Consider the following 123096-nt stretch of genomic DNA (forward strand, 5'->3'; position numbering starts at 1 on the left):
AATTTTAAGCATTATGATTTTTAGAAGGTGATGCGGAAAAAATGAAAATGCAAAAACAGAAAAACCCTGAGTCATTAAGGGGTTATACCTTGCCTTCCTGCTCCTAAAGACAGGAGACGAACATTATCCCTCCCAATTATTAACCCTACCCTATTCTTTATTTTGTAGTCTTACCCACGTCTGAGGAAGTCAATCGACGTACAGTGTGTGGACATCATCTGTTCTCTACTACTCATCGTTTAATGTTATGCTGAGTTCTAATTGACCTCTTCGTTATTATTCTTCAGAAGAATGAAGATATTGTTTATTCTTGTTAATATTGACTTATAGGACTTTAATATTATTATTTCTTTATCTCATCACCAAAGAAAGAGGACCTTATTCACCTGTTATGTACTGTAACCTGATTGGTTGTACCTAAATACCTATTTGCATATTTTGTTCTCTGTAACTGTTACTTTATTAACCCTTACTATGCTGCTATCCAAAGTAGTAAAGAAGGAATTAGCATAATGTGAAGTCTCCTGTCTTTATTAAAATCTATATTTTCTGTCACTAAAGACTAGGAAAATCCCCAATTGTACATAGAACAATATGGGACCTCTGAAAAGTATAAGCATTTATATCTACTGAGTACTTGGTTTGGGCCCCTTTTGCAGCAATTACTGCCTCAATGTGGCATGGCATGGAAGCTTTCAGCCTTTGGCACTGCTGAGGTGTTATAGAAAACTAGGATGCTTCAATAGCGGCCTTCAGCTCTTCTGCATTGTTTGGTCTCATGTCTCTCATCTTTCTATTGGCAATGTCCCATAGATATGTGGTGACCCAGTACAGAATCACGTGTTCTTGTGTTCTCCTGCCCATCCTGTGTGGCAGATGCTGCTTCAATGTCCGTCATGGGCCCACTCTCCTTAGAACTCTCCATAATGCATGAATTATGAAATGTTATATAAGGGTTAATGTATTATATTTTCTATGCATCTGAAACCTGTTGTTAAGGACCTTGTTGTTAAAGGGGTACTCCGGTGGAAAACATTTTTTATTTCTTTTTTAAATTAACTGTTGCCAGAAAGTTTTGTAAAGATTTCTAAATGACTTCTATTAAAAAATCTTTACCCTTCCAGTACTTTTTAGCAGCTGTATGCTACAGAGGAAATTCTTTTCTTTTTGAATTTCTTTTTTGTCTTGTCCACAGTGCTCTCTGCTATCACCTGATGCCGTATCAGGAACTGTCCCGAGCAGGTGAAAATCCTCATTGCAATCCTATGCTGCTCTGGACAATTCCTGATACGGGCATCAGGTGTCAGCAGAGAGCACTGTGGACAAGACAAAAAAGAAATTCAAAAAGAAAAGAATTTCCTCTGTAGCATACAGTCCTTTACAAATCTGAGGAAAAAATCAAGGGGGAAAAAATCCAGCTCCTGGTGAATAGCAGAAATACTAAAATATAACTTTTAATCATGCACATTAAAAAAGGGGAATGCCACGGCAGCTGGCAAGTGACATGTCACTCTAAAATCAGGAGTAAACTCTGACGCGTTTCGAGCTGTTGCTCTTAGTCATGGTACTGACACCATGTCCCACGGGGATTTAAATACCTACTGAGACAATCCCAGAACCCACCGTGGGTCACACTCTCCGCCCCCTTGACAGGATTGGTTGGATAAATACAGGCCATTGCATTGCCGGTATTTTTTCCGGTATTTTTAATACAAAAATACCGGCAGGGTGGCCAAAATACCGGCTAGGTGGCAACCCTAAGGGTATGTTCACACTACAGAGAATTCCACGAGCGGAGATTCAGCCTGGCAGCCGAAGGCAGCGGTAGGACTGTGCGGCACTGCGCCGTTACCATTGAGGGCTATGCAGTACTCGCGGACTTTTGCATGGAAAAATTTCCGCGGCGGAATTGACCGCCGCTGTAATTCCGCAGTGTGAACGGATCTCGCGGAGACCCATTCACACTAATGTTAAGTTCACACCGCGGAATTCCATAGTGTGAACATACCGTAAGTGAGTGCCTCTCCATTCTTCCTCCATACTCTGGGTCCTTGCTCTCATCAGAAAAGAGGACTTTGGACCACTTATCACAGTTTTTCTTTAGCCCAGGTAAGACGCTTCTGACATTGTTTGTTGTTCAGGAGCAGCTTGACAAGAGGAATAAGACATTTGAAGCCCATGTCCGGGATCCGTCTGTGTGTGGGGGCTCTTGACTTCAGCCTCAGTCCTTGTGAAAGTCCCCAACACTTTTGAATGGCCTTTTCCTGACAATCCTCTCCAGGATGCAGTCATCCCTTCTGCTTGTGTACTTTTCCCTTCCACTTAAAGCGAAACCCGTCAGATCCAACAAATTTTTTTTATATATATCACTCGGTACCTAATCCTGACCATGTAAATTGTTATGTGTCTAGCCCCTTTATTTATTTTTTTATTACACTTTTAACTCACTAGTCTGAATTCCTCTCAAAGGGAGTGGGCGTGGCCTCACTGTGCAGGTCTCCGCCCCCTCCCTCAGTATGCTGTCTGCTCACATCTCCCCTAGCATTAGTAAAACTACAACTCCCAGCTTGTCCTCACTGACAGTAGCGGGACACAAGCTGACAGTGGGAGGAGTTTTCCCTGCGCTCACAGCTGTCAATCAAGGAAGTGTGTCCATGACATAGGTGATGATGCATGGACACAGCAGGACTAGTATGTGTCCAAGCAGGCGGGGGGGCAGTTGTTTGACTGGATTTTTCAGTATGAAATACTGAAAAATTTCTAATGAAAGCAATTGCAAAAACTATTGGTTATACATGCTTTACAACATATCAAAGGTTTTTGTATCTGACAGGGCCCATTTAAAGGGGTACGCGGCTGCTCAGCATTTGGAACAAACTGTTCCGAACCCTGGAGCCGGGAGCTTGTGACGTCATAGCCCCGCCCCCTCATAACATCATGCCCCGCCACCATAATGCAAGTCTATGGGAGGGGCATGATGGCTGTCATGCCCCCTCCCATAGACTTGCATTGAGGGGGGCGGGGAGTTACATCATGAGGGGGAGGGGCTATGACGTCTGTTCCCCAATTCCTCGTCTTTGTGACAGATCGCCCTGTCTGTCCCCCTAATAATTGAGTCCCCCACTACAGGCACCTGTCTGTCCTGCCCTGCGCTCCTCCTCCTCTCCTTACTGGAGCAGATGTCAGTGTCTTGCTGCCGCAGTGCCAGCTCTGAACTGACATCCCCCTCATCTGCCAACTGAGCAAACTTGTTGGGGTGTGCTGGACCGGGACTAACCTCGTCACCCTCAACCCTCCACCCCTTCCTACCTGTCACATATCTACCTGCCTCTTTATCCCGCACTTCCATATCGCTACCCCCCTTCCCTCTGCTCCAGACACTGGTCGCTTAGTGACAAACACACAGGGGTCAAGTCCTGGAAAAATAAGTTTGGGAACTCACCCAAGATTTCCACTCAAGGGCTAGTACAGCTAATGGGAACGGTGTTCCTGCTGTGGAAAAAGTGCAGGAACTTAGTTCCCACAAGTTCCAGCAGGACTTGAGCCCGGCAAACACATAATAGTGATAGTGTAAATGTAGTTACGTTCTCCCTCGTCCTCCTTTTAATAAGTAAAACTTTGCAAAAGCTCAAATTCGGATAGCGCTTGCTCACTATGCTGAAAACCGATAGAGACGCCATGTCCGGAATAATAACAGATACATAACTATAAAGCATTCCAAGTAAAGTCATTCTGTGGTAATAAGTGAGATGAAAGCATATAAAGAGACAAGATGGAATATAGTAATAGACAATGTAACGTTTATGACATATTATACTCAATCTCATGGACTATACTGAACATGACAGAATCTCAGTATTAAAGGACAATGCTGTGGCGCCAATTAGAGATGAGCGAACTTACAGTAAATTCGATTCGTCACAAACTTCTCGGCTCGGCAGTTGATGTCTTTTCCTGCATAAATTAGTTCAGCTTTCCGGTGCTCCGATGGGCTGGAAAAGGTGGATACAGTCCTAGAAAAGAGTCTCCTAGGACTGTATCCACCTTTTCCAGCCCACGAGAGCACCGGAAAGCTGAACTAATTTATGCAGGAAAATCCATCAACTGCCGAGCCGAGAAGTTCGTGACGAATCTAATTTACTGTAAGTTCGCTCATCTCTAGCGCCAATCACTGAATCTACAATAATCCGCTAAATTAATTCCCATAATATACAGTACAGCAATGTAATCCTAAATACAGTGACCCCCCGACCTACGATGGCCCCGACATACGATCATTTCAACATACGATGCTTTTGTATGTCGGGGCCATCGCATAAACGGCTATCCGGCAGCGCAGACTGCTTCAGCTACCACCGGATAGCCGTTTACGGTGCCCCGTGTGGTCCGCTGACGATCACTTACCTGTCCTCGGGGCTCCGGCGCGTCCTCTTCGGGATCCCCAGCATCGTCGGCGCTCTCCATCGACGTCATCATGTCGCTGCGCACGCCGTCCCGTCATCCAATAGGAGCGGCGTGCGTAGCGACGTGATGGCGGCGACGGAGAGCGAGGATGCCGGGGAAGCAGAGGCCTTGCCGGAGCGTCGGGGACACCCCGGGGATGCGGCGACAGCGATGGAAGGCGACATCCAGGGCAGCGGTGACGAGCAGTGACTACTAGTGGTCTTCAACCTGCGGACCTCCAGATGTTGCGAAAACTACAACTCCCAGCATGCCCGGACAGCTTGTAGTTTTGCCACATCTGGAGGTCCGCAGGTTGTAGACCACTGTCCTATACTTTACACTGCACGGATCCCTCAACATACGATGGTTTCAACAAACGATGGTCCGTTTGGAACGGATTACCATCATATGTTGAGGGACCACTGTATATGCTTTATAAGGTTATGGGCAACAATATATTAGTGATTGTAGAAAAAAGTATATTGTAAAAGCTGTAAAATGACTGTTCTAGTCATAATAAGAGCTAGATGGGGATATATTCAAGACATAAACAAGAAGCTACAGACAGCAACAAAGATTACAACCTATAGATACCGTATTTTTCGCCGTATAAGACGCACTTTTTCTTCCCCAAAACTGGGGGAAAAAGTCGGTGCCTCTTATACGGCGAATACACCCCTATCGCGGCGGTCCCTGCGGCCATCAACGGCCGGGACCCGCGGCTAATACAGGACATCACGGATCGCGGTGATGCCCTGTATTAACCCTTCAGACGCGGCGATCAAAGCTGACCGAGGCGTCTGAAGGGAAAGTGACACTAACCCGGCTGTTCAGCGATTTCACCGCGGCGTCCCGAACAGCCTGACTGAATAGCCGGGTTAGTGCTTACAGGACACCGGGGGGGACCTTACCTGCCTCCTCGGTGTCTTCTCCGTTCAGGGATCCCCTGTATGGCCGGCGCTCTCCTTCCTCGTCGTCGCGTACGTGCGTCGGCGTGCGTAACGACCTGATGGCGGCGACGGAGAGCGAGGATACCCGGCCGGCAGCAGAGACGTTCCGGAGCGACGGGGACACGGCGACAGCGATGGAGCGACATCCAGGGCAGCGGTGACGGGTCCGGAGCGCCGGGGACACGTGAGTATTACCTCCTCCTGCAGTGGTCTTCAATCTGCGGACCTCCAGATGTTGCAAAACTACAACTCCCAGCATGCCCGGACAGCCAACGGCTGTCCGGGCATGCTGGGAGTTGTAGTTTTGCAACATCTGGAGGTCCGCAGGTTGAAGACCACTATTGGGTTCAAAATCTTTATTTTTTTTAGATTTTGCACCTATAAATTGGGTGCGTCTTATACGCCGGTGCGTCCTATAGGGCGAAAAATACGGTATATATAAAAGGAGAAGACCTGACTCACTGACTCATCAACGCCAGTAACGCCTAAACCCTTGGACCTAGAAAGATGAAATTTTTCGAAATTCCACCCTTAACCCCTTAAGGACGCAGCCCTTTTTCACCTTAAGGACTGAGCCCTTTTTTAGCAATTCTGACCTCCGTCGCTTTACGAATTAATAACGCGAAGACGCTTTTACCAAATATTCTGATTCTGAGATTGTTTTTTCGTGACATATTCTACTTTATTTTGGTGGTAAATTTTCGGCGTTACTTGCATCCTTTTTTGGTGAAAAAGCCCCAAATTTCATGAAAATTTAGCATTTTTCTAACTTTGAAGCTCTCTGCTTGTAAGGAAAATGGATATTCCAAATAAATGTTATTTTTCTTCACAAACACAATATGTCCACTTTATGTTGGCTTCATAAAATGGACATATTTTTGCTTTTTGAAAAAAATTAGAGGGCTTCAAAGTAGAGCAGCAATTTTCAAAAATGTCATGAAAATTGCAAAATCTGAAGGGACAGATGTTACAGAACTACAACTCCCAGCATGCCTGGGCAGTCGAGGCATGCTGAGAGTTTTAGTTTGGCAACATCTGGAGGGCTACCATTTGGGCACCACTGTAACAGTGGTCTCCAAACTGTGACCCTCCAGATGTTGCAAAACTACAACTCCCAGCATGCCCAGACCGCCTTTGGCTGTCTGGGCATGCTGGGAGTTGCAGTTTGGCCTTCCTAGTGGTTGCCACAGTAAAGATCGTTTTACTTTCACTTTCAATTCCCCCCCCCCCCCCCCCCCCCCACCGTCGATTCCCTACCTGAGCCAGGATCCAGCAAGCTCCAGTGAAGATCCCAGGTCCCCAGGCATCTTCTCCTGCAGGTACGGCCTCCATCTTCTTCCCAGAGCCCCTCGACATCCAGGGGCGGGCAGAACGGGGGGTTGCAATGGCAACCCCCTGTCCTGCGCTGCAATTGGTCAGAACTCTGTTCTGACTAATGGCAGGGGCTAGGAGGAGATCGCAGCTCTGCAACCTCACTCCTATCCCTTAGGCTGATCGGGGCTGTTGCTGACAACTCCGATCAGCTCTATTTTCCGGGTGATCGGGTCACCAGAGACCCGATCAGCCCGGAATTGGAGAAAATCGCATGTCTGAATTGACATGCAATTTTCTCCGATCGCCGACATGGGGGAGGGGGTCTCAGGACGCCCCTGGGGGATGTGCCGGGGTGCCTGCTGAATGATTTCAGCAGGCATCCGGCTCCAGTCCCCAACCGGCTAGCGGTGGGGACCGGAATTCACACGGGCGTATGGATACCCCCTCGGTCCTTAAGGACTTGGAATGCAGGGCGTATCCATACGCCCTGTGTCCTGAAGAGGTTAAGGGGGTGAAAAAGGGGTTTTTGTTTAAAGTACCATACAGTCTATGGGAAATATATGTTACTGCATGACTTCCAAACGGCTGGAGATATTTCGATAATACTTGGTCACATGTTACTTATATGTCCACTTAAAATATAGGATAGTTAATTTAACCCTTAACTACCCCAATTTGTGAGGGTCGGGGTTTTTGTTTAAATTCCCATGCAAATCAATGGGAAATGTATGTTCCCACATAACTTCTGTACGGCTTGATATTTCAATAATACCTGGTACACATATTACTTATATGTCAAATAAAAATATATGTTAGTGAAATTAACCCTTACCTACTCCCTTATATAAAAGATGGGTTTTTGTTTTAAGTCCCATGCAAGTATATGGGACTTCCGGTACCTTACTCCACAAGCTCTGGTCTGCATCTCCTGGTGATTGTGTTAGTCCTGCTTGCAAGCCACATCCCATCTCAAAAAGACGGTACGGGATATGGGGCCGGGCTTTGAGGTCAAGATAGGAGGACAGGATATGAGGTCGAGATAGGAAGTCGGCATAATAGGATAGGTCAGGATATGAGGATGGGATATGAGGTTGAGATACGAGGACGGGATATGGGGTTGGGATATGACGTCAAAAGCTTCCTCCTTTGTTGATTTTCCTCCGCAACAAAGATTAGGAAGGAAAAACCGGGCAACGCCGAGTACTCAGCTATATCTTATAATTCCTTCTACTTCCAGTCACCTCAGAGATGTTCTAGTCACCATACATGGACCCTCCACACACTCAGGTCTCTATCTCCAGTCAGTGTCTCCAGTGTCCCAAGTATATTCTCCTGGTAAGTTCCCCCATATGAGCCATGCTGGGGTCTTTTATACCCTTTTCACCATCAGATTGGCCTCCCCTCCCCCACCTACAATATGTAAAGTAAGAATGATGGGGCAGAACCTGTCCAACCAGTTTTAGCATTCTATGGCCTCCTGGGATCAGCCTTCATTTACACATTGTATTGCAGGGTGGAGACATATTGGTCACAACCCTATTCACATCTGTAAGAGATACCGGGGATACTCCGAGACCTTTTCATATGATAATCAGGGGAAACAATCAGCATTTTCTCTCCTGATGAGGAACATGGCCCCATAGGTCCCACCCAACTTTACTCTAAAATAAATACACAACTGAGCTGGTGGATAAAATCCTTCACAATGTTTTAGTAGAAGGTTAAATAAATTATAACTGAATCAAGAATAAAATTCTGGGCAGAAGGTCTCGGTTGCCGGGCAGAATCTGGACGACCAATCAGAACCAGGAATCCATCTCTTATCAGAACAGCTGTTGCTGGGCAGAAGAACTAAGTACAGAATCAACCTGTGGGGAAAAGGTGGGGGAGGGGGGAGCACAACAACATGTATACTGGGAACCATGATGTCTTGTGTCCCTCCACCTCCAGACATGACACCATACACAGGACTCTCCATCTTTATCTCACATAGATGTAATTCTCCATATTATATCACATACAACATATTAGAAGGATTTCTTTATTCAAAAGTTGGCATTTCTTACCGATCCCCATTTAGAGGGTGTATGACACTGAAAAAAAAGATCTCTTTAAATTACCGAAGATTTAACATTTCTAAGGATGACTTAACGTAAGCATTTGACACAATATGTACAAAATACATACATAAAATTATAGGTGACAATTTTATAAATGCCACTTTGCAGCACAAAGGGAGTCCTCTCCTCCCATCGGCTGGTATCGCCAGTGGGCACCGCCATGACACCACTGTGGACACTGAAAGATTTAAAAAAGAAGATGGATTTTAGCCCCATCGACCGTAATGGAGTCTGTGTATAAGGGGCTTCCTTCTTGAATGATCCAGACGTTCACAGTTAAAGGGGTACTCTGGCCCCAAGACATCTTATCCCCTATCCAAAGGATTGGGGATAAGATGTCTGACCGCGGGCATCCCGTTGCTGGGGACCCCCGCAATCTTGCATTCGGCACCCACCTCTATGAGCTGCACGCCGCGCTGCCAGCTCACAAACTGCCGGTTGCCCGGCAGTTTGTGAGCTGGCAGCGCGGCGTGCAGCTCAAAGAGGTGGGTGCCGAATGCAAGACAATACCCCTGTTCAAATTAGGTAAACGATACCCCTGTTCATTCTAGATAGGTGTATATACTGTCACCCAGGATATTTTGACAGATAATATGGCAAAATAACCAATGCTAGAGAGTACCGCATACATCTGCCCCAATACACCTACTTGTACTGGTCTATTTGGACAGACAGACATGTTTGTCAAGTGTTGGGAATTGGGTCAAAACATTTCCTACATACTGTATGTGAATTTGGCTTCTCTCATGTGTGAGTTCTCAGGTGATAAACAAGATTTTTTCTCAGCCTAAAACACTGCCCACATGTGAAACATGAAAATGCTTTCTCCCCCGTGTGAGTTCTCTCATGTCTGACAAGAATCGATTTCTGGTTAAAACTTTTCCCACATTCTGAGCATGAAAATGGCTTCTCCTCTGAGTGAATTCTTAGGTGTTCAACAAAAATCGAATTATGGGTAAAAGATTTTCCACATTCTGTGCATGAAAATGGCTTCTCTCCTGTGTGAGTTTTCAAATGTGTAACAAGACTCGATCTATGAGTGAAACCTTTATCACATTCTAAGCAAGAAAAAGCCTTAAAAGTCTTCTCCCCTGTGTGGGTTCTCCTATGTCTAACAAGAGCCGATTTCAAACTAAAACATTTTCCACATTCTGAACATGAAAATGGTTTTTCCCCTGTGTGAATTATTTGATGTCTAACAAGATGGGATTTATTACTAAAACATTTCCCACATTCAGGGCAAGAATATGGCAGCTCCCCTGTGTGAGTTTTTAGATGTTTCTCAAGATTTGTTTTCTGTGTAAAACACTTCACACATTCCGGACATGCAAATGGCTTCTCTCCTGTGTGAGTTCTCTGATGAGTAACAAGATTTGATTTCTTACTAAAATATTTCCCACATTCTGAACATGACAATGGACTTTTATCTATGTAGGTTTTCTCCTGCATGGAAAGATGAGACGTGTTTTCCATAAGTTTCCTACATTCTGAATTTGCAGAAATTTTACAGAGTCCCTGCTTCCCTGTGTGAGTTTTCAGATGTTGCTCAAGATTTGCTTTCTGGCTGAAACACTTTACACATTCTGGACATGCAAATGGCTTCTCTCCTGTGTGAGTTCTCTGATGTATAACGAGATTTGATTTCTTACTAAAATATTTCCCACATTCTGAGCAGGACAATAGCCTTTTACCTATGTAGATTCTCTCCTGCATGGAAAGATGAGATATTTTTTCAAAAAGTTTCCCACATTCAGAATTTTCAGAAATTTTACCCAGTCCAAGACTAGTTCTTCTTTTGCAAATATATGACTGATCAGCTTCTATTTCATAGCAATGAGTTAAATGGTGATGTACATGGGAGCCTCTCATCCAGTTCTCACCTAGAAAAATAATTTCCCCTCAAGTTAATTATTTCTATAAAAAAAGATCCATACAATGAATAAGATGTGTATCAAAAATAGAGTCAACAAATCAGGCAACAATGATATATAAAATATCTTCTATTTGATTACCGAGTGTCGTATTTTATAGCTTCTTTACAACATTTGACCTATTTTTGCCATTTTACTTTACAGGTTGTGAATGTTAAAATTGAGCAGTAGAGTACCCCTTTAAGGTTTTTTTTTTTTTTTTTTTTTTTTTAAATTTATCAGGAGACAACCCTCTTCACCCACCTGAGCTTGGTGGGGGGAGCTATGACTATTCAGATAACTTACCGTTAATGTTTTACTTGGGCGGCTAGAGGAGATAACAAACTGATCAGTGGGGGTCCGACTGCTGCAAGCCTCGTTGATCCGAAAAAAATCATCTGGTAGCCCCATAGAGAATGAATGGAGTAGTGGTCGCGCAGGCGTTGCATAGTCTGTTAGTTCCAGGGAAAATTCGTTTTCTGTTTCCCAGTTCTGAGGGGGTCCCAACAGTCAGACGCCCACCGATTAGCCTGTTATGCTTTATCCTAAAAGATAGGGGATAACAAGCTGCAATGGGATTACCCCATTAAAAAAAAAACAACATTATTTTCAGCTAATTGTTAGTGGTCCCGAGCGAGGGACCCCCATTTATTACAGTCATATGCCACAGGACACAAGGACAAAGGTTGTCTTCACGAAAAGAGAGTCATCCACTCCTCAATGTTCTTCATGCTTCATGAAAGCCCAATACAGGATGGACTCACCGGCTATTAATCCCCTTATTCTTTGTTTGGCTACATAAAGATTTGATTCTACTATAACTGTGGTCCTAAAATTAGGTTATGGTTTCTTATTACAAAACGTGCATTTATTTGCCTTAGCAGCAGCTAACTTCTTACTGGAATTTAAAGGGGTACTCCGCTGCTCAGCGTTTGGAACAAACTGTTCCGAACACTGGAGGTGGGAGCTCGTGACGTCAGAGCCCTGCCCCCCTCATGACGTCATTCCCCGCCCCCTCAATGCAAGTCTATGGGAGGGGGCGTGACGGCCGTCACGCCCCCTCCCATAGACTTGTATTGAGGGGGGCGGGGAATGACGTCATGAGGGGGCGGGGCTAGGACGCCACAAGCTCCCGGCGCTGGCTCCGGCGTTCAGAACAGTTTGTTCCAAATGCTGAGCAGCGGAGTACCCCTTTAAGTGTCCAGTAATACCCCAGATTATTTCAGTGTTTTATTAAATTTTTTTAAAGGGCAACTCCAGCGATGGCCAAGCCTGAGACTTGCGCAGGACAACTGCCTTCATTCTAGATGTTTGGCAGAAGTCCCATTGAAAAAATTGTATTATTATTATTATTGTCTAAGAAAAAAGGTAGGAGTAAGAAAAGGAGTAAGAAAAGAACCTACAAATCAAAATTTGGGGGGTGGTGAAGGGGTAAAGGAATGTGTAATCTGAAAACAACCTATTATTTAAAGATTAAGATTTAAAGTTAAATGGCCACTGTCAAAAAACTTTTTTTTTTTTGTTAAATAAAATAGAGCACTATAAAATATGTATATTTATACTAGGGGTACAAAGAGGCCCACGCCGATCTCTGGCCATCGCTATATGAAAACCGGCTGTGGCAACACTCCTGGCCCGTCGGCATACAGGAAGTGAGGGCGGGCTTTAGAAAACTCTGTGCGCGCTCCCGGCCTGTCCCTCAGCACAAGTAGAAACAGAGGCATGTATTCCCGCGCGCCGTGCTGCAGCTGCTCGTCCATCACAGGTACTGCCTGGGGCTATAGTGCTATCCCAGTCTGACTACGCGACTGGCTGGGATTTGTAGTTCCGTTATGCAACATGTAAGAGGAGCAGAGGATTATATATATTATCCTCAGATCCTCTTACATATTGCATAAGATATTGTGTGTAGGGAACTACAAATCCCAGCCAGTTGTGCATTATGTAAGAGGAGATATATATTATGAAGAAAATGAAGTATTTCTCACAGGAAAGGATTGCAGTAATACATGTTTTGCTATACACACGTTTATTCCCTTTGTGTGTATTGAACTAAACCAAAAAAGGAGGAAAAAAAGCAAATTGGACATAATGTCACCGAACTCCAAAAATGGTCTGGACAAAATTATTAGCACCTTAACTTAATATTTGGTTGCACACCCTTTGGAAAAAAATAAGTGAAATCAGTGTCTTCCTATAACCATCAATAAGCTTCTTACACCTCTCTGTCGGAATGTTGGACCACTCTTCCTTTACAAACTGCTCCAGGTCTCTTATTGGAAGGCGCCTTTTCCCAACAGTAATTATAAGATCTCTCCACAGGGGATCAATGGGATTTAGATCTGGACTCATTGCTGACACTTCAGAACTCTCCAGCGCTTTGTTGTCATCCATTTCTGGGGCTTTTTGACGTATGTTTGGGTCATTGTCCTGCTGGAAGACCCAAGATCTCGGACGCAAACCCAGCTTTCTGACACTGGGCTGTACAGTGCGACCCAAAATCCATTGGTAATCCTCAGATTTCATGATGTCTTGTACACATTCAAGGCCCCCAGTGCCAGAGGCAGCAAAACAACCCAAAACATCACTGACCTCCACCATATGTCACTGTAGGTTCTGTGTTCTTTTCTTTGTAGGCCTCATTCCGTTTTCGGTAAACAGTAGAATGATTTGCTTTACCAAAAAGCTCTATCTTGGTCTCATCTGTCCACAAGATGTTTTCCCAGAAGGATTTTGGTTACTAAAGTTCATTTCAGCAAAATGTAGTCTTGCTTTTTATGTCTCTGTGTCAGCAGTGGAGTCCTCCTGGGTCTCCTCCATAGTGGGGTCCTCCTGGGTCTCCTCCATAGTGGGGTCCTCCTGGGTCTCTCCATAGTGGGGTCCTCCTGGGTCTCCTCCATAGTGGGGTCCTCCTGGGTCTCCTCCATAGTGGGGTCCTCCTGGGTCTCCTCCATAGTGGGGCCCTCCTGGGTCTCCTCCATAGTGGGGTCCTCCTGGGTCTCCTCCATAGCGTTTCATTTCATTTAAATGTCGACGGATAATTTGCTCTGACACTGATGCTCCCTGAGCCTCCAGGACAGCTTGAATATCTTTGGAACTTGTTTGGGGCTGCTTATCCACCATCCGGACTATCCTGCGTTGACACCTTTCATTAATTTTTCTCTTCCGTCCACACCCAGGGAGATTATCTACAGTGCCATGGTTTGTAAACTTCTTGATAATGTTGCGCACTGTGGACAAAGGCAAATCTAGATCTCTGGAGATGGACTTGTAACCTTGAGATTGTTGATATTTTTCCACAATTTTGGTTCTCAAGTCCTCAGACAGTTCTCTTCTCCTCTTTCTGTTGTCCATGCTTAGTGTGGCACACACAGACACACAATGCAAAGACTAAGTGAACTTCTCTCCTTTTTATCTGCTTTCAGGTGGGATTTTTATATTGCCCACACCTGTTAATTGCCCCAGGTGAGTTTAAAGGAGCATCACATGCTTGAAATAATCTTATTTTTCCACAATTTTGAAAGGTGCCAATAATTTTGTCCAGACCATTTTTGGAGTTTGCACTGCAGTGATTTGATGAGGAGATCCAGAGAGGAAAGGGTTACAGAGCAGCCTGCAGTGATTGGTTGACTGCCAGGCTCACTCCCGAGACTCAGTGACACACAGTAAGGGAGGAAGTTAAGTCGTGTAGAGTGAGGGCAATAGGGACACGCCCCCTGCCTTTGAGAAGATGAGAATCCTGACTGCAACTGATATATGGTGTTTTTAATAGAAATATAGGGGCTGAACACATAAAACTTAGATGTACATGATCAGGGTGAGGTACTAACCATTTATTTTTTGGGGGGGATATGATAGTTACTCTTTAAACTTTTTTTTCCTTCAAATTGTCAGTAAGGGACCTCGGCTAGTCCTCTCAGCTGATCGACCTGGAGCGGGTGCAGGGTGTACATGTATGCCTTATATTTTTAAGAGGTTAAAAAACTTTTCACATATCAAAAATTTTCATCTGTCTGAGCCTATGGAGCCCATTTCCTGCAGGGAGACAGAAAAGTCAGCATGCAGGGGGTGAAGTGCTCAGCCACGCTCTTCTCCCAGCTATTTCTAATGATAGCCGGGGGGAGATTTCTGAACACCCAGATCCTGAATGATCAAAACCTTTGACATGTCTCTGTGATATGCAACAGGTACACTTCAATTTATAATGACAGAATAAAACATAAGATGTATGAAAGGCTCTTACCATTCTCTGATATGGGGTTTTCTAGTCCACTCATTGTTCCTCCAGAACTTTCCTGCAAAGATTCCATATTATAGACCTGAGGAAAAAACATAAAGGAACCTTCTATATTAGCACAATTTTATTATCTTCTTAAGATGTTTCTTCTCAGGACAAAACAAATGTTACTGCTTTAAATCTTTCCTCATAACAAATAAGGTTCTCCATTCCTGTTATTGTTTTTGTTGCTCCTCTTTACAATGTTTTCTACTTGTGTATACATGACAGTATTCTGGAGCCTTAGTAGCAGCTGACTGGCATTGTGCTGTTATTTACTCCATCATCTACAGGGGAGAACTTTACATTTATCCAGGATGAATCTTTATTGCCAAGTGCACAGAGGACGACATTTACCACAATCTTTTATGGGACCAGAAACTATTTATATCCACAACCAACACCAGATGATATACAGTGGGGATCAAAAGTTTGGGCACCCAAGGTAAAAATTTGTATTAATGTGCATAAAGAAGCCAAGGAATGATGGAAAAATCTCCAAAAGGCATCAAATTACAGATTAGACATTCTTATAATATGTCAACAAAAGTTATATTCCATCATTTACACTTTCAAAATAACAGAAAACAAATAAATGGCGTCTGCAAAAGTTTGTGCACCCTGCAGAGTTAATATCTTGTACTTCCCCCTTTGGCAAGTATCACAGCTTGTAAACGCTTTTGTAGCCAGCCAAGAGTCTTTCAATTCTTGTTTGAGGTCTCTTTGCCCATTCTTCCTCACAAAAGTCTTCCAGTTCTTTGAGATTTTCTGGGCTGTCTGTCACGCACTGTACTTTTAAGCTCTATCCATAGATTTTCAATTATGTTGAGGTCATGAGATTGTGAAGGCCATGGCAAAACCTTCAGTTTACACCTCTTGATGTAATCCCCCGTGGATTTCGAGGTGTGTTTAGGATCATTATCCATTTGTAGAAGCCATCCTCTCTTTAACTTCAGCTTTTTCACAGATGGCATCAAGTTAGCATCCAAAATGTGCTGACATTTTATTGAATCCATTTTTCCTTCTACTCGTGAGATGTTCCCTGTGCCACTGGCTGCAATACAACCCCAAAACATGATTGATCCACCCCCCATGCTTAACAGTTGGACAGAGGTTCTTTTCATTAAATTCTGTTCCCCTTCTTCTCCAAACGTACCTTTGCTCATTCCGGCCAAAAAGCTCAATTTTAATCTCATCGGTCCACAGAACTTGTTTCCAAAATGCATCAGGCTTGTCTATATGTTCATTTGCCAAGTTCAAAAGCTGATTTTTGTGGTGAGGACGTAGAAGAGGTTTTCTTCTGATGACTCTTCCATGAAGACCATATTTGTACAAGTATCTCTTTATAGTGGAATAGTGTACCACAACTCCAGTGTCTGCCAGATCTTTCTGGAGGGATTGTGCAGTCAAACGTGGGTTTTGAATTGTTTTTCTCACAATCCTGCGAGCTGTTCTGTCTGATATTTTTCTTGGTCTTCCAGATCTTGCTTTAACTTCCGCTATTCCTGATGACTGCCATCTCTTAATTACATTCCGAACAGAGGATATTGACATCTGAAAACGTTTGCTATCTTCTTATAGCCTTCTCCAGCTTTGTGAGTGTCAACTATTTTCAGTTTCAGATTTCTAGACAACTGCTTAGAAGAACCCATGGTGCTGATTGTTGGGGCAAGGTCAGATGAGTCTGGGCATTTAAAACCTTTGAGATTGACATCACCTGATCTTCCCAGATGATGATTGAGAACAATCCATGACACTGGCAGGTCTCAGCTTTGCAAAGGGGGCAGTGCATGCTATAAATTCTGCAGGGTGGCCAAACTTTTGCAGATGCAATTTTTTTGTTTTCTGTTATTTTGAAAGTGTAAATGATGGAAATAAAATCTAACTTTTGTTGAAATGTTATTAAAAGATTTCTTCTTTATGTACATTAATACAAATTTTTACCTGGGGTGACCAAACTTTTGATCCCCACTGTACTGCACTGCTGGAGGAGATTAGTAGAAGCTTCATTATATTCATCTATAGGGGATTTATAGATCTCTTCATCTACCTGATGGTCCAGTGGGATATCCTCCTCTTCCTCTTTACAGTCCTGGGGATATAGAGGACGGGGACATCTCTCCGGGGGATTTATACTACTGGATCCATCTATAGGAAATAAACACAGTGACTGAATCCATTGTTATATGTGATGATCAGATGATGGGGGAATCTAGGAGATCCACAAACCTGCTCTCTCCTCTTACCTGGTGATGTGAGGGACTGGTGATCCTCCATCATGACCTGATCCTTGTACAGATCCTTGTGTCCTAATAAATACTCCCACTCCTCCATGGAGAAATAGACAGTGACATCCTGACACCTTATAGGAACCTGACACAGACAATGATACAATTCTCCTCCAGACACTTCATACCTTGGTGTTATTGTATAATGTCCCAGCATTCCCAGCAGCGCTCACCTCTCCAGTCAGCAGCTCAGTGATCCTGGAGGTAAGTTCTAGGATCTTCTGCTCATGTATCAGTGAATGAGGTGGAGGCTCCTCGGGGGCGGGGCTCTGGCTCCTGCTCCAGCCTCCTGACACACGGGGTGTCACACACTCACCAGACGACTTCTTCACTACTGTGTAATCCTGTGTATGGGGAGACACTGATCACTACAGAGAGAAGAAGAATCCCGCACCTTTCCCCTCATTTCCCTGCTTTATTAATAGAGATACAGGGAAGGTCATGTGACCCGCTCACCTCTCCAGTGATCCAGTAGATCATCTCTAGGGTGAGATCTAATATCCTCCCAGACATGTGGTCTCTGTCCTCCTCCATTCTTGGTCGGTCACTGATTAAAAATGAGGAAAACCATGGAGGATTTGGTGCTAAATCACATTTGGAAGAAGATTTCACATGACGTATAACGTCTCACTAATTGTGAATTACAAAGGAACTACAGATACCAGCATGCAATGGAGGGGACTGGCATATACAAGATTGCTGGTCATATCATCAGACATTGGTCACTAAGTTATCCTTTCTATAAAGTAAATGCAGAGTAGGGTAATTCACCACATACAGCAGCCATATTTAATCTTCCTGTCCAGTATACTGTACATTTAAAGCCTAAATATCTGCCCTAATAATCCGCGATGGATTATCTTTTTCCAATACTGACCTGCGCCTTTTTTCCTGAGGAGTTTTCAATGGTTTATGCGGAAATAGAAAAACACATGGCCTCTTTCTTCCAGAAACAGTGCCACTCCTGTCCTCAGGTTGTTTGGGGTATTACCACTTGGCTCCATCCACTGTAATACCACAAAGAACAGTCCTTAAAGGGGTTATCCAGAAAAAAAACCTTTATATATATATATCAACTGGCTCAAGAAAGTTAGACAGATTTGTAAATTACTTCTATTAAAAAAATCTTAATCCTTTCAGTACTTATGAGCTGCTGAAGTTTAGTTCTTTTCTGTCTAAATTCTCTCTGATGACACCTGTCTCGGGAACTGTCCAGAGTAGAAGCAAATCCCCCTAGCAAACCTCTTCTACTCTGTGCAGTTCCCGAAACAAGCAGAGATGTCAGCAGAGAGCACTCTTGCCAGACAGAAAAGAACAACTCAACTTCAGCAGCTGATAATTATTGGAGGGATTAAGATTTTTAATAGAAGTAATTTACAAATCTGTTTAACTTTCTGGAGCCAGTTGAGATATATATATATATATATATATATATATATATATATATATATATATATTAATGGAGTACTCCTTTCAGTCAGTGTTTCCCAACCAGTGTGCCTCCAGCTGTTTCAAAGCAGTAGTTTTGCAACAGGCAGACGTATGAGGTGCCTATGGTCGCTCAATATATATAATATGGAAGGAATGAAGACTCACACAACACTGGAAAGACTTAGTCAGCGCTCTCTGTTGCCCATAGCAACCAATGAGAGTGTAAGCAGTGCGGTTGGTTGCTATGGAGACAGCTGGTCCTCAGTGTCCCCCCCATTGTCTCATCTCCCACCTCTCAGTGCAGTCCGGGGGCTTCTAGTAAGGATGTGAAGACTGTCCCTGTCATCTCCTCTTCCCCATCACTTCCTCTTCTCTAGTCACATGTGGGGAGCTGCAGACTGGAGCTTCATTCTTGGCAGGAACCATGTGACCTCCACTCCTGTCACATGATCATCATCACAGGTCCTTCAGCCACAATCTCTTCTATCCAGCAAGAGGGTCGGGATGCAGAGTGGAGCTCCACATTTTACAGGAAACACATGACCTCCACTCCATCTCAGCCCCACCTACCCCCATGACATCATCACAGGTCCTAAACCTGCAGCATGTAGACTGTGATCTTCAACCTGCGGACCTCCAGATGTTGCAAAACTACAACTCCCAGCATGCCCGGACAGCCAACGGCTGTCCGGGCATGCTGGGAGTTGTAGTTTTGCAACATCTTGAGGTGCACAGGTTGAAGACCACTGATGTAGAAGATACAGAGCAGGTCCTGGTTGTGTTGTGTTGAGATCCCTTCTCCTAAGGGTGCGTTCCCACCTGGCGTATACGCAGCGTATTTCACGGCCGTCACGCCCCCTCCCATATACTTGCACAGCGGGGGCGGAGTCATGACGTCACGAAACTCGGGCCCCACGGTCGGCACCCGGCAGTTAGTGAGCTGGCAGCGCGGCGTGTGTGGGTGCCGATTGCAAATTGCGGGGGTCCCCAGCGGCGGGACCCTCGTGGTCAGACATCTTATCCCCTATCCTTTGGATACTGGGATAACATGTCTTAGGGCCGGAGTACCCCTTTAATCATGTGTTACTTTCAGTCTCTTTTGTAAGGCCTGCACATGTGAGGTCAATACTCCATGTTGGTGCTGCATTTCCCGAGGAAAATACAGGTCTAGTCTGGGTACGCTCCCAAACAACACTTCATCAGGGGACAAGCCTGTCTTCCTGTTCAGTGTGTACCTGACTGAAAACAATGCCAGGGGGCAAACACTCCGTCCAGGGTTTGCCCGTTTCCTGCATTGCTTTTTGGATTTTTAATTTCAAAGTTCCATTCAGGCGTCGCACCTTCCCACTACTTTGTGGATATAGTAAAAAAAAAAAATTTTGAAATCACAAAACCAGCGCTCAGAGGGTAACCATATAAATTTCAAAGTGCATTGTAGACATGACATTCACTTACTCCATATTGGGGGATCTAATAAAGTTCTTACGTACCCCCCCCCCCCCCCCCTCCAGGTTAGCGTATCGAGTTTTCACCGATTTCCGATAGGGCATTCAGGATAAAAAGATGGATCTGCAGTAAATCTTCATATTGTTTAATTGCGACGCGTTTCGGAGGTTATACAGGGCTTCATCAGGCATAACAATTAAAAATACATCCACAGTTTTAATACATATTTGGGAATCTCTTACCGGATGTCTCACTCCTGTTCCCACATGTTCCCGGTATAACGTTCACTATACAAACAGGGCTTTCCGGCGGCAGCCCTATACGTGTAGTATAGACTGGCATTGAGGGGGCGTGGCGTGTTGTCACTAGGGGGTGTGTGCATGACATCACGACCCCAGTAGCCCACACCCAGCATTCAGAACAAAATGTTTGGGACACTGGGGCAGTGGAGTACCCCTTTTAAAGCTATACAATCATGATGGGGATGTGCATCAAACAAATCTTCAATAAGACAATTTTCAAAAATTTAAGACCCATTATACCCCTCCCCTATTTGAATCTTGAAAATCGACAGGGTTGAAATTAAATGTTTGGTGGCATCAATAAAGGCACATTGTAGTCTGATTTGCTTGACTAGAGACAAATGTTTTGGCTGTACCTGTGTCGGTATGCCTTGAATGTCATGTGGTGTGAGAACTACCAAAGGGTACATAGTAACATAGTTCATAAGGTTGAAAAAAGACCATAGTCCATCAAGTTCAACCTATAACCCTAATGAGTCCCTACTGAGTTAATCCAGAGGAAGGCAAAAATTAGAGGTAAAAATTCCTTCCCGACTCCAAATATGGCATCAGAATAAATCCCTGGATCAACGTTCTGTCCCTATAAATCTAGTATACATAACCTGTAATGTTATTATTCTCCAAAAATGCATCCAGACCCCTTTTAAATTCTTTTACCGAGTTAACCATGACCACCTCCTCCGGGAGGGAATTCCACAGTTTCACTGCTCTTACAGTAAAGAACCCCCGTCTGTGCTGGTGTAGAAACCTTCTTTCCTCTAGACATAGAGGATGCCCCCCTGTTATAGATACAGTCCTGGGTATAAATAGATCATGGGAGAGATCTCTGTACGGTCCCTGATATATTTATACATAGTTATTAGGTCTCCCCTAAGACGTCTTTTTTCTAAACTAAACAACCCTAATTTTGATCTTTCTGGGTACTGTAGTCCTCCCATTCCCCGTATTACTCTGGTTGCCCGTCTTTGAACCCTCTTCAGCTCCACTATATCTTTCTTGTACACTGGTGCCCAGTACTGTACACAGTATTCTATGTGTGGTCTGACTAGTACTGTACACAGTATTCTATGTGTGGTCTGACCAGTACTGTACACAGTATTCTATGTGTGGTCTGACCAGTACTGTACACAGTATTCTATGTAGTCTGACTAGTACTGTACACAGTATTCTATGTGTGGTCTGACCAGTACTGTGCACAGTATTCTATGTGTGGTCTGACCAGTACTGTACACAGTATTCTATGTGTGGTCTGACTAGCACTGTACACGGTATTCTATGTGTGGTCTGACCAGTACTGTACACAGTATTCTATGTGTGGTCTGACCAGTACTGTACACAGTATTCTGTGTGGTCTGACCAGTACTGTACACAGTATTCTATGTGTGGTCTGACCAGTACTGTACACAGTATTCTATGTGTGGTCTGACCAGTACTGTACACAGTATTCCATGTGTGGTCTGACCAGTACTGTACACAGTATTCCATGTGTGGTCTGACCAGTACTGTACACAGTATTCCATGTGTGGTCTGACCAGTACTGTACACAGTATTCCATGTGTGGTCTGACCAGTACTGTACACAGTATTCCATGTGTGGTCTGACCAGTACTGTACACAGTATTCTATGTGTGGTCTGACCAGTACTGTACACAGTATTCTATGTGTGGTCTGACCAGTACTGTACACAGTATTCTATGTGTGGTCTGACCAGTACTGTACACAGTATTCTATGTGTGGTCTGACCAGTACTGTACACAGTATTCTATGTGTGGTCTGACCAGTACTGTGCACAGTATTCTATGTGTGGTCTGACCAGTACTGTACACAGTATTCTATGTATGGTCTGACCAGTACTGTACACAGTATTCTATGTGTGGTCTGACTAGTGATTTGTACAGCAGTAGAATTATTTCCTTGTCGTGGGCATCTATGCCCCTATCGATGTACCCCATGATTTTATTTGCCTTGGCATCAGCTGCCTGATACTGGTCACTACAGCTAAATTTACTGTTAACTAAGACTCCCAAGTCCTTTTCCATGTCAGTCATCCCAAGCTTTCTCCCATTTAATACATAATCCCAGCCCGGATTTTTCCTCCCCATGTGCATTACCTTACATTTATCAGTGTTGAACCACATGAGTATTACTTCCTATACCAGTGGTCTTCAACCAGCAGACCTCCAGATGTTGCAAAACTACAACTCCTGGCATGTCCGGACAGCCAATGGCATGCTGGGAGTTGTAGTTTTGCAACATCTGGAGGTCCGCTGGTTGAAGATCACTTTCCAATACTTTACATTGTATTCTAGATTTTCCTCCTTTAAAATTGGGTGCGTCTTATATGCCGGAGCGTCCTATAGGGTGAAAAATACGGTATATGTTACAAGCAGAAAAACAAGTAGGGTGAGGTCATCCATATGGTACAATACTTCATTTATACAAGATGTCTTTCCACACACTAAGAGGCGCTCTTCTAAGTACATCCTGTTGAAACCACCCTGTGGGGCCCCTTGCATTCCTTCCAGAAAAATCCTATCTCAGGTTGCTAACAAATGTATTACAGAGATCAATTATGGCTGAAAATGAACATCATGGCTTCTTGAATCAACTTTATTCTCTGACAAAATTGTCCCGATGACGGGGTCGGTACTTGGGGACAGCACTTCATTATTCATGCCCAATTTCCCAAACATCTTTTAAACACAGATTATTTTATAAAACATAATTCTAACTGCACATCGATGACGTTACACTGAGGCAAATCCGTTTAAAAGTTATATGACAATTAGACAATAATTTAGATAGGAGACATGACGGATTTGATTGAATAGAACTTCTTGTGGAGCATACAGCAGCTGATAAGTACTGGAAGGATTAAAAAATTTTAATAGAAGTAATTTACAAATCTGTTCAACTTTCTGGCACCAGTTGATTAAAAAAATATTTTTTCCAGCGGAGTACCCCTTTAAAGGGGAACTCCGATACTGAATTTCTTGTCCCCTATTGGCAGGATAGGAGATAAGTGTCCTATCCCAGGGGGTCCGACTGCTGGGACCCTCCGCGATCTCCTGCTCTGTGCCCGATGGTCGCTCTGTACATGAGGAACGCCGGGGAGCTGGGCAGGAGATCACAGGGGGGGTCTCAGCAATCGGACCCCCTGGGATTGGACACTTATCCCCTATCCTGCCAATAGGGGATAAGAAGTTCAGTACCGAAGTTCCCCTCTAATATATGTACATCAAAGCTCCGTTGACTACACAAATGTGGATCCTAAGAAGAAAAAAAACTTTTTTTTTACATCAACTGGTGCCAGAACATTAAACAGATTTGTAAATTACTTCTTTTAAAAAATATTACTCCTTCCAGTACTTATTAGCTGCTGTATGCTCCACAGGAAGTTGCGTAATTATTTTCTGTCTGACCACAGTGTTCTCTGCTGAGACCTCTGTCCATGTCAGGAACTGTCCAGAATAGGAGAGGTTTGCTATGAGGATTTGCTTCTACTCTGGACAGTTCCTAAAATGGACAGAGGTGTCAGCAGAGGGCACTATGGTCAGACAGAAAGGAAATTAAAAAAGAAAAGAACTTCCTGTGGAACATACAGCATCTGATAAGTACTGGAAGGATTAAAATTTTTAAAAAGTAATTTACAAATCTGTTTAACTTTCTAGCACCGGTTGATTTAAAAAAAAAAGTGTTTTCCACCGGAGTACTCTTTTAAGGTAGGGTCACATGGGACGCATCAGCAGCGTATTTTCCACTGCGCATGCGCCAACTGCACTCAGGTGGGAACTGCAGAGTGAGCTTTCGGCTGTGGTCGGGTAGCTCTGTGTCCGCTCATGTGTCCCCTATGTGAGTGCCGTCAGCACATGGGCAGCGTGAAAAGATTTTTTTAACACTTACCGTAAAATCTCTTTCTCGAAGGATCCATTGGGGGACACAGACCGCGGGTGTATGCTGCTGTCTCTAGGAGGTGTGACACTATGGTAATAAAAAAAGTCGGCTCCTCCCAGCAGGATATACCCGCCTTCAGGCTCTGAGCTAGTCAGTTTAAGTTCCAGAGCAATAGGAGGAGACCAATAGGTCAAAGAAAAACCCAAAGCTGTCCGAGAACCAGAAGAAATCCACTGAGAAATGGTGGCCTTGGAAGCAGGTTGTACCTTGCAACGACCTTCCGTAAGGACAAAATAGGAATCACACTGACAAAACGAAGAAGTGATGGAGAGATAAGAACAAACAGCCCGAACTACATCCAGCTTGTGTAGTAAGCGCTCCTTAGGATGAGAAGGAGCAGGACAAAAAGACGGGAGGACAAAGTCCTCATTGAGATGAAAGGCCGAAACCACCTTAGGCAAAAAGGAAGGATCTGCCCGGAAAACAACCTTGTTGCAGAGATGCGCGAAAACCTCTGGATGTAGGGACCACTCGCCGGGATCGGGTGAGGACCGACTGAGGAAGTCCGCTTCCCAGTTGAGCACTCCTGGAATGTGAATCGCCGAAATGGCCGGAACCTTGCCCTCCGCCCAGGTGAGAATCCTGGTCATCTCGGCCATGGCTGTCGAGCTGCGAGTGCCGCCCTGTCCATTTATGTACGCCACGGCCGTGGCGTTGTCCGACTGGATGCGGACAGGACGGGACTGAAGACGGGACTCCCAATGAAGAAGACAAAGAAGAATCGCCCATAATTCCAATATGTTTATCGGAAGAAGGGTCTCCTGGGGAGACCAGAGTCCCTGAACCGTCCAATCCCTGAACACACCGCCCCAGCCCGACAGGCTGGCATCCGTTGTAATAACCTGCCAGTGAGGGGGAAGAAGCGACCGCCCTTGGAGCAGAAGGGGGGAGCAGAGCCACCAGAGCAGAGACTGACGGACCCTGCGAAGGAGAACAATCTGACGATCGAGGGACAGAGGAGACCTGTTCCATCGAGAGAGAAACGCCAGTTGAAGGGGGCGGTAATGAAACTGGGCAGAGGGTACGGCCTCCAAGTTGCCACCATCCGACCCATGACTTCCATACAAGTGCGGATGAAGACTGATACCTGGGTATCAGTCCGGACCGGAGCGCCAGACGTTTGTCCAGTGGAAGACAAATTCGGGCAGAGGCCGTGTCGAATAGAAGTCCCAGGAAGGTTAGAGACTGTGTAGGACGGATGACTGACTTGTCCCGGTTGACCATCCACCCGAAGCGAGTCAGAGTGTGGAGAGAGACATCTAGATTCCCCAAAGTCTGGGCTCTGGTTGGAGCCTTGATGAGAAGGTCGTCCAGATAGGGTATCACCGAAATTCCTCTCAACCGTAACAGGTCCATCACTGGCGCAAGGATCTTAGTAAAGACCCGAGGAGCCATGGCTAGACCGAAGGGGAGGGCTACGAATTGAAAATGCCCCTCCGGAACCGCAAAGCGGAGGTACCAATGATGGCCTGGAAATATTGTCCCATGGAGGTAGGCATCCTTGATGTCCACCGATGAAAGGAACTCCCCTTGTTCCAGGGACGCCACCACCGAACGGAGAGATTCCATTCGGAAGTGGCGGATGAGAAGGTGACGGTTGAGACGCCTGAGGTCTAGGATTGGTTGCAAAGAACCGTCCTTCTTGGGGACCACAAAAGAGTTGAATAGAAACCCCGAAAATGTTCCCCTGGAGGAACGGAAACGATAACCCCCTGGAGAAGCAGAGACTTGAGAGAGGGGGGCCCGGGATCGAAAAAAAAGCGATCCCTCGGAAGGGAGGCAAATTAAATTCGGTAACCGTTGGACACCACGTCCTTGACCCAAGAGACCTGAATGTGTGAGGTCCAGATGTCTCGAAAAAGCAAGAGACAACCTCCCACCCGAGAAAAAACCGCGGGTGGGGGCCTCACTTCATGCATAAGTGGGTTTGCGATTGCCTGATTTGGGCGCAAAACGGCCGGACTGGTTGGAGTCCAACTTCCAAGACGAGCGTGCCCGGAACGAGGGAACCTTCTTGTCCCGTGAGGGCGCCTGCCCGGACCCTTTGCTGGAGCCAGGGGTCCGAAAGGACCGAAAGGAAAAAGACTTCCTTTGGGGAAAAGGGAGAGCCATATTTTGAGGTAACAAGGAACTCTTCAATCCCGTTGCCTCAGAGATAATCTCATCAAGGCATTTGCCAAAAAGACAGCCACCCATAAAGGGAAGCTCAGAGAGAGACCTTTTGGAAGCGGCATCCGCATTCCAAGCTTTAAGCCACATAGAGCGGCGGAGAGCCGCTTAGTGACCCACAGCAAAGGCAGAACAACGGGCTGACTGCATGGAAGCTGCGCACAGAAAGTCCCCAGCTTAAAGCATGGAGAGCCAGAGCAGATAGATCCTCTGGGGGGGATCCCGCAAAGATATCCTGATGGAGCTTTTGGTACCACTCCGACAGGGCCTTGGACACCCATGTCGAGGCGAAGATGGGAAGAAGAGAAGAGCCAGCTGCTTCAGAAGCAAACTTCGCTAAGGATTCTACTTTCCTGTCCATGGGATCCTTGAAGGCAGCGGCCTACCAGAGGCAGCGTAGTCGCCTTAGAGATCCGGGAGATTGGTGGATCCACTGAGGGAGGGGAAACCACCTTAGTGACAAAGTCCTTGTCAAATGGATAATGTTCTTGAATCGTCTTGATTCCCGGGAACCTCTTGTCTGGATGTTTCCATGCAGATTCCAGAATGTCGTCAAAGTCAGCGTGAGAGCTAAACCTTTGAGGTGCTGGCTTAGCACGATGAAAGGATACTTCTGGATTGACATCCTATGGCTGTCACCAATGAGTTCACCGTTGCAATCGAGTCCGAGCAGTCCTCTGAGTCAGATGCTGGCTCGGAAGCCTCGTCCACCAGATCACCAGGGGAATGTGAAGGAGTAGAGGCAGTCCTGGAGGACGGCGATCCTGGCCGGGTACGCGGCTCTTGCGTGGCAGAGCAGCGACTCTGAGAACGTCCTCTGGAGGAGCGACATTTGTGCCCAGATGACAGGGGGGCGGGACCCACGAGGGGAACGCACACGTCTATCTGAAGACTCAATGGAAGAGTCAGACGAGGCACCCCTAGTACGCTTGTGATAGCGTGAAGTATGTGGAGACGAGGAGCGGGCCCTCTCAGAGGTCCTGCGCAGGGAAGACCCCTTTCAATGTTGACACCACTTCCCGGGAGGCCTCAGCTACCGAACTGGAGACTTGGGTCAAGTCAGCCATATACTGGGTCAGGGAAGAAACCCAGGCTGGTGGAGCGGCTGAACCCAACGGGACCGAAGTGGCATCAGGGGGTACCAGGGGGCTGGGGGAGCAGTGGAGCAGGCAGGAAAGTTGGCTCAGAAGAGCCAGACATCTTGGTATTACAGTGCTTAAAGACAAAGTAAGACACTGAAGTTCCAGGTTTCTGTTTAGAGGGAGGAACAGCTCTGGGTAAAGAAATTTTCTCACCCTAGCCTGTGTCCCCAGTCAGCTGCAGGGAGGATAACTCGCTCCGTGCAGCTAGAATGAATGAACAAGGCCAGCCAATCGAATAGAGGGGCGTGCCTGAGGCCCCTTCTCACAGAAAATCGTGCCCACGGTGCTGATTGGACGCTGATTCGTGCCCTGAGAGCTCCCAGCCCAGTGGGCGGAGCTACAGACCGGCCAAAAAGAACTGTCATGGCGCCCGCTCATTGTCCCGAGCACACCTGCCTAGCTGCATATGCGTTCGAGGGAATAGAGCGGGCGGCCAAAACGCCGGCAGCCGAAAGTGCCGGCTCGTAGCAGCGCCGCGGCTGTCAGCCGCGTATAAGGCGCTGCAGGCCTAACGAAAGTAAGCCGGCGCTGAGAGCGCCCGGCACGAGGGGGGTTAACAGCGCATATACGCAATGTCTGTGCCCCCTTACTCGCAATGGGGAAACTGGGAACCGCAGTCCCTGAGTCCCCACCTGAAAACAGAAAAGAAAAGGAATAAAAAACTAACACGTCCCTAACTAGGAAAACAAAAAAACAGAATACCTGGTCTGGAGAAATCCAGACCATGTCCACCTCCTTCAGACACTAAGCTTAAACTGACTAGCTCAGAGCCTGAAGGCGGGTATATCCTGCTGGGAGGAGCTGACTTTTTTTTATTACCATAGTGTCACACCTCCTAGAGACAGCAGCATACACCCGCGGTCTGTGTCCCCCAATGGAGCCAATAGAGAAATTCTCAGCGAATGCGGCCCTTGTAACCCTGCCCTTAAAAATATATAAAGAAAATAAATGAATCATATTTCACCAGAGATGCAGGATATGGCATTTTGGCACAGGGTTAACGCACAATTACACACCAAAAGGGTCAGTACATTATATACATATTCACCAGTGTCACACTGTCTCCATCAACCTATTAAAATCTCAAAAAGTCTTGTTTTTATTATTACTGTCCTTATTAACCTCGAATAGGAGGATTTTTGGATATAGCATATTTAGGCCAAATTTGGCCACAGCGGTAATGGTTTTCGGTATGGCAGCTAAAATATACACCAGAAGGCATCTTCACCTGCTATATTTTCTACAATGTTAAAGGGGTACTCCACTGCCCCAGCATTGGGAACATATCCGGGGACATTTATCATCGTTGCTTTGGTAAGCAAGTTCTGTAGTCATCTTTTTCTTGCTATTTTTTTGCTTATGTATAACATATTTATCATACTATCACAGGGGGTAGATAAATTTGGCTTACATGAGCAAAAACCAAGAAATCACTTAAATACTATTTTTTTTAGCACACATAAGCAAAAACCAAATAATGACTACAGAACACCACTTTGCAGCAATATATATATATATATATATATATATATATATATATATATATACACACACACACACACACACACACGTGTGTGTTTATTACAATTTTTTAACACTGTTTTTTCTCCCTAAATGTACTTACTCATTTTTGTTTTTTTTTGTTACTTCTTCTACAGATCCGTGTATCCTGTGGACTCCTTCGGATTCGGGGGACTACTTTGACGACCAGCGTTTTTCTTTCCTTTAGGTTTATGAAAATGGTTAACGAGGGCTCGTGGGGGGAGTGTTTTTTTGTAATAATTTTTTTTAAACCTGTTGTTTTTTTTTACTTTACTGGACAGGCTTAGTAGTGGAAGCTGCCAACACCACAGGGGTGACGGGAAGAGCCGGTACCAACAGGCCCGGAGCATCAAAAATGGCGCTCCTGGGCCTAGGCGGTAACAGGCTGGTGTTATTTAGACTGGGGAGGGCCAGTAACAATGGTCCTCGCCCATCCTGGTAACGTCAGGCTGTTACTGTTTGGTTGGTATTTGGCTGAGAATAAAAATAGGGGGGACCCTATGTGTTTTTTTTTTTTTTTTTAAGATTTAATTATTTATGAAAAAAAAAAAAACGCATAGGGTCCCCCCTATTTTTATTCTAAGCCAAATACCAACCAAACAGTAACAGCCTGACGTTACCAGGGTGGGCGAGGACCATTGTTACTGGCCCTCCCCAGCCTAAATAACGCCAGCCTGTTACCGCCTAGGCCCAGAAGCGCCATTTTTGACGCTCCGGGCCTGTTGGTACCGGCTCTTCACGGCACCCCTGTGGCGTTGGATACCGGGGTAATAATTGGGGGTTAGCAATAGCTGTTTTTGTGGCTAATGCTAAGCCCAGGTTAGTAATGGACTCCGTCTATGAGACAGCTTCCACTACTAAGTCTGTCAAGTAAAGTAAGTAAAAAACACAAAAGGTTTAAAAAAAAGATTTATTATTAGAAAAAACACTCCCCCACAAGCCCTCGTTAACCATTTTATTAAAATCAAACAAAGAAAAATGCTGGTCATCGAAGTAGTCCACCGAATCTGAAGGAGTCCACAGGATACACTGATCTGAAATGAGAAAAAAAAAAAATGGGTTAGTACATTTATTATCACCTGCTTGCACATCTCCCGCCCCGCACGACTACAACTCCCAGCATGCCCTTACAGTAAGGACATGCTGGGAGTTGTAGTTGTGTGGTGCAGGAGATGTGTGGGCAAGTGACAAGCTTGTCCCCTGCCCCCAGCTGCAGGACTACAACTCCCAGCATGCCCTTACAGTAAGAACATGCTGGGAGTTGTAGTCCTGCAGCTGGGGGCAAGGGACAAGCTTGTCATTCGCCTGCACTGCACAACTACAACTCTGAGCATGTCCTTACAGTAATTAGTGATTATGCTGACAGACCCCCCCCCCCCTGACAGACTCCTATATCCTATGTAAATCACTGCAGTGTCCCTGTAGCGAAGTGAGGGTAGCGGGGAGAAAGTATGTCGGAGCCCGGGCGGCAGTAGCTTTTCCTGCTCCATGTTGGAGCTGGAGTAAATTTAGTCAATTTTTAAGATAGCTGCGACTTTTTATTGCGCAGCTGCGACTGTTGCAGTTAATAAATACCTGACTAAAGCAAATCCATTTTGAAAAATTAACTACGTAAGCAAGTTTGAATTTTCTCGCTTTTCTTGTTCTTCACGCAAATTGTCGCACGAAAACACATGTAGTCGCAGTTGCGACAATTTTTCAACAATTATAGGAAAGAAAACCTGACTAAACCCCTTGATAAATGTCCCCCATTGTTCCGAACGCTCGGTGCGGGCTGCGGGGGTCGTGGTGTCACGACCACGCCCCCTCAATGGAAGTCTATGGGACGGGGCGTGGGAGCCGCCACACCCCCTCCCATAGACTTCCATTGAGGGGGCATGGCGTGAGGTCACGAGGGGCGTGGCCATGACGTCACGACCCCGGGCAGCCAGCACCCAGCGTACGGTATAAAATGTTCTGAACGCTAGGGCAGTGGAGTACCCCTTTAACATTAAACATGGCTTCTTTCCTATGTGAACTCTCTGATGTTCTACTTGACCCCATATCTGGATTAAATTTTTAGCAAAACCTGATTATTATGTCTTCTTTGTGTGAGTTCTCAGATGTTTCACAAGATGAACCCTCTGCGTAAAACATTTCGCACATTCAGAACATGAAAACGGCTTCTCCTCCGTGTGAGTTCTCACATGTTTAATAAGAGTCGATTTATGGTTGAAGCATCTCCCGCATACTGAACATGAATACGGCTTCTCCCCAGTGTGAGTTCTCAAATGTTTTTTAAGAATTGATTTACGACTAAAGCATCCCCCGCATACTGTACAGGAAAAGGGCTTCTCTCCTGTGTGAATTCTCTGATGTTCCACTAGACTTGATTTTTCAGTAAAACATTTCCCACATTCGGGGCATGAAAATGGCTTTTCCCCTGTGTGGGTTTTCAGATGGCCAATGAGAATAGATTTTTGGGCAAAACATCTCCCACACTCCGTGCAGGAATATTGCTTCTCGCCTGTGTGAACTAATTGATGTCTAGTAAGACCCGAAGAGTATCTAAAACATTTTCCACATTCCGAACAAGGATACGGCTTCTTCTCCATGTGAATGTTCATATGTTTAATAACATATGATCTGTCGGTGAAACATTTTCCACATTCTGAACAAGAAAATGGCTTCTCTCCTGTGTGAGTTCTCTGATGTTTAACAAGACTTGATTTCACATTAAAACATTTCCCACATTCTGAACATAAATATGGCTTCTCTCCTGTGTGAATTCTCTGATGCTTAAAAAGATCTGTTCTTGTAGAAAAACATTTCTCGCATTCTGAACATGAAAATGGCTTCTCCCCTGTGTGAGTGGTCATATGTTTAACAACAGATGAGCTTTCACTGAAACATTTTCCACATTCTGAACAAGGAAATGGCTTCTCTCCTGTGTGAACTCTCTGATGTTGAGCAAGACGTGATTTCAGATTAAAACATTTCCCACATTCTGAACATGAAAATGGCTTTTCCCCTCTGTGCATTCTCTTATGCATATAAAAATCTGATCTTACAGTAAAACATTTTCCACATTCCAAACATGAATATGTCTTCTGCTCTGTGTGAGCTCTCAGATGTTTAACAAGAGTTGATTTGTGCTTGAAACATTTTCCACATTCAGGGCATGAAAACAATCTCTCCTCTGTGTGAGTTCTCTGATGTCTAACAAGAGTCGATTTATCTCTAAAACATTTCCCACATTCAGGACATGAAAATGCCTTTTCCCCTGTGTGAACTCTCTGATGTTGCACAAGAATTGATTTCAGACTAAAACACTTCCCGCATTCAGGACATGAAAATGGCTTCTCTCCTGTGTGAATTCTCTGATGATAAACAAGATATGACTTCTTGCCAAAGCGTTTCCCACATTCGGAACATGACCATGATTTCTCCCCTGTGTGAGTTTCTTGGTGTCTTTCAAGGTGAGGAGATTTCTTTTCAAAACATTTAGCAAATTTTGAACTTACAAAAATTTCACTCAATCTATGTCCAGCTCTGTTTTTGCCAGAATCAGACTGATTATCTTCTACTTCATTATAGGAAGGCAAAAGGAGATGACTGTGGGAGCCTTTTAGCCAGTCTTCACCTGAAAAAGAAACAGAATTTTTCCCAATGAAAGTTGATTTAATAATTTGTATAAAAGTACATATAAAAATAATAAAAAGGAGATTTTTTACACTTACCGTAAAATCTTTTTCTCAGAAGCTCCATTGGGGGACACAGGAACCGTGGGGGACACAGGAACCGTGGGTATATCTTGCTGCCACTAGGAGGCTGACACTAGGCATACAAAAAGAAGCCGGCCCCTCCCAGCAGGGTATACCCCACCTACTGCCTTAGAGACACTCAGTTTTAGTCCCAAAGCAATAGGAGGAACCGAAAAAATACAGAGTCCGGAGGGAGCCCAGTCAAAACAACGAACCAACAGACTGACAGGCGACCAACTCTCAGATCACAATTAACAACACAGGGTGGGAGCTGTGTCCCCCAATGGAGCTTCTGAGAAAAAGATTTTACGGTAAGTGTAAAAAATCTCCTTTTCTCATTCAGCTCCATTGGGGGACACAGGAACCGTGGGACACACCAAAGCAGTCCCCGGGGTGGGAACCACGTAACCCAGAATCAAGCGGACGGCAGAGCCACCGCTGCCTGCAAAACCTTACGCCCCAAAGAGGCGTCGGCGGATGCAGAAGTGTGCACTTGGTAAAACAAGTAGCGGCTTTACACACCTGTAGGGCCAAAGCCCTGTTAAAGACCGCCCAAGAGGCCCCCACAGAGCGAGTGGAGTGAGCTGTAACCCGGAAGGGAGGATCCTTCCCCTTGGAACGATATGCTTCAGAAATGCAGGACCGGATCCATCTGGAGATGGTAGCCTTAGAAGCCGGCAAACGATATCCTCGTTCAGATTAAAGGACGAAACCACCTTCGGTTGAAAAGAAGGAACCGGCCGAAGTACTGCCTTGTCCTGATGAAGAATCAGGAAGGGAGGTTGACAAGAAAGAGCTGCCAATTCAGACACCCGACGGATCGAGGTCACAGCTACCAAAAAGACAACCTTCCAGGAAAGGAAACGGAGAGAAATATCGTGAATAGGCTCGAACGGAACGGAAGGCACTCAAGACCAAATTTATGTCCCAAGGAGGAGTAGGAGACCTGTAGGGAGGAACCTCATGAGCTACTCCTGGGAGGAAGGTGTGAAACGATGAGTCAGAAGCTAGAGGCTGCTGAAAAAGAATAGACAGCGCCGACACTTGACCCTTGAGAGAACTAAGAGCCAGGCACATCTCAAGACCCGACTGCAGAAACGCCAGAAGGTTCGGCAGAGAAAAACGAAACGGGGAAAGAGAGCGGGCCTCACACCACCGAAAATAAGCCCACCAAGTCCTACGGTAGATCCTAGCCGAGGATGGCTTGCTTACGCGCCCTGAGCATAGTGGGAATAACCTCAGATGAGAAACCGCGAGCCTTCAATACCACGGTTGCAACTGCCACGCCGTCAAATGCAGCGGCTGTGAATTGGGGTGGCAAAGAGGACCCTGAGACAGAAGATCGAGGCGAAAGGGAATGTCCGCCACGAGCCGAACCACGTCGGCATACCAAGATCGGCGGGGCCAATCCGGAGCCACTAGGATGGCCGATACGCCTTCCGCCTTGAGTTTCCTGAGCACTCGGGGGAAGGAGGGGAATTGGCGGAAACAGGTACGGGAGAGAGAAAAGAGACCATGGAATGACGAGGGCGTCTGCGGCCAGCGCCAGAGGATCTCTGGACTTTGCCACGAAGCTTGAAACCTGCCGGTTTAAGCGGGACGCAAAAGAGGTCCACGTCCGGAACCCCCCAACGACGGCAAATGGACTCGAACACCTCCGGGTGGAGGGACCACTCCCTGGGAGAGGAGCGACTTAGAAAGTCTGCCTCCCAATTTTCCACCCCCGTAATGTGGATCGCTGATATGGAGGGAACCATGCGTTCCGCCCAGGTCAAGATCTTGGACACCTCGGTCATGGCGGCACTGCTGCGAGTGCCCCCTGGCGGTTGAGATACGCCAGGGGGCCGACTGAATGCCGACTGAATGCGAACTTGGCGACCCCGAAGAAGAGACTCCCAGTGTTGGAGACAAAGGAATATCACCCGGATCTCCAGGACATTGATAGGAAGCCTGGCTTCTCGAGGTGACCACAAGGAGAACCCCCCCCCCCCCCCCCAACCGAGCAGGCTCGCATCCATCGTAAGAACCAGCCAGTTCAACGGTAGAAATGAGTGGCCGCTCTGAAGGAGGGGAGAGTGGAGCCACCAAAGAAGAGACTGGCGAGCCGAGGTGGGCAGACGGATCCGATGAGCCAAGGACAGGGGGGATCCGTCCCACAGAGACAGAATAGTCCACTGAAGCAGACGGCAACGGAACTGTGCAAACGGAACCGCCGTTATGGCCGCCACCATTCTGCCCAGCACTGCCATGCATGCACGAATGGACACTGGATGCGGGCGTCTCAAGTGACCGCAGAGCACTCCGCTTGTCCGGAGGGAGGAAGATTCGGGCGCTCCCGGTATCGAACCGGAGGCCCAGAAAGACCAGAGACCAGGAGGGAGAAAGGTTGGATTTCTCCTCATTGATCAGCCACCCGAAGCTGGTTAGGGTCAGCAGGGTGATGTGGAGACTCTCCTCGTTCTGGATCCGGGACGGGGCCTTGGTAAGCAGGTCGTCCAGGTAAGGAAGGACAGACACCCCCCGGGACCTGAGAATGGCCATGACAGCCGCCAGGACCTTGGTAAAAACCCGGGGGACTGTGGCCAGGCCGAAGGGCAGAGCCACAAATTGAAAGTGACCCTGCGGAACGGCAAAGCGAAGGAAACGTTGATGGAGGAGGAAAAATCGCGATGTGTAGATACGCATCCCGAATGTCCACTGAAGACAGGAATTCGCCCTGATCCATGGAATCCACGATCGACCATAGCGACTCCATACGGAAATGGCGAAGGCGAAGATGTTGGTTGAGGAGTTTCAGGCCCAAAATCGGACGGACTGAATCCTCCTTTTTGGGCACAATGAAGAGGTTTGAATAGAAACCCCTGAAACGGTCCTGAGATGGAACGGGCACAATAACACCCTGTTGCAGCAGAGTGCGAATGGCAGAATGAAAACCTGCGGCCAGATTAGGTGAACGAGGAGACCGGGACCGAAAAAAAAACATCCCGGGGAAAAGAAGCAAACTTGATTCGGTAACCGTCGGAGATGACGTCCCGAACCCAAGAGTCCTGGACTTGTGCCAACCAGACGTTCCGAAAAAGAAATAAACGACCGCCCACCCGAGACGGAGTCCTAGGTGGGGGTGCCCCTTCAGGTCGAGGCAGGCTTGCAGGTTCCTGATTTAGAGGGAAATCGGATGGAACGATTATCCTGCTTCCAGGAGGAGCGAAGTTTGAAGGACAGGCCCTGCCTACCCTGCGAGGGGCTCGATTTTTCCTGGTGCCCCTGACCCAGGGAGCGAAAGCATCAAAAGGAGGTTGACTTACGAAACCCCCCACGAGCCGCAGTGCCTTGTTCTGGGGAAGCAAAGAACTTTTACCGCCCGTAGCCTCAGAGATGATGTCGTCTAGCCGTTTCCCAAAAAGGCGACCGCCAGTAAAGGCCATTGCAGTCAGAGATTTCTTGGAAGCCGAATCGGCGTTCCAAGCTTTGAGCCACATGGAGCGACGAATGGCGACTAGGTTGCCAGACGCGACAGCCGCACAGCGAGCAGACTCCAACGAAACCTGGCATAAATATTCGCCAGCGTCTGACACCTGACGAGCAATCTCAGCCAGATCATCCGGGGAGGCCCCGGACAACAGACCTTGACAAAGCTGAGAAGCCCACACCGCTAAGGCCTTCGCAACCCAGGTGGAAGAGGAAGGAAGCGGCATCCTCCAACGGTAGAGTGGTGGATTTTGATAAACGGGAGACTGGGGGATCCACAGATGGTGGAACAGTCCATTTAGAAATAAGGTCCTGAGGGAATGGACACAAAGTCTTCAACCGTTTAGTGCCTTGGAAGCGCTTCTACGGAAGCTTCCAAGCGGTCTCCAGAAGCACATCAAACTCCTTATGAGGATGGAAAAACTTAGAAGAACAAGGAGTACGGGCAAAGGAAACCTCAGGAGCAGGGTCCGAAGGTCCAGGGTCCTGTAGATGGAAAGTGTCCATGACTGCAGACACCAGGCCGTCCACCAAGTCGGGCATGGAGGACAGCTCTTCAGAATCCGAATGAGGGTCTGAGTCCGCCAATTCACCAGGAGATCGGGAACGTATAGTGGAGGCTCCCGATCTAGTTGACCAGGATCTAGAATGGCGGTTCGGGGAACGGCCCCTAGTAGAGCCGTCGTGTGACCGGGAACGCTGCCTAGGAGCAGGGATCTGGAGCACGAGCGGCGCCTGTTTTCAGGAGAGGAGTCAGGATAAAAAACCCATGGACGTCTGTGGGAGCGTCGATGGTCCGAAGACGCCGAACTTGCTTCCCGAGGAGGACATAGGGAAGACTGCCTTAAGGCTGTAGCCACCTCCTTGGAAACCTGCGTCAAGTCTGAGATAGTCTGGGAGAGGGAAGACACCCAAACCCGGGCCGGTTCAGGGACACCGAAGGAGCATCTTGGGGAGGGGTAGTAGGGTGTGAGGAAGAGCAGGCAGAACAAGTGGGTACAGCCGAAACCTCCGAAAATTTAACCCTACTCCCTGTACAAGCATAGTAAGTGACCAAAGCAGGGGCCGCCTGTCTGAGGGAAGGTTCAATGCTGGGCGTAGAAATTGCCAAGCACAGCCAATTGGTGACAGAAGAACTGGAATTAGCTCACCCAGGTTCCTGGCTGACGTCCCTACACCTCGGAATACAGGAAGGCCAGCTGGAAAACAGAGGTGGAAGACCCACAGGAGCAGCGTGCAGCAGCGTCTGAGAAGAACAGCACTGGACCAGGAGCGAGACACGTGACCTGAGGGGAGGAGTTACCGTGCCCGCGCTAGCATGGGAGAGGCTGAGACAGCCTGGTCCTGATAGGCTGAATCAGTCCTCCCCGTGCCGGCGCTGAAGATTTGGCGCTCAGAGCGCGGGAAGGGGCGGAGCTACACTCGGCCAAGACCAGGCCGAAGCAGCCCTAAGAAGTGAAGTCGGCAGCCGTCTCCTTCTGCGGGGACGGCTGCCGGAGTGAAAGCAGACAAGACCGCCCGTGGGGCGGAGCCACACTCGGCCGGGACCAGGCCAAGTTGCAGTAAAGCAGCGGCCTGGCTCCCGGCCACACCATGACGCCTGACAGAGAAGCCCGCAGCCGTCTCCCTTGTCGGGACGGCTGCTGGAACAAGGTACACTCGGAGCTACACTCGGCCGGGACAAGGCCGAAGCCGCGGGCTAAATTAGCGGCCTGGTTCCCGGCCAAACACGCCGCCCCGACCTGAAGGGCCGGCAGCCGCCTCCACTGTGGGAACGGCTGCCGGGGGATAGTTAGACTGGACGGCCGCAAATGCCATGAATACAATGAATACAAACAAAAAGTCCCTTTATAGAAAAGAAAGAAAAAGGAAAGGTATACAGAACCACAATTAGTCAGATCCTGCAATACTGGGGGTCTACCCTCATCAATATAGTCATGCAGAAATCCATATACCAGGGTGTAGTGGTTAGACGATACTGCCCCCAGTATACATGGGTGACCCCTAAAAATCTACATTCTGGTGACCTCAGCAACAAATTCGGACATGTTTCCCCCTTCCAATGCAGAATATGCAGTGTACAGCAAAGTATAAAAGTACCATGTAAAAATGCCATGCATAGTAAAAGGGGAATTTCGGCTTTATACATCTTATCCCCTATCCAAAGGATAGGGGATGAGATGTGTGATGGTGGGGGTCCCGCCAATGGGAACCCTGCGATCTCGGAGCAGCCCCTGGCATTCTTTGCCGGGTGCTGCCTCCGAGACGGGGACATGACATCATGGCCACACCCCCTAGTGACATCACGCTGCGCCCCTCCATTCATGTCCATGGGAGGGGGGCGTGACGGCTGTCACGCCCCCTCCCATAGACATGAATGGAGGGGCGTGGCGTCACTAGAGGGAGTGGCCGTGACGTCAAGTCCCCGCCTCGGAGGCAACGCTCGACAAAGAATGCCAGAGGCTTCTCCGAGATCGGGGGGGGGGGGGGGTTCCCAGCGGCGGGACCCCTGCCATCATACATCTTATCCCCTATCCTTTGGATAGGAGATAAGATGTATAAAGCCGGAATACCACTTTAACTTCCCAATGGTCCATAACTGGACCACTCACTCCAGTCCCATTGGATGGTGCAGACATCCAGAGGGAGAGTCATGGTAGATGATCTGCCTGTTGTGATATCATGAAACCTTTACTCTATTAATCTGAATTTGCACTACAATTGCAATTGTGTAATTCATCATAATAGCGCCAAGGAATATGATGCATAAAAAAACAACAAAAAAAAACGCAGATATCTATTATACATCTCCTGAATTGTAATACAGGTTAAATGATCACTGTAATATTAAAACAATGCCCCTCTATTTGTTAGTCTATGTGATTTCTAAGATATTTGTATATCCTTTATGTATAAATAATGACTCCTCACACCACCAAAAAGAGCATCAAGTCTTGGCCACTAGGTGTCTTACTTCCCGGGGGAAATTTCGAAACAGACAGACGAGGATGGAACACAGAAAGTGGGGATGGGGTTTAGCTACTGCTATGTGCAGGAGAGGGGAAGAGTGAGCCTCACCTGTGTACCTACAATCTGTGAGCCAATGAAAGGTAAATCAAGGCTTCTCTCAAATGTATGAAGTTCAGGGCTTAGAGGAACATCTTCCCTGCTTCTTCTTTCACATTGCAAGCCTATAAAGACCATAGCACTTTCAGCAGCACTATGTCATAGCATAGCAGATAGGGTGTAGGTGCTGTGCTTGGCCAGACAACTAAGGGAAAGACAGTTCCTATATGTGTACTACTGGCAAACAGCCTAGCTCTGGTCCCCGCCCATGAAATAGAGAGAATGAGAAATAGATTTGCACAGGGGGACTCTCAGAAGTTCAATAACAGCAGTAGAAGCAGTGAAATCACCTTGTCACCCCCAACCAAATCAGGCTTTCAAAGTCAGGGTTTTTTTTTTTTTTTTTACTTTTTGAAAAGTCTGATATTCATAATGGCAGAATAAAGATACACGAGTTATGAAAGGTTCTTACCATTCACGGATACCGATATGGAGGACTGAGTGGGCCCATGAAATCCATTATTTTCTTGCAATAATCCCACATGAACCACCTGAGAACAAAACAAAATGGAACTTTAGTATATCCTGTATTTAGGTGAAGGTCTGAAGCTCCAGAATAAGAATGAACAGATTTATCCTATAAGAAGTCGGGTCATGTTCGGTCTACTCCCATCTATACTAACACATGACACAGAAGAAACTTACACCCACGTGTCCTGTTCTACAAGTGCACCTAGTTTGTGATCCTATAGATCCTATACTGCACTGCTGGAGGAGATTAATAGAATCTTCATTATAATAATCTATAAGGCAGGGGTACTCAACTATTTTTAGTGAGGGTCCGCTTATCCACGTCTGCCATCCAGTAAAGGACCGACACACTGTGCCCCTGAATATAATAATGCCACACACTGTACCCCTGAATATAATACTGCCAGACACTGTACCGCTGAATATAATACTGCCAAACACCGTGCCCCTAAATATAACACTGCCACACACTTTACCTCTGAATATACTGCCACACACTGTACCCCTGAATATAATACTACCATACACTGTACCCCTGAATATAATACTACCACAAACTGAACCCTCTGAATATAATACTGCCATACACTGTACCCTCTGAATATAATACTGCCAAACACTGTACCCTCTGAATATAATACTACCACACACTGTACCCCTGAATACTACCACACACTGAACCCTCTGAATATAATACTGCCACACACTGTACCCCTGAATATAATACTACCACACACTGTACCCCTGAATATAATACTGCCACAGACTGTACCCACTGAATATAATACTGCCAGACACTGTACCCCTGAATATAATACTCCCACACACTGTACCCCTGAATATAATACTGCCACACACTGTACCCACTGAATATAATACTGCCACACACTGTACCCCTGAATATAATACTGCCACACACTGTACCCCTGAATATAATACTACCACACACTGTACTCTCTGAATACTGTCAGACACTGAACCCTCTGAATATAATACTGCCACACACTGTACCCCTGAATATAATACTCCCACACACTGTACCCCTGAATATAATACTGCCACACACTGTACCCACTGAATATAATACTGCCAGACACTGTACCCCTGAATATAATACTCCCACACACTGTACCCCTGAATATAATACTGCCACACACTGTACCCACTGAATATAATACTGCCACACACTGTACCCCTGAATATAATACTGCCACACACTGTACCCCTGAATATAATACTCCCACACACTGTACCCCTGAATATAATACTGCCACACACTGTACCCACTGAATATAAGACTGCCACACACTGTACCCCTGAATATAATACTGCCACACACTGTACCCCTGAATATAATACTGCCCGCACTGTACCCTCTGAATATAATACTGCCACGCACTGTACCCTCTGAATATAATACTGCCAACACACTGTACCCTCTGAATATAATACTGCCAACACACTGTACCCTCTGAATATAATACTGCCAACACACTATTCCCCTGCAATATTACTGCCACATGCTATGCCCCCAAATAAATTTTTCGACAAACACTGTGCCCTTTACCGACTAATTGAATCTCTCTGTCCCTAAAACAATGACACCACTGTGCCCACACAATGAATGATGCCACTGTGCCCCGAGAATTAATGATGCCACTGTGCCCCGAGAATTAATGATGCCACTGTGCCCCCAGAATTAATGATGCCACTGTGCCCCCAGAATTAATGATGCCACTGTGCCCCCAGAATTAGTGATGCCACTGTGCCCCCAGAATTAATTATGCCACTGTGCCCCCAGAATTAGTGATGCCACTGTGCCCCCAAAATTAATGATGCCACTGTGCCCCCAAAATTAATGATGCCACTGTGCCCCCAAAATTAATGATGCCACTGTGCCCCCAAAATTAAGGATGCCACTGTGCCCCCAGAATTAAGGATGCCACTGTGCCCCAGAATTAAGGATGCCACTGTGCCCCAGAATTAATGATGCCACTGTGCCCCAGAATTAATGATGCCACTGTGCCCCAGAATTAAGGATGCCACTGTGCCCCAGAATTAAGGATGCCACTGTGCCCCAGAATTAAGGATGCCACTGTGCCCCAGAATTAAGGATGCCACTGTGCCCCAGAATTAAGGATGCCACTGTGCCCCAGAATTAAGGATGCCACTGTGCCCCAGAATTAAGGATGCCACTGTGCCCCAGAATTAAGGATGCCACTGTGCCCCAGAATTAAGGATGCCACTGTGACTCTCCAGCTGTTGCAAACTACAACTACCATCATGCAGAGACAGAAGGTCATGATGGGAGCTGTAGTTCTACAAAAACTGGGGAGTTACAGATGGGGGAACACAAATGTTTACCTGAGAGCTTGGCTCCCGTCCCAGGTCCTGCTGCTCCTCTGCTCTCTTCTTGTCAGGCCTGGCCAAAGCAGATGATGCAGGCAGCGCTAATCGCGCCACCTGCATCACAGAAGCGCCGGGCAGGGACACAGCTATTCATTTGTATCTGTGTCTGTATCTTAAAGACACTGCTACAAATGAATAAGGGGAGATCTGGTAGGAGGTCCGGATGACTGGCGGCTGCGGCCTGGATCTAGACCATGGTCCACCAGTTGAGTACCCCTGCTATAGGGGATTTGTAGATATCTCAGCTTCATCTACCTGATGGTCCAGTGGGATATCCTCCTCTTCCTCTTTACAATCCTGGGGATATAGAGGACGGGGACATCTCTCTGGGGGATTTATACTACTGGATCCATCTATAGGAAATAAACACAGTGACTGAATCCATTGTTATATGTGATGATCAGATGATGGGGGAATCTAGGAGATCCACAAACCTGCTCTCTCCTCTTACCTGGTGATGTGAGGGACTGGTGATCCTCCATCATGACCTGATCCTTGTACAGATCCTTGTGTCCTAATAAATACTCCCACTCCTCCATGGAGAAATAGACAGTGACATCCTGACACCTTATAGGAACCTGACACAGACAATGATACAATTCTCCTCCAGACACTTCATACCTTGGTGTTATTGTATAATGTCCCAGCATTCCCAGCAGCGCTCACCTCTCCAGTCAGCAGCTCAGTGATCCTGGAGGTAAGTTCTAGGATCTTCTGCTCATGTATCAGTGAATGAGGTGGAGGCTCCTCTGGGGCGGGGCTCTGGCTCCTGCTCCAGCCTCCTGACACACGGGGTGTCACACACTCACCAGACGACTTCTTCACTACTGTGTAATCCTGTGTATGGGGAGACACTGATCACTACAGCGAGAAGAAGAATCCCGCACCTTTCCGCTCATTTCCCTGCTTTATTAATAGAGATACAAGTGAGGTCATGTGACCCGCTCACCTCTCCAGTGATCCAGTAGATCATCTCTAGGGTGAGGTCTAATATCCTCCCAGACATGTGGTCTCTGTCCTTGACTATTCCTGATGGGTTAATGGTCATAAAAACACCATTGTCTTTCAAAGAAAACTTTAGCTTCTGTGTGAGTCCTGTAGTTAAGGAACCTGAGGGAAAGAAGAGACTTTGCTGTGAAATCTCATTTTACATGGAGTATAAAGTGTCGCTTAAAGTAAATTATAAAAGAACTAGTATGCAATGGAGGCGACTTAGCTACTGATGTGTTCTATATACAATATTGTTGATAATATCATACTTCGCTGGGTATAAAGTGGATACAGAATATGTAAGGGGGGTTTAAAGGGGTACTCCGCTGCTCAGCGTTTGGAACAAACTGTTCCGAATGCTGGAGCCGGCAGCTCGTGACACACCCCCTCCCATAGACTTGCATTGAGGGGGCGGGACGTGACATTAATGGGCGGGGCTATAATCTCACGAGTTCCCGGTACCGACTCCAGCGTTCGGAACAATTTGTTCCAAACACTGAGCAGCGGAGTAACCCTTTAACCCCTTAACGACGCAGGACGTATATTTACGTCCTGCGCCGCGATCCCGCATCATATCGCGTCAATCCCGGTGCTCATCAACGGCCGGGACCCGCGGCTAATACCACACATCGCCGATCGCGGCGATGTGCGGTATTAACCCTTTAGAAGCGGCGGTCAAAGCTGACCGCCGCTTCTAAAGTGAAAGTGAAAGTGAAAGTGACCCGGCTGCTCAGTCGGGCTGTTCGGTCGCGCGGCGTCCCGAACAGCTGACCGGACACCTGGAGGGCCCTTACCTGCCTCCTCAGTGTCCGATCGACGAATGACTGCTCCGTGCCTGAGATCCAGGCAGGAGCAGTCATGCGCCGATAACACTGATCACAGGCGTGTTAATACACGCCTGTGATCTGTGTAGAAGATCAGTGTGTGCAGTGTTATAGGTCCCTATGGGATAACAATGATCAGTATAAGAGATCAGTGTGTGCAGTGTTATAGGTCCTTATGGGATAACAATGATCAGTGTGTGCAGTGTTATAGGTCCCTATGGGACCTATAAAACTGCAAAAAAAAAGGAAAAAAAAAGTGTTAATAAAGGTCATTTAACCCCTTCCCTAATAAAAGTTTGAATCACCCCCCTTTTCCCATAAAAAAAATAAAACAGTGTAAAAAAAATAAACATATGTGGTATCGCCGCGTGCGTAAATGTCCGAACTATAAAAATATATCATTAATTAAACCGCACGGTCAATGGCGTACGCGCAAAAACATTCCAAAGTCCAAAAAAGCGTATTTTGGTCACTTTTTATACCATTAAAAAATGAATAAAAAGTGATCAAAAAGTCCGATCAAAACAAAAATCATACCAATAAAAACTTCAGATCACGGCGCAAAAAATGAGTCCTCATACCACCCCATACGTGGAAAAATAAAAAAGTTATAGGGGTCAGAAGATGACATTTTTAAACGTATAAATTTTCCTGCATGTAGTTATGATTTTTTCCAGAAGTCCGACAAAATCAAACCTATATAAGTAGGGTATCATTTTAACCGTATGGACCTACAGAATAATGATAAGGTGTAATTTTACCGAAATATGCACCGCGTAGAAACGGAAGCCCCCAAAATTTACAAAATGGCGGGTTTTTTTCGATTTTGACGCACAATGATTTTTTTTCCGTTTTGCCGTGCATTTTTGGGTAAAATGACTAATGTCACTGGAAAGTAGAATTGGCGACGCAAAAAATAAGCCATAATATCGATTTTTAGGTGGAAAATTGAAAGGGTTATGATTTTTAAAAGGTAAGGAGGAAAAAACGAAAGTGCAAAAACGGAAAAACCCAGAGTCCTTAAGGGGTTAAAGGGGTACTCCGGTGGAAAACTTTTATTTTTTTTAAATCAACTGGTGCCAGAAAGTTAAACAGATATGTAAATTACTTCTATAAAAAAAAATCTTAATCCTTCCAGTACTTTTTAGGGGCTGTATAATACAGAGGAAATGCTTTTCTTTTTTGGATTTCTCTTCTGTCACGACCACAGTGCTCTCTACTGACCTCTGCTGTCCATTTTAGGAACTGTCCAGAGCAAGAGAAAATCCCCTTAGCAAACATATGCTGCTCTGGACAGTTCCTAAAATGGACAGCAGGGGTCAGCAGAGAGCACTGTGGTCGTGACAGAAGAGAAATCCAAAAAAGAAAAGCATTTCCTCTGTAGTATACAGCCCCTAAAAAGTACTGGAAGGATTAAGATTTTTTTTAATAGAAGTAATTTACAAAATCTGTTTAACTTTCTGGCACCAGTTGATTTAAAAAAAAAAAAAAAAAATCCACGGGAGTACCCCTTTAAGAGTAAGAGGTGGCCTAAGCCCTCTGTATGGGATGATGACCTTTATGGGGCGTACCGCAGTCGGACCCTCCATGATCCCGTGGATAGGGGGTAGGTGTCTGATAAGTTGAGATACAAATTAGCACAAGTGCTGAGCTGAGCCTATCCGCTTCAAAGCACCGTCTTATAGGATTTTTCTTTTATACAGTTGTATTAGGACTTATTTTTTGCAGGACAAGTTGTACTTTTTACTGGCATCCTTTATTTTACCCCCTACAGAGCTGTGGGAAGGGTCTCTTTTTTTTTTTTGGGCACCGTGATTTGTAATTTTTTTAAATCTTTTGCGCAGATGGGACTTTTGATCCCTTTTTATGACATTTTTTTCTGGGATGTGATACTTTGTTATTTTGGGGAATTTTTCCCGTTGACAGTGCAGGAACAGGAATGTGACAATTTAACAGATCCCGTAATTTTGCACGCTGCAATACCAAATTGACTACATTTTTTTAAATTTGAAATATGGGTACAGGTAGCATTATTCATTTATTAGGGGCCACTAGGTCCAAATATTTAACCTCATAAACCAGTGTTTCCCAAATAGGGCGCTTCCAGCTGTTACAAAACTGCAACTCCCAGCATGATTATATATTTCTTTTAAAGGGGTTAAACTGGAATCGAAAAACAGAGCTAATTTCTTTCAAAAACCTCTCCCTGTGTGTCTCCAGGTTGGGTGTGGTGCTGCAGCTCAGTTCATTTGAAGTAAATAGAGTCAAGCTGCAATACCACTCACAACCAGGAGACAGAGAGGGAGCTGTTTTTGTAAGAAATTAGCTCTGTTTTTCAATTCCTGGATAACCCCTTTAAAAGGTCTTGTTCACATAAGGAGATTTTTTACACTTACCGTAAAATCTTTTTCTCAGAAGCTCCATTGGGGGACACAGGAACCGTGGGTATATCTTGCTGCCACTAGGAGGCTGACACTAGGCATACAAAAAGAAGTCGGCCCCTCCCAGCAGGGTATACCCCACCTACTGCCTTAGAGACACTCAGTTTTAGTCCCAAAGCAATAGGAGGAACCGAAAAAATACAGAGTCCGGAGGGAGCCCAGTCAAAACAACGAACCAACAGACTGACAGGCGACCAACTCTCAGACGACAACTAACAACACAGGGTGGGAGCTGTGTCCCCCAATGGAGCTTCTGAGAAAAAGATTTTATGGTAAGTGTAAAAAAATCTCCTTATCTCATTCAGCTCCATTGGGGGACACAGGAACCGTGGGACACAACAAAGCAGTCCCCGGGGTGGGAACCACGTAACCCAGAATCAAGCGGACGGCAGAGCCACCGCTGCCTGCAAAACCTTACGCCCCAAAGAGGCGTCGGCGGATGCAGAAGTGTGCACTTGGTAAAACTTGGTGAACGTGTGCACTGAAGACCAAGTAGCCACTTTACACACCTGTACGGCCGAAGCCCTGTTAAAGACCGCCCAAGAGGCCCCCACAGAGCGAGTGGAGTGAGCCGTAATCCGGAAGGGAGGATCCTTCCCCTTGGAACGATATGTTTCCGAAATGGCAGACCGGATCCACCTGGAGATGGTGGCCTTAGAAACCGCCAAACCTTTGCGTCGGCCCTCCGGAAGGACAAACTGCGACTCCGACCGTCGGAAAGAAGAGGTGGCCTTGAGGTAAACTCGCAAGGCTCGGACCACATCCAGATTGTGGAGAGAACGCTCCTTAGGATGAGATGGGGCAGGGCAGAAGGAAGGAAGAACGATATCCTCGTTCAGATGAAAGGATGAAACCACCTTCGGATCAAAAGAAGGAACCGGCCGAAGTACTGCCTTTTCTTGATGAAGAATCAGGAAAGGAGGTTGACCAGAAAGAGCTGCCAATTCCGATACCCAACGGTTCGAGGTCACAGCTACCAAAAAGGCGACCTTGTAAGAGAGGAAACGAAGAGAAATATCGCGGATAGGCTCGAACGGAACGGATTGCAAGGCACTCAGGACCAGATGTAAGTCCCAAGGGGGAGTAGGAGACCTGTAGGGAGGAATCTCGTGAGCTACTCCTTGGAGGAAGGTGTGAACCGACGAGTCAGAAGCTAGAGGCCGCTAAAAAAGAATAGACAGCGCCGACACTTGACCCTTGAGAGAACTAAGAGCCAGGCGCGTCTCCAGACCCGACTGCAGAAACGCCAGAAGGTTCGGCATAGAAAAACGAACTGGGGAAAGAGAGCGGGCCTCACACCACCGAAAATAAGCCCGCCAAGTCCTATGGTAGATCCTAGCCGAGGATGGCTTATGTGCCCTGAGCATAGTGCGAATAACCGCCACACCGTCAAACGCAGTGGCTGTGAATTGGGGTGGCAAAGAGGACCCTGAGACCGAAGATCGAGGCGATCTGGTAGTCGAAAGGGAACGTCCGCCATGAGCCGAACCACGTCGGCGTACCAAGATCGGCGGGGCCAATCCAGAGCCACTAGGATGGCCGATACGCCTTCCGTTTCCTGAGCACTCGGAGAAGGAGGGGAATTGGTGGAAACAGGTACAGGAGAGTGAACCGAGACCAGGGAATGACGAGGGCGTACGCGGCCAGCGCCAGAGGATCTCTGGACTTTGCCACGAAGCTTGGAACCTGCCGGCTTAAGCGGGACGCAAAGAGGTCCACGTCCGGAACCCCCCCAACGACGGCAAATGGACTCAAACACCTCCGGATGAAGGGACCACTCCCCGGGATCGGGAGAGGAGCTACTTAGAAAGTCTACCTCCCAATTTTGGATCGCTGATATGGAGGGAACCATGTGTTCCGCCCAGGTCAAGATCTTGGACACCTCGGTCATGGCGGCACTGCTGCGAGTGCAGTCGGTTGAGATACACTCCGACTGAATGCGACCTGGGCGACCCCAAAGAAGAGACTCCCAGTGTCGGAGACAAAGAAATATCGCCCTGATCTCCAGGACATTGAAAGGAAGCCTGGCTTCCCGAGGTGACCACCGGCCCTGGACCGTCCGGTCCAGGAGAACACCCCCCCAACCGAGCAGACTCGCATCCGTCGTAAGAACCAGCCAGAGCAACGGTAGAAACGAGCGGCCGCTCTGAAGGAGGGGAGAGTGGAGCCACCAAAGAAGAGACTGGCGAGCCGAGGCGGGCAGACGGATCTGATGATCCAAGGACAGGGGGATCCGTCCCACAGGGACAGAATAGCCCACTGAAGCGGGCGGCAATGTAACAGCGCAAACGGAACCGCAGTTATAGCCGCCACCATCCTGCCCAGCACTGCCATGCAAGCACGAATGGACACTGGATGCGGGCGTCCCAAGTGACGAAAACCTGACAGTAGAGCACTCCGCTTCTCCAGAGGGAGGAAGATTCGGGCGCTCCCGGTATCGAACCGGAGGCCCAGAAAGACCAGAGACCGGGAGGGAGAAAGGTTGGATTTCTCCTCGTTGATCAGCCACCCGAAGCTGGTTAGGGTCAGCAGGGTGATGTGGAGACTCTCCTCGTTCTGTATCCGGGAAGGGGCCTTGATAAGCAGGTCGTCCAGGTAAGGAAGGACAGACATCCCTCGGGACCTGAGAATGGCCATGACAGCCCGCAGGACCTTGGTAAAAACCCGGGAGCCGTGGCCAGGCCGAAGGGCAGAGCTACAAATTGAAAGTGGCCCTGCGGAACGGCAAAGCGGAGGAAACGTTGATGAGGAGGAAAAATCGGAATGTGTAGATACGCATCCCGAATGTCCACTGAAGATAGGAATTCGCCCTGATCCATGGATGCCACAATCGACCGTAGTGACTCCATACAGAGGTGGCGAATATGTTGGTTGAGGAGTTTCAGGTCCAAAATCAGACAGACCGAATCCTCCTTTTTGGGCACAACGAAGAGGTTTGAATAGAAACCCCTGAAACGGTCCTGAGATGGAACAGGCACAATGACACCCTGTTGCAATAGAGTGCGAATGGCAGAACGAAAACCCGCGGCCAGAGTAGGTGAACGAAGAGGTCGGGACCGAAAAAAACGATCCCGGGGAAAGGAAGTGAACTCGATTTGGTAACCGCCTGAGATGACGTCCCGAACCCAAGAGTCCTGGACTTGTGCCAACCAGACGCTCCGAAAAAGAAGTACGGAGTCCCAGGTGGGGGCGCCCCTTCAGGTTGAGGCAGGTTAGCGGGTTCCTGATTTAGCGGGAAATCGGTTGGAACGATTATCCTGCTTCCAGGAGGAGCGAAGTTTGAAGGACGGGCTCTGCCTACCCTGCGAGGGGCTCGATTTTTCCTGGTGCCTCCAACCCAGGGAGCGAAAGGACCGAAAGGAGGTTGACTTATGAAAACCCCCACGAGCCGCAGTGCCGCGAGCCTTGTTCTGGGGAAGAAAAGAACTTTTACCGCCCATAGCCTCAGTCGTCGACCGCCAGTAAAGGCCATTGCCGTCAGAGATTTCTTGGAAGCCGAATCGGCCTTCCAAGCTTTGAGCCACATGGAGCGACGAATGGCGACTAGGTTGCCAGACGCGACAGCCGCACAGCGAGCAGACTCGAACGAAACCTGGCATAAATATTCGCCAGCGTCTGACACCTGACGACCAATCTTAGCCAGATCATCCGGGGAGGCCCCGGACAATAGACCTTGACGAAGCTGAGAAACCCACACAGCTAAGGCCTTCACAACCCAGGTGGAAGAGAAGGCCGGGAGTAGGGAGGATCCCACCGCTTCAAATGCGTATTTGGCCAAATTCTCGACCCGCTTGTCCGCGGGATCCTTAAAGGAAGCGGCATCCGCCAACGGCAGAGTGGTGGATTTTGAAAAACGGGAGACTGGGGGATCCACAGATGGTGGAATGGTCCATTTAGAGATAAGGTCCTGCGGGAATGGACACAAAGTCTTTAACCGTTTAGTGCCTTGGAAGCGCTTCTCCGGAAGCTTCCAGGCGGTCTCCAGAAGTATATCAAACTCCTTATGAGGATGAAAAAACTTAGGAGAACGAGGAGTACGGGCAAAGGAAACCTCAGGAGCAGGGTCCGAAGGTCCAGGGTCCTGTAGATGGAAAGTGTCCCTGACTGCAGACACCAGGTCGTCCACCAAGTCAGACATGGAGGACAGCTCCTCAGAATCCGAATGAGGTTCCGAGTCCGCCAATTCACCCGAAGATCGGGAACGGTTAGTGGAGGCTCCCGATCTAGGTGACCGTGATCTAGAATGGGGGTTCGGGGAACGGCCCCTAGAAGAGCGGTCGCGTGACTGGGAACGCTGTCTAGGAGCGGGGGATCTGGAGCGCGATCGGCGCCTGTTTTTAGTAGAGGAGTCAGGATAAAAAAAAAAAAAAACATGGACGTCTGTGGGAGCATCGACGGTCCGAAGACGCCGAACTTGCTTCCCCAGGGGGACGTAGGGAAGACTGCCTTAAGGATGTAGCCACCTCCTTGGAAACCTGCGTCAAGTCTGAGATAGTTTGGGAGAGGGAAGACACCCAAACCGGGGCCGGTTCAGGGGCCACAGACGCCGAAGGAGCATCATGGGCAGGGGTAGTAGGGCGTGAGGAAGAGAAGGCAGAACAAGTGGGAAGAGCCAAACCCCCCAAAAATGGAACCCTACACCCTGTACAAGCATAGTAAGTGACCAAAGCAGGGGCCACCTGTCTGTGGGAAGGTTCAATGCTGGGGTAGACATTGCCAAGTACAGCCAACTAGAGACAGAAGAACTGGAACTAGCTCACCCAGGTCCTGACTGATGTCCCAGCAGCTTCGGAATATAGGACTGTTGGCTGGATAGCAGATATGTAGAAGATGCAGGCTGAGAAGGACCCACAGGAGCAGAGTGCAGCAGCGTCTGTGAAGAGGCAGTGCTGGACCCGGAGCGGTGTCCCGTGGTTTCGAGGGGAGGAGTTACCGCGTGCACTGGCATAGAATAGGCTGAGACAGCCTAATGTGCCCGCGCTGCCGCCATCAGCGCTGCAGAATGGGCGCTCAGAGAGCGTGAAAAATGGGGGCGGAGCTACACTCGGCCGGGACCAGGCCCAAGCAGGACTAAACTAGCGGCCCGGCTCCGAATGCCGCCCCGAAGCCAATGAAGCCGGGAGCCGTCTCCCTCTGTGGGGACGGCTGTCGGAGTGACAATAGCCCAGACCGTCCGCGGGGCGGAGTTACACTCGGCCGGGACCAGGCCCAAGCCGCGGGCTAAAGTAGCGGCCTGGCTCCCGGCCGAATGCGCCTCCCCGAAGGCTGTGAAGCCGGCAGCCGTCCCCACCGCGAGAACCGCTGCCGGGGAGAACCCCAATTAGTCCAAGTCCCAGAGTGCCCCCACCCCATAACAATAAGAGGGCCCCCCAAGAGAAAATAAAGGTGTTCCCTTAACCCTTGAGGAGCCATAGTAGATAGAGGGGTGAGGGGTGTAGGGAGCATACTCACCTGCTATGGAGGCATACTTACCTCCTTAGAAGTTCTCCCCAGAAGTCTTCACCAGACTAAGCTTGCTGCATCATGCCAGGCTTCTTTAAGCGGGGCGAGCAGAGGCAATAGGCGACCCGGACCCAAGGTACAGACCTGATGCTGGCCGGTGGCGAGGAAGGGTTAACGGACCATACACTATGGAACCGTGCCCTTCAGTCGCATGTGGGGAAACAGGCAGCGCCATGCTCCTGTCGCCCCTACCTAGAAAAACTAAAAAGAGGAAAAAACACTAAACACTAACACTAAAAAATAACAAATAGACCAGGCCTGGAGCAATCCAGGCCCGTGTTGCCTCCTATGACACTTAGCTAAAACTGAGTGTCTCTAAGGCAGTAGGTGGGGTATACCCTGCTGGGAGGGGCCGACTTCTTTTGGTATGCCTAGTGTCAGCCTCCTAGTGGCAGCAAGATATACCCACGGTTCCTGTGTCCCCCAATGGAGCTGATTGAGAAAACGTAATTTCCGAGCAGAATTTGGAAATTCTGTTGCAGCAAAGTCGCATTGTTTTCATTGGGATTCTGCTGCACCATGCAAATGGCAAAATCCCAAATGCATCCTCTGCAGAAACAATTGACATTTCAATTCTTTCTGCGGAACCCACTCAGAAATGCATTGCTGTGATGGCGCATTTCGGAGCAGTCGTAGGGCCCCCCCTGTTTGCGGAATGTCAGTCTAAAAATTTAGGGCAGACCTTCCGCTAAAATTTGGCAGTGTGAACATGGTCTAAGTAAGCTCAGTCTGTAACACAAGATTTCTGATAGGCTCTTACCAACCACAGACGCTAATATGGGGCTTTCAAGTCTGTTCACTGTTTCCAAAGATCCCACCTTAAGAACCTGAGGAGAAGAAAAAAAAAAATAACCTTTAGTAGTTTATTCTATATCCAGGAAAGAGCCAGAGCTCTGGAGAAGGATCTCCTCAAGTGGTGATCACATGGATCTCCTCTAGTGTATTACACATCAGCAGTTATGTATATGTTATTATGTCCCATGAAATGATGGGAGTCTATCCTGAAGAGGACAGCTGTGCTATAGTCAGTAAGGAATCGCTATAGTCCTTCAGGATTACCTTACTATGAATATGTGCTTAAAAAGGGGTACTCCCCTGGAAAACATTTTTATTTTAAATCAACAGGTGCCAGAAAGTTAACCCCTTCCCGATATAGGACGTATGCATACGTCCAAGCATCAGATAGGCTCGCAGCATTAACCCCCTCGTGGGTCGCCATTGGTTGCTATGGCAGCAGGAGGTCAGATCATGTCTCCTTTTTTTTTTTAATCGCCAGAAATGTTCCAGTTTTTCACAATATTTTGAAGTTTTTCACAAAAAATGCTGCATGTGTCAACAAAAATGCACCACTTATATAAAGTACAATATGTCACGAAAAAACAATCTCAGAATCGCTCCGCTCAGAAAAAGCGTTCTCACGTTATTACCATTTAAAAAGATACATGTCAAATAAAAAAATAAATAAAAAAAAAGAGCCTGGTCATTGAGGTAAAAATGGGTTCGTCTTTAAAGGGGTACTCCACCCCTGGCATCTTATCCCCTATCCAAAGGATAGGGGATAAGATGATAGATCGTCGCGGTCCCGCTGCTGGGGACCCCGGGGATCGCCGCTGTGGCACCCCGCTATCATTACTGCACAGAGCGAGTTCACTCTGTGCGTAATGACGGGCGATACAGGGGCCGGAGCAGCGTGACATCATGGCTCCGCCCCTCATGACATCACGGCCCGTCCCCTTAATGCAAGTCTATGGCAGGGGGCGTGATGACTGCCACGCCCCCTCCCATAGACTTGTATTGACGGGGGCGGGCCGTGATGTCACGAGGGGCGGAGCCGTGACGTAACGATGCTCCGGCCCCTGTATTGCCCGTCATTACGTGCAGAGCGATCTCGCTCTGCGCAGTAATGATAGCGGGGTGCTGCAGCAGCGATCCCCCGGCGATCTGACATCTTATCCCCTATCCTTTGGAAAATGTCTAGGGGCGGAGTACCCCTTTAAAGGGTTAAACAGACTTGTAAATTACTTCTATTAAAAAAATCTTAACCCTTCCAGTACTTATCAGCTGCTATTTGCTCCACAGGAAGTTCTTTTCTTTTTGCATTTCCTTTCTGTCTGATCACAGTGCTCTCTGCTGACACCTCTGTCCATTTTAGGAACTGTCCAGAGCAGGAGCAAATCCCCATAGCAAACCTCTCCTGCTCTGGGCAGTTCCTGACATGGACAGAGGTGTCAGCAGAGAGCACCGTGGTCAGACAGAAAGGAACTGCAAAAAGAAAAGAACTTCCCGTGGAGCAAATAGCAGCTGATAAGTACTGGAAGGATTAAGATTTTTTAACAGAAGTAATTTACAAATCTGTTTAATATTATGGCACCAGTTTATTTAAAAAAAATTGAAGCTTCATTATATTCATCTATAGGGGATTTGTAGATATCTCAGCTTCATCTACCTGATGGTCCAGTGGGATATCCTCCTCTTCCTCTTTACAATCCTGGGGATATAGAGGACGGGGACACCTCTCGGGTGGATTTATACTACTGGATCCATCTATAGGAAATAAACACAGTGACTGAATCCATTGTTATATGTGATGATCAGATGATGGGGGAATCTAGGAGATCCACAAACCTGCTCTCTCCTCTTACCTGGTGATGTGAGGGACTGGTGATCCTCCATCATGACCTGATCCTTGTACAGATCCTTGTGTCCTAATAAATACTCCCACTCCTCCATGGAGAAATAGACAGTGACATCCTGACACCTTATAGGAACCTGACACAGACAATGATACAATTCTCCTCCAGACACTTCATACCTTGGTGTTATTGTATAATGTCCCAGCATTCCCAGCAGCGCTCACCTCTCCAGTCAGCAGCTCAGTGATCCTGGAGGTAAGTTCTAGGATCTTCTGCTCATGTATCAGTGAATGAGGTGGAGGCTCCTCGGGGGTGGGGCTCTGGCTCCTGCTCCAGCCTCCTGACACACGGGGTGTCACACACTCACCAGACGACTTCTTCACTACTGTGTAATCCTGTGTATGGGGAGACACTGATCACTACAGAGAGAAGAAGAATCCCGCACCTTTCCGCTCATTTCCCCGCTTTATTAAAGGAGTACTCCGGAGTGCTGGTACTTAAAAAAAAAAAAAAAGTTTACCTCATCTGATAGCTCTTTCAAAGACCTTTCCAACGATACCTCATTTGTCAAAATTGGCCCAGCCATTCTCTTGTAATTGCCACCTGTAGCAGTAAGCAGCCATGTCATAAAGACTACATTTCCCATGACTCCCTGAGCCAGCTTCCTGTTAGCTGCTGCTCTCTCCCCCTCAGGAAATTATAATAAATTATAGTAAAGTGACGCCCACAGCTCCTTCCCTTGTGGTTATCTCCTCCCATCCTCCCGCTCCCAGCTCATCAGCCCTCTCCATGTGCCCACTAATCCATGTTCCCACTAGCCCACTGATCCACCCATCCATTTGCCCACTAGCCCACTGATCCATGTGCCCACTGATCCACCCATCCATGTGCCCACTAGCCCACTGATCCATGTGCCCACTAGCTCACTGATCCATGTGCCCACTAGCCCACTGATCCATGTGCCCACTAGCCCACTGATCCACCCATCCATGTGCCCACTAGCTCACTGATCCACCCATCCATGTGCCCACTAGCCCATTGATCCATGTGCAAACTAGCCCACGAGACCACTGATCCACCCATCCATGTGCCCACTGATCCAAGTGCCCACTAGCCCACTGATCCACCCATCCATGTGCCCACTAGCCCACTGATCCAAGTGCCCACTAGCCCACTGATCCACCCATCCATGTGCCCACTAGCCCACTGCTCCAAGTGTCCACTAGCCCACTGATCCACCCATCCATGTGCCCACTATCTCACTGATCCATGTGCCCACTAGCCCACTGATCCACCCATCCATTTGCCCACTAGCCCACTGATCCATGTGCCCACTGAACCACCCATCAATGTGTCCACTAGCCCACTGATCCATGTGCCCACTAGCCCACTGATCCACCGATCCATGTGCCCACTAGCCCACCGATCCATGTGCCCACTAGCCCACTGATCCATGTGCCCACTAGCCCACTGATCCATGTGCCCACTAGCCCACTGATCCACCCATCCATGTGCCCACTAGCCCACTGATCCACCCATCCATGTGCCCACTAGCCCACTGATCCATGTGCCCACTAGCCCACTGATCCACCCATCCATGTGCCCTCTAGCCCACTGATCTAAGTGCCCACTAGCCCACTGATCCACCCATCCATGTGCCCTCTAGCCCACTGATATCCAAGTGCCCACTAGCCCACTGATCCACCCATCCATGTGCCCACTAGCCCACTGATCCAAGTGCCCACTAGCCCACTGATCCAAGTGCCCACTGATCCACCCATCCATGCGCCCACTAGCCCACTGATCCATGTGCCCACTAGCCCACTGATCCACCCATCCATGTGCCCACTAATCCATGTGCCCACTAGCGCAGTGTTTCACAACCAGGGTGCCTCCAGCTGTTTCAAAACTACAACTCCCAGCCTTCGGCTGTCCGGGCATGCTGGGAGTTGTAGTTTGGCAACAGTTGGAGGCACCCTGGTTGGGAAACACTGCACTAGCGGTGTCACAAGAATGCCGCAGCACTACGCAAATAGCAGCGATAGGAGCCTAGCGTTAGCCCTATGCTATTTGCGTAGTACTGCGCATGTGCAGAATAAATTAACTTTGGGGGAGTTGCCGACTCCGGGCTGGGAGGCCGGCACAGGCCGCAGTGACTCATGGGTGCGATGAGTCACTGGGCGAAGATGGCGCCGGATCGTGAAGAAGACGCGGTCGAGCGTCAGAGGATCCAGCTTCTGGCCAGATGGAAGAGCGAGGAGAAGACCGGGAAGAAGCCGACATGGATGACGTGAGTATATTACAATGTGATATAACCTTTATTAATGATTCATTTCCCCCCATAAACAGGTTGTGTCGGAATACTCCTTTAATAGAGATACAAGGAAGGTCATGTGACCCGCTCACCTCTCCAGTGATCCAGTAGATCATCTCTAGGGTGAGATCTAATATCCTCCCAGACATGTGGTCCCTGTCCTCCTCCATCCTTGGTCGGTCATTTATATAAAGGACCATGGTCTGTAGTTGTGAGAGTCCTGAGAAACCTGAGGAAAACCAAGATAAAGTATAAAGGATGAATTATAAACAACTCTCGATAATATCATTTGTGACAAAGTATATACAGGGTTAAAAAGGATATGTAAGATGGGTCAGACATATCAGGTAGTGCTGTACACATAGCGCCCCCTACAGTGCCTCACAATAAATAGTGCTGTACACATAGCACCCCCTACAGTGCCTCACAATAAATAGTGCTGTACACATAGCGCCCCCTGCAGTGCCTCACAATAAATAGTGCTGTACACATAGCGCCCCCTGCAGTGCCTCACAATAAATAGTGCTGTACACATAGCGCCCCCTACAGTGCCTCACAATAAATAGTGCTGTACACATGGCGCCCCCTACAGTGCCTCACAATAAATAGTGCTGTACACATGGCGCCCCCTACAGTGCCTCACAATAAATAGTGCTGTACACATAGCGCCCCCTACAGTGCCTCACAATAAATAGTGCTGTACACATGGCGCCCCCTGCAGTGTCTCACAATAAATAGTGCTGTACACATAGCGCCCCCTACAGTGCCTCACAATAAATAGTGCTGTACACATGGCGCCCCCTACAGTGCCTCACAATAAATAGTGCTGTACACATAGCGCCCCCTGCAGTGTCTCACAATAAATAGTGCTGTACACATAGCGCCCCCTACAGTGCCTCACAATAAATAGTGCTGTACACATAGCGCCCCCTACAGTGCCTCACAATAAATAGTGCTGTACACATAGCGCCCCCTACAGTGCCTCACAATAAATAGTGCTGTACACATAGCGCCCCCTACAGTGCCTCACAATAAATAGTGCTGTACACATAGCGCCCCCTACAGTGCCTCACAATAAATAGTGCTGTACACATAGCGCCCCCTACAGTGCCTCACAATAAATAGTGCTGTACACATAGCGCCCCCTACAGTGCCTCACAATAAATAGTGCTGTACACATAGCGCCCCCTACAGTGCCTCACAATAAATAGTGCTGTACACATAGCGCCTCCTGCAGTGCCTCACAATAAATAGTGCTGTACACATAGCGCCCCCTACAGTGCCTCACAATAAATAGTGCTGTACACATAGCGCCCCTTACAGTGCCTCACAATAAATAGTGCTGTACACATAGCGCCCCCTACAGTGCCTCACAATAAATAGTGCTGTACACATAGCGCCCCCTACAGTGCCTCACAATAAAAAGTGCTGTATACAACATAGCGCCCCCTACAGTGCCTCACAATAAATAGTGCTGTACACATGGCGCCCCCTACAGTGCCTCACAATAAATAGTGCTGTACACATGGCGCCCCCTACAGTGCCTCACAATAAATAGTGCTGTACACATAGCGCCCCCTACAGTGCCTCACAATAAATAGTGCTGTACACATAGCGCCCCCTACAGTGCCTCACAATAAATAGTGCTGTACACATAGCGCCCCCTACAGTGCCTCACAATAAATAGTGCTGTACACATAGCGCCCCCTACAGTGCCTCACAATAAATAGTGCTGTACACATAGCACCCCCTACAGTGCCTCACAATAAATAGTGCTGTACACATAGCACCCCCTACAGTGCCTCACAATAAATAGTGCTGTACACATAGCGCCCCCTACAGTGCCTCACAATAAATAGTGCTGTACACATAGCGCCCCCTACAGTGCCTCACAATAAATAGTGCTGTATACAACATAGCGCCCCCTACAGTGCCTCACAATAAATAGTGCTGTACACATAGCACCCCCTACAGTGCCTCACAATAAATAGTGCAGTACACATAGCGCCCCTTACAGTGCCTCACAATAAATAGTGCTGTACACATAGCACCCCCTACAGTGCCTCACAATAAATAGTGCTGTACACATAGCGCCCCCTACAGTGCCTCACAATAAATAGTGCTGTACACATAGCGCCCCCTACAGTGCCTCACAATAAATAGTGCTGTACACATAGCGCCCCCTACAGTGCCTCACAATAAATAGTGCTGTACATATAGCGCCCCCTACAGTGCCTCACAATAAATAGTGCTGTACACATAGCGCCCCCTACAGTGCCTCACAATAAATAGTGCTGTACACATAGCGCCCCCTACAGTGCCTCACAATAAATAGTGCTGTACACATAGCGCCCCCTGCAGTGCCTCACAATAAAAAGTGCTGTATACAACATAGCGCCCCCTACAGTGCCTCACAATAAAAAGTGCTGTATACAACATAGCGCCCCCTACAGTGCCTCACAATAAATAGTGCTGTACACATAGCGCCCCCTACAGTGCCTCACAATAAATAGTGCTGTACACATAGCGCCCCCTACAGTGCCTCACAATAAATAGTGCTGTATACAACATAGCGCCCCCTACAGTGCCTCACAATAAATAGTGCTGTACACATAGCACCCCCTGCAGTGCCTCACAATAAATAGTGCTGTACACATAGCGCCCACTTAGTCAGCGCTCTCTGTTACCCATAGCAACCAATGAGAGTGTAAGCAGTGCGGTTGGTTGCTATGGAGACAGCTGGTCCTCAGTGTCCCCCCCATTGTCTCATCTCCCACCTCTCAGTGCAGTCCGGGGGCTTCTAGTAAGGATGTGAAGACTGTCCCTGTCATCTCCTCTTCCCCATCACTTCCTCTTCTCTAGTCACATGTGGGGAGGACACACAGGAAGCCATTGTCCGTGCACAACAGGCTCCCCGGGAAACAACATACCTTGTAATAAGGGAGCGTCTGCAAAGAGCCAGGAAAGACAGAAGCGTACACAGCTTGTGACCGAGAGATTAGGGCGGGGATTTACAACCAGTGCACCTCAAGTTGTTGTAAAACTACAACTTTCGCTGTTCGGGCATGCAGGGATTTGTAGTTTTACAACAGCTGGAGGCATTCTGGTTGGGAAACACTGTCTGGGTATCCTGGGAGTTGTAGTTTTGCAACAGCTGGAGGCACTTCATCTGTCCAGGCATGCTGGGAGTTGTAGTTTTGCAACAGGAGGAGGCATTCTGGTTGGGAAACACTGTCTGGGTATCCTGGGAGTTGTAGTTTTGCAACAGCTGGAGGCACTGTGGCTGTCTGAGCATGTTGAGAGTTGTAGTTTTGCAACATCTGGAGGCACTTCAGCTGTCCGGGCATGCTGGGAGTTGTAGATTTGCAACAGCTGGAGGCATTCTGGTTGGAAAACACTGTCCTGGTAGTTGTAGTTTTGCAACAGCTGGAGGCACTGATAGGAATGACCCTTATGTTTCTAATGACTGATCAATATACTAATATTAATATGCCATTACTGCTGGAAAAATATATCTGTTCCCCTACCCTATAACCCATATACAGCAGAATGCTATCTGCTCGTGACTTCGGATTGAGACCTTGTCATGACGCCATGCAGCAGTAGAAAGACAAAATATCTGACGAACAGAGAACTTCTGCCAAGAAATTAATGGACACTAGATATGCTAATATATACGGACACAAAAGTTGAACAACCAATCAAAATGTAACATGCTAATTGTGATGTCATAACTAACCCTCCCTTCTTCCGAATGTAAAAAAACTAATTTACTTCCTGTAATAAAGAAGAACTCCCTGGGGTACCGAGGAGGGAACTCATACCAACCTGGCCTGGTGTGAATTTTCTTACGTCGATGCTCGGAAGTTAGTGCAGCGGAATCACTCACAGATTAAGGCCGTGCATTAACTCATCCTAATCAGCACTACGGCTGTCTGAGCATGTTGGGAGTTGTAGTTTTGCTAAATCTGGAGGCACTTCAGCTGTCCGGGCATGCTGGGAGTTGTAGTTTTGCAACAGGAGGAGGCATTCTGGTTGGGAAACACTGTCCGGGTATCCTGGGAGTTGTAGTTTTGCAACAGCTGGAGGCACTTCAGCTGTCCGGTCATGCTGGGAGTTGTAGTTTTGCAACAGCTTGAGGCATTCTGGTTGGGAAGCACTGTCCTTGTATCCTGGGAGTTGCAGTTTTGCAACAGCTGGAGGCACCACGGCTGTCTGAGCATGTTGGGAGTTGTAGTTTTGCATTAGCTGGAGGCACTTTGGATGTCTGGGCATGCTGGGAGTTGGAGTTTTGCAACAGCTGGAGGCACTGCGGCTGTCTGGGCATGTTGAGAGTTGTAGTTTTGCAACAGCTAGAGGCACACCGGTTGGGGAAACACTGCCTTAGGCACTGTCCTGATGCCCACTTGCTTAGTCCTCTCCTAAACAGAGGACTTTGTAAGGAACTTTCATGTAGGGAAATATCTTCGGCTGTCCGGGCATGCTGGGAGTTGTAGTTTTGCAACAGGAGGAGGTATTCTGGTTGGGAAACACTGTCCGGGTATCCTGGGAATTGTTGTTTTGCAACAACCAGAGGCACTACAGGTGTCTGAGCATGTTGGGAGTTGTAGTTTTGTAACAGCTGGAGGCACTTCGGCTGCCTAAGCATGCTGGGAGTTGTAGTTTTGCAACAGCTGGAGGCACTTTGAATGTCTGGGCATCCTGGGAGTTGTAGTTCTGCAGCAGCTGGAGGCACTTCGGCTGCCTAAGCATGCTGGGAGTTGTAGTTTTGCAACAGCTGGAGGCACTTTGAATATCTGGGCATCCTGGAAGTTGTAGTTCTGCAACAGCTGGAGGCACTTCGGCTGCCTAAGCATGCTGGGAGTTGTAGTTTTGCAACAGCTGGAGGCACTTTGGATGTCCTGGCATGCTGGGAGTTGTAGTTTTGCAACAGCTGGAGGCTTTCTGGTTGAGAAACACTGTCTGGGTATGCTGGGGGTTGTAGTTTTGCAACAGCTGGAGGCACTATGGCTGTCCATGCATGCTGGGAGTTATAATTTTGCAGCAGCTGGAGGCACTGCTCTAGATTATACTGAGAGGTGTATGAGGATGTGGTTAACCCATTGCTGTCTGTGTAGCTGCTGCTTTATAACGGAAAAGCGAAGCTCCGGCACAAAAAACTTTTTCTCAAAAAGGCGAAGATTAGAAACAATCCGTGTTTATTTACCCCTAAGGACGCGGCGATTTTTCATTTTTGTGTTTTTCTTCCCTTCTTGCAGCCGGGACGCTTTTATTTTGCCAAAACAAAAACAAAAATTGATTTCCTGATTTTTTTTTTTTTTTTTAAGCTCACGTGCGCCAAATTTTTCAAACACCCCCCCCCCCTGCGATATTACGATAAATACACCGCATGTAAGCAAAACCAAAGCAAATATAAATGACTTCAGAAAATGTTTGCTTAGAATTCTCCTCTTCTGACCCCTATAAGACCTTTTTTATTTTTTCCGTATACGGGGATTTTTGAGGCGCCATTTTTTGCGCCGTGATCAGTCGTTTTTATTGGAACCGTTTTTGAGTCCGTGTTGGGACTCTCATCGCTTTTTATAATTTTTATTTCTGGTATATGAAGTGACCAAAAATCTAAAATTCTGGACTTTGGTATGCTGTCCGGGCCATGCTGGGAGTTGTAGTTTTGCAACAGCTGGAGTCACATTGGTTAGAAAACACTGATCTAGAGACAGGTTTCCTTAGTAATCACCCAGAGGTGATTCCGAGGCAAATGTTCCAGAGCAGTAATTCCCAATCAGGGTGCCTCCAGCTGGTGCAAAACTACAACTCCCAGCATGCCCGGACAGCCTTTGGCTGTCCGGGCATGCTGGGAGTTGTAGTTTTGCAACAGCTGGAGGCACCCTGGTTGAGAAACACTGTTCCAGAGAATAGGATGAAGTAACCTGCCACCTTCCATCTTGCCTGAACCACAAGTCATTGGCGCAGTCGCTGGTGGGTTCTCAGCCGGGACGCAGACAAGCTCAGCCGGCAGTTTTGAATCTTCTCTCTGTTTACAACTGCACATGCAGAGAGAAGAAAGATGGGAGCTCAGATAGTAAAATGAATAAGGGCCTGCAGTAAGGCAGATTCAGGAATACGCCCTGCTGTGCTATGAGCACAGTGGTGGCTCCTGCCTGTCTGATTGAGAGACAGGCAGTAGTGCTGAGCTTGTCTGTGTCCCGGCTACAGTCTGAGATTTAGGACTCCAGCATGAGTCTGAAATCTATAAAAAGGCTTGCAGCCAGGACTCTTAGGGAGACCTCTAGTGGTCATTTTTTTCAAAGTGGAAAATTAAATAGAAAGAAACATATATTTTTTTAATAACCTGCAATTGGAAAGTTATTCTGCAAACATTAATCTATAATATATCAAAAGTTTTTTTGATGAAAGGTACCATTTAAAGAAAAATGAAGTTTTTTATGTTTTATTTGTGTTTAAAAAAAATCTGCCTCTAGGTGTCTCCCTACTTGTCCAGAGCACATTTCCCCCCATCTTTTGTACAGACTTTGCATTCCTTCTGGCCTGGCAGAAGTCCAAAATCAGGAAATGCTGAGGGGGGTGTGTGCAGCCTTAGCCAATCATAGCTAATCTCACACTGAACTGCTCTGGGCTGTGTGTAGCAGAGTGAGGGAGGAAGTTCTTCCCTGTATGGCCTCAGATGATGTCACAGCCTGCTGGGGAACGCCCCTTCCCAGTCTGTGAATCTGACTGAGACTGAGCAGAAAATACAGGGCGATATCTAGGTAAAAAATTAAAAAATAATAAAAAATAAAGGTAGGGGGGTGGTTTATCATGATGGGGGCAGTGAACTGGGGGGGGGGGGGGGATTATAAAATGTATCAAGATAAAGGGAAAACTATTTTTTAATCAACTGGTGCCAGAAAGTTAAACAGATTTGAAAATTACGTCTATTAAAAAATCTTAATCCTTCCAGTACATTTTAGGGGCTGTATACTAAAGAGAAATCCAAAAAAAGAAATGCATTTCCTCTGATGTCATGACACAGTGCTCTCTGCTGACCTCTGCTGTCCATTTTAGGAACTGTCCAGAGCAGGAGAAAATCCCCATAGTAAACCCCTTTAAATACACTTCTGGCATTACTAAGCCGAAATTGACAGATTACCGGTAACGCACAGCTCTCGTGTTCGGCATCTTTGGCTTTTCTCATATGTTGGCGATCACCAGAGGCTTCTGGGCCCCGATGCAAAATCTGTAAGAGGGTCCCGTGTGACATGTAAAATATTGGTCTCTTATGGGGCAGATGTTCCTTAAAGGGGCACTCCGCCCCTAGACATCTTATCCCCTATCCAAAGGTCTGATCGTGAGGGGACCCACCGCTGGGGACCCCCGTGATCTCCCTGCTGCGCCTGGCATTCGTTTAGAGCATCAGGTGCAGCGCCGGAGGCTCGTGACATCACGGCCACGCCCCCTCAATGCAAGTCTATGGGAGGGGGCGTGACGACCACTTCAAAACTACCAATGCTTCAAAACTACCACTCTCAGCATGCCCAGACAGCCGAAGGCTGTCTGGGCATGCTGGGAGTGGTAGTTTTGAAACAGCTGGAGGCTCCCTGATTGGGAAAAAAACTGGTATAAAGAATAACATCTGAATACCTATCATAGAAAAGTAACTAAAATGGTTGTAAAATAAGGCAAATCAATGAGATAGACACGTATTTATATATATATTTTTTAAATAAGAAAACTTTGGGATGTAGCCGTACAGTTCAAACCTAGCTGAATAGCAGTAATGGTTTTCAGTATCATAGCTTGGCATTTAAAGGGTGCAGGTCTATGGAGGCAGGGCATTCCCAAGCGGTCCTAGCACCAGCATGTTCCGCAAATATTCCGCCATGTGAACATAGCCTTACAACAACATTTTCAACAATCTGAACATCAAAATAGGTTCTCTCATGTTCCACAAGGCCCGATATCTGGCAAAAACATTTCCCACATACTGCACATGAATATTATTCCTTTCTTGCGTGGGTCTTTAAATGTTTTCCTAGACTAGATTTATGACCAAAACATTTCCCACACACTGTACATAGATTTGGCTTCTCTCCCGTGTGAGTATTTTGGTGTTCCACATGACTTGATTTATACTTAAAACATTTCCCACACACTGTGCAAGCATAAGGATTCTCTCCCGTGTGAATTCTCCGATGTTCGACGAGACTCGATTTCTGACTAAAACTCTTCTCGCATTCAGGACACGAAAACGGCTTCTCTCCCGTGTGAGTTCTCAGATGTTCCACCAGACTTGATTTCTGACTAAAACTCTTCTCACATTCAGGACACGTAAATGGCTTCTCCTTAGTGTGAGTTTTAAGATGGACAACAAGATTTGATTTATAGGTAAAACATTTTCCACATTCTGGGCAAGAAAATCGCTTCTCTCCTGTGTGGATTCTCTGATGTTTCACAAGACTCGATTTCTCGCTAAAAGATTTTTCACATTCTGTGCATGAAAAGGGCTTCTCCCCTGTGTGAGTTTTCAGATGTTTAACAAGATTTATTCTATTTGAAAAAAGTTTCCCACATTCTGAACAAGAATATGGCTTCTCTCCTGTGTGAACTCTCTGATGTTTAACAAGACCCGTTTTCAGACAAAACGATTTCCCACAGTCTGAACACGAAAACGGCTTCTCCCCTGTGTGAGTTCTCTTATGCTTTATAACATCTGATCTCATACTAAAGCATTTTCCACATTCTGAACATGAATATGGCTTCTCCCCTGTGTGAGTTATCTGATGTCTAACAAGCCGCGATTTCTTAATAAAACATTTTCCACAATCCAGACAGGAGAATGTTTTCTCTCTTGTATGAGTTCGCAGATGTTCCACAAGATTTGAATCATTACTTAAAGATTTCCCACATTCTGAATATAAATATGGGTCCCCCCCTAAGTGAGTTTGTTGATGGCTTTCAAGGTGAGATTTCTTTTCAAAATGTTTCCCACTTTCGGAATTCACTAAAATTATACCGAGCCCAGATGTGTTTTTGCTATTCTGTGATTGATCATCATCTACCTGATAATAAGGAGATAAAAGGAGATGCAAAGGGGAGACGCTCAACTCGTCTTCATCTGGAAAAGGAGAAAAAATACACAATCATTCAATCACTTAGTGGAAATTTCAGGTCAAGACAAGAGCTCACTAGAGACTGAATTATATTACCAACATAATGTTACTATAGAATAAAAAAAAAAAAAAATATATATATATATATATATATTATAATAATAATAATATAATATATATATATATATATATGATAAAAAATAAACTAAAAATAATAATAATAAAAATAAAATAAAAAAATAATATATATATCAAGGCTGATTTGTGAGTCGCTCACCCCGTGCACGCCCACCTCGCCACCTGTGCCGTAGACCGGCCGGTACCGCCTCCGGCTACTCACTTGTAGAAGAAAGGACAAGGTCCAGCACTAGGTTGCAGGTAAAAACTTCTTATTCTTTTATTTCAAGATTCTGCAGTACAGGGTAGAAAGTCTGACGCGTTTCGCTAAAGAGCTTAATCGTAGACTGCCGTACAATCACAGAGGACAACTTAAAATACCGGAGGTATAAGTCACATGACTTACCTTGTCATTGTTAATAACATATACATATAAAACCTGGAATTGGAATCCATTTAGAACATTACATGTGGTGTCTGTTCACACTCTTAAATTATCTTGCACTGCGTTAAAGACTATTTCATATTTATTATTCGCAAATTGCAAGACTAAGAGCTTCCATAGCAATAAATTGTATTGTAAAATGGATTTTGACCTCTTATTGATTCTATATTACATTTTTAAGAATCGCAGTGAATGAAAATGGAATGTGAACTAGACGTACAAATTATCATGTAAATAGGGAAACCGCAATAAAGGGGGAGGAAAAGGAACACACGAGCAAGAAGAACTCAACTTGGTGCGGGGAAGGAAAAAGGAAGGTAAACATAAAAATAAATAATCAATAATGAAAAATAAAAATAGATAATAATAAAATAATAATAATAATGATATAAAACAACAATAACAACAAAACAAACAATAAAATAATAATAAAATTAAAATAATAATGAATAAACAAATATAATGAAATAGGAAAAATTCTAATGTTATCTAGGATACTATGGAATAACAATAAATAATAGTAAATTATAATAATAACAATATAAATATAAAAATAAAAATAAGAACTATTTAAAGATAAAAAGTAATAACAATATATACATAAAAAATTATAAATAAAAATTACAAAAAATTGCTCATCAAAGGTCTCCATTTATTTCATCCTGTTAATATTCACACATAAATAATTGATGTTGTTCTCATATGACAGTCAGTAGCGAATAATATTGCGCACTAACTGTAATGTGTGCCTTTCCCATGTGTGCGTTCTGTTACGGTAATGATAAATATATATATATATATATATATATATATATATATAAAAAAAAAATCTTTCCTTCCCCGCACCAAGTTGAGTTCTTCTTGCTCGTGTGTTCCTTTTCCTCCCCCTTTATTGCGGTTTCCCTATTTACATGATAATTTGTACGTCTAGTTCACACTCCATTTTCATTCACTGCGATTCTTAAAAATATAATATAGAATCAATAAGAGGTCAAAATCCATTTTACAATACAATTTATTGCTATGGAAGCTCTTAGTCTTGCAATTTGCGAATAATAAATATGAAATAGTCTTTAACGCAGTGCAAGATAATTTAAGAGTGTGAACAGACACCACATGTAATGTTCTAAATGGATTCCAATTCCAGGTTTTATATGTATATGTTATTAACAATGACGAGGTTAGTCATGTGACTTATACCTCCGGTATTTTAAGTTGTCCTCTGTGATTGTACGGCAGTCCACGATTAAGCTCTTTAGCGAAACGCGTCAGACTTTCTACCCTGTACTGCAGAATCTTGAAATAAAAGAATAAGAAGTTTTTACCTGCAACCTAGTGCCGGACCTTGTCCTTTCTTCTATATATATATATATATATATATATATATATCTATATATATATATATATATATATATATATATTATATAAATCAAGTTTCCCCATCATTTTTTGCCTCATAATAGCAAAACAGAAAACAGAATTTTATAAGCTTTTGCTAATTGGACAGGATTTGGGAAAACACCGCCCTGTCTATATAAGATCACAGCTGACAATGTATATCAGAGCAAAAACCAAGACATGATGGGGAAAGAACTGCCTGTAGAGCTCAAAGACAGGATTATGTGGAGACACAGATTTGGAGAAGGGGAGAAAACCATTTCTGCGGCACTGAAAGTTCCCAAGAGCTCAGTGGCCTCCATAATTCTTAGATGGAAGAAGATGGAAAAACCATGACTCTTCCTAGAACTAAGTAATCGGGGGAGAAGGACCCTGGTAAGAGAGATGACTTAGAACCCAATGGCCAATGGCGGAGCTCCATAGATCCTGTGTGCAGATGAGAGAAACTTCCAGAAGGTCAGGAACTGAGTTTTGATGAATGTGGCTAAGGAGTATGTAAACTTATGACCCATTGGAAAGTAGGTAGAGAGGTTTAAAAGGGGTACTCCACGCCGTCACGACCCCTCCCATAGACTTGCATTGAGGGGGGCGTGACCATGACATCACGAGGGGCTTGGCCGACCCCCGCAGTACAAAAACAGCGTTCGAACGCCGGCCAGTGGAGTACCCCTTTAACCCCTTAAGGACCCAGCCATTTTACACCTCAGGACCCGGCCTTTTTTTGCACATCTGACCACTGTCACTTTAAACATTAATAACTCTGGAATGCTTTTAGTTATCATTCTGATTCCGAGATTGTTTTTTCGTGACATATTCTACTTTAACATAGTGGTAAAATTTTGTGGTAACTTGCATCCTTTCTTGGTGAAAAATCCCCAAATTTGATGAAAAATGTAAAAATTTTGAATTTTTCTAACTTTGAAGCTCTCTGCTTGTAAGGAAAATGGATATTTCAAATAATTTTTTTTTTATATTCACATATACAATATGTCTACTTTATGTTTGCATCATAAAATTGACAAGTTTTTACTTTTGGAAGACACCAGAGGGCTTCAAAGTTCAGCAGCAATTTTCCAATTTTTCACAAAATTTCCAAACTCACAATTTTTCATGGACCAGTTCAGGTTTGAAGTGGATTTGAAGGGTCTTCATTTTAGAAATACCCCACAAATGACCCCATTATAAAAACTGCACCCCCAAAGTATCCAAAATGACATTCAGTCCGCGTTTTAACCCTTTAGGTGTTTCACAGGAATAACAGCAAAGTGAAGGAGAAAATTCACAATCTCCATTTTTTACACTCGCATGTTCTTGTAGACCCAATTTTTGAATTTTTACAAGGGGAAAAAGGAGAAAATGTATACTTATATTTGTAGCCCAATTTCTCTCGAGTAAGCACATACCTCATATGTCTATGTAAAGTGTTCGGCGGGCGCAGTAGAGGGCTCAGAAGCGAAGGTGCGACAAGGGGATTTTGGAGAGTACGTTTTTTTTAAATGGTTTTTGGGGGGCATGTTGCATTTAGGAAGTCCCTATGGTGCCAGAACAGCAAAAATCCCCCACATGGCATACCATTTTGGAAACTAGACCCCTTGAGGTACGTAACAAGGAATAAAGTGAGCCTTAATACCCCACAGGTGTTTCACGACTTTTGCATATGTAAAAAAATAAAAAATAAATTTCACTAAAATGTGTGTTTCCCCCCAAATTTCACATTTTTGCAAGGGTTAATAGCAGAAAATACCCCCCAAACATTGTAACCCCATCTCTTCTGAGTATGAAGGTACCCCATAAGTTGACATGAGGTGTACTATGGGTGAACTACAATGCTCAGAAGAGAAGGAGTCATATTTGGCTTTTTGAGAGCAAATTTTGCTCGGGGGCATGTTGCATTTAGGAAGCCCCTATGGTGCCAGAACAGCAAAAAAAAAAACACATGGCATACCATTTTGGAAACTAGACCCCTCCGGGAACGTAACAAGAAATAAAGTGAGCCTTAATACCCTACAGGGGTTTCACGACTTTTGCATACGTAAAAAAAAAAATTAAAAAAAATCACTAAAAGGTGTGTTTCCCCCCAAATTTCCCATTTTTGCAAGGGTTAATAGCAGAAAATACCCCCCAAAATTTGTAACCACATCTCTTCTGAGTATGGAGGTACCCCAAAAGTTGACCTGAAGTGCACTACGGGCGAACTACAATGCTCAGAAGAGAAGGAGTCATATTTGGCTTTTTGAGAGCAAATTTTGCTCGGGGGGCATGTCGCATTTAGGAAGCCCATATGGTGCCAGGACAGCAAAATAACCCCCACATGGCATACCATTTTGGAAACTAGACCCCTTGAGGAACGTAAGAAGGCGTAAAGTGAGCATTTACCCCCCCCACTGGTGTCTGTCATATCTTTGGAACAGTGGGCTGTACAACATTTTTAATTTGCACAGCCCACTCTTCCAAATATCTGTCAGACACCAGTGGGGTGTAAATTCTCACTGCACCCCTCATTACATTCCGTGAGGGGTGTAGTTTCCGAAATGGGGTCACATGTGGGTTTTTTTTTTTTTTGCGTTTGTCAAAACCGCTGTAACAATCAGCCACCCCTGTGCAAATCCCCTCAAATGTACATGGCGCACTCTCCCTTCTGGGCCTTGTTGTGCGCCCCCAGAGCAGTTTGCGCCCACATATGAGGTGTCTCCGTACTCGGGAGAAATTGCGTTACAAATTTTGGGGGGCTTTTTTCCCCTTTACCTCTTGTCAAAATGAAAAGTATAGGGCAACACCAGCATGTTAGTGTAAAAAGTTTATTTTTTTTACACTAACATGCTGGTGTAGACCCCAACTTCACCTTTTCATAAGGGGTGAAAGGAGAAAAAGACCCCCTAGATTTGTTAGTCAATTTCTCCCGAGTACGGCGATACCCCATATGTGACCCTAAACTGTTGCCTTGAAATACGACAGGGCTCCAAAGTGAGAGCGCCATGCACATTTGAGGCCTGAATTAGGGATTGCATAGGGGTGGGCATAGGGGTATTCTACGACCAGTGATTCCCAAACAGGGTGCCTCCAGCTGTTGCAAAACTCCCAGCATGCCTGGACAGTCAACGGCTGTCCGGCAATACTGGGAGTTGTTGTTTTGCAACAGCTGGAGGCTCCATTTTGGAAAGAGTGGCGTACCAGACGTTTTTCATTTTTATTGGGGAGGGGAGGGGGGCTGTGTAGGGGTTTGTGTATATGTAGTGTTTTTTACTTTTTATTTTATTTTGTGTTAGTGTAGTTTAGTGTTTTTAGGGTACAGTCGCACGGGCGGGGGGTTACAGCGAGTTTGAGCTGCCGCGCAAAATTTGCTGCATTGCAAACTTGCAGCCCGATACTTACTGTAAGCCGCCTGCCCATGTGAATGTACCCTGTACATTCACAGGGGGGACCTTCAGCTGTTGCAAAACTACTACTCCCAGCATGCCTGAGAATGTTTGGGAGTTGTGGTTTTGCAACAGCTGGAGGCACACGGGTTGGGAAACACTGAGTTAGGAAACAATGTTTCCCAACCAGTGTGCCTCCAGCTGTTGCAAAACCACAACTCCCAAACATTCTCAGGCATGCTGGGAGTAGTAGTTCGGCAACATCTTTAGAGCCAGATGTTGCCGAACTACAACTCCCAGCATGCTTGGAGTTGTAGTTTTGCAACATCTGGAGGACTAGTTTGCAGACCACTAATACAGTGGTTCCCAATCTGTGCCCTTCCAGATGTTGCAAAACTACAACTCCCAGTATGCCAAAACTGTCCAGGCATGCTGGGAGTTGTAGTTCTGCAACATCTGAAGGGCCAGATGTTACAGCACTACAACTCCCAGCATGCCTGGACAGTAAGGGCATGCTGAGGATGTGTAGTTTTGCAACATCTGGAAGGGCACAGTGGTCCAAAAACTGTGGACCTCCAGATGTTGCAAAACTGCAACTCCCAGCATGCCCAGACGCCAAGGGCTGTCTGGGCATGCTGGGAGTTGTAGTTTACAGGGTCCTATTACAGCAATGCATGTCGCTTTACGGCGACGTGCATTGCTGTAAAGGACCCGACCGCGGCTGAAGATCTACTCACCTGTCGCCGCCGCCGCCGTCTTCATCGTCTGGATCCGGGTCTTCAGGGACGAGGTAAGTACCGGGGCCGGTCCCCAGCACTCCCCCGTCCCCCGCCGCGTCCTCCGGTCTTCCTCCCGTCCTGTCCCGACTTTCAGGGGCCGGGCAGGACGGGAGGAAGTAACCGCCCCCCCTCCTGCGATTGGTCGGTTAACTAACCGACAGATCGCAGGGGATAGGAGGAGGTGGCAGGCTTGCCACCTCGCTCCTAGGCTCCAGCATGGTCCTGGCTGTCTGTGACAGCCGGGATCATGCGAAATTACCGGGCGGTCGGGTCCCAGGGACCTGATCAGCCCGGTATCGCCGCAGATCGCAAGGGCGATTTCCCTTGCGATTTGCGGCGATCGCCGACATGGGGGTCCTACATGGCCCCCCTCGGCATTTGCCCTGGATGCCTGCTGAAGGATTTCAGCAGGGATCCAGTTCCGATCTCTGCCCGGTGAGCGGCAGAGACCGGAAAACGCCAGGACGTACGGGGACGTCCTGGGTCCTTAAGGCCCAGGGTGCGGGGACGTCCCCGTACGTCCTGGGTCCTTAAGAGGTTAAAGAGGTACTCCGCTGCTCAGCGTTTGGAACAAACTGGTTCGAACACTGGAGCTGGGAGCTCGTGAAGTCATAGCTCCCCCCCCTCATGACATCACACCCCACCCCCTCAATGCAAGTCTATGGGAGACGGGGGGGCGGGTTGTGATGTCATGGGGGGCGGGGCTATGACGTCACAAGCTCCCTGGGCGCCGACTCCAGCGTTCGGAACAGTTTATTTCAAATGCTGAGCAGGGGAGTATCCCTTTATGGAGAGGGAAAAAAATAAATAAATTATTTATAAAAAAGTCATAAAAAAGGGCTCTTACCCTTCACTGACACTGATATGGGGGTTTCAAGCTCACTTGCCTCCTGTAAGGATCCCACATTATGGATCTGAGAAAGAACAAGAAGAGCGTTAGATTATTCTATATCCAGCTATAGGACAAAACCATTAGATTGCATGAAGTCATTTTCCCAATAAGAAGATGTACAGGATCAATATTCATCCTAGTGTATTATACATCAGCAGATATGTATATATTATTATTATGTCCCATGAAGTGATGGGAGCCTATCCTGAAGAGGACAGCTGTGCTCACTAACATTATTCAGTAACATCACAGCTTTTACAGTAAAGAATCCTTTCATCTCTGCTGGAGATTGAACCTTCTTCCCTACACTATAAGGATAGGCAAATCAACCTATAAAATCCTTCCCCTATGTAGGCTCCAATAACCAATAAGAAGAGTGGAGGGTCTATATAGAAGACAATTAGAAACACCTATAGGCGCACAAGGCGCATGAAAATAAACCTCCAAACAACTAAATGTATTTTGTGATAATGGTAAATCTTTATTTATGTACAAAAAGAACATTTAAAGGGTTATTCCGTTCCCCAGCGTCCGGAACTCAATGTTCTGAATGCTGGGTGCGGGCTTCCGTGTTCTCGCCCGCCCCCTTGTGACGTCACGCCCCGCCCCCCCCAATGAAAGTCTATGGGAGGGGGTGTCATGCCCCCTCCCATAGACTTTCATTGAAGGGGCGGGGGGCGGGGAAGAGCAGAAGACCCGTGGAAGGTAGCGGAGGCAGGTGAGGGGACCTCCATCTGCCATTCTGGATGATCGGATCGCCATGGCAGCGCTGCGGGCGATCCGATCATCCATTTTAGTGACCGCACTGCCGCGATCTGTATTGATCACGGCATGAGGGGTTAATAGCGGAACCTCCACGCGATCGCGGATGTCGGCCATTACCGGCGGGTCCCTGGCTGCTTTCAGAAGCCAGGACCTGCTGCGCATGACCCTAGAATTTCTCCGATGCACACGGTTATGTATAGGACGTAAATGTACATCCTGGTGCGTTAAGTACCACCGCACCAGGACGTACATTTACGTCCTGCATCATTAACCCCTTAACGACGCAGGACATATATTTACGTCCTGCGCCGGCTCCCGCGATATGAAGCGGGGTCGCGCTGCGACCTCGCATCACATCGCGTCGGTCCCGGTGCTCATCAACGGCCGGGACCCGCGGCAATGTGCGGTATTAACCCTTTAGAAGCGGCGGTTAAAGTTGTCCGCCGCTTCTAAAGTGAAAGTGATACTATCCCAGCTAGTCAATTGGGCTGTTCGGGACCGCCGCGGTGAAATCGTGGCGACCCGAACAGCTTACAGGACACCGGGAGGGCCCTTACCTGCCTCCTCGGTGTCCGATCGACGAATGACTGCTCCGTGCCTGAGATCCAGGCAGGAGCAGTCAAGCGCCAATAACACTGATCATAGGCGTGTTAATACACGCCAGTGATCAGCATGAGAGATCAGTGTGTGCAGTGTTATAGGTCCCTATGGGATAACAATGATCAGTATGAGAGATCAGTGTGTGCAGTGTTATAGGTCCCTATAGGATAACAATGATCAGTATAAGAGATCAGTGTGTGCAGTGTTATAGGTCCCTATGGGATAATAATGATCAGTATGAGAGATCAGTGTGTGCAGTGTTATAGGTCTCTATGGGATAACAATGATCAGTATGAGAGATCAGTGTGTGCAGTGTTATAGGTCCCTATGGGATAACAATGATCAGTATGAGAGATCAGTGTGTGCAGTGTTATAGGTCCCTATGGGACCTATAACACTGCAAAAAAAAAAGTAAAAAAAAAAAAAAGTGTTAATAAAGGTCATTTAACCCCTTCCCTAATAAAAGTTTGAATCACCCCCCTTTTCCCATAAAAAAAAATAAAACAGTGTAAATAAAAACAAACATATGTGGTATCGCCGCGTGCGTAAATGTCCGAACTATAAAAATATATCATTAATTAAACCGCACGGTCAATGGCGTACACGCAAAAAAATTCCAAAGTCCGATCAAAACAAATATGGTACCGATAAAAACTTCAGATCACGGCGCAAAAAAATGAGCCCTCATACCGCCCTGTACGCGGAAAAATAAAAAAGTTATAGGGGTCAGAAGATGACATTTTTAAACATATACATTTTCCTGCATGTAGTTATGATTTTTTCCAGAAGTGCGACAAAATCAAACCTATATAAGTAGGGGATCATTTTAACCGTATGGACCTACAGAATAAAGATAAGGTGTCATTTTTACTGAAACATGCACTGCGTAGAAACGGAAGCCCCCAAAAGTAAAAAAATTGCGTTTTTTCTTCGATTTTGTTGCACAATTATTTTTTTTTACTGTTTCGCCGTGAATGTTTGGGTAAAATGACTGACGTCACTGCAAAGTAGAATTGGTGGCGCAAAAAATAAGCCATAATATGGATTTTTAGGTGGAAAAATGAAAGGGTTATGATTTTTAAATGGTGAGGAGGAAAAAACTAAAGTGCAAAAACTGAAAAACCCTGCGTCCTTAAGGGGTTAAATTTTTTCTGATACCTGAGGTCCCCGAAGGCCTCTTATCACTTTTGTTGCTCTTTTTTTTTGCCCCTAAATATGACCTTCATATTCTATATAAGGATACACTTGTGTTTTGCAAATCAGAAACATTATTTCCATAACGTTTGAGTCAATGACTCCTTCAGTACATGACAGTATTCTGTTGGCTTAGTAGCAGCTGACTGGCATTGTGCTGTTATTTACTCCATCATCTACAGGGGAGAACTTTACATTTATCAAGGATGAATCTTTATTGCCAAGTGCACAGAGGACGACATTTACCACAATCTTTTATGGAACTGTAGTGTCCCAGTACAGGATATACTCCTGTGCAGTACTTGGGCCCTGTCAGGTTGAGTCCCTTGTTGTCCTAGGGGCTCTCCTGCAGCATCTCCCCCATAGTAGTAGGGCTGGGCAGTATACAGGTTCATACCGAATACCGAAATTTTTGTGCTGCACGATATGAATTTTTCCCCATACCGCAATACCGGTTTGGCCCCTCCCCCTCGGGAATAAATTAATTATCCGCGCTGCGCTGTCCCCATCGGGGAACTACTCACATGTCACCCGCGAGCACTGTTATGCCCCCCCCCCCTCAAATAATTATCAGCCCAGCGATGTCCTCATCGGGGTAAATAAATACTCACATGTCACCCGCGAGCACTGTTCTGCCCCCCTAATTAACTATCAGCCCAGCCGTGTCCTCATCGGGGTAAATAAATATTCACATGTCACCCGCAAGCACTGCCCTCCTCATCCTCCTGTTTGTTGCGGCCTCCGGCGCTGACACTCTATACCAGTGGTCTTCAACCTGCGGACCTCCAGATGTTGCACAACTACAACTCTCAGCATGCCCGGACAGCCAACAGCTGTCCGGGCATGCTGGGAGTTGTAGTTTTGCAACATCTGGAGGTCCACAGGTTGAAGACCACTGCTCTATATTGTGTGGTATCCCTATGCCCGGGCTGCAATGGCGTCTCCAGCATTTATATTTAGGGGGGGGGCACATGGGGGCCAGTGACAAAATATATATATTTTTTTATATATCATAAATAAATACACACACACATATATATATTTATATATATATACACACACACACATACACACTGTGCAGAACATGTTTAATTTAAAAAATATATTTTATTTAAAATCTTCATACATTCTTGTTGCACAATTATAATTTTTTCCGTTTTTTCCGTAGATTTTTGGGTAAAATGACTGATGTCATTACAAAGTAGAATTAATGATGCAAAAAATAAGCCATCATATGGATTTTTAGGTGCAAAATTTAAGGGTTTAGATTTTTAAAAGGTGAGGAGAAAACAAAAGTGCAAAAACAGAAAAACGCTATGTCCTTAAGGGGTTAAAACTTTTGGACCCTACCATCAACTTTGATAACGGCATCTTAAGTGTTAATGTCGGACATCAGCCTGATTGGTGATGTCTGGCATTAGCCGAGGGTTCTAGCTAATGATTTATACAACACAGTGGGAGCAGACACTGTGCGTACACATACGCCTTGTGTCCTTAGGGCTCATTTACACGGATGGATCCCCGGGCTATTTTACACTGCGGATCCCCCGACAATGGACCCTACAGTGCTGCCTTTATCTGTGCCTGGTCATAACAGCAATCCTCCGCTACGAGCAGACACGCTTTGATGTGTATACTCGCACACATCGCGGCTGCTCTCGGCCTAGCTCAGAGAGCAGGAGGAGCGGCCATGATGTGGGCGAGTATACACATCAAAGCGTATCTGCTCGTAGTGGCGGAGCAGGCACATATGGAGGCAGCACTGTAGGGTCCATTGTCGGTGGATCCGCAGCGTAAAATACACTGTGGATCCACACCTGAATGAGCCCTTAGGGTACGTTCACACATACAGGATCTGCTGTATATTTTCTGCAGCTGATTTTGCTACCTATTGAAGCTAATGGGTTGCAAAATCAGCTGCACAAAATATGCAGCAAAAATATGCAGCAGATCCTGTACATGTGAATGTACCCTTAAGGGGTTAATGATAAAGTAGCAGTGTGTTCACATGTTGTCCTTCCACAGGGGTCACTTTTCCTTCCCCCCCCCCCCCCCCCCCAGTGTCCACAGGTCTCCAACAGGTCACATTACCAGAACAATTTATGGAAAAATCGCGGCAAAAATTGCGCGGCTTTACCGCAATTTACGAAAAATTGCGGTAAAACCGTGCAATTTTGCCGCGATTTTTCCCAAAAATTGTTCTGATAATGTGACCTGTTGGTGACCTGTGGACACTGGAGGGGGGAAAGTGACCCCACTGGACTGCTACTATACACATCACCCAGCCCCAGGATATACTACTGATCAGGGGGGAGAGAGGGAGGACACATGACCCAGCCCCAGGATATACTACTGATCAGAGGGGAGAGAGGGAGGACATGGGACATCACTCACCTCACATGAAGCTGCTCTGTGTTCTGGAGGCCTGTCAGCTCTCGGCCCCGCCCTCTCCAGTGCTGGGGGCGGAGCCATCATCAGGTACCTTCATCCCTGCTCTGCCTGTCTCTGCTAATGATACGCAGGGATATCCCCAGCAGCTTCAGCGGGCTCTTTACCCAGCCGGTCAGTGCGCCCCTGGCCCCGATACTAGTATCGGGACATCCCTATTTATTTTAAGTTGGGGGGGGGGCACAAGGGGGGGGCACGGCCTGATCTAGGGGGGCCATGGCCCCCTCTGGCCCCTCCCCTAGCGACGCCACTGCCGGGCTGCAATAAATAAACAAAATAAACTTTAACTCATCTCCCGTTGGTCCGGTACCGGCCTCATCTGCTTCTTGGGGATGGGAATGTCGGACAGCCATGAGCCTATCACCGGCCGCAGCGATTTTCCGCCTCGGCCGGCGATAGGCTGAGCCCACTGTCATGTAAGGAGCCGGCCAGAGCTGGCCGTTATATACCGTGGGACCGCCAAAAGTTACAAAGATACCTTGATACACACATTTGGTCATACCGCCCAGCCCTACATAGTAGTAAGTCTAATGTTATGTATAGTGTTGTAAATATAGTGTATAATGTTATGTATAGTGTTGTAAATATAGTGCATTATGTTATGTATAGGTATATAAAGTAAAAGGGACCTTTAAGGACCTTTGGAGGTATCACATGTTATGTTCACATGATGTGTTGTGTTACCCAGAGAGCACTAGTTGACCACCTGACCTGCAGCTTGACCTATGTGCTTCTTGCTCAGCCCCCCTTTATAAGAGGGGCGGCCATTACAATCTCTCTCTTACACCATCACTCCTGCTGAGGAACAGTCCACCTGGAGGCCATAAAGCCTGCACACCAGCCACAGTCAGTAAGTCATCTAATCTACGTCTGCTGTCTTTACCAAACTGAAGTCACTAGTCAAGTCAATTATAGTCAGAGAGGCTGTATTGAAGTCTGACCCAAAAGTACTGCAAGTCCCAGCAAGCTGCAAGGCCCTTTCCGTGTTACTGGTCGACTCTCTGGGATTCTGGCCGAGCTGTAAAGACTCTAACAACTGTCTAACCTCAGTAAGGCTACCGTTAACCCTTACCTGGTCTTGGACTATTATTGCCCTGTCTAACCTTGGGATAGCGGTGCTACCGTTCGGGTGCTTACCGCAAAAACCACTCTGGCGTCACGAACATTTGGGGTTTATAACACCTTGCCCTTGGGCTATACCATCTGCCCCATCCACTTACACCCTTCACACAATAACTTTGGCGTCACCACAGAACCAGAAACAATTTATAGCCACAACCAACACCAGATGATATAGATGATATACTGCACTGCTGGGGGAGATTAGTAGAAACTTCATCATATTCATCTATAGGGGATTTGTAGATATCTCAGCTTCATCTACCTGATGGTCCAGTGGGATATCCTCCTCTTCCTCTTTACAGTCCTGGTGATATAGAGGACGGGGACATCTCTCTGGGGGATTTATACTACTGGATCCATCTATAGGAAATAAACACAGTGACTGAATCCATTGTTATATGTGATGATCAGATGATGGGGGAATCTAGGAGATCCACAAACCTGCTCTCTCCTCTTACCTGGTGATGTGAGGGACTGGTGATCCTCCATCATGACCTGATCCTTGTACAGATCCTTGTGTCCTAATAAATACTCCCACTCCTCCATGGAGAAATAGACAGTGACATCCTGACACCTTATAGGAACCTGACACAGACAATGATACAATTCTCCTCCAGACACTTCATACCTTGGTGTTATTGTATAATGTCCCAGCATTCCCAGCAGCGCTCACCTCTCCAGTCAGCAGCTCAGAGATCCTGGAGGTAAGTTCTAGGATCTTCTGCTCATGTATCAGTGAATGAGGTGGAGGCTCCTCGGGGGCGGGGCTCTGGCTCCTGCTCCAGCCTCCTGACACACGGGGTGTCACACACTCACCAGACGACTTCTTCACTACTGTGTAATCCTGTGTATGGGGAGACACTGATCACTACAGAGAGAAGAAGAATCCCGCACCTTTCCACTCATTTCCCTGCTTTATTAATAGAGATACAAGGAAGGTCATGTGACCCGCTCACCTCTCCAGTGATCCAGTAGATCATCTCTAGGGTGAGGTCTAATATCCTCCCAGACATGTGGTCTCTGTCCTCCTCCATCCTTGGTGGGTAATTTTCCATCCTCTGTGAGTCCCGTATACAAGAAGCCTGAGGGAAAACAAAGTGGAGAGAGAGATGATTTTTATGCACTTATATGACGATTGAAGCGCTTTATTATGTAATTAATTAAGCACCTTATGTGGGTATAAAAACCCTCTAGTTGAATTGTGTCACTAAGCTTGAAAATGGTCCTATAGTAGGACAGAAACGTTGCTGCTTTACATGTGAGCAAATAAATCCACTTTTTTTCACGTACTGGAGGAGTGCTGCGCTTTTCTATTTATATATATATTAATTTTTTTATTTTTTTAATAATTATTTATTTATTTTTCAATTTCACCCTAAAAAGTACTAATAGTGGCGCAAAAAACAAGCCCTCATATGGGGTCTATAGGAAAAAAAATGTAAGTGTTAGAAGATGAGGAGAAAAAAACGAAAGTGCAAAAATTAAAAATCGCTACGCGCTTAAGCGTTAAAAACTGCCATCTTGTAATGACTGCGGTTTTGTCACAGATATATATACACACAACACGGGAGAGACTTAGTCGGCGCTCTCTGTTGCCCGTAGCAACCAATGAGAGTGTAAGCAGTGCGGTTGGTTGCTATGGAGACAGCTGGTCCTCAGTGTCCCCCCCCCCCATTGTCTCATCTCCCACCTCTCAGTGCAGTCCGGGGGCTTCTAGTAAGGATGTGAAGACTGTCCCTGTCATCTCCTCTTCTCTAGTCACATGTGGGGAGGACACACAGGAAGCCATTGTCCGTGCACAACATGCTCCCCTGGAAACAACATACCTTGTAATAAGGGAGCGTCTGCAAAGAGCCAGGAAAGACAGAAGCGTACACAGCTTGTGACCAAGAGACTAAGGCAGTGTTTCACAACCAGGATATGCCTCCAGCTGTGGCAAAACTACAACACCCAGCATGCCCCGACAGCCTTCGGCTGTCGGGGCATGCTGGGTGTTGTAGTTTTGCCACAGCTGGAGGCACTTCGGCTGTTAGGGAATGCTGGGAGTTGTAATTTTTCAACAGTTTGAGGCACTTCGGCTTTCCAGGCATGCTGGGTGTTGTAGTTTTGCAACAGCTGAAGGCACTTCGGCTGTTCGGGAATGCTGGGAGTTGTAATTTTTCAACAGCTGTAGGCACTTCGGCTTTCCGGGCATGCTGGAAGTTGTAGTTTTGCAACAGCTAGAGGCGCTTCAGCTTTTCGGGAATGCTGGGTGTTGTAGTTTTGCAACAGCTGGAGGCATTTCGGCTGTTCGGGAGTGCTGGGAGTTGTAGTTTTTCAACAGCTGGAGGCACTTCAGCTTTCCGGGAATGCTGGGAGTTGTAGTTTTGCAACAGATGGAGGCACTTCGGCTTTCCAGGCATGCTGGGTGTTGTAGTTTTGCAACAGCTGTAGGTGCCCTGGTTGGGAAACACTTTCCGGGTGTGCTGGGGGTTGTAGTTTTGCTACAGCTGGAGGCAACCTAGTTGACAAACACTGTCCCGGCATGCTGGGGTTGTATTTTTTTGCAATAGCTATGTAAGGCTAGGTTCACTGTTAAAAGGGGTACTCCGCTGCTCAGCGTTTGGAACAAACTGTTCCGAGCGCTGGAGCCGGCAGCTCGTGACGTCATAGCCCCGAACCCTCATGACATCATGCCCCGAGCCTTCAATGCAAGTCTATGGGAGGGGGCATAACATCAAGTTAAACAGATTTGTAAATTACTTTTGTTTAAAAATCCTAATCCTTCCAGTACTTATCATCTGCTGAATGCTTCACAGGAAGTTCTTTTCTTTTTGAATTTCGTTTCTGTCTGACCACAGTGCTCTCTGCTGACACCTCTGTCCATTTTAGCAACTGTCCAGAGCAGGGACAATTTCCCATAGCAAACCTCTCCTACTCTGGACAGTTCCCGACATGGACAGAGGTGTCAGCAGAGAGCACTGTGGTCAGACAGAAAGGAAATTCAAACAGAAAAGAACTTCCTCTGGAGCATACAGCAGCTGATCAGTTACAGGTAGGATTAAGATTTTTTTAATAGAAGTAATTTACAGATCTGTATAACTTTCTGGCACCAGTTGATTTAAAAGAGAATATTTTCCAGTGGAGTACCCCTTTAAATTCTTCTGTAAGTCATAGGGTACACAGGGGTAGTTGAAATCCCCTCGCCCATGTTTCATTGACAACCAGTTGATCGGACTCTTTTTGTCAAAAGGGCCAATGGTGAACGTGATCCACCACTGGACGCAGCCCTTTGACAAGTATAAAATGAGGTGTTACAACATATCAATTTTTTGTTTTCATGACAGTGCCCCTTTAATAGCCAGTATGATGGTAATGCACCCTGCCTGAGCTCCTCACCTCAGCCCCAAACGCGTTTCGCACCTGCTTCGTCAAGGGGGGCATGTCTTGTGGCAATCTCTCTGACCATTACCATCAGTCAGAGAGATTGCCACAAAACACGCCCCCTGACGAAGCAGGTGCGAAACGCGTTTGGGGCTGAGGTGAGGAGCTCAGGCAGGGTGCATTACCATCATACTAAGTATTAACTATCTTTGTCATTACGTTCTTATTGTAAACTCTTCTAAAACTGTATTTGGAATATTTATACCTCCTCCCACCTCGCTATCTTCTTCCTGTGTATTGTTTTACCTCTCTATGCAGGTATTTAACCTGTTTTTATCTTATATGTTTCAATAAAGATTTAATGCTTGTTACTATTTGGTCCTTTGGTCTATAGTGTTTGGTGTTGATGTGTGTAAGGACCACTGTATAGCCATTCTCACATTGGTGAAGAACAGTGGTCTTCAACCTGCGGACCTCCAGATGTTGCTAAACTACAACTCCCAGCATGCCCGGATAGCCAACGGCTGTCCGGGCATGCTGGGAGTTGTAGTTTTTCAACATCTGGAGGTCCCCAGGTTGAAGACCTCCGGTATAGAAGATATCCCGGCACTCACCAGATATGCTGGAGTATAGGTAAAAGTTTATTCCTTAAAGTGAAAGTAGTAACAGGACACGTTTCGACAACAGCCTCAGAGGAAAAGTGTGTGTGTGTGTGTGTGTGTGGCAGGGTGGGGTGGGGTGGGGGGGGGGTGACAGTGATTGAAACTTTTCTCAGGGAAGGGGTTAATTCACATTTATAAACTTTTGTTTATAAACTATTTTCCATTGGGGATTACTATAGTCCATTGAGGACTATCAGATTGCTTACACCATTCAATGCTATGCCATAGCACAGCATTGATCAGTGTTGTCGGCTCTCCGTTGCTCCAGCCTGCCGTGGCCTCCTGCAGCATTGGAGCGCTGATTGGACGGCGAGGAGCCAGGAAAGGGACACCCCGCTGTCTGCTCAGCTGATAGGGAATACGGCCCTGATTTATCAAACTTTGTGAGAGAAAAAGTGGAGCGATTTTCCCACAGCAACCAATCGCAGCTCAGGTTTCACTTTACCAGAGCTCGTTAGCTGAGCTGTGATTGGTCGCTGTGGGAAAATCTCTCTATTTTTTCTCTCACACGCAGGGACGTGCACAGGAATTTTGAGGGGCAGGGGCTTAATGTGAAAAAAAAGGGCACACCCGATCCATATGCAACTCCCTAGACCAGTGTTAACCCAAGCACGGTCCTTAAAGGACAACTGCAGCCAAAATGTAACTTATCCCCTATCCACAGGATAGGGGATAAATGTTTGATCGCGGGGGGTCCGACTGCTGGGCCCCCCTGCGATCTCCTGTACGGGGCCGCGGCTGTGCCGTGACTCTCCCGTGCATGGGGCATGCCGGCCGCAGCATGACGTTGCGGCCGACATGCCCCCTTCATACATCTCTATGGGAGAGGCGGGGAGGCAGCGTTCATGCCTCCCGCCTCCACCATAGAACTGTATGGGGAAGGGGGTAAACCGTCGAGCTCAGTGCTCGACGCTACGCGCACTAGCGCTCACAATGAGCGCTAGTGCCGGCGCCCCGTTAGTAGACCAGAATTATATCACCTGTGAAAGACTAAGGGAATCCTGAAAACGTGACCTGTTAGGGGGACTTGAGGACCGCGCTTGGGAAATCTACAGGATAGAGGATAAGTGTTTAACCCCCGCGATCTCCCTAACGGGGCCCCCGCATTAACACTCAGTGAACGTTCGACAGTTACGCACCCTCCCCGCCCTGTCCCCATACAGTTCTATGGGAGAGGCACAAACGCTGCCTCCCCGCTTCTCCGATTGAACTACACGGAGGAGGCGTGTCAGCCATGACATCACGCCACGGCTGGCACGCCCCCTGCGCGGCAGAGCTGTGGCCCCGTGCACGAGATTGCGGGGGGCCCAGCGTTTGGACCCCCCGCGATCAAACACTTATCCCCTTTAACACACCATCCACAGCTCCCCCGTTGCACTGATATAGCTTTTCTGTCCTCCGTTCCGGCCTTCTTTCTGCTTCCTGTGCACAGATCGAAACACTGCGATGAACTTATTGCCGGCCGCAGCGATTTCCCGCCTTGACCAGTGATACAATGAGCGCCGTGTCATATAACAGGCCAAGGCACCTTATATGACATGCGCTCAGCCTATTACTGACCGAGGACGGACATCACTGCGGCTGGAGATAAGCTCATGGCAGTGTCCTGGTGCTGTCCACACCTCGGGTCACACTGGGTCTGGTGCTATATAAGCTGCGTATGGACTATGCTCAGTTATCAGCTGTGGACAGTTCCAGGAGTGGGGAGAAAGGAGCCCAGATAAAAGGGGTACTCTGGGGGAATATTTCAGAAAGTTAAACAGATTTGTAAATCACTTCTATTAAAAAAATCTTTACCCTTCCAGTACTTATCCAGCCATTGGGATTTTGCTACAGATTTTTTTGCTGCAGATTTTATACTGTGGATTTTGTTACTGAATTACCAGCAGAAATTCTGCAGCAAAACGAGGGAGATTTATCAAAACCTGTCCAGAGGAAAAGTTGTCCAGTTGCCCATAGCAACCAATCAGATCGCTTCTTTCATTTTTAACAAGGCCTCTGAAAACTGAAAGCAGCGATCTGATTGGTTGCTATTGGCAACTTTTCCTCTGGACAGGTCCACAAGAAAGGTGGGACAATACAAAGATCGTAGGGACTGATGATGTGGGGAAGATACAGATGTGGAATGGCATTATTGGGGCACAGGTGCGTAACACTATTGGTTTATAGCAGTGTTTCCCAAGCAGGGTGCCTCCAGCTGTTGCAAAACTGCAACTCCCAGCATGTCCGGACAGCCTTTGGCTGAGAGTTGTAGTTTAGTACCAACTGGAGGCCCCTGGTTGGGAAACACTGGTTTATAGGGAGGGAAAGAACAACGATGCTGGACTAAGCTTATCAGGTCCTGTGGGTGGGGGACACTATGGGGGAGATTTAACAAGACCTGTCCAGAGGAAAAGGTGCCCATAGCAGCCAATCAGATCCTTTCTTTCATTTTTCAAAGGCCTTTTCAAAAGTAAAATAAGCGATCTGCTTGGTTGCTATGGGCAACTTTTCCTCTGGACCGGTCTTGTTAAATCTCCCCCATTGTGTATATCAGAATAAATAAGGAAAAAACAAAACAACACAAAAACACACGATGTGAATTCAGGTAGAAAACAGACATGGCGCACATCTACAATCTTGTATAATGATCTGACTGCTTCTCAGCATAATATCAAAAACTAACAGGTTGTTAGTATATACGTTTTGATCAAAAAGTACAAAGCCCACTCGCCACGTCAAGGCCGCCTATTTAGAGTGGGTCCCTAACGTCCCTAGCATAAAATGGCGCAGCACTGGGCGGTGACCACCACCACCGCGACACCAGTGCCCACAGGTGGGGGAAACGACCCACTGGCAGAGCAGCCCCAATGCCACTCAAACCAGTCTATGGGTTGCACCTCCCCGCAGACACGGCGCCACGGCAGCAACGGACGCCACACAGCACCACACCAGTGTGAACAGGTTGTTACAGCACACTTACCATGCTCTCCCAGTCAAACTGGGAGGCTGCCAGGAAAGAAAAGGCCCTTGTGTAGCACCGTGTCTGCGGGGGGGAGCGACCCATAGACTGGTTTGAGTGGTATTGGGGCCGCTCTGCCAGTGGGTCGTTCACCCCCCCCCCCCCCCCCCCCCCTGTGGGCACTGGTGTCGCGGCGGTGGTGGTCGCCGCCCAGTGCTACGCCATTTTATGCTAGGGACGTTAGGGACCCACTCTAAATAGGTGGCCTTGACGTGACGAGTGGGCTTGTACTTTTTGATCAAAAATGTATACTAACAACCTGTTAGTTTTTGATATTATGCTGAGAAGCAATCAGATCATTATACAAGATTGTAGATGTGCACCATGTCTGTCTTCTACCCGAACACACTATAATTTCCCTGAAGCTGCTTGTACAGAGTAGGCCAGTCCTCCCTGACAGACCACCCTGCTGATCATCACTTACTGTCACTGTGGACTCTTCTAACTCTTCTAAGTCCCCTCACACAGTCCACCCTCCCTACAGTCCTCCCTGACAGACCCGGCTGATGATCACTTACTGTCCGCTCATGGCAGCTCCAGCTGATCTTCTATCCTCTATCTCTTCCTTTCCTTTCCCAGAGAGGAGCAGGGAGGGGGAGGGGCCGTCAGCAGCAGCAGGACCCCCGGGAGACAGTGTCCAGAGAATGCCTGTATGACAAGATGTCACTTCCTAACACTTGTATCTGCTCTTCTTGTCCTCTGCTGTTATCTCTACCAGCCGTGCCTCTATACACTCCTGCCCCTGTGCCTCTATACACTCCTGCCCCTGTGCCTCTATACACTCCTGCCCCTGTGCCTCTATACACTCCTGCCCCTGTGCCTCTATACACTCCTGCCCCTGTGCCTCTATACACTCCTGCCCCTGTGCCTCTATACACTCCTGCCCCTGTGCCTCTATACACTCCTGCCCCTGTGCCTCTATACACTCCTGCCCCTGTGCCTCTATACACTCCTGCCCCTGTGCCTCTATACACTCCTGCCCCTGTGCCTCTATACACTCCTGCCCCTGTGCCTCTATACACTCCTGCCCCTGTGCCTCTATACACTCCTGCCCCTGTGCCTCTATACACTCCTGCCCCTGTGCCTCTGTGCCTTAAGGGGCAGGTGCATGAAAAGGCAGGGGCTCAAGCCCCCTTTGAGCCCTATGTGTGCACGTCCCTGCTCACACGTGTTTTTGCTGCCGTCGTCCCGACCAACCCACTTAGCTAGCCAGAATAACTTTTCTCCTACTTTAGATGCTGCGTTCAACTTTGACCGCTGCATCTAAAGGGTAAATGCCAGACATTGGCGCGATCGGCGATGTCAGGCATTAGCAGCGGGTCTTGGTTGCTGTTGGCAACCAGGAGCCAGCGAGTATAAACCCCGCTCAGCTTCATATAGCGGGATTAATAAAATGGTGTACGCTCTCTCATTTTGTTTTAAAAAGGCTGTGTTGTGCACATGACATTGCGCATGCGCAGAATAAAGATTTTCAGAGAGTAATATTAGTGAGTGAGTCGCCCTCCCTCCCCTTTCCTCCATGTAGTTTGATTACCGTAAAGCAAGAGTATTGGTGTCGTGAAGTGATGTCATCGCTCTTGCTCTAGGTAATGGCAGCCCCCAACAAAAACATTATTTATAAATTTAATAAAAAATAACGTTGCATTAAATAAAGACACATATACACAAGATTAACTTTATAAAACCATTTATTTGATAAAAGAACGTAAAATGGTAACACTTTCCCTTTAAAACAAAATTTTAGACATCAGGGGGGAGATTTATGAAAACCTGTCCAGAGGAAAAGTTGCTGAGTTGCCCATAGCAACCAATCAGATCGCTTCTTTCATTTTCCAGAGGCCTTTTCATAAATGAAAGAAGTGATTTGATTGGTTGCTATGGGCAACTCAGCAACTTTTTCTCTGGACAGGTTTTGATAAATTTCCCCCCAGAAGTTTTTGATCGGTCGGAGGTTCAGGGCTAAGACCCCTAATGTTCACTACATATTGCTGCGCACAGAATGTTGGGTGATGCACAGAGATCGCGCAGATGTCTATGGGCGGAATACCCCTTTAAGTCCCGCCCCCTCCCATATACATGAAGGAGAGGACGTGGCGTGACATCACGTCTCCACTCCAGTGGTTTCAGAGACTGGAGCAGCAGCTGGCACAGAATGGCGGGTGCTGCACAGAGATCACGCAGATGTCTATGGGCGGAATACCCCTTTAAGTCTATGAAGCTCGTCTCCTGCAATAAGTTGGATCGAGCAGCAAGCCATGGAGAGAAGTGACGAGCACTTCTCATGGTTATATCTAGTGACTAGTGTGGGTCTCAATATTGAGACCCCGAACAATGAAAACCTTTGACGTGTGGGTGACGTGTAAAAGGTTTCCTTTAAATGAAACTAATGCTGAGTTTTCTGATGGTACGCAAGACCTGTTTTCTGACCAAAACTCTTCCCACATTCTGGACACAAAAATGGCTTCTCCCCTGTGTGAACTCTCATATGTTTTACAAGACATGATTTCTGAATAAAACATTTCTCACATTCAGGACATGAAAAAGGCTTCTCCCCAGTGTGAATTTGCTCATGTTTCTCCAAACCTGACTTATTGTTAAAACATTTTCCACATTCTGTACATGTATTTGGCTTCTCTCCTGTGTGTGTTCTCAGATGGTTAACAAGAGTTATTCTTTGGGTAAAACATCTTCCACATTCTGAGCATGAAAATGGCTTCTCGCCTGTGTGAGTTTTAAGATGGTTATTAAGATGGGATTTTTGGGTAAAACGTTTCCCACATTCTGAACAAGAAAATGGCTTCTCTCCTGTGTGAGTTCTTTGATGTCTAACAAGAGCCCGCCTGACACTAAAACATTTTCCACATTCCAAACAGGGATGTGGCTTCTCCTTTGTGTGGGTTTTTAGATGTTCCGTAAGCGTTGCTTTCAAACTATAGCTTTTCCCACATACTTCGCATGAAAATGGCTTCAGTCCTGTGTGAGTTCTCAGATGATCCACAAAACGGGATTTCACACTAAAACATTTCGCACATTCAGGACATGAATATGGCAGCATCCCTGTGTGAGTTTTCTGATGCTTAAAAAGATTTGGTTTTTGACGAAACAACTTCCCACATTCTGGACATGGATATGGTCTTTCCCCTGAGTGAATTCTCAGATGATTGATAAGACATGATTTATGGCTAAAATACTTCCCACATTCTGAACATGAAAATGGCTTCTCTCCTGTGTGAGTTCTCTGATGTTCCATAAGAGTTGATTGATTTTTAAAACGTTTCCCACATTCTGCACATGACACTGGCTTCTTATTTATGTGGATTCTCTCTTGAATGGGAAGATTAGATGTGTTTTCAAAATGGTTGACACATTCAGAACCCGCAGACATTTTTCCCAGCCCAAGTCCATTTCTGTTGTTGTCAATCGGTTTTGGATTATCTTCACCAGAGTAAGATGTAAGGAGATTTACCTGGGGGCCTCTCATCCAATCTTCATCTGGGGTAAAAAAAAATGGACAATCAGTCAACAATCAACCCAAATGATTTATATGAATTGATAAAATTACAACACGTACATTGATTACAAGAATAGGTAAAAGGAGATCCAAGAAAGGGAGAGGAATCCCGCTGCCACAAGAAGTATAAGGTAAATTTATTGCACACAAAGGATCCACGCAACGCGGCTTTTTCGTCAGGCATTTTGTATTGATTACAAGAAAGCTGTGAGAGTCTGTAGAACAAAGTGACATTTAGGGGTCCCCAAGTTATGACAAACTGAATTCTTCCGCTCATGTATCTCCAACGCTTCCAAAGAGAGGGTAGTGTCAGGGTCGGCTCTGCCTATAGGCAAAATAGGCAGCTGCCTAGAGCGCCCTCTTGATGGGGGCGCCGCTCTGCCTGCCACAAAATAATTAGACAACCAGCATCCAAACCACTCACTCAGCCAGCAGCATGAGGAGGAGGTTTGTTACAGTGTGTCATCTCATTAGTAAGCTTATTACATGAGGAGGGGGCTTGTTACAGTGTGTCATCTCATTAGTAAGCTTATTACATGAGGAGGGGGCTTGTTACAGTGTGTCATCTCATTAGTAAGCTTATTACATGAGGAGGAGGTTTGTTACAGTGTCTCACCCCAGTAGTAAATTGGGGCATGTGAAAGGGCAGGCCAATGAGTAAAGGGGGAGGCAAAATTAGCTTTTGCCTAGGGTGGCAAAAATCCTTGCACCAGCCCTGGGGAGTGTCGAGCCTGCGCTCTATGCACATTTAAAGGGGTACTCCGGTGAGAATTTTATTTTATTTTTTTAATCAACTGGTGCAAGAAAGTTAAACAGATTTGTAAATTACTTCTATTTAAAAATCTTAAGCTGTCCAGTACTTATCAGTTGCTGTATACTACAGAGGAAGTTGTGTAGTTCTTTCCAGTCTGACCACAGTGCTCTCTGCTATAGGTTTGCTATAGGGATTTGCTCCTACTCTGGACAGTTCCTGACATGGACAGAGGTGTCAGCAGAGAGCACTGTGGTCAGACAGAAAAGAAATGTAAAAAAAAAATAATAACTTCCTGTGGAGCATACAGCAGCTGATAAGTACTGGCTGTCACGCCCCCTCCCATAAACTTGCATTGATGGGGTGTGGCGTGACATTGTGAGGGGGCGGGGCTATGATGTCAAGAGCTCCTGGCGCCGTCTCCAGAGTACCCCAGAGAGCTCTGTATTCCAAAAAGAAAAAAATTTCCCCTGTAATATTCAGCAGCTAATAAGTACTGGAAGGATTAAGATTTTTTAATAGAAGTCATTTACAAATCTTTTAACCTTTCTGGCACCAGTTGATTTAAAAAAAAAAAAAAAAAAAATTCCACTGGAGTACCCTTTTAATGTCCCGGGAATGTCGCCTCTTACCTGATGATGTAAGATACGGGTGATCCATCACGATATCCTTGTATCTTTCCAAATACTTCCACAACTTCACAGAATAGTCAACTGTTTTATTTTGACACCGTAGAGGAACCTGTAAAAAGCAAAAATGGTCAGGACCTCAAAACAAAAAAACACAAAAATAATGGTTGCCACCCAAAAGCAAAGGCCCAAAAACTACAGCAGGGCTCTACAAATACTACAACACGAAGAATGAATACAGTGTCTGCCTCCAAGGGCGCACGTTTCTGCTATGTTTCTCTAGGAGAGGGGGGGCCCCAACTTGGTTTGTCCCATTGGTGAGAAGCTGTACAGAACTCCTCCCTCCAGAGAACTGAATTGTCACATCCCACCCCCTCAATGCAAGTGTATGTGAGGGGGCGGGACAATGCAGATCTCTGGAGAGAGGAGTTCTGTACAGTTTCTCAGTTCTATAAGCTTAAAGGGGTTCTCCAGGAAAAACTTTTTTATATATATCAACTGGCTCCAGAAAGTTAAACAGATTTGTAAATTACTTCTATTAAAAAATCTTAATCCTTTCAGTACTTATGAGCTTCTGAAGTTAAGGTTGTTCTTTTCTGTCTAAATCCTCTCTGATGACACCTGTCTCGGGAAACGCCCAGTTTAGAAGCAAATCCCCATAGCAAACCTCTTCTAAACTGGGCGTTTCCCGAGACAGGTGTCATCAGAGAGGACTTAGACAGAAAAGAACAACCTTAACTTCAGAAGCTCATAAGTACTGAAAGGATTAAGATTTTTTAATAGAAGTAATTTACAAATCTGTTTAACTTTCTGGAGCCAGTTGATATATATAAAAAAAAGTTTTTCCTGGAATACCCCTTTAACCCCTTAACGACGCAGGACATATATTTACGTCCTGCGCCGGCTCCCGCGATATGAAGCGGGATCGCGCCGCGATCCCGCTTCATATCGCGTCGGTCCTGGCGCTCATCAACGGCCAGGACCCGCGGCTAATACCACACATCGCCGATCGTGGCGATGTGTGGTATTAACCCTTTAGAAGCGGCGGTCAAAGCTGACCGCCGCTTCTAAAGCGAAAGTGAAAGTGACCCGGCTGCTCAGTCGGGCTGTTCGGGACCGCGCGCGGTGAAATCGCGGCGTCCCGAACAGCTGGCAGGACACCGGGAGGGCCCTATCCTGTCTCCTCGGTGTCCGATCGGCGAATGACTGCTCCGTGCCCGAGATCCAGGCAGGAGCAGTCAAGCGCCGATAACACTGATCACAGGCGTGTTAATACACGCCAGTGATCAGCATGAGAGATCAGTGTGTGCAGTGTTATAGGTCCCTATGGGATAACAATGATCAGTATGAGAGATCAGTGTGTGCAGTGTTATAGGTCCCTATGGGATAACAATGATCAGTGTGTGCAGTGTTATAGGTCCCTATAGGATAACAATGATCAGTGTGTGCAGTGTTATAGGTCCCTATGGGATAACAATGATCAGTGTGTGCAGTGTTATAGGTCCCTATGGGACCTATAACACTGCAAAAAAAATGTAAAAAAAGTGTTAATAAAGGTCATTTAACCCCTTCCCTAATAAAAGTTTGAATCACCCCCCTTTTCCCATAAAAAAAATAAAACTGTGTAAAAAAAAAAAAATAAACATATGTGGTATCGCCGCGTGCGTAAATGTCCGAACTATAAAAATATATAATTAATTAAACCGTACGGTCAATGGCGTACGCGCAAAAAAATTCAAAAGTCAAAAAAAGCGCATTTTTGGTCACTTTTTATACCATTAAAAAATGAATAAAAAGTGATCAAAAAGTCCGATCAAAACAAATATCATACCGATAAAAACTTCAGATCACGGCGCAAAAAATTAGTCCTCATACCGCCCTGTACGTGGAAAAATAAAAAAGTTATAGGGGTCAGAAGATGACATTTTTAAACGTATACATTTTCCTGCATGTAGTTATGATTTTTTCCAGAAGTGCGACAAAATCAAACCTATATAAGTAGGGGATCATTTTAACCGTATGGACCTACAGAATAATGATAAGGTGTCATTTTTACCGAAATATGCACTGCGTAGAAACGGAAGCCCCCAAAAGTTGCAAAATGGCGTTTTTTCTTAGATTTTGTCGCACAATGAATTTTTTTTCCGTTTCGCCGTGCATTTTTGGGTAAAATGACTAATGTCACTGCAAAGTAGAATTGGTGACGCAAAAAATAAGCCATAATATGGATTTTTAGGTGGAAAATTGAAAGGGTTATGATTTTTAAAAGGTAAGGAGGAAAAAACGAAAGTGCAAAAACGGAAAAACCCTGAGTCCTTAAGGGGTTAAGCTTATGTGCCAAAGTCAGCTCTTATATGTACGTGTATACAGCAGACACACTATATACTGTATTACACATGTATTATGTATATAACTGTATTACATAACTATACACACTATATACTGTATAACACATGTATTATGTATATATAACTATTATATAACTATACACACTATATACTGTATAACATATGTATTATATATATATAACTATTACATATCAACTAAAGATTTATTCCCAGGTTAAAAACTTGTCCACCATCTTACTGGGTTTGATTCACATTAAAAGAAATATGAAGAGTGAGCGTAGAAAAAGTGTAATCTAAAAGGTGTAAACATCATTGTCCCAGTATATACGCAACATACACAGGAAAAGTGAAGACAGCGACAAAGATTACAATATCTTATAATTCCTTCTACTTCCAGTCACCTCAGAGATGTTCTAGTCACCATACATGGACCCTCCACACACTCAGGTCTCTATCTCCAGTCAGTGTCTCCAGTGTCCCAAGTATATTCTCCTGGTAAGTTCCCACCATAGGAGCCATGCTGGGGTCTTTTATACCCTTTTCACCATCAGATTGGCCTCCCCTCCCCACCTACAATATGTAAAGTAAGAATGATGGGGCCAGAACCTGTCCAACCAGTTTTAGCATTCTATGGCCTCCTGGGATCAGCCTTCATTTACACATTGTATTGCAGGGTGGAGACATATTGGTCACACCCCTATTTACATCTGTAAGAGATACCGGGGATACTCCGAGACCTTTTCACATGATAATCAGGGGAAACAATCAGCATTTTGCCTCCTGATGAGGAACATGGCCCCATAGGACCCACCCAACTTTACTCTAAAATAAATACACAACTGAGCTGTGTATAAAATCCTTCACAATGTTTTAGTAAAAGGTTATATAAATTATAATTAATTCTGAAATAAAATTCACCAAGAATAAATTGCTAAATAATTTTGACTAAAATACCAAATACTCAAACCAAAGTAGTAGTAATAAAATACCAAAACTATAATAATAAACATGTCCACACATGAGTTCCCTTCTCCTAATCTTCACCACAGGCTGACTGAGCTGGAGACACCAGAGTCCTGTATTTAGGGGGAAAAAACCTGTTCCCGCCATTGGGCCTGTAGCCAATCAGAATGCTGTTGGGGGGTAGAAGCATCGCTGGGCAGAATCTGGATGTCCAATCAGCAGGGCCGGTTTTAGGCTTAGCGTAGCCCTAGGCAAAATCTAAAGTGGGGCCCCAAAAGTCGTATTAGTGCTCTAACCAGATTTGCAAATTTTTGGTCACTTCAAATACCATAAAAGATATCTAAAAAGCAATTGAAAAGTCCCATCAAAACAAAAATGGTCACGATTAAAACCACAAATCACAGCGCAAAAAATGACCCTCATACATCCCCATATACAGAAAAATAAAAGAATTATAGGGATCCGAATAGTACAATTTTATATTTTTGTATAGTTCCCCCACATTAAGTTGTAGTTCCCCCACATTAAGTAGACAGTATAGTTCCCCCCACTGTTACGCCTAGCGCTCCGGGTCCCCGCTCCTCCCCGGAGCGCTCACGGCGTCTTTCTCCCTGCAGCTCCCCGGTCAGTCCCGCTGACCGGGAGCGCTGCACTGTCATGGCCGTTGGGGATGCGATTCGCACAGCGGGACGCGCCCGCTCGCGAATCGCATCCCAGGTCACTTACCCGTCCCCTGCTGTCATGTGCTGGCGCGCGCGGCTCCGCTCTCTAGGGCGCGCGCGCGCCAGCTCCCTGAGACTTAAAGGGCCAGTGCACCAATGATTGGTGCCTGGCCCAATTAGCTTAATTGGCTTCCATCTGCTCCCTGCCTTTATCTGACCTCCTCCCATGCACTCCCTTGCCGGATCTTGTTGCCTTGTGCCAGTTAAAGCGTTTTGTGTGTCCAAAAGCCTGTGTACCAGTACTTCTGCTATCCACCCTGACTACGAACCTTGCCGCCTGCCCCCGACCTTCTGCTACGTCCGACCTTGCTTCTGTCTACTCCCTTGTACCGCGCCTATCTTCAGCAGCCAGAGAGGTTGAGCCATTGCTAGTGGATACGACCTGGTCATTACCGCCGCAGCAAGTCCATCCCGCTTTGCGGCGGGCTCTGGTGAAAACCAGTAGTGACTTAGAACCGGTCCACTAGCACGGTCCACGCCAATCCCTCTCTGGCACAGAGGATCCACCTCCTGCCAGCCGGCATCGTGACAGTAGATCCGGCCATGGATCCCGCTGAAGTTCCTCTGCCTGTTGTCGCCGACCTCCCCACACTGGTCGCCCAGCAAGCCCGACAGATTGCCCAACAAGATCACCAGCTGTCGTACTTGACCACCATGACTCAGCAACTCCAGTCGCAGCTACAGCAGATTCAGTCTCAGCTACAGCAGCAGCAACCATCTCCTCCGCCAGCTCCTGCACCTCTTCCGCAGCGAGTGGCCACTCCTAGCCTCCGCCTGTCCTTGCCGGACAAATTTAATGGGGACTCTAAGTTTTGCCGTGGTTTTCTTTCGCAATGTTCCCTGCATTTGGAGATGATGTCGGATCAGTTTCCTACTGAAAGGTCTAAGGTGGCTTTCGTAGTCAGCCTTCTGTCTGGAAAAGCCCTGTCATGGGCCACACCGCTCTGGGACCGCAATGACCCCGTCACTGCCTCTGTACACTCCTTCTTCTCGGAAATTCGAAGTGTCTTTGAGGAACCTGCCCGAGCCTCTTCTGCTGAGACTGCCCTGCTGAACCTGGTCCAGGGTAATTCTTCCGTTGGCGAGTACGCCATACAATTCCGTACTCTTGCTTCTGAACTATCCTGGAATAATGAGGCCCTCTGCGCGACCTTTAAAAAAGGCCTATCCAGCAACATTAAAGATGTTCTGGCCGCACGAGAAACTCCTGCTAACCTGCATGAACTCATTCATCTAGCCACTCGCATTGACATGCGTTTTTCTGAGAGACATCAAGAGCTCCGCCAGGAAAAAGACTTAGATCTCTGGACACCTCTCCCACAGTCTTCACTGCAATCTGCGCCTAGGCCTCCCGCCGAGGAAGCCATGCAAGTGGATCGGTCTCGCCTGACCCTGGAAGAGAGGAATCGCCGTAAGGAAGAGAATCTTTGTCTGTACTGTGCCAGTACCGAACATTTTTTGGTGGATTGCCCTATCCGTCCTCCACGTCTGGGAAACGCACGCTCGCACCCAGCTCTCGTGGGTGTGGCGTCTCTTGATGCTAAGTCGGCTTCTCCACGTCTCACGGTGCCTGTACGGATTTCTACTTCAGCCAGCTCTTCCCTCTCAGCCGTGGCCTGCCTGGATTCTGGTGCCTCTGGGAATTTTATTCGGGAGTCCTTGGTGAATAAATTCCGCATTCCGGTGACCCGTCTTGTCAAGCCACTCCACATTTCCGCGGTCAACGGAGCCAGGTTGGATTGCACCGTGCGTTACCGCACGGAGCCCCTCCTAATGTGCATCGGACCTCATCACGAGAAAATTGAATTTTTGGTCCTTCCCAATTGCACTTCCGAAATTCTCCTTGGACTACCCTGGCTTCTACACCATTCCCCAACCCTGGACTGGTCCACTGGGGAGATCAAGAGTTGGGGTCCCTCTTGTTCCAAGGACTGCCTTAAACCGGTTCCCAGTACTCCCTGCCGTGACCCTGTGGTTCCTCCTGTATCCGGTCCCCCTAAGGTCGTTAGGGACTCTGCCTGCCACAGAAAATGCCTCTCCCCCCCTCCCAGTCCACTCAGGCAAGCCTCGGTGCCTCCTCATGGCCCTCGTCCTGGTGTCACACTGCCCCGTGCCAGGCCTCGCCCTCTGCCCTCCCTCCCCATTCCCACTCCTGCTGTACTGCCTGCCATTGAGGAAACCATCCATTCCTTCCCGGTGTCCTCATCCCAGGGGAGGCAGTCACCGGACAAAAAAAAGGGGAGACCTAAGGGGGGGGGTACTGTTACGCCTAGCGCTCCGGGTCCCCGCTCCTCCCCGGAGCGCTCACGGCGTCTTTCTCCCTGCAGCTCCCCGGTCAGTCCCGCTGACCGGGAGCGCTGCACTGTCATGGCCGTTGGGGATGCGATTCGCACAGCGGGACGCGCCCGCTCGCGAATCGCATCCCAGGTCACTTACCCGTTCCCGTCCCCTGCTGTCATGTGCTGGCGCGCGCGGCTCCGCTCTCTAGGGCGCGCGCGCGCCAGCTCCCTGAGACTTAAAGGGCCAGTGCACCAATGATTGGTGCCTGGCCCAATTAGCTTAATTGGCTTCCATCTGCTCCCTGCCTTTATCTGACCTCCTCCCATGCACTCCCTTGCCGGATCTTGTTGCCTTGTGCCAGTGAAAGCGTTTTGTGTGTCCAAAAGCCTGTGTACCAGTACTTCTGCTATCCACCCTGACTACGAACCTTGCCGCCTGCCCCCGACCTTCTGCTACGTCCGACCTTGCTTCTGTCTACTCCCTTGTACCGCGCCTATCTTCAGCAGCCAGAGAGGTTGAGCCGTTGCTAGTGGATACGACCTGGTCATTACCGCCGCAGCAAGTCCATCCCGCTTTGCGGCGGGCTCTGGTGAAAACCAGTAGTGACTTAGAACCGGTCCACTAGCACGGTCCACGCCAATCCCTCTCTGGCACAGAGGATCCACCTCCTGCCAGCCGGCATCGTGACACCCACATTAGGTTGGCAGTATAGTTCCCCCACATTAGGTAGACAGTATAGTTCCCCCACATTAGGTAGACAGTATACAGTGGGGATCAAAATTTTGGGCACCCCAGGTAAAAATTTGTATTAATGTGCATAAAGAAGCCAAGGAAAGATGGAAAAATCTCCAAAAGGCATCAAATTACAGATTAGACATTCTTATAATATGTCAACAAAAGTTAGATTTTATTTCCATCATTTACACTTTCAAAATAACAGAAAACAAAAAAATGGTGTCTGCAAAAGTATGGGCCCCCTGCAGAGTTAATATCTTGTACTGCCCCCTTTGGCAAGTATCACAGGTTGTAATCGCTTTTTGTAGCCAGCCAAGAGTCTTTCAATTCTTGCTTGAGGTATCTTTGCCCATTCTTCCTTACAAAAGTCTTCCAGTTCTTTGAGATTTCTGGGCTGTCTATCATGCACTGCTCTTTTAAGGTCTATCAATAGATTTTCAATTATGTTGAGGTCAGGAGATTGTGAAGGCCATGACAAAACCTTCAGTTTATGCCTCTTGATGTAATCCCCCATGGATTTCGAGGTGTGTTTAGGATCATTATGGATCATTATTTTATTGAATCTGTTTTTCCTTCTACTCGTGAGATGTTCCCTGTGCCACTGGCTGCAATACAACCCCAAAGCATGATTGATCAGCCCCCATGCTTAACAGTTGGACAGAGGTTCTTTTCATTAAATTCTGTTCCCCTTCTTCTCCAAACGTACCTTTGCTCATTCCGGACAAAAAGTAAAATTTTAACCTCATCGGTCCACAGAACTTGTTTCCAAAATGCATCAGGCTTGTCTATATGTTCATTTGCAAAGTTTAAACGCTGATTTTTGTGGTGAGTACGTAGAAGAGGTTTTCTTCTGATGACTCTTCCATGAAGACCATATTTCTACAAGTATCTCTTTATAGTGGAATAGTGTACCACAACTCCAGTGTCTGCCAGATATTTCTGGAGGGATTGTGCAGTCAAACGCGGTTTTGAATAGTTTTTCTTATAATCCTATGAGCTGTTCTGTCTGATATTTTTCTTGGTCTTCCAGATCTTGCTTCCACTGTTCCTGATGACTGCCATTTCTTAATTACATTCCGAACAGAGGATATTGACATCTGAAAATGTTTTGCCATCTTCTTATAACCTTCTCCAGCTTTGTGAGTGTCAACTATTTTCAGTTTCAGATTTCTAGACAACTGCTTAGAAGAACCCGTGGTGCTGATTGCTAGGGTAAGGTCAGATGAGTCTGGGCATTTAAAACCTTTGAGATTGACATCACCTGGTCTTCCCAGATGATGATTGAGAACAATCCATGACACTGGCAGGTCTCAGCTTTTCAAAGGGGGCAGTGCATACTATAAATTCTGCAGGGTGCCCAAACTTTTGCAGACGCCAATTTTTTTGTTTTTCTGTTAGTTTGAAAGTGTAAATGATGGAAATAAAATCTAACTTTTGTTGACATATTATAAGAATGTCTAATGTGTAAATTGATGCCTTTTGGAGGTTTTTCCATCTTTCCTTGGCTTCTTTAAGCTATCAGACTGCATATACCATTCAATGCTATACCATAGCACAGCATTGATCAGTGTTATCGGCGCTCCATTGCTCCAGCCTGACGTGGCCTCCTGCAGCATTGGAGCGCTGATTGGATGGCAAGGAGCCAGGAAAGGGAAACCCCGCTGTCCGCTCAGCTGATAGGGAATACGGCCCTGATTTATCAAACTTTGTGAGAGAAAAAGTGGAGTGATTTTCCCACAGCAATCAATCGCAGCTCAGTTTACACTTTACCATAGCTCGTTAGCTGAGCTGTGATTAGTCGCTGTGGGAAAATCTCTGTATTTTTTCTCTCACATGTTTTCACTGCCGTCGTCCCGATCAACCCACTTAGCTAGCCGGAATAATTTTTCTCCTATTTTAGACGCAGCGATCAACTTTGACCGCTGCATCTAAAGGGTAAATGCCAGACATTGGTGCAATCGGCGATGTCAGGCATTAGCAGCAGCTCTTGGTTGCTTATGCCAACCAGGAGCCAGAAAGTATAAACCCCACTTAGCTTCATACAGCGGGATTAATAAAATGGCGTAAGCCCTCTCCTTTTGTTTTAAAAAGGCTGTTGTAAAGCCGAGCGCTCCGGGTCCCGCATCCATCCCGGAGCACTCACGGCGTATCTCCTCCTGCAGCGCCTCGGTCTTTCCCTCTGACCGGGAGCGCTGCTTCAGTGCCGCCGGCGAGGATGCGATCCGCATGGCGGCACAAGTCTGCCCGCGGGTTGCATCCCGTTCCTCTTACCTCCCTATGCCTTCTGTGTCCTCCCGGCGTGCGCGGCCCCGCTCTCTAGGGCGCACGTGCGCCGGCTCTCTTAAATTTAAAGGGCCAGTGCACCATTAATTGGTGCCTGGCCCAATTACTGTTTTTCCTATAAAACATCACTTCCCCTTTCTGTCCTTGCCGGATCTTGTTGCCTAGTGCCTAGTGAAAGCGTTTCCAGTGTGTCCTTTGCCTGTGTTTCCAGAACCTTTGCTGTTGCCCCTGACTACAAACCTTGCCGCCTGCCCTGACCGTCTGCTACGTCTGACCTTGCTTTGCCTTGTCCTATTGTACCGCGCCATCTCAGCCGCCAGAGGGGTTGAGTCGCTATCGGGTGGAACGACCTGGGGGTTACCTGTCGCAGCAAGTCCATCCCGCTTTGCGGCGTGCTCTGGTAAATACCAGTAACCCCTTAGACTCCGTTCCCCTGGTACGACCCACGCCATCACCTCTCTGGCACAGAGGATCCACCTCCAGTGTCCTCACCATCCGCCAGCCCAGATCCTGACAGTAGATCCAGCCATGGATTCCGCTGAAGTGCCGCTACCAAGCCTTGGAGACCTCACCTCCGTTGTGACCCAACAGTCTCAACAAGTAGTCCAACAAGGACATCAGTTGTCACAACTGACTGCAATGGTTCAGCAACTCCTGCCTCTACAGTCATCTTCTCCGCCAGCTCCTCAACCGCAAGCTGCCGCTTCCAGCACCAGAGTCCGTCTTGCTCTTCCGGACAAGTTTGACGGGGACTCTAAGTTGTGCCGTGGCTTCCTAACCCAGTGTTCTCTGAACTTGGAGCTGTTGGCTAACCAATTTCCTACGGAACGGTCAAAGTTGGCATTCGTGGTCAGCTTACTCTCTGGAAAGGCATTGTCTTGGGCCACACCACTTTGGGACCGCAACGATCCTGCCACCGTTTTAGTCCAGACCTTCTTTTCAGAAGTACGCTCTGTCTTTGAGGAACCAGCCCGGGTTTCTTCAGCCGAGACGGCTTTGTTAAACCTTGTCCAAGGAAACTCTACAGTGGGTGATTACACCATTCAGTTTCGGACTCTTGCCTCAGAATTAGCCTGGAATAATGAGGCTCTCTGCGCGACCTTCAAGAAAGGTTTATCCAGCCACGTCAAAGATGTTCTGGCTGCACGAGAGATACCCTCAACCCTGTCTGAACTAATTCTTTTGGCCACCCGCATTGACATGCGTTTTTCAGAAAGGCGACAGGAGCTATGCCAAGAAAAGGATCTTGTTCACACCAGGCGGTGTCCCCGCCTAACTCCTTTCTTTAAGCATCCGCTGCAACCTGTTACTGTGCCTTCCGCCGAGGAGGATATGCAACTGGATCGGTCTCGCCTGACCCAACTTGAGAGGACTCGCCATAGGAATGAGAATCTTTGCCTTTACTGTGCGAGCTCCGAGCATTTCCTAAAGGACTGTCCTCTTCGTCCTCCGCGTCTGGGAAGACGCACGCACATAGTAAACGTGGGAGAGGCGTTACTGGGTGTGGATTCAACCTCTCAACGCCTGACTATTCCTGTACGGATTTCTTTGCCCGCTAAAACTGCCTTTTCTGCCGTGGCCTTTCTGGACTCTGGTTCAACAGGAAATTTCATTGAGGCCTCATTAGTCAACAGATTCAACATCCCTGTGACCTGTCTCGACAAGCCTCTCTTCATTTCCTCCGTGAGTGGACAGAATCTGGACTGTACCGTGCGCTATCGCACAGAGCCCTTGCACATGAACGTAGGTGTCCTCCATCATGAGGAGATTGAATTCTTTGTGCTTCCCAACTGTACTTCTGAAGTTCTACTTGGCTTGCCTTGGCTCCAGCGCCACTCACCTACGCTCGACTGGTCTTCTGGGGATATTAGAAGTTGGGGTCCTAACTGTCACATGCAATGTCTTAAAACCTTACCCATCAGTCAACCATCGCTTCGCCTCTGCCAGGCCTGCCTAAGGCATACCAGGACTTTTCCGATGTTTTTTGTAAAAAGCAAGCCGAGTTTTTACCACCACACAGACCCTTTGACTGCCCTATTGACTTGCTTCCTGGTACTTCTCCGCCTCGTGGCAGGATTTATCCTCTCTCTGCCCCAGAGACCCAAGCCATGTCCGAGTATGTTCAAGAAAATCTAAAAAAAGGATTCATCAGGAAATATTCTTCTCCTGCTGGAGCAGGCTTCTTCTTCGTTGCTAAGAAAGATGGTTCCCTACGTCCATGCATCGATTACCGCGGTTTAAATAAAATTACAGTTAAGAACCGTTATCCACTCCCCCTTATCTCTGAATTGTTTGACCGTCTGCGGGGAGCAAAAATTTTCACCAAACTGGATCTAAGAGGGGCTTATAATCTTATCCGTATACGTGAAGGAGACGAGTGGAAGACTGCATTCAACACCCGTGACGGACACTTTGAATATCTTGTCATGCCTTTTGGCCTTTGCAATGCCCCTGCAGTCTTCCAGGACTTTGTCAATGAGATTTTTCGTGACATGCTCTATACCTGTGTAGTAGTCTATCTGAATGATATTCTTATTTTTTCTTCCTACTCTGAGGAACATCGCCTCCATGTCCGTCAGGTGTTACAGCGCCTACGCAAAAATCATCTCTATGCTAAGATTGAAAAATGTCTCTGTGAACGTAGCAGTCTACCTTTCCTGGGTTACTTAGTGTCAAGCCAAGGCCTTCAAATGGATCCCGACAAGCTTTCTGCTGTCCTGGATTGGCCACAACCCTCTGGACTGCGAGCTATCCAACGCTTCCTCGGGTTCGCTAACTACTATCGTCAATTTATTCCCCACTTCTCCACCATCGTTGCACCTATTGTAGCATTGACCAAGAAATATGCAAACCCGAGGTCCTGGCCACCAATGGCTGAGGAAGCCTTTAACCTTCTCAAGGCTGCCTTCGCTTCTGCACCTGTTCAGTCCAGGCCTGATCCCTCGAGACCTTTTATCCTCGAAATGGACGCTTCTTCTGTCGGCGCCGGTGCCGTTTTAACTAAAAAAAACGCTACTGGAAAAAAATCACACTTGTGGTTTTTTCTCCAAAACTTTCTCTCCTGCAGAAAAAAATTATTCGATTGGTGATCGTGAACTTTTAGCCATAAAATTGGCACTTGAGGAGTGGAGACATCTTTTGGAAGGCTCCATGCATCCCATCATCATTTTCACGGATCATAAAAATTTATCGTATCTCCAGACTGCCCAGCGATTAAATCCTCGCCAAGCTAGATGGACATTGTTTTTTGCTCGCTTCAATTCTGAAATCCATTTTCATCCAGCCGACAAGAACATCAGGGCTGACGCACTATCGCGTTCCACCGATGTCTCCGAATCTGAAGCCCCTCCACAGCACATCATACCTCCTGAGTGTCTCATCTCCTCCGCTCCAACTACTCTTGTGCAAGTTCCTCCAGGGAAGACCTGTGTACCTCCACGCCTTCACCTCAAAATTCTTAAATGGGGTCACTCTTCTCTTCTGGCCAGACAGGCTGGTGTCAAGAAGTCGCTGCAGTTGATTTCTAGACATTATTGGTGGCCTTCCTTGGAGAGGGATGTGACTGATTTTGTTCGGGCTTGCACTACCTGTGCCCAGAAGACTCCACGCCAGAAGCCGGCAGGGCTCCTCCTTCCTTTACCTATACCTGAACAGCCATGGTCCCATATTGCTATGGACTCCATCACCGATCTGCCACCATCCCGCAATAATACAGTCATCTGGGTGGTCGTTGATCGTTTTTCTAAAATGGCTCATTTTGTTCCTCTGCCGGGTCTTCCTTCTGCGCCACAATTGGTGAAACTATTTTTTCTTCATATTTTTCGCTTCCATGGGCTTCCCACGCACATCGTCTCAGACAGAGGCATCCAATTTGTTTCTAAATTTTGGAGGGCACTCTGCACTCAATTAAAGATCAAACTAAATTTTTCTTCTGCTTACCACCCTCAATCCAACGGTCAAGTGGAGAGAGTAAATCAGATACTTGGTGACTACCTGCGACATTTTGTCTCCTCTCGCCAAGATGATTGGGTGGACCATCTGCCCTGGGCTGAATTTTCGTACAATTTTAAAAACTCTGAATCTTCTTCCAAGTCCCCATTTTTTTTTAATATAACTGTTTATTTTATTTTTACAAGAAAAATAACATAATAAAGTAATAAAATAACATAGCATATTAACAGTACATAAGATATATAAAATTGTCGTAAAGTCACAGCTGTCATCAATCAAGGTCTGTAGAAGAATATATAAAGCAGTTCAACCAGTATCTTTGATGGGGTCAAAGAGAGAGAGAAAGTATTCAAGAAGATCATTAATCCAACAAAAAGGCATACTGTGCTCCTTTTGATATGTAGGTATGTAATGGCAGGAAGCCAAACTCAATTGTTATGCACTATGTTAATGAACCTAAACATAGGTAGCAAGTTAAAGTAAGAGGCTTATACAGTATTTACGGTTATTTACGTCACTTATATATGTGACATTCACTGTTTGGTTGCTCCTGGTGGCTATGTGGCACACACTGCCCGTGACCTGCTGGGCATCGCAGGCACGGCTATGAAGGCTCTCTGGCCAGTTCTGACCCGGCCCATTGTTAGAATATCCTAATTCAATTATTTGTTTGAGACATAGTGGACTGCAGTTAAAACCATGTGCTGGGGGGGGGTGACAGAACTGGGTCAGAACTGGCCAGAGTGACGTTAGCACCCCACGTGAGAACCACGTATATAGTGGCATTACCACCTTGGGGGTGTTCATACCTATTTGATATACAATACAGGGTCCACACCATATAGCCCACTCAAGAGGGAGTTATATCCCCTGATGTAGTAAGACAGCAAGATATACAGTGGTCCCTCAACATACGATGGTAATCCGTTTCAAATGGACCATCGTTTGTTGAAACAATCGTATGTTGAGGGATCCGTGCAATGTAAAATATAGGACAGTGGTCTACAACCTGCGAACCTACAGATGCTGCAAAACTACAACACCCAGCATGCCCGGACAGCCGTTGGCTGTCCGGGCATGCTGGGTGTTGTAGTTTTGCAACATCTGTAGGTCCGCAGGTTGAAGACCACTGGTATTGGAGGTTATACTCACCTGCCCCCGCCGCTCCGGACCGTTACCACTCGTCCTATTGGATGACGGGACGGCGTGCTCAGCGACGTGATGACGACGATGGAGAGCGCCGACGATGCAGGGGATCCCGAAGAGGACGCTCCAGAGCCCCGAGGACAGGTAAGTGATCGTCAGCGGACCACACGGGGCACCGTGAACGGCTATCCGGGGGCAGCTGAAGCAGTCTGCGCTGCCGGATAGTCGTTTATGCGATGGCCCCGACATACAAAAGCATCGTATGTTGATGCTGCCTTCAACATGCGATGGCCTCTGAGAGGTCGGGGCCATCATAGGTCGGGGGGTCACTGTATAGGCCTGTGGAGGGTGGCACTATATCACCTAGATAGACAATCTTAATCACTGTTGAGTACTCATGGTGGCCATATCGGCTATGACCCAAAAGCACTGATCTCCAGATACTCAATTGACATCAGTGGTACTGTAATTTTAAACGTGTGTATCTCACCTTTTTGTTGTATTTATATGAACACATTAAAAGTTAAGTTTTAGTGTATTTGTAGCACATGTGATTCAGAGGTCATTGACTTAACCCCCTAGGGTTAACTGCTGCTCTAGTCTCGGAAACCGCTGCGTCCCCACAGACATGAAGGAGAGGACGTGGCGTGACATCACGTCTCCACTCCAGTGGTTTCAGAGACTGGAGCAGCAGCAGGGACAGAATACTGGGTGCTGCACAAAGATCGCGCAGATGTCTGTGGGCGGAATACCCCTTTAAGTCCCGCCCCCTCCCATAGACATGAAGGAGAGGACGTGGCGTGACATCACGTCTCCACTCCAGTGGTTTCAGAGACTGGAGCAGCAGCTGGCACAGAATGGCGGGTGCTGCACAGAGATCATGCAGATGTCTATGGGCGGAATACCCCTTTAAGTATATGAAGCTCGTCTCCTGCAATAAGTTGGATCGAGCAGCAAGCCATGGAGAGAAGTGACGAGCACTTCTCATGGTTATTTCTAGTGATTGGTGTGGGTCTCAATATTGAGACCCCGAACAATGAAAACCTTTGACGTGTGGGTGACGTGTAAAAGGTTTCCTTTAAATGACACTAATGCTGAGTTTTCTGATGGTACGCAAGACCTGTTTTATGACCAAAACTCTTCCCACATTCTGGACACACAAATGGCTTCTCCCCTGTGTGAACTCTCATATGTTTTACAAGACATGATTTCTGAATAAAACATTTCTCACATTCAGGACATGAAAAAGGCTTTGCCCCAGTGTGAATTCGCTCATGTTTCTCCAAACCTGACTTATTGTTAAAACATTTTCCACATTCTGTACATGTATTTGGCTTCTCTCCTGTGTGTGTTCTCAGATGGTTAACAAGAGATATTCTTTGGGTAAAACATCTTCCACATTCTGAGCATGAAAATGGCTTTTGAGTTTTGAGATGGTTATTAAGATGTGATTTTTGGGTAAAACGTTTCCCACATTCTGAACAAGAAAATGGCTTCTCTCCTGTGTGAGTTCTTTGATGTGTAACAAGAGCCCGCCTGATACTAAAACATTTTCCACATTCCAAACAGGGATGTGGCCTCTCCTTTGTGTGGGTTTTTAGATGTTCCGTAAGCGTTGCTTTCAAACTATAGCTTTTCCCACATAATTCGCATGAAAATGGCTTCAGTCCTGTGTGAGTTCTCAGATGATCCACAAAACGAGATTTCACACTAAAACATTTTGCACATTCAGGACATGAATATGGCTGCATCCCTGTGTGAGTTTTCTGATGCTTAAAAAGATTTGGTTTTTGACGAAACAACTTCCCACATTCTGGACATGGAAATGGCTTCTCTCCTGTGTGAGTTCTCTGATGTTCCATAAGAGTTGATTGATTTTTAAAACGTTTACCACATTCTGGACATGACACTGGCTTCTTATTTATGTGGATTGTCTCTTGAATGGAAAGATTAGATGTGTTTTCAAAATGGTTGACACATTCAGAACCTGCAGACATTTTTCCCAGCCCAAGTCCATTTCTGTTGTTGTCAATCGGTTTTGGATTATCTTCACCAGAGTAAGATATAAGGAGATTTACCCGGGGGCCTCTCATCCAATCTTCGTCTGGGGTAAAAAAAAATGGACAATCAGTCAACAATCAACCCAAATGATTTATATGAATTGATAAAATTACAACACGTACATTGATTACAAGAATAGGTAAAAGGAGATCCAAGAAAGGGAGAGGAATCCCGCTGCCACAAGAAGTATAAGGTAAATTTATTGCACACAAAGGATCCACGCAACGCGTTTCAAAACTGCTCTGGCTTTTTCGTCAGGCAATTTGTATTGATTACAAGAAAGCTGTGAGAGTCTGTAGAACAAAGTGACATTTAGGGGTCCCCAAGTTATGACAAACTGAATTCTTCTGCTCATGTATCTCCAACGCTTCCAAAGAGAGGGTAGTGTCAGGGTCGGCTCTGCCTATAGGCAAAATAGGCAGCTGCCTAGAGCGCCCTCTTGATGGGGGCGCCGCTCTGCCTGCCACAAAATAGTTAGACAACCAGCATCCGAACCACTCGCTCAGCCAGCAGCATGAGGAGGAGGTTTGTTACAGTGTGTCATCTCATTAATAAGCTTATTACATGAGGAGGGGGCTTGTTACAGTGTGTCACCCCAGTAGTAAATTGGGGCATGTGAAAGGGCAGGCCAATGAGTAAAGGGGGAGGCAAAATTAGCTTTTACCTAGGGTGGCAAAAATCCTTGCACCAGCCCTGGGGAGTGTCGAGTCTGCGCTCTATGCACATTTAAAGGGGTACTCTGGTGAGAATTTTTTTTTTTTATCAACTGGTGCCAGAAAGTTAAACAGATTTGTAAATTACTTCTATTTAAAAATCTTAACCTGTCCAGTACTTATCAGTTGCTGTCTGGTCAGACAGAAAAGAAATGTAAAAAGAAAAGAACTTCCTGTGGAGCTGTTAGGATTCGGCTAGCTGGATGTGGATCCTCTGTGTCAGCGAGGGATTGGCGTGGACCGTGTCGGTGGACCGGTTCTAGGGTTGCTACTGGTTTTCACCAGAGCCCGCTGCAAAGCGGAATGGTCTTGCTGCGGCGGTAGCAACCAGGTCGTATCCACCGGCAACGGCTCAACCTCGCTGACTGCTGAGAAAGCGTGGGACAGACGGACTAGGCAGAGGCAAGGTCAGACGTAGCAGAAGGTCGGAGCAGGCGGCAAGGTTCATAGTCAATGAGGATAGCAGGAGATCTGGAACACAGGCTTTGGACAACACTAAACGCTTTCTCTGGCACAAGGCAACAAGATCCGGCAAGGGAGTGCAGGGGAAGTGAGGTAATATACACAGGGAGCAGGTGGAAGCTAATTAGGCTAATTGGGCCAGGCACCAATCACTGGTGCACTGGCCCTTTAAATCTTAGAGAGCGGAGCCGCGCGTGCCAGAACATGACAGCCGGGGACCGGGACGGGTAAGTGGCTTGGGATGCGAATCGCGAGCAGGCACGTCCCGCTATGCGAATCGCATCCCCATCGCGAATGTCAGTGCAGCTCTCCCGGTCAGCGGGTCTGACCGGGGCGCTGCAGAGAGGAGAACGCCGCGAGCGCTCTGGGGAGGAGCAGGGACCCAGAGCGCTCGGTGTAACAGTACCCCCCCCCCCCCCTTGGGTCTCCCCCTCTTTTTGTCTCCTTGTCCCTTCAAATGAAAGGGGAACATAGGGGGCGCCTCTTGAGTTTCCTTCCGGAACAAAAAGTCCTGGGTAGCTACATCAGCGGCAGGTAGTTCAGAAGGAATGGAAATGGGGAGGGGGCAGAGGGTGAAGCATGTCACAGGGCAGAGTGTCACCAGGACAGGGGCTATGAGGAGGCATGGCACAGTCCTGATAGGCCTTGGGGAGACCAGGCACAGGAGGAGACACTGGGGCCCGACAGACGGGACTGGGAGCAGACGTGAGGCATTTCTTGCGGCAAGCAGGACCCCAATTCATGATCTCCCCGGTGGTCCAGTCAAGGGTGGGAGAATGATGCTGGAGCCATGGCAGACCGAGGAGGACTTCAGAGGTGCAGTTGGGCAGGACGAAAAATTCAATTTTTTCGTGATGCAGTCCAATGCTCATAGGCAAGGGCTCTGTGCGGTAATGCACAGTGCAGTCCAACTTCACTCCGTTGACCGAAGAAATGTAGAGCGGCTTGACGAGACGGGTCACCGGGATGCAGAACCTATTCACCAAAGAGGCCAGAATAAAATTTCCAGAAGAACCAGAGTCCAAGAAGGCCGTGGCTGAGAAGGAGGAGTTGGCAGAAGGAGAAATCCGCACGGGCACAGTGAGACGTGGAGAAGCAGACTTCGTACCAAGAGACGCCACACCCACGTGAGCTGGGTGCGTGCGTGCGTGCGTTTCCCAGACGTGGAGGACGAATAGGGCAATCCACCAAGAAATGTTCGGTACTAGCGCAGTACAGACATAAATTTTTATCCCTACGGCGAGTCCTCTCTTCATGGGTCAGGCGAAACCGATCCACTTGCATAGCCTCCTCGGCGGGAGGCACAGGGGTACATTGCAAAGGATACTGTGAGAGAGGTGCCCAGAGATCAAGGCCTTTTTCCTGGCGGAGCTCCTGGTGTCTTTCAGAAAAATGCATGTCAATGTGGGTGGCCAAATGGATAAGTTCTTGCAGGTTGGCAGGAATCTCTCGTGCAGCCAGCACATCCTTGATGTTACTGGATAGGCCTTTTTAAAGGTCGCGCAGAGAGCCTCGTTATTCCAAGATAATTCGGAAGCGAGAGTATGAAATTGGATGGCGTACTCGCCTACTGAAGAATTACCCTGGACCAGGTTCAGCAGGGCAGTCTCGGCAGAAGAAACTCGGACTGGCTCCTCGAAGACACTACGGACCTCAGCGAAGAAGGACTGGACTGTGGCTGTGGCAGGATCATTGAGGTCCCAGAGCGGTGTGGCCCAAGACAAGGCCTTTCCAGACAGAAGACTCACTACGAACGCCACCTTAGACCGTTCTGTAGGAAATTGGTCCGACAACATCTCCATATGTAGGGAACATTGAGACAGGAAACCACGGCAGAGTCTAGAGTCCCCATCAAATTTGTCCGGCAGGGACAAGCGGAGGCTAGGAGCGGCCACTCGCTGCGGAGGAGGTGCAGGAGCTGGCGGAGGAGATGGTTGCTGCTGTAGCAGTGGCAGAAGTTGCTGTAACGTGGCGGTCAACTGCGACAGCTGCTGTCCTTGTTGGGCAATTTGCTGCGATTGCTGGGCGACCACCGTGGGTAGGTCAGCGAGACTTGGCAGCTGCACCTCAGCGGGATCCATGGCCGGATCTACTGTCACGATTCGGCTGGCTGGAGGTGGATCCTCTGTGCCAGAGAGGGATTGGCGTGGACCGTGTCGGTGCTACTGGTTTTCACCAGAGCCTGCCGCAAAGCGGGATGGTCTTGCTGCGGCGGTAGCAACCAGGTCGTATCCACCGGCAACGGCTCAACCTCTCTGACTGCTGAGAAGGCGTGGGACAGAAGGACTAGGCAGAGGCAAGGTCAGACGTAGCAGAAGGTCGGGGCAGGCGGCAAGGTTCGTAGTCAATGAGGATAGCAGGAAATCTGGAACACAGGCTTTGGACAACACTAACGCTTTCTCTGGCACAAGGCAACAAGATCCGGCAAGGGAGTGCAGGGGAAGTGAGGTAATATACAGAGGGAGCAGGTGGAAGCTAATTAGACTGATTGGGCCAGGCACCAATCACTGGTGCACTGGCCCTTTAAATCTTAGAGAGCTGGCGCGCGCGCCCTAGAGAGCGGAGCCGCGCGTGCCAGAACATGACAGCCGGGGACCGGGACGGGTAAGTGGCTTGGGATGCGATTCGCGAGCGGGCGCGTCCCGCTATGCGAATCGCATCCCCATCGCGAATGTCAGTGCAGCGATCCCGGTTAGCGGGTCTGACCGGGGCGATGCAGAGAGGAGAACGCCGAGAGCGCTCCGGGGAGGAGCAGGGACCCGGAGCGCTCGGCGTAACAGGAGCATACAGCAGCTGATAAGTACTGGCTGCCACGCCCCCTCCCATAGACTTGAATTGAGGGGGCAGGGCTATGACATCACAAGCTCCCAGCATTGTCTCCGCTGAACAACGGAATACCCCAGAGAGCTCTGTGTTCCAAAAAGAAACATTTTTTGCAACATCTGGAGGGCCACAGTGATCTCCAAACTGTGGCCCTCCAGATGTTGCAAAACTACAAATCCCAGCATGCCCAGACAGCAAACATCTGTTTGGGCATGCTAAAAGTTGTAGTTTTGCAAGATCTGGAGGGATACAGTTTAGAGACCACTGTATAGTGGTCTCAAACTGTAGCCCTCCAGCTGTTGCAAAACTACATATTCCAGCATGCCCAAACAGCTGTCTGGGCATGCTGGGAGTTGCAGTTTTGCAACATCTGGAGGGCTACAGTTAGAGACCACTGTATAGTGGTCTCAAACTGTACCCTCCAGATGTTGCTAGGCAACTCACCGCTTCGTCGTCGCTTCTGGCGACCAATAGGAGGGGTGGCACCCCTGCCACCTCACTCCTATCCTTTCAGGGGATCGTAGGTGTCTTAGACAACAGCGATCCCCCTTATATTAAGGGTCACCATAGACCCGCAATGACCCGGAATCGCGCAAATCGCAAGTGTGAATTCACTTGTGATTTGCCGCGATCGCTGACATGGGGGGGTCTGATGAACCCCGTGGGCGTTTGCACAGGATGCCTGCTGAATGATTTCAGCAGGCATCCCGGTCCGATCCCCGCCCGGTGCCAGGGTGTCATGACGTACGCGTACGTCAAGGGTACTTAAGAGGTTAAGCCAGTACATGTCCGGGCCCGTCTGAAGTTTGCTAGCAAGCATTTGGTTGATCCAGAGGCATTCAGAGAATGTCATACGGTCAGATGGAACCAAAGTAGAACTTTTTGGTAAAAACTCAACTCGTCGTGTTTGGAGGAGAAAGAATGCAGAGTTGCATGCAAAGAAAACCATACCTACTGTGAAGCATGGGGGCTCTTTTTCAGCAAAGGGGCCAGGATGACTGATCTGTGTAAAGGAAAGAATGAATGGGGCCATGTATCATGAGATTTTGAGTGAAAACCTCCTTCCATTAGCAAGGGCATTGAAGATGTAATGTTGCTGGGTCTTTCAGCATAACAATGATCCCAAACACACCGACCCGGGTAACGAAGGAGTGGCTTCGTAAGAAGCATTTCAAGGTCCTGAAGTGGTCTAGCCAGTCTCCAGATCTCAACCCCATAGAAAACCTTTGGAGGGAGTTGAAAGTCCGTGTTGCCCAGCGACAGCCTCAAAACATCACTGCTCTAGAGGAGATCTGCATGGAGGAATGGACCAAAATACCAGCAACAGTGCGTGAAAACCTTGTGAAGACTTACAGAAAACGTTTGACCTCTGTCATTGCCAACAAAGGGTTAATAACAAAGTATTGGGATGAACTTTTGTTATTGACCAAATACTTATTTTCCACCATAATTTGCAAATAAATTCTTAAAAAATCAGACAATGGGATTTTATGGATTTTTTTTCTCATTATGTCTCTCATAGTTAAGGTTATAACCTATGATGAAAATTACAGGACACCCTCATCTTTTTAAGTGGGAGAACTTACACAATTGGTGGCTGACTAAATACTTTTTTGCACCACTGTAAACAATACTCTTAGTAAATCAGGGAAAATGAGTAAGGTCTAGAAGGGGCCAAAATGCGTCTGTGATCTGTGGACTGTGATCTAAGGCAGCTGAAGCCATGTCCAGGTGTCCAGATGCTTATTCTGCTTTAACTTGGCCCAAATTTGATTCTAAGAAATTTTCCATCAATTCATTTAGTTTTGAAAATCTAATTAAAATGCATAGGATAGAATTGGTTAGATTCAGATACAGGCCAATTTTCGGTAGATATTCTCACCTCTAGTCCACACTCAATTCATGTGTGTTTGTCACTTTAAAGTGTACTGAACAGGCCTCTCTTTTTTTGTGACAACTCACGGGTGTTCTACATCTATGTCAGCATATTGCACCTCAAAATAGTGTGGGTCCATTATACATTTTGTAAAACTATTGTCACTCTGTTTCTCAACAAAATGGTGCATGTTTATTATCACTACGGCTTCTACTTCATGTGAGTTCTTAGATGTTCGACAAGACTCGATTTATGCTTAAAACATTTCCCACATTCTGTACACGAATATGGCTTCTCTCCTGTGTGAGTCCTCAGGTGGTCTATAAGAATCGATTTCCGACTAAAGCACCTCGCGCATTCAGGACATGAATACGGCTTCTCTCCCGTGTGAATTTTCTGATGTAACACCAGACCCGACTTTTGTACAAAACATTTCCCACATTCAGGACACGAATACGGCTTCTCTCCTGTGTGAGTTCGCTGATGTCCAACAAGATGTGATTTCCTAGTGAAAGATTTGCCACATTCCGGGCATGTATACGGTTTTTCCCCTGTGCGAGTTCTTTCATGTATCACGAGATTCGATTTATGGGTGAAATATTTCCCACATTCTAAACATGAAAAGGGCCCACTATAAGTCCGAATTCTCTTGTGAACGGAGAGAGGAGATTTCTTTTCGGCATAATTACTGCATTCAGAATTTGCAGGTCCAGTTCCATTTTTGGCTATTTCTGATGGATTATCTTTTACTTCATAAGAGGGCCATAAGAGAAGAGGAAAATATAAAAAGATACTTTAATATACAGTATAATGCTGTAGGGGCGTTCACTTTACTAAATTGGTGCCATGAAGTATCATAGAAAATAATCAGCTGAAATATCTGTGTTCTGCATCTTCTTTGGCAAACCGGAAGAACATTTTAACCCTTTAAAGGGGTATTCCAGGAAAAACTTTTTATTTTTTTATATATATCATCTGGCTACAAAAAGTTAAACAGATTTGTAAATTACTTCTATAAAAAAATCTTAATCCTTTCAATAATTATCAGCTGCTGAAGTTGAGTTGTTGATTTCTGTCTGGCAACAGTGCTCTCTGCTGACATCTCTGCTTGTCTTGGGAACTGCTTCTAAACTGGGTGATTCCCGAGACAGGTGTCATCAGAGAGCACTTAGACAGAAAAGAACAACTCAACTTCAGCAGCTCAGAAGTACTGAAAGGATTAAGATTTTTTAATAGAAGTAATTTACAAATCTGTTTAACTTTCTGGAGCCAGTTGATTTATATATATATATATATATATATATATATATATATATATATATATATATATATATATAAAAGTTTTTTCCTGGATAACCCCTTTAAGGACTGAGGGTTTTTGCACTTTCATTTTTTCCTCCTTACCCTTTTAACAATCATAACCCTTTTAATTTTGCACCTACAGACCCATATGATGGCTTGTTATTTGCACCATCAATTCAACTTTGTAATGACATTAGTAATTTTTAGCAAAAAATCTATGGCGAAACAAAAAAATTTTATAATATTTGTGGGACAAAATTTTTGAAAAAACAAACACCACCATTTTGTAACTTTTGGGGGGCTTTCGTTTCTACGCAGGTAAAAAATGTCACCTTATCTTTATTCTGTAGGTCCATACGATTAAAATGATCCCCTACTTATATAGGTTTGATTTTGTTTCACTTCTGGTGACAATTATAACTGTTTGCACGAAAATTAGTATGTTTAAAAATGTCCTTTTCTTTTCTCCTTTTTTAGCGCTGTGATCTGAAGTTTTTATCGGTACCATATTTGCTTTGATGGAATTTTTTTGATCGCCTTTTCTACATTTTTTTATGGCATACAAAGTGACCAAAAAAGACGCAATTTTGGACTTTGGAATTTTTTTATGAGTACACCATTGACCGTGCTGTTTAACCCCTTAAGGACTCAGGGTTTTTCCGTTTTTGCACTTTCGTTTTTTCCTCCTTACCTTTTAAAAATCATAACCCTTTCAATTTTCCACTTAAAAATCCATATTGTGGCTTATTTTTTGCGTCGCCAATTCTACTTTGCAGTGACATTAGTCATTTTACCCAAAAATGCACGGCGAAACGGAAAAAAAAATCATTGTGCGACAAAATCGAAAAAAAACACGCCATTTTGTAACTTTTGGGGGCTTCCGTTTCTACGCAGTGCATATTTCGGTAAAAATTACACCTTATCATTATTCTGTAGATCCATACGGTTAAAATCATACCCTACTTATATAGGTTTGATTTTGTCGCACTTCTGGAAAAAATCATAACTACATGCAGGAAAATTTATACGTTTAAAAATGTCATCTTCTGACCCCTATAACTTTTTTTTATTTTTCCACGTACGGGGCGGTATGAGGACTCATTTTTTGCACCGTGATCTGAAGTTTTTATCGGTATGATTTTTGTTTTGATCAGACTTTTTGATCACTTTTTATTCATTTTTTAATGTTATAAGAAATGACCAAAATACGCTTTTTTGGACTTTGGAATTTTTTTGCGCGTACGCCATTGACCGTACGTCTTAATTAATGATATATTTTTATAGTTCGGACATTTACGCACGCGGCGATACCACATATGTTTATTTATTTATTTTTTTACACTGTTTTATTTTTTTTATGGGAAAAGGGGGGTGATTCAAACTTTTATTAGGGAAGGGGTTAAATGACCTTTATCAACACTTTTTTTTTGCAGTGTTATAGGTCCCATAGGGACCTATAACACTGCACACACTGATCTCTCATACTGATCATTGTTATCCCATAGGGACCTATAACACTGCACACACTGATCTCTTATACTGATCATTATTATCCCATAGGGACCTATAACACTGCACACACTGATCTCTCATACTGATCATTGTTATCCCATAGGGACCTATAACACTGCACACACTGATCTCTCATGCTGATCACTGGCATGTATTAACACGCCTGTGATCAGCATTATCGGCGCTTGACTGCTCCTGCCTGGATCTCAGGCACGGAGCAGTCATTCGTCGATCGGACACCGAGGAGGCAGGTAAGAGCCCTCCCGGTGTCCGATCAGCTGTTCGGGACTTTCACCGCGGCGGTCCCGAACAGCCCGACTGAGCAGCCGGGATACTTTCAGTTTAACTTTAGAAGCGGCGGTCAGCTTTGACCGCCGCTTCTAAAGGGTTAATACCGCACATCGCCGCGATCGGCGATGTGTGGTATTAGTGCCGGGACCAACGCGATATGATGCGGGATCGCGGCGCGATCACGCTTCATATGGCGGGAGCCGGCGCAGGACGTAAATATACGTCCTGCGTCGTTAAGGGGTTAATTAACATTATATTTTTATAGTTCGGACATTTACGCATGCAGCGATACCACATATGTTTATTTTTGTTTTTAAATGGGAAAGGGGGGGGGTGAGGTGATTTAAACTTATTAGGAAAGGGGTTAAATCCCATTTATTAACTCTTTTTTGACCATTTTTTTCCCCTAACACTTGTATAGCCCTCATAGGGGACTATAACATGCAATACATTGATTGCAGACACTGATCAATGCAAAACCATAGCATTGCATTGATCAGTGTTATCGGTACTCCATGCACCAGCCTGGATCTCAGGCATGGAGCAGTAGATCGGATGCCGAGGAGGAATGTAGGGACCCTCCTCTCGTGTCCTCTGCTGAATGAGACACCGCGGTTTTATTGCGGTGATCCTGATCAGCTCCGCTGAGCTGCCGGGAAGTACGGGCTGCGGGGATCATGACGTCACGGCCTTGTGGCGTCACATCACACTCCCTCACTGCAAATCTCCCATAGACTTGCATAGAGGGGCGTGACGTCATGAAGGGTGTGGCCGTGACGTTACGACCCCTGCAGCCCGCACGCAGCGCTCGGAACAAAATGTTCCGAACGGTGGGGCAGTGGAGTACCCCTTTAAGTAATCACAAGGTACATTTTATAATGACAGAATAAAACAACATATATATATATACAAGTCTCTTACCATTCTCTGATATGGGGTTTTTGGGTCCCTTTATTGTTCCTTCATAACTTTCCTGCAATGATCCCACATTATGGAGCTGAACAAACAACCAAAAACAAAAAGGAACCTAAGTGCTAAGGTTATAAAATAGTAGAAGGAATAAATGAAGATATCAAGTCAACCAGGAGACACGTTCGGCACAGCGGTCTTATCGGAAGGTCTGGTTCTGGGGCTCGGGCAGATATTGCAAATGAGTTATGGCGGTGCTCTGGCTGCAGGTAGTGTTCATGAAACAACGTGACCAAAAGAAGAAAGAAGGCCGAGCACTCACCATAATCCATCATATTCCAGTAGTAAATACTCACACGACAAGAGTGGGGGAGAGGGGTGATAGCAGGGGGGGGGGTACAGACAGGGAAGTTAGAAGGATTTTGGGGACCCCAAGCAAAATAGACATGGAGGCCCTCCTTCACCCCCTCCTTCTTATTCCCCTCCCCCATGTCCTTCTTACTCCCCCTCCCTATATTTTTTTTACTCCCCCCCCCCCCCAATCTATGTTTTTTCCCCTACCTATGTTCTCAGTTACCCCCTCCGGCTCCTTCCCTGGACCCTGTAGCGTGGCCGAGCTCCTCTACCTCCTGGCTGTCACTCAGGCCGGGTACCGCGTGGTACAGGGTTGACCTGTCTCCCCTACGTAAAGCCTCCAGGAGGCGCTGTAGCAAATGACTCCCAGAGCCAGACGGAAATGGGGATCCCCCTGATCCCCCGGAAGCAGCCACTACTGGGGGGGGGGGGGGGGTTGGGGGTGCAGTCAAACCGAACCTGACCCAGACCCCAAACCAGGACCCTTGTTCTTAACAGAAGCAGGCAAACCTCTCTCTGGCATTCCACTACCACTCCTCACCTGTATTTCACTAGCACTCCTCTCTTGCACCCCACAAGCTCCTCCCATATCCACACTGCTACCACAACTCCTCCCATGCGCACCACCATAACTCACATTCTGCACATTACCATTTCTATTCACATTTCTGCTCTCACTTTCACTCTTGCCTACACTCTCCCTTGGTGGGATACAGGCCGGGCTGGCTAGGTCTTTTGCTTCATGTCAGAGCCGTTTGAAGGAATTTGGGGGCCCCAAGCAAAATAGACATGGAGGCCCACCTTAAGCATGCAAAGCCTCCCTACTTATGTTCTCAGTTACCTCCTCCGGCTCCTTCCCTGGACCCTGTGGCGAGGCCGAACTCCTCTTCCTCCTGGCTGTCACTCAGTCTGGGTACCGCGTGGTACAGGAGATTCAGTTTCCTGTTCCCGGCCGGACTGAAAGGAAGTGAGCACTCAGTGTACACTTCCTGTCAGTCCGGCCGGGAACAGGAAACTGAATCTCCTGTTCCTTGTACCGCGCGGTACCCAGCCGGACTGACAGCCAGGAGGAAGAGGAGCTCAGCCACGCTACAGGCAAGGGGAGGAACTCGGGAGGTGACCAGGAGTGCTGCAACCGCCTGAGGGTCTCTATAGAGCGCTCAGACGGCTACAGCCTTATAGGAAGCACAACAAGCACTGGCTCTGCTCAGGGCCCCAAGTAATTGTTTGGTTTTCCTGTCCTTTAGCGACAGGCCTGGGTACAGATAGGCGACAAGCACTTGTGCGAAACAGATCTCGTCGCCTATCTGTACCCCCCCGCTATCACCCCTCTCCCCCACTCTTGTCATGTGACTATTTACTGCAGGAATAAAGTTAGAAGACGGATTATGGTGAGTGGCCGGCTTTCTTTCTTCTTTTGGTCACGATGATAAATGAAGATATCCTCACGTGGCGATCAGACGTATCAACCCTGGGGCCCAAAATGTTCTATTCTAGATGAGGCCGAACTCCTGGACTAAATGTTCTGTGAAGAGAAAGATCATGTCCAACATCTACCTGATGGTCCAGTGGGATATCCTCCTCTTCCTCTTTACAATCCTGGGGATATAGAGGACGGGGACACCTCTCGGGGGGATTTATACTACTGGATCCATCTATAGGAAATAAACACAGTGACTGAATCCATTGTTATATGTGATGATCAGATGATGGGGGAATCTAGGAGATCCACAAACCTGCTCTCTCCTCTTACCTGGTGATGTGAGGGACTGGTGATCCTCCATCATGACCTGATCCTTGTACTGATCCTTGTGTCCTAATAAATACTCCCACTCCTCCATGGAGAAATAGACAGTGACATCCTGACACCTTATAGGAACCTGACACAGACAATGATACAATTCTCCTCCAGACACTTCATACCTTGGTGTTATTGTATAATGTCCCAGCATTCCCAGCAGCGCTCACCTCTCCAGTCAGCAGCTCAGTGATCCTGGAGGTAAGTTCTAGGATCTTCTGCTCATGTATCAGTGAATGAGGTGGAGGCTCCTCGGGGGCGGGGCTCTGGCTCCTGCTCCAGCCTCCTGACACACGGGGTGTCACACACTCACCAGACGACTTCTTCACTACTGTGTAATCCTGTGTATGGGGAGACACTGATCACTACAGAGAGAAGAAGAATCCCGCACCTTTCCACTCATTTCCCTGCTTTATTAATAGAGATACAAGGAAGGTCATGTGACCCGCTCACCTCTCCAGTGATCCAGTAGATCATCTCTAGGGTGAGGTCTAATATCCTCCCAGACACGTGGTCTCTGTCCTCCTCCATTTTCTTGTAGAAGAACAGCTAAGGAACCTGAGGGAAAACAAGGATTTAGCGCTATCAGGCATCTAGTCTGACTAATTGTGAATTATAAAAGAACTATTGATGGCAGAAACAATGGTCACATAACCTGCCCTGTCAATATGTCCCACACGACTTCCCAGATACTTGTTAAGGATACTGTTTTAGTCCTGCAGGAACGCATGGGAACTGAGTTCCTGCACTTTTTCCACAGCACTCTTGAAGGAGCAAAACCAGGGGTCAAGTCCTGGAAAAAAAAAAGTGTGGGAACTCACCCAAGATTTCCACTCATGGGCTGGTCCGACAGGACCAGCCCTTGAGTGGAAATCTTAGGCGAGTTCCCACACTTTTTTTTTTTTTTCCAGGACTTGGACCCCTGGTTTTGCACCTCCATGGGGCATCGGGGGCCACTATCTCTCCCATATTGGGTGACTGCCCATTTAACCACACAGCCCCAGGATCCACTGATGAAGGGGCCTGTCAAAGTTCTAATCCTGGATAACTTTGCCCAGTCCTGGTTACTGTTTCACGCGCTGCATTACCCACCTTTACCGGGACCCTGACCGGTAAATCTGCCAAGCTATGCTTTAGTACAGAGGATTTACCATTGTGTAACAAGGCCACGGTGTTCATTTATTCCACAAATGATAGGTGGGTTATTGTATTTTATTTTATTTTTAATCAATGAATGACCGGTGTTTCCCAACCAATGTGCCTCCAGCTGTTGCAAAACTACAACTCTCAGCATGTTGGGAGTTGTTGTTTTGCAACAGTTGAAGGCACATTGGTTGGGAAACACTGACATAGACGGTACATGCCTGGTTATGTCATTATAGGAAATAGGAGAATTACATAATGAAGCAGATTTACCTTTCAGGACCTATGGAAAGCTGGGTGGCTTTTTTTGTAGAACTGAATAAGCGCCAATGGTCTGTAAATGCTCCTACAATGATGCTTCATTTGTGTTTGTGTGTGTATATATATATATATATATATATATATATATATATATGTATTCACATTTATTTATATAAATATTTTTGTAATTATTTATTTTTATAAATTTAGTAATAACAAAAACAGCATAAAATAACGGCTAATGTAGTTCTATCCCCCAGCCCCGGTGTGACCCCCTCCCCCGCCGTGCGCTCCTCTAGATCCTGCAGACGGTGAGATCACTTACCTCTCCAATACTGGAGGATCCTAGTGCCCGCCCCCTCACCTGGTGATGTCACAGGAAGGGGCGGGGCCTCCCAGGAAGCAGCAGCCATGTGCTCCCCTACGTGTGTATACAGGGGAAGGGGGCGGAGTCCGTACACTATAGTAATACAGAGCCAGACCGTACACTGCACAATGGACGCAGACAGATCCCATTGACTTGAATGAAGTCCGTCAGATGTTTAGTCACAGGATTTGAGCAGCCTATGGCTGTCCGGACATGCTGGGAGTTGTAGTTTTGCAACAGCTGGAGGCACACTGGTAGGGAAACACTGGTTTAAACAGCCAGAGCTCTAACACAGATATACGTGTCAGTGACTTGGAGTTACATTGTGTTAAGTGTTCCCTTTATTCTTTTTGAGCAGTGTATTATAGGAGTTTTCCGTTCCCGCTTTCCTTTTTATTCTTCCTCATCCTTTACTATCTTGTACTATACAGTGACCCCCCGACCTACGATGGCCCCGACATATGATGAAATCGACATACGATGCTTTTTTTATGTCTGGGCCATCGCATTAAGTGCTATCCGGCAGCGCCAAATGCTTAAGCTGCTGCCGGATAGCAGCTTAATGTTCCCCGTGTGGTGCGGTAAGTATTACTTACCCCTCCACGATGCTCCGGGGTGCCCTCCGGGTCCAGCGCTGGTCTTCCGGTGTCTTCTCGGCCCTCTCCGATGACGTCAATATGCTGCTGCGCATGTCATCCAATAGGAATGGCGTACGCAGTGGCGTAATGACTTCGCTACGCAGGCCCAGTAAGGCCTTGCGGAAGACAGAAGAGGAGCGGAGAAGACAGCGGAGGAGCGGAGAAGACAGCGGAGGAGCGGAGAAGACAGCGGAGGACCGGAGAAGACAGCGGAGGACCGGAGAAGACAGCAGAGGACCGGAGAAGACAGCGGAGGGCCGGAGAAGACAGAGGAGGACCGGAGAAGACAGCAGAGGACTGGAGAAGACAGCGGAGAAGACAGAAGAGGATCAGAGAAGACAGCGGAGGACCGGAGAAGACAGCAGAGGGCCGGAGAAGACAGCGGAGGAGCGGAGAAGACAGCGGAGGGCCGGAGAAGACAGCGGAGGGCCGGAGAAGACAGCGGAGGACCGGAGAAGACAACGGAGGACCGGAGAAGACAGCGGAGGACCGGAGAAGACAGCGGAGGACCGGAGAAGACAGCGGAGGGCCGGAGAAGACAGAGGAGGACCGGAGAAGACAGAGGAGGACCGGAGAAGACAGCAGAGGACCGGAGAAGACAGCGGAGGACCGGAGAAGACAGCGGAGGACCGGAGAAGACAGCGGAGGACCGGAGAAGACAGCGGAGGACCGGAGAAGACAGCGGAGGACCGTAGAAGAAGTTGGACCGGAGAAGACAGCAGAGGACCGGAGAAGACAGCGGAGGACCGGAGAAGACAGCGGAGGACCGGAGAAGACAGCGGAGGACCGGAGAAGACAGCGGAGGACC

General features: G+C 46.9%; 2 protein-coding genes across 7 annotated transcripts; both read right to left on the reverse strand.

Moving 5' to 3' along the window:
- Window positions 1-9287: 9287 nt before the first annotated feature.
- Window positions 9288-35714, reverse strand: LOC130357529 (oocyte zinc finger protein XlCOF7.1-like). The gene is made up of 5 exons (XM_056560224.1): window positions 35057-35714; window positions 32243-32908; window positions 17064-17161; window positions 14981-15056; window positions 9288-10707 (listed from the first exon to the last, which is right to left on the reverse strand). Exons 1-5 carry the CDS (start codon window positions 35712-35714, stop codon window positions 9572-9574), a joined length of 2634 nt encoding a protein of 877 aa, XP_056416199.1. The 3' UTR covers window positions 9288-9571.
- A 7832-nt stretch (window positions 35715-43546) lies between these two features.
- Window positions 43547-121642, reverse strand: LOC130357250 (gastrula zinc finger protein XlCGF26.1-like). 6 transcript variants are annotated; one of them, XM_056559860.1, is made up of 8 exons: window positions 121609-121642; window positions 120333-120437; window positions 119639-120220; window positions 117740-117815; window positions 91354-91462; window positions 88887-89951; window positions 79180-79184; window positions 64907-66008 (listed from the first exon to the last, which is right to left on the reverse strand). In XM_056559860.1, exons 4-8 carry the CDS (start codon window positions 117740-117742, stop codon window positions 65205-65207), a joined length of 1986 nt encoding a protein of 661 aa, XP_056415835.1. In that variant the 5' UTR covers window positions 117743-117815; window positions 119639-120220; window positions 120333-120437; window positions 121609-121642; the 3' UTR covers window positions 64907-65204. The 6 variants fall into 6 exon arrangements, 4 of the variants coding, with proteins under 4 accessions (XP_056415835.1, XP_056415833.1, XP_056415834.1 ...); XM_056559858.1 differs by lacking the exons at window positions 79180-79184; window positions 88887-89951; window positions 91354-91462; ... (2 more) ...; window positions 120333-120437; window positions 121609-121642 and adding exons at window positions 73260-73326; window positions 79696-79793; window positions 79892-80277; window positions 80390-80515; window positions 86978-87063 and having other exon boundaries at window positions 64907-66322; XM_056559859.1 differs by lacking the exons at window positions 79180-79184; window positions 88887-89951; window positions 91354-91462; ... (2 more) ...; window positions 120333-120437; window positions 121609-121642 and adding exons at window positions 73260-73326; window positions 79696-79793; window positions 79892-80277; window positions 80390-80515; window positions 85256-85374 and having other exon boundaries at window positions 64907-66322.
- Window positions 121643-123096: the final 1454 nt, after the last annotated feature.

The sequence above is a fragment of the Hyla sarda genome, chromosome 2 (assembly GCF_029499605.1).
Source record: "Hyla sarda isolate aHylSar1 chromosome 2, aHylSar1.hap1, whole genome shotgun sequence".
NCBI classification, from domain to species: Eukaryota; Metazoa; Chordata; class Amphibia; order Anura; family Hylidae; genus Hyla; species Hyla sarda.

Bases quoted from the DNA above. Each gene is read 5' to 3' on its own strand.
- LOC130357529 (XM_056560224.1), bottom strand. From the start codon at position 35,714: ATGCGTATCTACACATCGCGATTTTTCCTCCTCCATCAACGTTTCCTT. The intron at 15,057-17,063 runs GTAGATGAAGAG...TTTTTTCCTCAG, and splicing joins ATATCCCACTGGACCATCAG to GTCTATAATATGGAATCTTT. The intron at 10,708-14,980 runs GTAAGAGCCTTT...TTATTTTTCTAG, and splicing joins AAACCCCATATCAGAGAATG to GTGAGAACTGGATGAGAGGC.
- LOC130357250 (XM_056559860.1), bottom strand. The intron at 89,952-91,353 runs GTAAGAGGCGAC...TTTTTACCCCAG, and splicing joins CCCGTATCTTACATCATCAG to ATGAAGATTGGATGAGAGGC.